The following is a 144,179-nucleotide window of genomic DNA, read 5'->3' as shown; positions in this document are numbered from 1 at the left end:
ATCATTAGAACAGGCTACATTCTGGGATGACAGCCATGCCGACCAATTTGATGCAGTATGCGGCATATGGTCTGAGCACTGACAAGCTGACCCCCACCCCTTCAACCTCTGGAGCAATGCTGGCAGCACTCATACATCTATTTCCCAAAGACAACCTCTGGATACGACGCTGAGCACATGCACTCAGCCTCTTTGGTTGACCATGGTTGGTTGACCATTGATTGGACTCCAGTTGGCTGACATCTCACTCCAATTAGCTCTTGGAGATGTCATCAGTCTAGGGGTTCACATAATTTTTCCACCTGCACTGTGAATGTTTACATGGTGTGTTCAATAAAAACATGGCAACATTTCATTCTTTGTGTGTTATTAGTTTAAGCAGACTGTGATTGTCTATTGTTGTGACTTGGATGATGATCAGATCACATTTTATGACCAATTTGTGCCGAAATCCATATCATTCCAAAGGATTCACATACTTTTTCTTGCAGCTGTATATGGAACAGCTTCCTATCAGCTGATTGGGGGGGGGGGGTCTTAGCATCCTTGTCACTGTGCATACCATTCCCATGAAGACAAACATTAGTAATATAAGAAGTGGAAAACCATTTAGCAATGCAGTTCTAATTAATTCTTCGGACAGCGACAGAAGAGCATAAGAATTACACTGGTTTTTAGAGACCCCAGAGGATGTGCCTTTACATGAAACGCATAGGGTGGTGCTTAAGTGCTGACATCAGTCTGTTTCTGGTCTTGAACGACAGCCATAGTTGTAAGTTCAGTGGAGAATGTTTGATTTCCTTTTATTTCCAGTCTATTGCATTTTATAGTTGATTATTCGCTTATTATCGTGTATTACCATTTATCAAATACAATAATTACTACACTATGTTGGATATCTGTAGCTCTGTGTGGGGAAGGATTTCACCATATAACACACTGTGGTTACCTGCTGCCCTGCAGTTGAGAGGAGGAGTGAGAGGTGTCGGTGGTGTTTACAGAGGATTGGAGCACAGCTGAGGAGAGTGTGATTCTATTATCAGTTTGATTATACAATATCGTATATGTATGCATAGGGGTGGAGGTGTGGTTACACTCACTCTTGGAAGGCTAGATTTGCTGGCTTACTTAAAGAGGTGGAAGATATAATGCAACACCTGGATGAACTTCCAAATTACTTTATTGATTTATTTATGCTTGGTTACATGCACTTAATTGATTCAATTTTAATTATATTTATTGTTGAAATTATTTGATTTGGAAATTATATAGATTTTTTGGATGTTGGTTACATGCACTTTATTGATAACATTTTATTTTTAATATATTTATTGGTTACTGTGACGTGAGTCACTTTGGTTGGGGGGGGGGGGGCCCGTGGAACACTGCTTACCTTAGAGAGGTTGGGAAATCCCTCTCTCAGCTCCCTAGGCCCCTCTTATGTGTAAGTCACCCTGTGTCTATTAGGGACACAGGGTGACCAAAGAAATGGACAGGTACTTAATGGACACTGAGAATATGGTTTGAATTACTTCAAATGGGACAGTAATATTTATCAACAATATATCTCAAGATATATATGAATACTATTTCTGGCCTGTTTGATTCTGAACATGTTCATTGAAAGAGATAATCACATTGGCCTCTGTTCCATGTTTTTCAGTGTCAGAGACAGACAGTTTGTTACTGGTGGTCTCCTTCCTATGGTCTGTGTATTAAGGTGTGATGTGTTTTCTGTTAAGCCTGTCTGTCCCATTGTTAATTGTTAATGAACTCACATGTTGTTTCTGTCCAGGTGGCTAGATAATTAGTTCAGGTTAATTCTATTTCTGTACACAATTTCATCTGCATATGATAATGTAATCAGGCACCTGACCTGGTGGGGTAATCTGATCAGAAGGGGGAAGTCCATCCTGTATATATTCGGTGTGAGTTGTTCAATAAAGATTCCAGTTCTCTACAAGCTAAGTTCCGTCTAGTCTTGTATGGGGGGGGGGGGGGGGGGGGAGGCGGCTAGAATATCTGATACCTATGTTCAAGACTGGAGGAAGCTGTAAACTGACAGGAGCCCACAAACACAGTGTGGGTCGCCGTTCCATTACAGTTACAAAATTTAGTGAATTGATTTGGTGATAATTATATTCATTTTTTTGGGGGGACCACTGCACTGCACATAAAACATATATTTGTGGTGGGGGTGGAGTATATTAACCTGAGGTGCTAGCAGCCTTTCTCTCCTTCAACGTTGACTTTTCTCTTTATATATTAAACTATATCTGTACTAAAAGTATAGTTAACCTTTATGACTGCACTTTCTGACATCTCCTGACTAAACTTTGCCAAACACTTTTGGGGACAAAGTGGTTGACTGGAAACAATTTTTTGGCCTTTGGTTATTCTTTTCCTCCAAGTTAAGCTGGTGTCGAGGGACTCTATTTTCCCTTCTTCTGCTCCATCCAGAACATGCACATCAGCCTGTGGCAAACCTGTGTGTTTAATAATGTGTGTACAATGTGTGTGTACAATAATTTCGCATTAGAAAGATCTTCAGTGACCAGATTGTTCATACATGGCTGCCATCTAAACTTTATTAAACTTCATTATCTTTATTCTCTTTAGGGTAACCCTGATAGATATACGGTACAACAGAGGTAAAAAGGAAAAAAAAGCAAAGTATTATATTAAAATACCTGGGTAGGACTGACTCCAATTATTACCATATTAAAGCTAAAATAACAATGCATTGGTAACACATTAAAAGTAAGTCTTTCTTAAAGTTTGACCTATGCCTGGAATACAGCTTGGGATATTTATCTTAGGTTCCATTGCTCTGTCATGGTTTGTTAAGCATGAATAGACTATTGTCACTAAATAAATGGAAGACATTTTTCAGTCAGTACTTAAAATCTGGAAACTTATCAGTGTGGCTTTTTCAGTAATTTGGACAAGCTCTGAAAAATGGTTCATGCTTATCACTTTGTTTCCATATAACTGGCCAATGTGTTTGAAGGTCAGGATATTTAAACACCAGGAAGGCGACTTTAGGAACCCATGAAAAAAATTTTGCTTTACTAAAATAACGTAATAATTGCCTTCCTTTTCTATGTCTAGTAAACCATAGCTATAGTGTTTGTTTTTGTACAACAAAAGTACTGCCCCCTACATCGGATGAGAATGTAATGTAGGAGGCAGCAGCATAATTCCTAATCAGATGGACAGGGTGCAACTACACCTTCTCTGTAAAGGGCCATTTTGAGATTGTACAGAGAATTGAGATTATACAGAAATGCAGAGAAACTAGCTAAATCAGTCAGTAAACTGGAAATGGAATCCAGAAAACGTTGCAACTTCAAAAGGTCACTAAAAATACCCTAATCTGAATATTCTGCTGTAGGCAATTTTCAGGGATTTTCTTTTATTCAGGTTGGGTAAGGCTGCTTCCTCAGTCTGTGCAACGATCTTGCTTCGCTTTCTGTGCTGATTTGAATTAAAGCTACCTTTAAAACTATGACAGAATCTTGAATCACACCTTGATTCAAAACTTATTTTTGTATTTGCTTTGGATAGTGTGGGGAAAAGTATTTTGGGAACAATTCCCCAAACTTCCTTTCCCAGCAACAAAGTTTCATACCAAGAAGAAGTCATTTAAAAAATCTCTTTAATTAGGATAGCACCACACTTTTTTTATTGTTTGGGGAAGGTTAGAAACTCTTAAGGCCCATTGAGAACTATGCATGTGTGTTTTTTGTAGCAGTCGGCAGGTGCATTGACACATATCAATGCCCATTTACTTTGTGAATTGACATCCATTTTGACATGTGTTGATGCATGGTTTTTAATTTATATTTGAATTTAGAATTTGGAGCAGATATAGTTAACAGCCATTGACCAAGGCTTGTTAAAGCTCGTTTGGCTGTTCTTCTCCTGTGGGTCACAGGAGTGCAGTTGGTTCCGCACTCCTGTGATTAGTTTTTAGCAGAAGCCCGCTGTCGGCTGACGTCACAGTTGGTCCAAGCTGGGGAGAGATTGCAACAATATGGTTGAGACCCATCCACAACCCTGGACTGCCACCTGGCTCAGCCTCTCAGCAAGCCACTGAGAGCCTGAGCCAGCCGCCACCCCTCCACAGCCCATCCCTCCAGGGGGGGCAGAGCAGACAGCAGTGGCTGACAGTCACCAGCTTCCTGCTCACAGAGAACCGAGCAATCAGTGGTGTTTGATCGCTTGGTTATTAGTCTTAGAGCCAACAGCGGAAAAAGCAGCAGTAGTATTCTACTAAAAAGGTAGCTTTATTTTATTAAAAGGTTTCAAGAAATGTAACTTTCACATAAATTAAAAAAAAAAAAAAATCTGAGTCAAAACGTCTCTAATACAAAAGGATTGCATACTGTATATACAAAAGAAAAGTCACACAACAGTACCTTATTGACATATGGTCCATAACCACCACCCTACCCCCTGAAAAAATAAATAACATTTACATTTGACATTTACATACCATACCTTCCCTTAACCCACCCACCTTTCATAGCAGAAGTTTATTTACATCAAGTACCACCCCAGGAAAAAAAACCAACATAACATTTCTACAAAACCACACCCCACTCCCTTCATATGTTAAAATATTACCCTCACCCCAGGGGCGTATCATGAAATTAGTGGGCCCATGTGCAAGATAAAAGCTGGACCCTAGGCATCGTTTAAAAACAAATGTGGCGCATGTAGCACGCCGCAGTGAAATGTGGTTGTGGTATAAATTGTACTAAATATTGGTGCGCAGTGGGTAGTATTTGGAGGATGGTATCAGTAGGGCAGTGGACGATGGCAGTAGTTCTTTGTTCTTCTTTAAATTTTTTGTTTTATTTTTTACAATTTTATTTTTTAGTATTTTTTTTTTTCATTTTTTCAAAATGCTTTTTGGGGGCCAGTGAATGGTATCAGCAGGGCAATGGACAGTGTGAGAATTTTTTATTTTTATTATTTTTTACAATTTTATTTCTAAAATATTTTTTACAATTTATTTTTGTAATATTTTTATTTTCAATGATTTGGGGGAGAGGGGGTAGTGGACAGTGTCTGTAGTGCAGTGGACAGTGTTAGTAGTTTTTTGTTTTTATTATTTTATTTTCTATTATTTTTACAGAAATCGTCCCACACATGTGAGGTATCACAGCATACATCAGATCATGGGCAGTAATTCCAGCACTAGAGGTCCTGTGAAAATCTAAAGTGGTAACCTGTAAAGGCTTTTAAAGCATTGCCTATAGATAGTAAAATTAATGTTGTTTTTTGACGTTTCCCGGTTGTGCACAATTTTGAAACATGACATGTTTGGTATCTTTTTACTCGGCATAACATCATCTTTTATATTTTACAAAAATTTAGGTTATGTATTGTTTTTTTGTTTTTTGCATTAAAACTCAAAAAAGTGTCTGTTCTCCCGAAATTTGCACTTAAAAAAACACTGCACAAACACCATGTGACATATAAAATGGCAAAACCCAAAAATATATTCTCTAGGGCCTCTGCTATAAAAAAATTATAGAATGTTTGTGGTGTCTAATGCCCCATACACACGTGCAGATTATCTGCAGACTTTTGTCTGCAGACTTACCTTTTCTATGTAGTGCAAGGGCCTGCCGGATTGCATACAAATTGAAAGTGTTTAGGTCTGACCTCATATTATATGGTTTTGGTAAGTCTGCAGACAAAAGTCTGCAGATAATCTGCACGTGTGTATGGGGCATAAGACATTTTCTAGCAAAAAAGACAGATTGTTACATGTAAACAAAAAGTGCCTGAAATGACCTAGAGCTGAACTGGTTAATTCTCCCAGTTCCACCCATAAATTCCACCCATAAATAAAAAGCATACATTTAACTTGATTAGGTGCAGCTTTTTAGTTGAAGTTTAAATGGATTTCAACCACAGATGTGATTTTCAAAGTTGTTACTAATTAGAATTTGGGATTCTGGCGTTTTTATAGTGATAATGTTTTCAACTCCACCCATTACTGAAGGACAAATACTCCACTTAATTATGTACAAACTTGCAATCCCCTTCTACTGGTGTGATTGCTTTGTAAAGTAAGCCTATTGTATAGTACAGAGTATGTCTTTATTAAACAGAAGGTACTGTATATAGTAGAAAAAAAAGGGAAACTTTCTGAGAAAATATGGGAAACGTGGGCAAAATCAATCAACTGGCTGGCTGAGCTGTCAATCAAATGTAACAATTGGACTTATAGGGGCTTTGGCTGCCTGTCTGAAATGGTCACAAGCTGAGCAGTTCTCACACTGTGCAACAGCTCACTCCCTGCGATCTGAAGGTTTCTCTGGATTTCTACAGATTACTACCAAAAACCACTACTTTTATTACTGTTATTATTTAACGTATTACTAGTATTGTTACTATTATTGCTGTTATTAATATTATTATTTATTAATTCATTTCTATAGACACTCAATACCACCAGTGGACGTGGTCATCTGAACCATTGCATCGATGTTGATCAGGAAGGAAATCCACTGCCATCGAGTAAGTTGAATGTCTGATTAGTGGGGTATCCTCCATGTGGGCACTGTGTGTACAGGGTACAGGGGCTGTAAGGGGGGTGAGGACCCCAGGCATTCTCACACATGGGACACATGGCGGGTATTATTGTTCCTCTATCCTGTCTGTACACTGCTGCCCCAGTATACATTCCCTGCTTCTACATTAGTCCAATCACAGAACCTAGGGGAGTGCTCTGAAACTCCTCCCCCAGCTGTCACTGGTTGCTAGGGCCACCTGTGCCCTAACAACCAATAACATCAGGTGCTTGCTCCACCCCCAGCTTTCTAGGAGGAGAGAATTGCCCCCTTCCAGCCAGTAGTGTATTTAGGTTTTGTGCTGCCCTAGGCCGACTAAACTTGTGCACCCCCTAATTTAAATATGACCCACCCCTTCCTGTAAAGGCCACACCCCTTCCTGTTTATGACCCACCCTGTCAGCTGTAAACCACAGACCACAACCACAGTCTATCAGTGACCATCAGTGTAGCCCCATCATTTCCCATAAGTTCAGCCTCATCAGTGCCCATCAGTGCAGCCTTATCAGTGCCCAGCCTCATTACCGCCCATCAGCGCAGCCTCATCAGTGCAGCATATCAGTGCGGCCCCATCAGTGGCCATCAGTACAGCCCGATCAGTGGCCACCATTGCAGCCAATCAGGGCCCATTAGTGCAGCCTATCAGTCCTTCATATCAGTGCAGCCTTATCAGCGCAGCCCCATCAGCGCAGCCTCATCAGTGGCCATCAGCGCAGCCTCATCGGTGGCCATCAGTGCAGCCTCATCAGTGCAGCACATCAGTTCTGCCTTATCAGTGCAGCCTCATTGGTGCCCATCAGTGCAGTTTATCAGTACCCACCATTGCTGCCTCATAAGTGGCCATCAGAGCAGCATGTTAGTGCCCATCAGTGCAGCCTGTTAGGATCCATCAGTGCAGCATATCAGTGCCAATCAGTGCAGCATATAAGTGCCCATCAGTGCTGCCTTATCAGTACAGTCCCATCAGTGCAGCTTATCAGTGCCACCTCATCAGTGGCCATTAGTGCAGCCTTATCAGTGCCCATTAGTAGAGCCTTATGTCATTATACAAATAAGTGAAATAATCAGTGGCAGCAAACACAAGTCCAAATATCTTATAAAATTGGAGTAATCTTACTAACCCAGTGACATATTGCGATAGCACATATGAGGTGAGCAGGTCCAAAATATTATTGCAATCATATACAATAATAGTCTTAATTGTATGTGATGCAAATCAATATGCTCGCTCAAGGACAAGGATGTTTAAAGAAATTAAATTATATTATTGACATAGCAATAATCACAAACCAGGCGCTCCTGGGATGCCTGTAGGGTGGAGGGATAGACGTAAGCCTGTGAGGCTCCCCAGCGGTTGTTCTGCTGTTAGCAAACTAATGGCTCAGTAAAGAGATTCGCACCCAGGGCAGCCATAGGAAAAAATCCAGTCCAGAAGTCAAAGCAAAAATCACAAATCTGGAGCTCCTGGGGTGCCTTTAGGGTGGAGGGATAGAAGTAAGCCTGTGAGACTCCCCAGTGGTTTTTCTGCTGCTAGCCAACAAGCATAGGAAGGGTGCTGATATGGACAAAAGTACATGAGGAAGGCAGTGCATGAACCACACCGGGATGCAATGGATAAGGAAGCCAGGTGAACATCCAGTATAGAAAGAGTTAACAGTTTATTGGTATTGATAACCGAAAAAAAAAAAAGTCCATAAAATGCTTAAATCCCCCTGGGCTGGAGTGGACAAGGGCACCTGGCAGCAAGCAACACGACTGCGGGGAGGTCAGTATCCCAGGACTGCTGAGCAGTGTGTGCACAAAGCCGGAAACCAGCCAGCGCGAGGATGAAAGGACTCCGCTGTAGTTCCGTAGTGGTGACATCAGCCGGACAGACGCCAGGAACCAGGGTGGAACACAAGCTATATGGTTGCCATGACTACAAGTTTCGCGCTGTGCTCTTTATCAAGTCATCGTAACTTGAAAAAAAAAAACACGGCTATTATTATTGTGTGTGTGTGGGAATGAAGGGGGGTTGCCTAAATGAAAAGGCATCTGAAGAGATATAGTTCCTCTTTAATTGTTAGTGTCAACATAAAACTACACATCCATCTAAATCTACTCTGTGACAAGATCACTGCAGAATGAACAGCTATCTTACGGGGTGACTCCCAAAAAAATTCTGTGTTCATGTTAATGACAGACAGCGTCATATATCATGTTTTAATTGGTATATCATTAATTACACTTTAAATAAAGCTTTCTGCTCTGTAAAAGTTTATCGGGATCCAAGATGTAAATTCAGAATTATGTTATTTTGTCTGCTTAACCACTTCTGGACCAGAAGGATTTGCCCCCTTAATGACCAGGCCATTTTTTGCAATACAGCACTGCGTATTGGCACACTTTAGCAATGCTGTACACACTTTAGCAATGCTGTACTCCAATGAAATTGAAGTCCTTTTTTCCCCACAAATAGAGGTTTCTTTTGGTGGTATTTGATCACCTGTGAGATTTTTATTTTTTGCTCTATAAACAAAAAAAGAGTGATAATTCTGGGGAAAAAAAACAATATTTTTTACTTTCTGCTATATAACATTCCCCAAAAAATTTAAAAGTCAAATGTTTTCATAATTTTAGGCCAATTTGTATTCTGCTACATATTTTTGGTAAAAAAAAATCCCAATAAGTGTATATTGTTTGTTTTGCGCAAAAGTTATTGAGTCTACAAACTAGGGGAAAGGTTTATGTCATTTTTATTTATTTATTTATTTTTTTACTAGTAATGGCGGTGATTTTTAGCGGGACTGCAACCTTGCGGCTGACAGATCGGACACCTAACTTACATTGTTGACACTTTTGGGGGGACCAGTGACATTACTACAGTAATTAGTGCTAAAAATAGGCACTGATCTGTAGTAATGACACTGGCAGGAAAGCGGTTAACACCAGGGGCGATCAAAGGGTTACATGTGTCCCTAGGGGGTGCTTTCTAACTTTGTGGGATGTATTTACTGAATGAACACAGGCCTAAATATGAGAGAACACAGGATCCCTGTGTTCATTGCTGACAGAACAGCGGTCTGCCATGTTTACAATGGCAGACTGCCGTTCCTTCTCCATGGGGAGTGATTGCGGGTGCCCGGCGGCAATCGCGACTGCTGGACTCGCTGATTGGCTCCCCCTGTGACGAGTAGGCCCCCGAAGTGACGTACAGTTACGTCGTTTCACAGGACAGAGTCGACCTGCCACAGTATATGTACTGCTGGTGGTCGGCAAGTGGTTAAAGTTTAACTTCTTCCTTATACTGCTTGCCCACCCTTTGCCAGCACTGCCATCTCCCAGGTTCTAAAGACCAGACAGAGCCCACAACACATCTGTGGATAAGGTGAAGAGAAGGGGCGGAGACGTCACAAACTCCATCTTATCCAATCATAGAAGGCTTTGCATTCGTTCAGAGAAATGCAATGTATTCTCTGAATGGTGCCTACGCAGAGCAGGCGACCCACTGTGGTTACTGTGCAGCAGGCATGCCTTCATTAACAACAGCTGATAGATTGCTTATCTTTTATTTTAAAAATATTTTGTTCTTATATATTTTTTTCTTATATTAAATGCTATTACTATACTTTTTGTATTCATGGTATGCATTAATGTTTATGATAATTATTCTGTTCCTGTTTCGGGTGATGTCGGACCTTTCTGGCGTGTAGTCAGATTATTATATATTTTTATATTTTATATTTTTTAATATATTTAGACCTTCCCCATATGTGCTCTATTTTACTTAGGGCTTAATATGCTTCTTCTAAAATTGAGCTTTGTATAAGCTTCGGCTTTTAGTTTGTAAGCCCTCAGACCTATTGGTTTTTGTTTGCGTTCCAGCTAGTCTTATGGGCTCTTCCGGTTTCTGGTTCTGGTGCGCGTTGATTTATATTGTGCGGCGCCACTGTGAAGGTCCGCTTCCTGTTTATTTGGTATATGAGTGACGAGAAAGAGACACAGAGCCACGCCCCCTGAAGATGTTCCTATGATGAAACGCGTAGGGGTGGAGCTGGCTCGGCGTCTGACGTCACTACAGGTAGGTCTGACCGCACTACGAACAGCGGCTGTGTTTTAACATTGCTTTATGTCCTATTGAGTTCGGTGAGTGTGTTTACTGTGGTTTTAATAAATTATTTCAAGCTTACTACATCACAAGCTCTTTTTCTTACATTTCTCAAACGGATACATTGATCTGTGGTGGTGGTATAACAGCTCTTGGATCACCTGTCGTGGGCTTATCTTTTACACACAGAGGTGGAAGATTGTCTTTTTTCATCAAAGGACTGATATTATGGACTTTGTATTATAAGCGCTGCATTTTATCCTATTTTTGCATATTTTCTATTACAAATTTATGTCAGCTGCTGTGATTTAATCTGGAGGCGCGGTTTTCTTGCATTTTATTACTATGCAGCAGGGCAGGTGCTCAATATAAAATCTGAAGTAACAAAGCCTACTACAGTGACTTTCCACTTCAACAGGGACGGCCAGGTATGGAATATGCATACATTGGTCCAAGCTGGACCAATGTAACTATACAAAAAAGCCATACCTGGAATTCAGAGTTTAAAAAAAAAAGTCTCATATTGTGAACATCTTCCTTTGACATGAATGTATCCCTATTTTTGCAGGTCATGATTCTCCCATTGCTTCGAGAATGAGATCAAGATTTTCTCTGCTGGGCCGTGCAGCGTAAGATCCAGGCGACAGAGAACCTCATATCCCTGATGCCAACCAGAGGGATAGAAGTCATTCTCCACAGCATCCTACCTTCACCACCTGCTTGGAGGATTTGGAGGAAGGAGTACAATCGTACAGACTTTCCTACTCCCACTGCTTTCACTGCCCCTGCATCGCAGAGTGGCTGAGTAGAGCCCTGAGCGACAGGCTGCCCCAACTGTCTGGCTTTCATCCTTGTTGCTGAGTGCGTAAGTATTGTATAGCTAAATTTTTTTAATATGTATTTTTCTTTAGGAAACCCTGTATTAAATGTAATGCAATGTCATTTATTTTCCAAACAGACATATTTCCACATAACTTATGTCAGACAAAGCTAAGAAGAGTCACCATGAATTCCTTTACCAGTGGATTCGTCTAAGAAGAGTCACCATGAATTCCTTTACCAGTGGATTAAAAGTGTTAATTTTCTGTTTTAATAATTTTTTTTTTAACATAGACTGTTTATTGTAGTCACTTCACAAATACATCAAAGATTATAGATAGACATATACAGGATATACATCCAAACATGCAACTACAGACAGTATACAGTAGCAGTAAGGGAGGCATGTCCCCCACAAAGAAGTGAAGTCATTGAAAACATACGAAAACAGAATGACAAATAGGACAAGGACTGGGTTCCATATAGGGTTATACCACCTTCCAAAAGGTTCCCAACACCTTCTTGAAACTGGATGCTGTGCCAAAGACCCCTATTGGCCCCATTGGGTATCACCTTAAAGCCATAATGCTTAACAAATACGTGCAGCGCTATAAATAGTGATAATAGACAATCAGTGGTAAAACAGACCACAAAAAGCAGGATTTAATAACTAAAAAAAAAGAGTGAACCCAATACATTATTTGAAGAGTGGACCCAATAAAGTGAAACTCATCTGAAGAATAAACTCTATATGTAGCAATGAAAAGGTCCTTTAGGGATTAGTCATCAGAATTTTAAAATCTGACCATGCTGTGCAATGCATCAAACACATGTGAATGTATAGTGCAACCAACACAAAATATAAAATACACCATATAGTACAGTAATAACAGCTATGTGCAACAGTAATAATAATATTAGTAAATACATTATACAAATCATAAAAACAGAATTCAGTAGCAAAAAAAACTCTTTTTCCTGGACTATTCTATTTTGGGAACCTTTGTGGATTTGAGTATTTATGGTCTCCCAATTCTTCTCCTCTTCCCAGGCCGCACAGTCTATGCCCAATTTGGCTAGGTGGTTACGAAATTGAAAGAGGTAGATTTACAAGATTAAAAAAAGTTCATCTTTTAGAACAAAATAAAATTTACAAAAAGTGTAGCTGCTTACAGCCACTCACCTGTCCCACGATCCAGCGGTGAGTTCACCTAAAGAGGTCCCACCCGCTGTCCTTGGTCTCCGGCGCTGGCATCTTCACTATGCACACCCAGCTGTGACAGCTTGGGGCTTCACAGCTGGGTGCCCACTGATCTTACGCGAGTCACGCTGCGCATCGTGATTAGTGGATGCAGTCTTCTGGGACCTGTCAGTGTCCCAGAGGACTGCAGGGAGGAAGGAGAACTTCCGTTGCTGAGCACCGCGGCACTCGGAACGGAAGTGGGAAGCAGGTACCTGTCAAGATCGGGTACCTGTCCCCCCCTCTTGTTCCTCAAGACTGCCAATTGTGCAAGAGGAGCGGGGGACGAGTCCTTAAAGCAGAACTTCCCTTTTTGGGTGGAATTCTGCTTTAAATAAAAAAAACAATAGTGCATAGATTTTACCAGACATCAACTATACTGATTCATACATCATTTGTATTCATTCCTGTGTAAAGACACAAAAAATATTTGACAAATATCATTATTGTTGACAGTTAAAAAATTTATATTTTGTAAAAATAGAATATTAACTATACTAATGTATGTAATAATTCATATATAAAATTAAGTATCATCTAAAAATATATATTATTCACCAAATAAATTATTTCTCATTTTATATATATATAAAGATATAAATATATATATTGTTCACTAAGTAAATAAATAGATAAATTAATAAGCTGTTGCTAATGTGTATCTTGGATGTTAGGTTTTGTATTATCACCGTATTCGGCATTGGCGGCATTTAATACAATCATGATTTATAAAAAATAAACATCAACTTTACAAATTTATGAATAATATGTATTAATTCATAGGTATAATTTATTATCATCTAAAGCAGGGGTCTCTAACTGGTGGCCCTCCAGCTGTTGCAGAACTACAAGACCCATCATGCCTCTGCCTATGGGAGTCATGCTTGTAACTGTCAGCCTTGCAATACCTCATGGGAATTGTAGTTCTTCAACAGCCACCAGTTTAAAACCCCTGATCTAAAGGTATATATTGATCACTAAATAAATAAATGCATCATTATTTATATGTAATGGTATATATTGTATAAGTGAATAAATAGATACATGAATGCACTTTAATTGATATGTCTCCTGGATGTTAAGTTTTGTAACAATTTTGTAATAATAAATTATATTTCATTTTATATATATATATATATATATATATATATATATATATATATATATATATATATATATAGTATGTATACAGTATATATAAAAACATGTATATTGTCAAAAACCTTGCGAATATTATTATTTTTGAAGACCAATAAACCTGGTTTCTAGATTTATGTTTTCCTTTCACTACCTAATTGAGATACACTGTTGCAAGTCATAGCTACTTAATACTGCTATCTATTTAGAATGATACATTTTAAAAACTAGTATTTCACTCTTCATATGTGCAGTATTAAGCTCATTACTGTAAAAACATGGTATTAACAGGCCCTCAAGTCAAAAACAATTGTGCAAACACAACACAGAAGTGCTTGACATTTCCACTCTTTGCTGATCCTCATGGCCATTAAGGTAAGGTGAAAGGGGGATCTCTGCGGTGGAGTTCCCTGGTCTGCACCCCTATGACACCAATTACAGGGGAGCAATTATAGGAAGCAGAATGTATTTATTAGTAAAGAGGACATAACTGTTGGACATGCTGTGCTGCCGATGACTATGTCCCAGGTTCCTCGCTATACTTTAACCTCCCTGGCGGTATGATTATGTCAGGAATTACATACCAAAAGCGGTACAATTCTTTTCATGGAAATTTGGCGTTATGTATTATAGGCCTACAATTCTTAGTAATTACTGACTTAAACCTGACCAAAACAAGACTCTAGTAGACATCCCAGATGTGATAAATTTCAAACACAAACACGTGAATTATAATCGAATCAATAATATTATTTTATTATTTAATATATAATATATATAATAAAATTATATTATTGATTAGATTATAATTCATGCATTATATATTATATATAGATATATGTGTGTATATATATATATAACGCATGAATTATAATTGAATCAATAATATAATTTTATATATATATATGTGTGTGTGTGCATATATATATATATATATATATATATATATATATATATATATATATAATGTGTTTTGTGCAACGTTTTTTTTTTTTTTTGAATTTCCCTCCCTAGTTCCGCTCCCATGCAGCATTGCTGCTGCAGGGAACGGAACTAGGAAGTGATCACACCGACGGAGGGACGGAGGAGCGGCGGGACTCTCGGCTGGCGATCTCAGCAATGAGAGATCATCGCTGGATCGCCAGGAGAAGGTAAGAGAACACCGCTGCGCTCTCTGCAATCCACCCCGAGCGTGACTCGGGGTTACCGTTCCTGATATGAAAAATCAACCCCGAGTCATGCTCGGGATTAACGCCAAGGAGGTTAAAAATCATGAGAAAACCAATATTTACAAAAATGTGTTATACTGTATGTTTTCAGCATTACCTGTTTAGAAAATATTAACATGTTACTGTTATTGCAGGAATAGATTGGAGAAAAAGATCTACAGCTTCCCAGACCTTCTGCATCCATGGGCGACATGATTGACATGCGTTCAAAAATAAATATTAAAAAAAAAACAAAAAAACAACCAACCAAAAAAAAGTGTTTCTATGTTTTTATTTGGAATACATATTAACGTATACTTGTTATTGCAGGAATAGAATGGGCAATAAGATCTAAGCCTTCCCTGGTCTTCTGCGTCACCTCAGCATCGCTGGACATCGATCTATATTGCTGATGTGATTGATGATGGAGTTTCAACGGGGGACATTTTTTGGGTTTGTATTTTTTTAACCACTTTCTGCCCAGGCCACTCTTTATATTTTTTACACACATGTTAAAGTCAGCATTTTTAGCTAGAAATTAGTTAGAACTCCCAAACATTACATATTTTCTGAAAGCAGAGGCCCTTGAGGATAAAATGGTGGCTGTTGCAATGTTTCATGTCACACATTATTTGCACAGCTATTGGTTAAACACAAAGAGCACAGCATAATAGTGTAGAGTTTTATAATGTAGAGTAGTGTGGCATACCTCCCAACTTTTTGAGATGGGAATGAGGGACACTTGTTAGCTAAAGTATGCAAGCATACTTTTTTCTCCTTTAAGTCCCCTTAAAGGAGAATTCTTTCTAAAAAATTATTAGTCTATATTAGTCTGCGCCCCCCCCCCCTCCCCCTCAGGTATACCTAACCAGCTCGAATCCCTCTGCATAGACTTCACCTGTTTGTAAGTCATTGTCAATGATTACCAATACAGGTCCTTCTTTTTTACTCTCACTCTAAGTAGCCTATAGCACATACCATGCTTCCTTTGTGTATTTATGCAGCTGACTGAGATGTTTTGTTTGGTTGGTCTGGCCCTATCTGGCTACCCTCAGTGGTTATCGCTTCTTAGGTGTTTTGGGAGCAGTGCTGGTCCCATTCTCAGGTGAATATAGGCAGTCATTTGTTTACATATGCTTTTATATCTTCACTGGGCTTTCTGTTATGTGAAGCAGCTTCTATGGACCTGGTTAGTACTCTCCTTAATTTTCAATAAAAGTTTGTGTACAAAAAAAAGTACTCTCCTTAATGTGCATGTTATATTTACTTTTTAATTACACCTATATATGCATATAGTAGACCTACTTCCATTTTTGTATTATAGAATATGTATATACACATAATGTGAGCTTCCCTGAAGAAGAGTGAAAATTTGAAGTCTCAAAATGCGTTGAATGTCTCACTCTTCAGTTGCTGTATATAGAGATCCCTTTCTGAACTGTATGCCGCTATTTGCTTATATGCATTCAAGCTACATTTTCCTTGTTTCCCCATTTTAAATTTTTTTTACTCTAATACAATTTATACTTTTAATAACTGTGTCTTTGTGGTCACTTGTCCGTATTGCCTACAATAGTCTCACACCCTTGGAGGGTTTTCTTTGTTCTATGTCCAATGGGATGATGGCATTCTCACAGATTTCTTCAATACACTTTTCTATCTTATTTTTATTGCATTTGCGTGTATTTATGGGTGGACAGGGGTGCTTTTACATTCTTCCTTTTTTAGTTCAATTTAATTTTTTTTTTTTTTACACAAACTGTGCTTAGTTAGCTGCTTCCCTAGAAACAGCCAGGGGTTGACATCTCTGAAACTGAAAATGACAAAATCATCATCACTTCCAGCTTTATTTGTCATGAGGAGATCTGGGAGTGGATATTCCTCCATGTCCTCAGTTCTGGGCTCCCTGGAGTAACAGGAGAGTGTGAAAACCTCCGTGGGCCATGGTGGGGAAAGAGGGGTTGACTTGGATGGCTGCTCGCAGTGAAGTAAAAGTAATGGAGTGTCTGTAAAGCTGCCTGGATGACTTTTACAAAACAGCTGATCAGGAGCTGAAAAAAACATGACCAAGACCATGGCTGCAACTGCAGTTTTAAACACTTTTTTTCATTTGTAAAGGTCAGTGCAGCTGCAGTGCTTTCTGTACATCACAAAGATGTACCCCTTCGAAGGTCTTCGCAGGTAGGATTAGGGGACACCATGGCAAGTTATTAAAAATAATTGGGCATTTTTATTGTTTCACTTTTAAAACATTTAAAAACACACTTCTACTGGCTGAATCAAATTTGTAATTTTTTTTTTGCATTGGTATATGTACTTCCTCCCTTTCCCAATGGTATTTTTACCCCCCCCCCCACCCCACCCATACTTGCCTCTTAGCCCAGAGTTTGTGAATTTTTAATTTTACAGATTTGGGTCCTTTTGATTTCAGTGGGGTTCAGGTTCAACATCTAACATCCACATTTTTTGAAGTTCGCAAAACCATTCTTCAACCGAACCCAGGGCAATTTGGCTCATCATTGACAAACACTAGTCAGTGACAAGTCGAATCTCAATGTCTTCGGGAGATATGAGCATTGCATGTTCTATTGAAGTGCAGAGGTCAAATTAGAAAGGCTGTCCCACTTAAAGATTCTATTATTACTTGGAGCAGCAGGAGAGTGCTGGAAGGTATTATAGGGCCAGGTAGCCCCTTCGCACAGACACTGTCACTTTGTTCTGAATGGGCAAGGTGACAATGTCTCTTTAAAAACAGTCATTCTCAAACAATGTTCAGTGCGTGGAATATTAGGGGTACTCCAGAGGTTTATAGGGGTGTCTGCAACTGTGGCTAAATTACCTCCCATTTAATGGTGCCTGCTTACCTCCAGGGGCCAATGTCAATCGGTGGATTAAGCTGCAGGACACTAATGATCGTTTTAGGTGTCTGTAATGGTGGCATACTTCCCAATAGCCACCAATGTAGGGGGCATTTTTTCCCACTGTCTCCCATAAGTTATTTTAACAGCGGTTCTTCAAGAACTGAACATTATTTCAAGGTTTCCCCCTGGGTAAAGAGATTGAGAAAGGCTGCCTTAAAATAATACCAGACCTTAAGTACTGTATGTCCTTACTAAGAACTAGAATTACTTCTGTACAGTCATCAGTCACATTCATCCTTTCATGGCAAGTCTAATGAGTATTGGTGTTCTTTAGGTCTTGGTAAAAACACAACTGGGTTGATTTACTTAGTAAATAGAGACTGTTACCTCCTAATGCCATTTAAGCCACATTCTTAAAGAAGAGGTATTTAATGAGCATTTTTAAAATAAATGTATTGATCCAAACCCTCTGAGTACTGTAAATCTTATTATGGGCAGCAGGTGGATATTATAAGCAAGCCCAATTTAATTCCCGTTAGTGATGCTCAATCACTAAAATAAGGCAAAGAGGAACAGAGAAACTGCAGAGGTCAGTCTAAAGCAGGATCTCCAAACTGTGGCCGAGGGTTGGATGCAGCTCTTTGCTTGCCTTTATCCGGCCCTTGGGGCACTACCCCTTCAACTGACACCAATGACAAGGCATTGTTTTCTTCCACTGATGCCAAGGTACTTCTGTTCCCACTGGCCACAGTCCGACCCCCTTAAAGCCTGAAGAACAGTAAACTGGCCCTTTGCTCAAAAAGTTTGGAGACCCCTGTACTACACCATGCAAGCTTTCTGTTTGTCCTTTATGGATGCAATGAGGTTGATTTGTTTGTATTGAGTGGGACAACCTGCAGGATCAGTTCCACTAAGGTTTGGAAGTCACATAAGGTGCACCATATCTGGAAGTTCCTGAGAGGTACCTGCCCATCCCAGGATATTATTAAAAGCGCGGTTTGCCTCTCTATCTGTGAGGTATATGGCCCGGTAAGCACACCTCCTTACCTGTGGGTGTTGGGTCTTTCACTGCTGGAACTCATAATCTTGAATTTTGTCGAAATAATGGTTCACAATCACCCTCAGGTTTTGGAAGACACTATGGCACTTTGAGAACTGATGAATTGTGTATATATGATTGTTGATTCAGTTACCAAACTATATATAACATAATTATTTATGGACACTTTATTTGGTTAATTTTTTGACACAGTGATATTTTTATAATTTTTTTTTATAAATTGATTTTTTGTATATTTATTGTGTATTTATTTTATGCTTAGACAATATTTGTATATATATATATATATATATATATATTTATTTATTATTTTTTTTACACTATTAGGCCCCTTTCAGACAGGGTGAACTCTGATAAGCAGATCCGCCTGCTCAGTGGGGGATCTCCCATCTGATGGGTCCGCTGATGTAAAAGGGGCCTTATGGGTAATTTAATTAGGATTCTATCATTTTTTATGTATGTGATAGGTCCATCAATGTTTTGCCTTTTAAGCTTCCCCACAGGCTAGGAGGGTCCTGACTATCCATCTAGTTACCATGTTTATGTTGTAAGATTGTCTGTAGGTAAGAATGTGGTGGGATAGCAAATGCAATGTTATTGAGTGTGTGTTCATGTAGTCCCTTTTTCTTTTTTGGTGAACAGTTTTTTTGATTAAAGGGTTTGTTTTTGATTCAGTGTTAATAAAGTACAAATTGGATTGTTGATTTTAATTACATGTTTTTCTATTTACTTCTGTACATGGATTGATTTTATTTTGAGGATCCATGTGAAAGTGTGTCCTGAAGACATAGAATATCTGCAAAACGTGTATACTGTCATACAATATATTATTTGGATGTTAACCTTTAAATATGTAATATGTAATGCAATGTTTTTAACTTTGTGAATAGTGGATTTTAACCATTTTGCAATAAAAATAATATGGTTTTATATGAAAATATTATTCTAAATGTTGAAGCAATACAATCCTGGAGTGCATATCTAACAGTCCCTATCAACAATTTGTACTACTGTTTTCTTTGGGTTCATATGTGATGATGCTGCCTTTTTAATATTTTAAAGGCAACAATAAGTAAAACATTGAAACCATGCTTTTTTGATTAGTAATAGTTTTAACAACAGCTTGTGTTACTAAGGATACAAGGTACACATTTACTTAGTAAAAAATGATATATTTATTTTTGTAGATGAAAAAAAGTAAAGTTTACAAAACCTTTAAGAAAATAAGAGTCTATAAACAATACTACAGGTTCGTATGAAGTGTTCAATACAATTAGTATTATGAACATAACGATGTGTATAAGGGTATCTTCAACACTAGTAGCAGGTGCTTTTAAGTTAGTTCAGATAATAGGACCCTTTTAGTTAGAAAGTCAAAAAGAAGATCTAAATAGAAATAAGAGTCTGTAAGTGGACAGAGTAATCTAGTAGAGGAAAGTGAGGGAGGATGAAGAAGAAAAGAAAAGGGAGGATGAGCCACTGAGGAGCACTACAACTGGGTCAGCTTGCAAGCCCAGCAGAAAGCCATCCTCACCCTATCTCTGGATTTGACTACTGAGATGCATGGAGATAGCATGGAGTAAGAATCTGAAGAAAAAGTAAAATTAAAATTGAAATAGCAAAACCATAATTTACTAAATAGTTCCTCTTTCCCATTGGCAGGTGCCATCATTTCTTCCAAAAATTGAATCCCATTACCTTTACGAAACCACAGGCTAATAGGACGAGCGATCATACGTATGTTGGGTGGAGCAACAGAGATCATTTGTACTGTTTTGTCTGTCAAGAGTGGGGCAAGTTGCAGGAGAAAAGCAACCAGATAATTTCCCAAAATGACACCTGTCAACCTAAAATCTGTGTAAAAGCAGAGGTTATTGATAATTAATCTAAACAAATTTTGGATTGACTAAAATTTAGAACTGTATAGTATTTTGTTGATGAGCTGTGGCTTGAGAGCGAGAAAGAGGTGCTAACATTATTTACATATTAGAAGTGCTGTACCATTGTCTGTTTTTCCTGATTATCCCGCATTCATATGTGATGATGCTGCTGGGTATCCTCTTGTAAGAAAGGAGAGAGCGGCGCCAGCTTAGTATAGTACAAGTTTATTTAACACTGTTAAAATTGGTGACTCACTGTCCGAGGTTGGGTGAGACCGGTACACAAAGACTGTTAGGGTCATCCATCTTCCTCTTCCAGGATAGTGGTCATAGGAGAAGGTGGTGAGGTTCCAGAGGTATAGCCGAGCCGCTGTGGGGCTGCTAGTTGTCACTGGCCGCGGCGGAGCATGCACAACAGGGCTCCGGCTGCCGACTTCTGATCCCTGATGACATTACTTCCTGGCAGGAGAAAAATAGGGGTTGCACGCGTTCAGAGCATCCGTGCTCCTTCGTCAGGCGAAGGAGCACGGATGCTCTGAACGCGTGCAACCTCTATTTTTCTCCTGCCAGGAAGTAATGTCATCAGGGATCAGAAGTCGGCAGCCGGAGCCCTGTTGTGCATGCTCCGCCGCGGCCAGTGACAACTAGCAGCCCCACAGCGGCTCGGCTATACCTCTGGAACCTCACCACCTTCTCCTATGACCACTATCCTGGAAGAGGAAGATGGATGACCCTAACAGTCTTTGTGTACCGGTCTCACCCAACCTCGGACAGTGAGTCACCAATTTTAACAGTGTTAAATAAACTTGTACTATACTAAGCTGGCGCCGCTCTCTCCTTTCTTGCATCTCTCAGGGCTTCTCCACGCTTCAGCCGTCTGCCGCGGACTATAGCTTCCCTACAGTACCAAACTTTGTTCCCCCCCACGCAGTCCCATAACCCCCCCCCTCCCATCCACCCACATTCCTTGTACCACCTTGGGATATTAGAAGAGCGCCATGACACCCCCCACTTTCGGGTATCCTCTTGTGACTAATATGAAGGTATTAAATCATGACAAAATCATGAATAGGATGTCTCTGACCTGCAGAGCTGCACAGGATTGCATCTTGTTCCTTTCGTCTTTCATTTCCTGGCCATAGTTCAATGCATACTCTTCACTATGCAGTCAGTCATGGCTGAGAGACAAAAAATCCTTACCCGTTGTTATTTTTATGAGGGTTCTGATAAATTAATTTATAAATGTAAAAAAAAAAACAAAAGTGCAACAACTAAAGCTAATTTGACAATTTTGTTTCGTCTTGAAGGATTAATTTCTGCACTTGGCCTATTCTTTTTTGTCAGCTTACTTTCAGCAGATACATGATGTGAAAGGTTTGCAACTTTTTTTTGCTTTTAATACTGAAAAAGTGAACATAAATAAATATATGCAACGTAATTTAATAATTTATGCAACTGATAACATTTTATTAATTTTATTAGGATATATTATATCATAGATTTACATTGTATTTTATATTACACATGTACATTTCAAAGATATGACATATTTATTAAAACATAGTATCCTCTTACTCAAAAGAGTAAATTTAGAGGCAACTATTTTTGGCACATGATTTAAAGCTTCAGAACCAAACTGAATTAACAAATGCTATATACTCCTCTGTTTAATGAGTGACGCCATAATATTCACTCGGTTTTGAATATTTGTTAATATGCTTGATGTTACTTTAGAAGCAATTTGAAAATTCTCACATTTACAATGCTCTGAAAGCTTTTTTTAATAATAAATTAGGCTATTTGTGTAATTATATTTAGGCACATATCCACTGCAAATTTAAGTAAAATCTTTATTACTGTATTTAATATTGCATACAGCTTTCTAATGTTATCTCAGTCTGGTCCTGAGAGAGGCGCTGCCCCATTCAACACTGAAAAGATTTCACAACCATTTAGCACGTAGTGTCTTGTTCTGCAATTTATAACTAGTTACAATAAACCTTTTTTTTTTTTTTTTTTTTAATCAGCAAAGGGACAGAGCGTCTGCACCGGCAAGTCCTGAGCCCAAACTGTTACACTGGAAACTACTAAGCCAAATCAGCTCCATAGTAAATTCACAGAGATTGTTGGGACAGCACAACAATAAATACTCGCTGTACCTGTGGTTGCTTCAACTTTTCAGTGTTGGTATAAGTGCTTTGATGTTATCTCAAGGCTGTATTCCTTTTTGACACAGTGTATTTCACAGTGAGTGTTAATAAAACGGAGAAATATTGAGCGACTTTTCCTTGTCTCTTCATATTATTTCATCACACTTTTGCCATTCATAAGCCCGAAATTATTGGGACAATCACAGTTAAAATTCAATATCATACTAAAAATGCACAGAGAACATTTACCGAAGCAGCAAGGTTCCCTTAGATTTACAAATCCCTGTTGACATCTAAAAGTTAGGCTGGGAATAACATACAGTACATAAAAAATGGTAGAATCCAATGCTCAAAACAAATGAAAAATTAAAATTTTTTTTGTCTTTTTTTGCGTATTGATTTAAAGCGTATTTCCATCTTTGCAGTCAAATTTGAGGCGCACCCACTATATGTTTGTTAGATGTTTCCATCCGCACAGAATACATTAAAAGGTAACTCCACTTTCAATGAAAAAAATATATAAAAAATAATATAGCAAATACATTTGCTATTTGAATTGTATTAAAAATTACCTTTCCTTTTTAATTTCCAGTGATAAAATGTCCTTTAAAATCCAATGGTATATAGAAACCTGCAAGTTTCTACCTGAACAAAGAATGCCTACAAAAATCTAATTTCCTGCTTGTGTGATTGGCTCATTGATTTTCCTGGAAGTTTGCACTTAGGCATTAGGTCAGATTTTAGGCATCCTTTGCATTAGAAATGTATGTTTTGATGAGATACTTCTCAAGGGTTAATCACTTTTAAAGGGATGCAGGCACTGCAAAACATTCATCATTAGAATACAGAAAGTGTATCAACTGATTATTAATGATCTAGGCACTTCCATTCAGAATGAGTATGCGATCAGTCTAGTGAAACTAAGAGCTATTTTCTCACTGCAACAAAAAATAGGAACCTTAAAAACAAACATTTCTTACAGTTCTAGTTGTTTCTTTTGAGAAGGATTGTATACATGGCTCTATTGGGACATTTTAGGGACAGATTGGTTTAAAATACATTAACTCTTTGTCAGAAAAGACAGTGTGCACATCTAGTTTACAACTGATAATGAACATCTGCCATCACAGTAAAGACAGAGTTAATGATAAAGTAAATCTAATTTTCTAGACCCCTTCTTACCATTACATAGAAGGGGAAACCTAAGATTTTTTAAGTTTTGGAGTTTTTTAAAAGAGAAGAAAAACAAAACAATATAAGTAGCAATTTTTAGATTATCCTATGTGAATAGTTATCCTATGTGAATAGAGACATTAATAACAATTTTAAAACAGTTGTTATCCTAATTTGGCTGCAAAGATAGAAATATACTTTCAAGTTCTGCACTGGTCTAATTTAAAGTGCATTCCCCACTCTAAACCCCTTTTTTTAAGTCTTTAATAGGGTTGGGAAGGGTTAGAACCTCTATTAGATTTTTACTGCTGTCTGGGACACCACTTTGGAAATTTCCATGTTTTGTTGATAATATTATTATTGTCACTAGGCCAGGAAGTGGGAGGAAATCTCCAGCAGTGACACGCATAGCAATACGAATACTTCTTTAGTAGTGTAGGGTAAGTCAAGAACTCCCATCAGCTTACTCCTGTTGCAGGTTTTCCATCACTTTCCGTCTGGTGGGAACATTGTCACCTGAAAAGAACTGAGAGAAAGTCTTTTCAGGAAAAAACTGAAAGAGTTTCTACTCTTTCCCTGCCCCATCCAACGTTAGAAGTTTTAGGAGCATTTACACCTAACATGCTTAAAAGCAATTTAGAACTTATTTAACCAAATAGGGAAAGGCTATGGCAGCCAAAAATCCCTGTTGATATTCAATTTTCCCAGTTTCAAGTAAGTTGTGGGTATTTTACCCAGTGTAGTTTTCTGCTATAATGTGACTGCTAAAATATACTGAACTAATTCAAAACCAACAACCTATTTTCTGATTTGTTTTCTAATTATTTAAAATAGAACTAAAACCTTTTTGTTTTTAATTTTGGATAAGGAGTGGGAGGGTTGTTTTTTATGTCTTTGTTCCCATTTAAAATGTGCTTTTATTGCTGATTCCTTATATCTGGGATTTACCTCTCTTCCCACCCTACAGAATGCCAGGACAGGAAATAAGAGGTATTTTCCTCAATAGGTACACAGAGAGCAATAAAATATATACATACATTGTTACAGCATTTTTAATACTTCCCCACTCTCTAAAGTACAGAAAAAAAGTGCTTTGACTGATTGACACCTAGTGATCTATTTATAATTTTTTTTTACACAAGATTTACACAACTTTCACCCATGATTCACACGTTTCCAGTTGAGTCCGATAGAAAAACATTTGCTAAAACTGGGCTAATGTAATGTATATCTTGAATGAAAAAAAATATTTAAATAGACGTTCTAGCGATTCCCATTTCCTAACTTCAATGACTAGTTGTTCAATAGATTTAAATTGCTCAGGAGCACTCATTTGTAATTGCTACCCATGTAGATTCTCACAACAGACACTAATATTTTTGTCATATTGGACAGTCAACCTGTCTATGGCCAGCATAAAACATATGTGACTCCATTTAAAGAAGAAAAACAGGTTAACACTAAAGGTATAGACCAGCTATTAAAATCTTATAGATTCAAATCTTCCATAAAAAAAAAAAACCTACAATGATACAGCTTAGCACAAGCTAACGCGTCAGCAAAGGGCAACTAAGACCCAAAGTGGCAATTAATAGAAAAGATTAAATATGTATGCATTCAACTGAGATATACTAAATAATTTAGTGTTGCATTTCACATGAGTTATCTATTGCTTATAATGAGCAAAGATGTTTGGACTATTTATTAGACTATGAAAATACCTAATTCTCAGCATCAATTCGATTTTATTTGGAAAATTATGTCTATTGAGGCCTCTCGCTAATGACAAGGAATGGCACATTGATATATCAAGAGAACACTGCTCCTCGAAGAATAGGAAAGCCTCCTAACCCTTTGGCTACCGAATGGTATGCTCTGCAATGTTAACAATGCTTACATGCTTCATAAATAGAGCTGCATTATACATAACCTTTATTGCATGAGTCCAGAACTAAGGCAAGCTGAAACATCATCTTACTATGCAGAAGTCCTCTGGAAGACTTGAAAAATTAATTTTCTTTCATTTTGACAATAACATGAAAAATGGTAGGTTTTTGGAAATAGATTTGGCACAATATACAGATAAATCCTGCTGTAAACAGTAATTTACAATGTATGATTTGTTTAAAGGACCACTAAGCCAAGAAATATGATCCAATACAAATGTTATACTGTAAAAAGGACCACTAAGCCATGAGAGATGACCCAATACAAATATTATACTGTATAACTAACACTGAAAATAATTACAAATCACTGCTCTTTGTTTTATGCCATTGTAGGCTTTAAAGTGAACCTCTTGTGACAGTGAGACCTGTCATTAGCAAGGGCCTGTCTTGACAGCTTTTATTCATGTCTGAACTGCTTCTCTCCATACAAGTCTATGGAAATGCAAAAGCAGGTTGGAAGGCGACCAAGTATATATTTTAATGATGTTTGAGCACATTGCATTTTCCCATAGATACAAGCCCAAAGTTTGTCAACATATGCGCTAATAATGCTTCACCTATGAAAAAGTATCACCTCTGTTAAATGTGGATCCTGCAAAGCTTACATTCCCCATGTGAGTAAATGTTAACACCAGCTCTTTCTATATAAGGCAACTTGCATTTCAAGTTTAATGGTCCTTTAACCAAAGAGAGAGAACATGCAGGCTTTTTCAGTTAAACAAGACATAGAGCTGTGGCAATGTGAAAATAGCATTAATCCCTAGGATCCAATCATATTTTAGCTATTTTAGTCAAATTTAAAAAAAGAAAGACATTGACTGCTTGCGATGGGTACATTTCACTTTGCTCTCTGCATTTTCGAATAAGCCTAGTAATGTGTTGCTGTGCTTCAGAAGAGCTTATCCAAGATTCACATTATTGGCCAAGATAAGAAAACCCCCAGGCAATGAACATGCTAAGTCTGATAATACATTCCAAATATTGGTATTTAGATACCATAAGACAGTATTATAAAAGTGAAATATTTTTAACTCTTCTTTATGCTTAACTTGCTCACAGTGAGCAAAAAAAAAAAGCAAAAAAAAAAAAAAAACACTCTGTCCAAATGTAAAAAAAACAAAAAAAAAAAAACTTCTCATCTTGCTGTCTTTACTTTATACGTCAATCAATTCAGCGTTCCTTGAAGTCCCACAACAGCTGGCATCTCCAATGTTTTTAGAACTGTGATGTCTGGGTGAAAGATATGGCATCTGACTTATCTACAGCAAATCCTCCATTCACATAGGACTTCTTCCCTTCATCGTCTTCATCTTCATTTGAAAGTATACCTTGATCAATTGCAAAGGGATTGGCAATGTTCACTTGTGATGAGACGTCCATTTGTTCCAGTTCTTTCTGTGAGAGCTTCTCAACTATCCCAGTTCCATAAGCATCACCAAGAACATTTACCATGGTTCTAAATCGATCCCTGGAAAAGATAACATACATGATAAGAACTCATGTTAAACTGCAGCTGGCAGTTAAGTAGAGTTCATTACAGATGTTTTGCACATTGTACATTGTACAGTTTGATTTTGTTGCAGTACTAATAATGTGGTGATAGCAGACTGTTATTTTACTTTTGATAACAGCCTTTTTATCTTTATATTATTAGAGTTATGGCCTGTACACACACGATCAGAAAATCGCATGAAAAATGCCAATTTCCAAGCGATCGTACGACAATCTGATCATTAGTACACAGTTTTCAAGAGCTGATCATGACAGTTAATCTGATATTATCTGATGGGACAAGCATGAATTTTTCTCGTACGTTACCAGATCATACAATTTTTGTACAGTACAATTGTCATTCGAAAATACAATACAAATACACTACAACACATTACATCACTTCTGAAGTTTTATTCTGTCGTGCGAGAATTTTCTTTTACTCTTCATTTTCAATATGATACTAGCATACAAGAAAAAAAATAGGCGATCATCCGTCCTATAATCTTATCATGTGTACCAGGCATTAGGTGTTAGGTTAACTTTAAAGATTAGGCAAGGAAGTATTTTTATGTTAACCACTTGCCGCAAAATCACATACCTGTGTGTCATTTTGCTCAAGTGGTTCTACTGCAGTGATGCCTGCAACTGCAACTGCAGGCGTCACACCAGTACCGTTTTTTAGAGCCAATGGTTGGCTTCCTTCTAATAACAACCAAAGCAGTTAAGCAGCTGCTCGGCTGTTATTACATGCAGCTGGAATGGATGTCCCCCCCTCCCGCCAACTTCCACCACTCCGCCTGAGTCTCCCATCCCACTGGGAGACCCGAGTGACCAGCTGGCACGTCCGCCGGCTCGCCGGGGACCCGAACAAAGCTAGAATCGGCTTTGATCGGGTTTCTGATGTAGTAACCTGGAAGCGATGTCACAACGTCACTTCCAGCTTACCTGGCAGCCAACGGTGTATACAAAAGTATACAAAAAGGCCGATCTTGGCATTTAAAATATTTTGAAGTGCAGAGGAGGGGTTTGGGGTTTTTTTTACCTGTCACTGCCTATTACTGTCACAAGGTTAGTTTACATTCCTTGTGACAGCAATAAAAGTGATCAGAAATATTTTCTTTAAAATGACAGTGTAAAAAAAATATTAAAAATAAAATAAATAATAATTTTTTTTTTTTTAAAGTGCCCCATCCCTCTGTGCTCGTACGCCAACTAAAACAGATAAGTAAGTCCCACCCACAAATGTAAACAGTGTTCAAAATACACATGTGAGTTATCAACGTGATTGTTAGAGCAAGAGCAATAATTCTTGTTGATAATAACTCAAGACTTCCTCTGTAACTCTAAACAGATAACTGTTAAATGTTTTTAAAGCGTTGCATATGGAGATTTTTTAAGTACCATAGTTTGTCGCCATTCCATTGTCATTGTCATTCCATTGTCCATTGCCAACTTTAAAGCATGACATGTTAGGTATCTACCGGTATTTTAAATTGGGCTAACTTTACTGTTTAGTTTTTTTTTGTAAATTAATTGAACTTTATTTTTACCCAACAAATTCTGTTTGCTAGACTGCTGCACAAATACAGTGTGACATAAAATATTGCAACGACCACCATTTTATTCACTAGGGTCTCTGCTAAAATATATATATATATATATATATATATATATATATATGTATATATATATATATATATATAAAATGTTTGTGGGTTCTAAGTAATTTTTTAGCAAAAAATACTGCTTTTAACTTGTAAACAACAAATGTCAGAAATAGGCCTGTTTTTGAATTGGTAAAAGGTTAGGTTTAGGCAGTAATCTAAGATTAAGCCTTTCGCTGCCAGGCCTTGCGCTCCACTTTTAAACTCAGCTGGCCAAACCATTTTTCGAAATTATTCCTTTGCTTTTTTCATTTTCACTTATAGCTTTCAGAGTTTGTAAAAGACCCCCAAACCATATATTTTCTGAAAGCACAGGACAAGTAGAATAAAAAGAAGATGCTACTGATTTTTAAGGCCCCCACGATATTTCCACAAATGTTTATCAAAACAATATTCCCTTGTGTGAAAGGAGCCTTACTATGATTTTTCTTTTTTTTACAATTTGTATTTTTTATTTTAACAGATACAATTATTACTATTTTTTTTTTGGCGGGGATAGGGGGGGGTTTGAAGAAACATCAGGGGTATAAACAGACCCCTAATGTCTCTTGTTTTAGACAGAGAAGGGTATAGTTGAATAGTTGAGTCCCTTTCTCTGCAGGCTCAGCTGCAATAGTTATGAATGGATGAAAGCCTCTGCATAGCGGCTCCCATTTATTCATACACTGTGGCTGATGACAGCTGCAATATAGGAACAGGAACATCCATAGGTCACATATCAGAGAAAATACAGGACCTCTGTTTCAGAACTGCACCTTTTGCCTGGATGTGAGTAGACTGAAGAGAGTTGTGAGCTCCCCTAGGGTCCTTTATTGCCTACAGAAGCTGTACAACTATTTTTTTTTATGGTCCCATCTCATTCACCTCTCTCTACAGTTGATGTATGCAATAAAGAATTTAAAAAGAAGATTCAAGTGACTGTTTTTCTCTTTTGTTACCATTTTATGCTGACAACTCACCCTCTGCTGGGAAGCTTGGAAAATGGAACTGTTGGAATTTACAATGCCGGGACTCTCAGTAACACTAATGTTAATTATAAATGGGATCAAATATAGACCCCTCAAAGACTTCAGCATTTTGTTTTACATTCTTCTGTTATGACTACGTCCCTTTATTAGGTTGCATACCAGCATCAGAAGGGTGCCACAACAGCAGTCTCTTGAGGATAGGTTGTGAATATGCTGTTGGGGTTGCGTTAACTATAGTTCTGCTTTAGGTAATAAAGATTGCATAACATGTCATAATATGTTAGATATATGGATAACTAACTGTAGCTAGAACGTATTCATAACACACATTTCCCTCTATCAAATGATATGAAAACATGTTCTCCCCCACAATAACTACTTACAAAAGCCAGTCAACAGCAATTATAAGAGTGACATCCTCAGCTGGAAGACCCACAGCGCTCAGAACAATCACCATGGTAACCAGGCCGGCCTGAGGTACTCCTGCAGCTCCCACACTGGCTGCTGTTGCCGTTACACTAAAAAACATGAAACAAGAGTTATTAAAGAATACAAGCTAATATATCATGGCACCGATGTTTTTTTTTTTTTTTGCAATACACTTTCTTGCATTCTTTTTAGATCAGCAATGGACCCTGTAATTAAATTGCTAAACCGTAGATCAGTTTTTCTCAACCTTTTCAACACAGACGAACCCTTGAAATGATTTTCAGTGTCTCGGGGAACCCCTGCTAAAAATGACTATATTTACAACTCATGATACATTAGTGTGATGGTCAGTGGGATGAATGCTCCTTACGCTTGTGGACACTAGGAAGAATTACCCTCTTCCAGATAGCTAAAAAGATCAATGGTGTCAGGGGAACTTATCTGAGAGGCAGAAATTGCCCATTTCTCAAGGAACCCCTAGCAACCTCTGGAGGAACCCTGGTTGAGAAACCCTGCTGTAGCTAATGCTGATGCAGCAGGTAACAGACAAAAGTATAGTATATTATTAACAGATTTAGTTCAGTGCAATATTCAAAGCTCCCTGTGTTTAATAAGTTATAGTATATTCAGATGTTTACTTTGGAAAATAGTGATTAAGCTAAATATAAGTTAATTAATTTGTAAGCCAACAAAGGTAATAAACATGTGATAAATGCATGCCAAAAAAAATTCCCCTGAACTAGAATAACTCACATTAATAGCGGACCAGGCAACTGCTAAAGGCCCAACATCACCTAACACTGGGTTTAGTATTGTCTGCCCTCATAATGATTTATGACATGTACGAAGAGTTCAAATACCTCTATAAAAGGGCTATGGAAGCAATTACCATGTTAATGTATGTTCTTTTTACAGCTCCACTGATCTCAGTAGTAGGATTGCTGTAGGATAGAAAACCAGGGGCTCTACAATGGTTTTGCTATGGGGAATCAGCTTATATTCCTAAATTGTACAGTAAAATATGACTTGTGTAGTAACAAACCTCAAATCCCAGCTCAAACCTCTTTAAATTGCCCTGTATGTGCCTTTGTGCGTGTGCAGCTTGAAACAAAGATACCAGGAAGTTGAGCTATGTGAATCCTGTCATGCCCTTCACAAGTTGCAGCAGTCTTAGGAGGGTCAAATTTGCATCTTAGGTCAGTACTATCATTATGCATTGGATTCAGAAGATGAAGGGGCTGGATTAGGGAAAATTATGTGAAGAAAACCTGTACTGACAAACATTACATTTTTATTTTGGAGTGAGGGAGGGTTATAATTTTTTTTTCTTCATCTTTGTCCCGTTGCCAAGATTTCCCATCACTTCCTGTCCCCTAGGCAAACAGGAAGTGAGAGGAAATCCCTGCAAATTAAATGAATTCCTTTGGGAACCCCAGGCCACCAGAACTAGTGTCCCCATTGGAAGATTTCCCCTTTATTACTTTTCGGGGGACACCCCAAAATGTGGGATATTCTTTTACTTTCACTTTGATTGATAATGGTAAACAGGAAAAATAGAGAGGGTGAATCTCCCTAATGGGGGCACAGACAGCGATAAAAACATGACAGGTGTTATATACCCTATACACTCTATCCAAAACCAAAAAAAAAAGGTTCTGCCTTTAGTAATATTTAAATTAAAAAAAAAAAAAACCACACACAAAAAAATAGCTTCCCTGCTATAATAGTGTTTAATTCACTAACCCAGAACATGCAATCAAAAAACTAGCTGCCCTGCTTTAAAGCAGTTGTAAACCCTAGAAAAAAAAAAAAACCTGCAAGACAAAGGCATAATGAGCTAGTATGCATCGCATACTAGCTCATTATGTATTACTTACCTTAGAACGAAGCCCCGACACGGACCCCCGGACACCGCTGCGGGCGCTGCCATGATCCCTCGGCATCTCTTCCAGGTTCGGCGGCTCCGACGTCACTCCCGTGCATGCGCACAGGAGTGATTTTCCGTCAAGCTCCCGGCAAGCAAAACTGAAGGTCCCCCCGGACCTTCAGAGCGCATGCGCTGCTCGCGTGAGCGGCTGCATGTACTGCAAATATCTCCTAAACCGTGCCGGTTTAGGAGATATTAATTGTACCTACAGGTAAGCCTTATTATAGGCTTACCTGTAGTTAAAAGTGTCAAAAAGCGGGATACTACCGCTTTAATAGTTTTTTATTCACTGATTTAGAACATGCAAGCAAATTAGAAAGTCAAGAAGAGTAAAGTCATCACTCCTAATCTGAAAACTTTGGCCAGGCCTTTGCCTCAGAAAGCATTAAAGCCATTCCAGTTCCAATCATTATTCAATCACTTCAATTATTAATGTTGGGAAGTCTTGCACTGCTATATGTAGTCTTTTATTCAATTCAATCATTCGCATATTTACCTTATTGTGACAATCTGACCAACATCTAAATTCATGTCATTTAACTGTGCGATAAAGACTGCAGCCACTGCCTCATACAGAGCTGTGCCATCCATGTTAATTGTGGCTCCTACTGGTAAAACAAATCTTGTGATCCTCTTGTCCACCTTATTCTTTTCTTCAGCGCAGCGGAAAGTTACAGGTAACGTTGCTGAGCTGTCAAAAAACAAAACAAAGGAAAAAAAAACAGAATAATATTATTAAGGTGTGCCAAAGTCGAGTTTTCTGCCTAATAATCTGACTTTTAATTTCAGGGTGGAGGATTGGCCTATCAGAAGACATGGTTTGTCAGATTGTAATTTTACACTACCACCTGGGTATTTTTTTCTTTTTGACTTGGACGTAACAATTTCTGATTACTTTTTCTATAATTAATCTTATGTAGTTGCAAAATATTGTCATTCAAGCGTTCCATGGCTCAGTCCAGATCAGAGTTCCCAAAGTTCAAATGTGTGTAATACTTTTGTTCATAGAACCGAGCAAGATCTTTGCACACAATCTCTCCAATCTTTGACAACTATCTTTAACTTTCTGTTGCTGGCCCTCTAAACTCAAATAAATTAGGTTTCTTATCCCTGAGGTTCTATGAGGATTTCTTTCTTTACGAAACAAATCCACCCTCCAACATAGGCATCAAGACCTCCTAGTTTCCAAAATGGTAGCCCAGACACTTACTTCCCCTTACTTCCTGTTAGGCCCCACTCTTCCTGATAAGCACCACAATTGATATACACTCACCGGCCAATTTATTAGGTAAACCTGTTCAATTGCTTGGCAACATAAACTGCTAATCAGCCGATTACAGTACATGGCAGCAACTCAATGCATTTAGTGGTAAAGACAACTTGCCGAAGTTCGAACCGAGCATCAGAATGGGAAGGAAAAGGGGATCTGTTAATTTTGTAAAGCCCTGTGCAAAACTGTTGGTGCTATATAAATCCTGTATAATAATAATAATTTAAGTGACTTTGAACATGACATGGTTGTTGGTGCCAGACAGGCTGGTCTGAGTATTTCAAAAACTGCTGATCTCCTGGGATTTTAATGCACAACCATCTCTAGAGTTTACAGAGAATGGTCAGAAAAAGAGAAAATATCCAGTGAGCGGTAGTTATGTGGATGAAAATGCCTTGTTGATGTCAGAGGTCAAAGGAGAATGGGAGAACTGGTTTGAGATGAAAGAAATGCAACAGTAACTCAAATAACCACTTGTTACAGCCAAGGTAAGCAGAATACCATCTCTAAATGCACAACATATCGAACCTTGAAGCAGAAGAGGCTACAGCAGCAGAAGAAAACCCAGGGTGCTATTCCTGTCAGGTCAGAACAGGTAACTAAGGCTACAATTCGCACAAGCTAACCAAAATTGGACAATAGCAGATTGAAAAAATGTTGCCTGGTCTAATGAGTCTTGATTTCAGCTGCAACATTCAGATGGTAGGGCAGCCTTGTATCAAGGTTTAGGCTGGTGTTGTTGTAATGATGTGGGGGATATTTTCTTGACTTGCTTTGGGCCCCTTAGTACCAATTGAGAATCGTTTAAACCCCACGGCCTACCTGAGTATTGTTGCTGACCACGTCCATCAATTTATGGCTACAGTGTACCCATCTTCTGATGGCTACTTCCAGCAGGATAATGCACCATGTCACAAAGCTCAAATCATCTCAAACTGGTTTCTTGAATATGACAATGAGGTCGAGGTCACTGTACTCCAATGGCCTCCACACTCACCAGATCTCAGTCCAATACCTTTAGGATGTGGTGGAAGGGGAAATTTGCATCATGGATGTGCAGCTGACAAATCTGCAGCAACTGCGTAATGCTATAATGTTAATATGGACCAATATCTCAGGGGAATGTTTCAAACACCTTGTTGAATCTATGCCACGAAGAATGAAGGCAAAAGGGGAGTCCAACCTGGCACTATCAAGGTGTACCTAATAAATTGGCTGGTGAGTGTAGATGTATCATGGCTGGTACAAACAGCTACTGCTTCATACTGGAGCTGCTAAATACTCAGGGAAAATACATATACTGAAACAGCTTTACCTACTAAAGCATTTGTAACCATCTGCAGCTTGTTTTGTAATCCAGGAACACTTGCCAGACAGCAAAGCTTGATTTCTGACCTCCACTACAGCACAGATTGGTAAATAACACAGGTGAATACATATCTACAACATACTGACTGGGTAGTTAAGGGGCAGCAGCACTCTAATGAAGCTTCGCCCTGTTAGCATATTTACTGTGCATGCAGTTTGATGGGTTCCTAGCACTAGTCCCTCTCACTCCTACTGTTTATGGGGTTGCAGCAGGGGGATATTAAGATATGGGTGCATAGATGTGTTATGTAAATAATCCGCATGCCTGGGGCAAACAATCCTGAAATAAGCAGTGATTTTTAGGCAATATAAAGGCTGTAAAACAAGCATGTGTTATTATTTGCAGCTTGTTTAAAAGGTGAAATGCTTTAAAATAGTATAAGGAGACTAAAACTTACCTAGATGATATCATGAGTGCTGTCAAGAGAGCCTGGGCCATGCCCATTGCAAATTTGAAAGGATTCTTTCGAACTATTACAAGATATATTAGAGGCAAAATAATAATAGAATGGATGGCAAGTCTGAAAAAAAAAGATCCATTTGTTAAAAAGTTTGTTTTATTATATAATAGGAGATATTCTTCTACATTAACAGATATTCTTCTTTAAATACGGTACTCACTTCTTTTTTAATTCACTCATATTTTTCTTATTAGCTTATTCTACTGTTTATTGTATTTGTCTTAAAGGAAAATTCCCCTCACGTTGGGAGATTTCCTCCAATACAGGAGATCATGGGATATCTCCATTATGAGACCTCTACAGCTAAGGATAAACTGTTAAGGGTTTTAACTCTTTACTGCTCGGTCAAAAAAAAAGAAAAATATGGCTTATACATTGTTTTTTTTTTTTTAAATTAAGATAGTAAAGGGAATGGTAGGATGGTAGGTAATTTTTGGTTGTCTCATAGTGGACATTTTCCTTCACTTAATGTCTCAAAGACACATTGAGAAGTAAGAAGAGATTTATTGAAAGTGAGAGAAAAACCCCAATTAGGCAGTTGTTACCAGAGCTGGCTTTCCCATTAGAATATTCCTTTTCTGGTGACAACTCAAAAGATGTTGGACTTTCAGTATTGGATCACCAGAATAAAAAGTGAGGGAAAGTCCTCTTAGTGAGGACACAGGCAGGCAAGAGAATAAGGTTCTAACCCATTCACATTATATAGAAAAAAGGTTTTGGCTTTACATATGCAATAACCTTTTGGTTTATGTCACTAAACTTTGTCAAACGTTACACAGAAATCATACATACTGTATATTAAAATCACATGTATTTTAATTTACTTGTGAGTTAATCGTAAAACATAACATCATACTTTCATAGAGATACATACCCGCTGATTACGGTTGCCATGTAAAGTCCTAGCTTGCGGAATATTTCCCAGTCGTTAACTTCAATGATCTTCCCCGCAATTAAAAACAAGATACCAAGGGGCATGTACCTAGTTTGCATTTAAGAGTAACATTAAAAAAAGGACTTTTAGGTAGACAAATGGCTACAGATATGACACTGAGTATTAATAGAGTATTACATAGTTACATAGTTACATAGTAGGTGAGGTTGAATAAAGACAATAGTCCATCCAGTTCAACCTGTGTAGGTGTGTGTGGCTGTAAATCATCTCACATACCCCTGAATGTTCTGATCCTTGAGATGTAAGTCTAAAAGTCTTTTGAAAGCCACCATACTACCCGCAGAAACCACCTCTTGTGGTAGAGAATTCCACAATCTTGTAGCCCTAACAGTAAAGAACCCCCCACGTTGCCTGAGGTTAAAACGCTTCTCCTCTAATCGCATTGTATGCCCTCGAGTCCTCCTGCAATCCCTTCGAATGAACAGCTTTTTTTCTAAGCTGGGATCCCCATTAAGATATTTATAAATTGCTATCATGTCCCCCCTCAGACGTCTCTTCTCCAGGGAGAATAAATCGAGCGATTGTAGACGCTCTTCATAGTCAAGGTCCTCCAATCCCCTAATTAGTTTTACTACAGGATTATGAGAAACTACCCAGGTAGGTTTATATTCTTCTTGCTAAGAGCACCCAGGGTTACCTTTTCAGCAATGCTAGTAAAATTTTATTAGCATAGAAAAAATAGATGTAAAAAGCATATTATGCCAAGTAAAAACAATATCTAATGTCCTTTCCTTGAGATTGACCTCCTTTACCAAATCAAAACATCAAACAGAAAGATTCACTGAACTGTGGCTAAATAGTTGGCCATTTACATACAGTATACACATGTCACTGTCCACACGTAACTGTATATTTATTGTGCATTTTATGTTTCATGTGGAATATTATGCTTTCCTATATAGATATTTGGCCAATTTTTTTCAAGGGTCATGGCTTCTCTCGGATATTTTTCATAGGGCCATTGTCATCAGTGATTTCTCTTCACAATGAGACACTAAATCAAGGAAACTCTCTCCAATTAAGTAACAGACAGCCATAAGAGGGAATTCGAGATTGACCTGTTACACCAAAGTTTAATTGTTCAGACACAGAGATTTATTTCAAGGTAAGATGCTTGACAATGTTTACAATGTAACAAGGATTTTGACCAAACTCTTGTAAAACAAAGTTGGTTAGCAGCTGGTTCAGGCAGCTTGAACCCCTGAAATGCATTAATTTGTGAAAAAGTTTATCTCATTTTACCCTGGAATGAATCTGTGTTTAGATTATTAGGGTCCTTTCACACGGCCGCTCCGTGTGTCCGCAAATCATCCCATCCGTTTGCGGATGATTTGCGGACATAATGTAAGTGAATGGCATTGCGGATGTCAGCGGAATACCATCCGCTGACATCCGATTTTCCTCCTTTCAGTTCTGTTCCGTTTTTTCGAATGGAACAGAACCCTATTTTTTCATCCGTGTAAAAAACGGAAAGGAAGGAAAATCGGACGTCAGCGGTGTCATCCGCTGACATCCGCAATGCCATATACTTACATTATGTCCGCATATCATCCGCAAATGGATGGGATGATATGCGGGCACACGGTGCGGATGACACAAATGTCATCCGCTCCGTGAAAAAAAAAAGTCCCGCAGCGGACTTAAGCAGCGGAGCGGCCATGTGAAAGGACCCTTACATTTTGATGTGGCACTTCAATCTTAAATTTCTTCAGTCCCAAACCAAGGAGACTGTGGAAGTCCTTTGGCATGGAGAAGCTGCCAGTCCCAAGAATTCAGGCATTCTAGTCAATTACTCATTTACCCCCTATAACAATAATGGCAAACCTTGGCACCCCAGATGTTTTAGAACTACATTTCCCATGATGCTTAACTACACTGCAGAGTGCATGAGCATCATAGGAAGTGTAGTTCCAAAACATCTGCCTTATAACATTAAAGGATAAGTCCAGGCAAAACCTAACTAACGCTATACCTGCTCTGTGCCACATTCTAAACCTAATCTATCTAACCCTGTAAAGCATCACTGTACTTACCTATTCTGAGGCCGATCCAGTCATGCTGAGCTGTCAGCGGCGGCTTCATAGTGGAGACGGGTGCAGGAGAGGCAGCCGACAACGGAAGACCCATATTAAGTCTATGGGTGATGTCATTTCCCATTCATTTCACAGCCGTTGTCGGTCCTCTCCTGCACACAGCTTCCGCCACTGGAGACCGGCCTGGATCGGGTGCAGAAAAGGTAAGTACAGACATTTTTGCTATACAGGGTTAGATAGAATAGATTTAGAATGTGGCACAGAGCAGGTTTAGCATTATTTAGGTTTTGCCTGGACTTATCCTTTAAGATAATCATAAAGTTCCATTGTTATCTTTCCAAATGTCTTTCTTGAAGAGCTTTAAAGACCAGACAGAGGTTCCGAACCCTCCATAGTCTAGCTAAAAGTAAAAAAAAAAAGGCTGGAGTTTAACCTCAAACCATTCTGGCAGTTTTAAAAATCAAAAACAAAACAATTTGGATTTTCAGACTGCAGTCAGATAACATACAGCAGGGCACTTATGACAATATTACATTTGTTGTGCTGCAGCGAATTTCTAAATGGTCTACTATGACAGGGGGGGAGCAGTAGGCCAGGAAACAAGTAAAACCACATTTATTTTTAATCTTCACTCCTATAGGATTCTAACAAGAGTTCTAACAAGAGTTGCATTTTGCTCTACTGCAGTGTGAAGAATTTCCATAAGTATAACCTGTTTCATTTTCATATCATGAATAAAATACTCACCACATGATAATCTGAACTATTTGCATTGTCGCATCATTCAATGCATTGAAAAAGTCCACCAAAACTTGCCCTTTCTCTCCCATTTTCCCAATGACAATTCCAAATACAAGGCAGAAGACAATAAGACCCAAGACATTCACTCCATCGGTGTAGACGCCAACAAGCTTGAATTCCTTTGTTTGGTTCTGTGGAATACATCAAGAAATACACAGATTAATGTACTGGATTTTAATTGATACATAGATATAATTCACAGGATATCCATTAGTAAATCTTTCTGACCCCCCCCCCAAAAAAAAATCTCAAAGAATTGCTTCCTAATTTTAACATACATGATCACTGTTGCGCAAATAGTTTGATGTGAGTGCACAAATAAATAAATGATTATACACAACTTAAAATAAAAAGTGTATCATATCCCAAGAACAAAATGTAATGTGTTGCAGTTTACCAGTCCTTACATGTGGTGGCTGCATTAGTTTTCCAATTGTAGGCTTTTAAAATCTTATTTTCACCTGGTGATCCTGTCAATGACATACTTTCTGACTATGGTGACAATGCTCACTAACTGTAATGTATCTATGGACGAACAGCATTGTCTCCCTAGAACAGGGGGTGTGTTAACACTGCAGAACACCCATCACCCTTTTCCCATCTCTACATAGAGGGTTGTTCTTTAGTCCACAGAGCTGATCTGATCAGGGTTGACAACATTGCCTGGGATTTCAATGCAATAAAGGCACTGTGTTGGAAATTAGGGGCTCACTGGATATCTGGCAGGAGTAAAATAAGTATTTTTTCTGTATTTTGTGGCATAGCAGCAAAAGGTAATTCACAGGATTACAATGATATACTTAATATTTTTTTATTTTTATTTAAAATTTTGCATTTTTTTATTTTAGTTTTTCTTTCTTTTTTTCTTTCTTTTATACTTAAAAAAAAAGACTGCCTTAAAATTTGTATCCTCTTAGTGCTTAACCTGTTTTCCTTATGAAGGTGAAGGTGAATGTTTATTTCTATATTATAATACTTTACCTGTTGTTCTGTTGCAAACAGGTCTAGAGTGCTATTCTTCTCAATTGTACTATTCTTGTCAGGATCTTTTGTTGGTTTCACCTCTTCTCTCTTGGTCTTGTACTGTAATACAAATGTTATTTTAGAACAGTTATTATGACTAATACATTGAACGGAGTTTGAATTAAACTAAAAAAAAAAACCTTTACTATAACATAGCAACATCCAGCTGCAAGTACTTTTCCTTGTGCAATATTATATAGGCGGCTTTTACCAACAATATATTTTTATTTGGCAAAGTTTATTTATTTCAGCTTTAATCCCTCAAACAAAAGGGGCCAAATAAACCAGTAGACCTTTTACGAATCATATTAAGTCATTGCTGATCCAGAGGCTCTGTTAAGTTTATGCATCTAAATGTTACATTGTCCATGAAATAAAAGTAGAAACTCAGTAACCACACTCATATACACATCAATAGAAGGAAGCAGTTGTTTTACCTGCTGGAAGCATGCCTGGACCAGGTTTTCTGGAAACATGTTCCTAGAAAGAAAGTAATAAGATAAGGCAAGGAAGGCTATCACTTTCCAACTCAACATAATAAATATAATTTGGGGACACAGCTTGTTTAGTACAGCTGCCCACAAGGAAATTGGTTGGCACACTGGAGCAGTTACATAGGGGTCAGAGTAGTCATAATGGAGCATCCTTCCACTGCTGATTATTTGGACCTTAGATGGAGAACGAAATTCAATAGCTAGATCTGAGGAGTGAGAAGTTCCATTAAGCCCATTGAGCCTGGTATCATCACAGAAAGTAACATTCAGAGTTGTAGGTGATGCCAGTAGGCATATTACTGGGGCAAACTGGATAATAAATGATTAAATATTCCAGGAAAGCAAAACACTGCTTTTGAGCCTTGTGAGTTCATGATGCATTCCAGATATCACCATTAAAAAAGGATTAACAATGATGGGAGAAATATAGCAGAGTTCTTCAGCAATTTAAAGCTGAGGTGTCATTTGCTTTTATTTTGCCTTTCCTCCATTCCCCCATCATCAACATTTGTAAATGTAACCTTATATTTCTATTACACAACCTATTTCAGACCCAGTGATGTCATCACTGGATCTCCGTGTTTCTCTATGGAATGCAGGCAGATCATGACAGGTGGGAGGGGGCCAACAGATTGCTCTAAATAGCTTCCTGAAACCATAACAGCACCTTTCCTCAGCCCTCTGCACAACAGTCCTCATCCCAGACGCAAGCAGTGGGCTGGCTCTTTGGAGGTGTTTTGTACTTATTAGAACTCTTTGATGGGCGAATGTCAGTCTGAGTCAGAGTTCCTAAATAGTCTATCTTTGCAGGCAATATTTGAAAGATCATGGACTTTATAGCCACCAGAATACACCAAATTCCTAAAAATTCATATTTTTATTACAACTGTTTTATCTAAAACATAGAAATACATTTAAAAAATCACAGTAAATCTGCTAAATAAATAGAGCTAATCATCAAAGGCACCAAAAACCTATCCAATGTGTAGTATAAGCACCAAGAATTTATGGCTGCCAGTGTCCAGACGGGCTTGGTGTGAGTTGATGTGGCTGCAACAGAGAGCGTGGAGCGTTTCATTAATCATCACAAATATCCATGAAACAATGGTGTTATCTAACACAGGATATTATCTCAGTCTTAGTATAGATCTGGGCTAGTGTATAGTGTATAGAGTATATACCGCCACAGTGGTGGGTGGTTTATGTGATTCGTGGACGAGATGTGTGGAGACTATTAGTGACCTACTGTCTTATATCTGGGATAACAATTGAAGATTTCGGTGTCTGTGAAGCCAATGAAGGGACTGGTTGTTTTAGAGGATTGACATTCATTCAATATGTATACTCTATGCACTAGCCCCCATCTATACTAAGACTGAGATAGCATCCTGTGTTATATAACACCTTGTTTCATGGATATTTGTGATGCTTGATGAAACTCTTCACACTCTCCACTGCTCCAGATGTTTTTTTACCCAGTTATTACAGTTTCACTGGTTGCTACAATATATTAGCATCTGCTTACACTCCTGAGGAAGTGCTGTGGCACAAAACATGTAGAGCTTGAATAAGCCACATCAACTCACACCAAGCCCAACTAGCAGCTATAAATTCTTGGTGCTTATATTACACTTTGGAAAGGTTTTTAGTGCTTTTGTTGGTGTGATTGGCTCAATTTAGTTAGCAGATTTACTGTGATATTTTAAATGTATTTCTATGTTTTAGAAATTTTGTAACAAAAATATACATTTTAAAGATTTTGGTATATTCCGGTGCTTATAAAGTCCATGATCTTTCAAATATTCCATTTAACTAATTAGGACATGGCACTCTGTTACTCCTATCCACAGCACCACCCTGTGTTGATGCAAACACACCTAATTTACATTTGCATACAGATTGTCCTTAGTAGCACCCAAATGTCATGCTGAGTCTTCATGCTTGAAAGAACTGAAATCCAAATGAATAAAAAAGGAGGACCAGGGACAGTACAGCTGGGGTTGAAAAGGGTTACCTCTGACTTGGCTGCAGCTTTTATTGCAAATTTTGAGAAGCTTGCAGTGCAAGGTGAAATCAGAGGAAGCAGTTCAAGTAGAAGGAGGAGCATTTACAACTGTGCAAGACTGAAAGAAAGGCTGGCGTTCAACTTTAATTTTAGAACTGCTTATGAGACTAAAGGTGACCATAGATGAATTGACATTCAGCCGGTTTAGTGGGGGCCAGCCAAATTTCAATCCATGTGTGGCCACTGCAGTTCAACAGGAGTCGATATACCAATCAACTTCTGTCGGATAAAGCCACTTGATCAGAGGTTGCAGCACTGATCTATGTATTCTGACAGGTTGGGAGTCTCCCCACTATCAAAGTACTATAGCGCAGCGGGGAAGATTCCCCCACCTACCACAAATGTGTAGATGGGGGGATCGGTTCAGTTTTTTTATTCGGCTTGCTAGCTGAATAAAAAAAAAAAAAAAACTGAGACATGCAGCTTTATGATAACATTCTTGGTCACAGAGATACAACATCTCTAAGAAGACGATATCTGTTAAGGCTAAGATATGCAGTGCAAGGGAAATGGTGTTACCTTCTCTCACATAGCACAATATACTGTATGTAACAAGGATTTAACAATATTTTCACAGACTTTAGACTAAATATTGGATGATAGTTCCTTCCCTTTGGCTCACTACCATTTAAATGTATAGAAATAGTATTTATGTGCATGACAAGTTGTTAAGTTGTAGATGCCTACAAAAATGTGTTATATGTAAAATTTAAATCCAATAAACATGGATAACTCTTGGGGCCCCTGAAACACTCCGTCTTTAGAGGTGTCAACACAATATAACACAAGAAGATGATAGTGAAGTCAAAATTATCCAATGAAAATTATAGTCCGGTAGAGCTAGTAGTATTCAGTTTTGCTAAGAAAGAACTATAATCTATTATTAGCAAATTATTTCACACTATGTTATTTTTATAAATAACGTAATAAAATTATGTACTTATCCTTAAACTGTATGTAAAGCTCCTCAATTGCCCTTTACAGCTGATGTTTCACACAGCATAATTTATCACGCATTCCCTGTTATTCATCAACAGTGAAAGTCATAAAATTGAACAATATCTCTAGATGTTTTAGATAATCTTTTGAGAAATATCTCAATCTTCAAAGATAAAATGAGCACGCCGGTTTATGATGCTATGTACGTTTTTTTCTAAGAAAAGCAATTTGGGATGGACATTGCCTACAATAAAATTGTCCATTTATAATATTATAGTGATTTCATGTCATTGAAACACTGACAATATTTCTATTTACTTGTTCAATAATGGTTATAAAACATTTTTAAGCAATAACACTCAACTATAGCCAGAGTTTTTTTGCTGTGTTGCATAAGGAAGAGATAGAGTATCAGATTTCTAATGTTGTCTGTGACCTCACTGGGGAGATTTACCCTCACAGTTCACCCCTAAAAAAATAAAAAAATAAAAGATTCATTCATACAGGTGTTCAGCAGCATGAAGAGTGTGAATGGCCCTTTTTTATTTTATTATTTATTTATTACAGGTACTCAGGGATTTTTTTTCAGCTGGAACTTGGTGGAACTAAGTTCCACCACCTCTGGCTCAGGCCCTCTCCTTCCTGCTCATCACTATCACTTGTAAACCCAGAAGTCTGGCTTCTGGGCTTAAAGGTGACAGCTTGTCTTCCAATACCACAGATCTGATCTCCTGGGCAGCTCCCACTGAGTGCAGGATGAGGACAAGGGAGATGCAGGTGATGTGCAGATGCCAAAACCCCCACTGGATGATCTCCCTGCAACCGAGAGAGTCTGAGCCACCTACAGTGTACTGGGAGGTACTACAGCTGGCTTCTGGCTTAAGTTTATTACAGAAATAAAAGTAAGACATGTGGAAGATGGTGAAGCGTTTAACCACTTGCCGTCTGCTCACTAGAGTTCCACTGCGGCAAAGTGGCTCTTGTAGGTCTGACGACGTAGACCTACGTCGGCAGACACTCCCCCTTCTCAGCGGCGCGCGCGCGCCGCCGGAGGTTCTCTCCCACTGTATTCAGTCACAGCGGGAGTCAGGCCACGGGAGGAGCAGTGGTGGTCACCGCCGCTCTTCCCCGATCGTCGGGGAATCGAGTTTGGAGATCCGCCCGCTTGTGTAAACAAAGCGGGCGGATCTCCTAAGTGACAGAAAGTGACAGATTGCAGGGTTAAGCATAGCTGAATCTGCAATCTGTCCCTGTGTCACTCAGTCACCTCCCCCCACATACGTTACTAAGCACCAGGCATACATTAACCCCTCCCTCTCCAATAAAATTAACCCCTTCCCTGCCAGTGTCATTTTTACAGTAACAGTGCATATATATAGCACTGATTACTGTAGTAATGTCACTGGTACCCCCAAAAGTGTCAAAAATGTCAGTCAAGGGTACGATCTGTCCGCTGCAATGTCGCAGTCCCGCAAAAAAAATCGCAGATCGCCGCCATTACTCGTTAAAAAAAAAACACCAAAAATTACGGAAATCTTTCCCTTAGTTAGTAAACGCAATAACTTTTGCGCAAACCAATCAAAATATGCTTATTGTGATTTTTTTTACTAAACATAGGTAGCAGACAACAAATTGGCCAAAAATTTAAAAAAATTTAGATTTTTACATTTTTTCGGTGGGAATTTCATATAACATAATGTGAAAAATATTGTTATTTTTTCAAAATTTACGCTTTTATTTAGTTTATAGCGCAAAAAGTAAACATCGCACAGGTAATCAAATATGACCAAAAGAAAGCTCTGTTTGTGGGGAAAAAAGGACGTAAATTTCGTTTGGGTACGGCTTCGCATGACTGCGCAATTGTCAGTTAAAGTCACACAGTGCCGAATCGCAAAAAGTGGCCTGGACGTAAGACAGCAAAATCCTCCGGTGGTAAAGTGGTTAAGGAGGGGGAAGAAGTGGTGAAGAGGTAAGCAGCTGTTGAAGAGGGCTGAACTCTGCACTCTGTATGCAGCACACTCCAAAACTCTGCACTATGTATGTATAGCACCCCCAAACTCAGCATTTTGTGTGTAACCCCCCCCCCACAAACCCTTGCACTGTTAGTGAAATTTGACCACACCCATTTGATGAGTTTGCTATAGGGCGGTCGGCAAGTGGTTAATGAGATGTTCATTGTTATTTTGTTTTTTTCCTTTGGCTGAAGTTCTGCTGTAATGTGTGTCTTTTATATCTTCCTGGAATTCAGCTTTAGACGAATGCCTGGCACCAGTCATATGACTGAATGCTAGTGCCAGTCAAGAAAACTTAGTTGTAGGGTCTTGGGGCAGTGATGTTCAGGCAAAGCAGCACGGTCTGTGGCTTGCTAGGAGAATTTTCTCCAGAGATTAGTGAATGTGTTGGAAATTTACGGTATGTACTCGAGTATAAGCCGAGTTTTTCAGCACATTTTTTTGTGCTGAAAATGTCCCCCTCGGCTTATACTCGAGTCAAAAAAAAAAAAAAAAGTTCCCGGGCGGCGCCATTTTTAAAATGAAGGCGCCTCTGGAACAGGTAAGTGAAACACAGCCGCACTAGTATGCCCGCAACCCCGCATCCTCTTGTACCATGCTTGCCACCCTGCATTCTCCTGTACCATGCCAGCCACCCTGCATTCTCCTTTACCATGCCTGCCACCCTGCATTCTCCTGTACCATGCCTACCCCCTGCATTCTCCTGTACCATGCCTGCCCCCCTGCATTCTCCTGTACCATGCCTGCCACCCTGCATTCTCCTGTACCATGCCTGCCACCCTGCATTCTCCTGTACCATGCCAGCCACCCTGCATTATCCTGTACCATGCCAGCCACCCTGCATTCTCCTGTACCATGCCAGCCACCCTGCATTCTCCTGTACCATGCCGGCCACCCTGCATTCTCACCCTAGGCTTATACTCGAGTCAATAATTTTTCCCATCTTTTTGTGGTAAAAGTAGGGGCCTCGGCTTATACTCGGGTCGGCTTATACTCGGGTCGGCTTATACTCGAGTATATACGGTACTTACTTTACAAAGAAAAAAATATAAAAAAAAAACATAAATTTTGCTTGCACGTGACTGAATGATGAAAGTCAGCAGTTTAACCCTGTTCACTAAGCTCCAAGGAAAATGTCCTTGCAAAGTGAACAGCCTAATTGACTTTAGTAAATCAATCCCATTGACACCAAGGCTATAGATAAACTTCAAATATAGATAGTATGATATGCCCATTGTTTAAACACAGGGGCTTACCCATAAGGCCTCATGCACACAGGGCATTTTTCCTGCCGCTTTTTTTTACAGCTTAGAGTGGAACTGCGCTGCACCTGAGCACCACAAACCAAAAATGCTATTTAATTCATTTGTATTATTCAAATCAATCTCTCCTATTCATCCATGTTTCCATGCTATATTTTGCTGAGAAATCATTTTGAAAAACACCCCCCTAACATTTCTGGTCATGGTTATCTTGAGTAAGGGCAGATGATTCATGTATCATTTACTTCCTGGAATCCATCTGCCCTTAGCTCAGGCATAGGCTGAGCTGAGAACCCTCACTCCTCTCCTGAAGACTCCTGGAATGTATGACATCATTTGCCAAGGCCTGGAAACCAGGAAGTAACTGAAGAAATGTAAACAAAAATTTAAAGCAAGTAAATATGATCTACTTTCCTATCTATTTACTATTGCTAGCAGCATAGGGATTAGAAATAGTCCATGTCGATTGAGAGAATGAAGTTCCACTTTAAAACGCCTCTCCAGGTAATTATATGTGTCCATGCTCACATAGGCTTTTAGGAGCTGTAAGTGGCATAGGCATTTTCAAGCTGCAAAAAAAAAAAAACAGTGCCCTCGTGTTCTCAGGCAGCAGCGTTACAGCTTTAAAAATGCCTGACACAGTTAAACGTGTGTACAGCGTTAAGCCGTGTCAAACATTTAAGCTGTAGTAATTGGATTTAGAAGTGGAAAATAGAAAAGGGCAGAGAAACGCTGCTAAACGCTAATACGGCTAAGTGCGCATTAACGCCAATGCAAAACGCTTGTAAAAGCATGTTTTTACAGCCGCTTTTTCCTTGCGTTGGTACTGGCTTTGCAACTCATTTTTTCGAATGCCTTGTGTGCACAAGGTCTAATGCTATGTTTTGGTGGCAGATGGAATGAAAAATGAACTCAGGTCAGCATAAGAGTGCATCAATATGCACAAATCTTTATTCAAATAAGAACGGATCAATATAACTTACATGTATCCATTTACTGTAATTGTTGCAGTTGAGCAACAGTAAACAGGGCTGGTAACTGACATGAAGCAATAGTGCTATGATTAGTAACTGGAATATTGTTTTAGTTCTCCGCAAAGCACAGTAGATGATAGGAAGGAAAAGTACTTGTTATTCCAAAACAAATAATAAATAGGTTTCTTCAGTATACATAAAGAAAGACTGTACAAAGTATGTTTACAGCTCACAATAGTGAAATCAAAGCATAACAGGATCCTATTGCTAAGAAACACTAACTGATCTACCTGCAACTCTGGTTAATAAAAAGTGATCAGTTTTCAGGGGTCAGACTATCCAAAGTTCATATATCAGTCATTGGTCGATACTGATGAGCTAAAACCCCACTGGATTCTCACATCTCTCAGGGAAATAACATCACCCATCCAATACAGGGCTTAGTCACATCTGCGGGTTAGGATGTGTGTCATACACACGTGCTTTTTTTTTTATCCATTTTTTTAACTTTAACTTTAAATTCTGTGTAATTCTCCGCCTGGCAGCGCGTTGTGATGCATTGCAAAAATGCAACATTCTCTATTCTTTTTTTTTATACAAACCAATTCAACCAATTGGTGTGAACTGAATTAATAAGACATAAGGCAAACTGCACTGGGCCAGCCCAATAGGGCTAGTGTGATTGAGTCCACAGAAGTCTTAACAACACAGTTCCTAAAAGGTAAAAAGCTAAACTGAAGTCACCAACATCTACCAAAAATTTAAATACCAATTCTGAGTTGGACTTTTACTGACTTTCAGAGATTTTAAACATGCTAAAAAGTCTTTGTGATCGATGAAAGTGTATCTAAGACTAACATTTTGCTGTTGGGTTTTTACTATTGTATGGTTCCCTGATGGGAATTGAAGGGTTAATGGTGTTTTCATGCTGTATATTTTTCTCTATTATTCCTGCAATTATGCCTGATTTATAGTCATAACATCTTGTTTGTTCGGCTATGTCTGACTCCGCAGAAATAGTTGCACATAAGCACATCTTGATTGTTAAAAATAGTTATGAGAACAGTTTAGACTTGTGTAGTATGCCAAAAAGTATCATGTGATCGTGAGTCATACTGAAGCCAAGCCCCTTATTGCGAAATTAATTTTCCTGCTGCTCTAACTGTACATATGCTCGGGACATTTCCTGACATAAACGAACATGCTTTGACTCTACCCTTGTGTGTCTCTGTGTGTTCCCAAATATTCTTAGGGAGCCCATCTAGCCATCCGGTTCAAAAGTCCCTAACAGGAATATTCACTCTCTCTGTTTGTCTTGGAGACAACTGGGACTGAAAATAAGAGAAAATCCATAATGTTGAGCTGTCACCAGAACAACAATGGTGGGGAAATCTTTCAATGGAATCACCTTTTCTGGGACAAATTAAATGGATTGTAAACCCTCTTTTTTTTTTTTACTTTTTGTCTATACTTACCAGCTCTATGCAATCTCTTTGCACAGAGCGGCCCCGGTCCTCTTCTTCTGGAATCCGCCACTGGCGCTTCAGGCCCCTCCTCTTCATGGGGTGCCCCCACGGAAATCCGATGTCCATGGGGCACCCGTGTGTGCTTGCTGCAGAGTCCCACTGCTGCATCCATTGACACAGACAGGGGGACTCGGCCCCATCTCCATCCACATCACCAGATTTGATTGACAGCAGCAGGAGCCAATAACTCCTGCTGCTATCAATCTGTCCAATGGGGAGAGAGCTGGAGCCGTTGTGCTTGTACACATCGCTGGATCGAATTGGGCTCAGGTAAGAAAAAGGGGGGGGGGGGCTGCAGTACAGAATGTTTTTCACCTTAATGCATGGTATGCATTAAAGTGAAAGATCTTGAGGCTTTACAACCACGTTAACTATGACATGCTGTTGTGTCTACAGGACAGCAGGTAAAGAGAACTTCCCTAATAGGACAAAGATAGCAAAAAACGACAGGAATTTAAACCATTCCCCACTCTATAATAAAACAACAATTCTTGGCTTTATATACACATTAAAAACAATTTCTGTTTCCCCCAGAAAATTATCCTTTGACTTTGCATGTGCCGAAATAAACATACAAATCAAACACATTAAATAGAAGTAATTTATATTTCTTTCAAACTTAGAACACGGTTAATCAGGATGAAATAAAAACGTCTATAAAATAGCATCCTTGAGCATATAATACAGTTTTTAACTCACTTAATCAGATCAAGCAGTGCATCAACTGTAGTTACTTCTGGAGTACTTCCTGTTCTGTCAATATCGTCAGCATTTTGAGACACCCCTGGTTTGATGCTCACCACAAGTACAATTCCTGTATAAATATATATTGATTTTAAGGCTTAAGTATACAATAAAAATTATTTTCTAGTGCATTAAATGGAAAATGTGTGTTCATAACAGCAATGTGTCACATTGTTAATACTGTTGTCTTTTTGTTTCATATATTGCTTCAATGTAGATGAAAACATTTCTTCTTTTGAATAAAGGCTTACATACTAAAGTCATATCACTAAAAGCCAAAGGTTTGTGTATACCTGGCCATAACACATACTGTATATACAACGTTACTGGACATCGTCCCTTTTCAAAACCATGAGCTTAATGTGAGGTTCATACCCCATTTCAGTTATAACAGTCTCCACTCTTCTGGAAAGATTTTCCGTAAGAGTGAGTCTACAGAAAATATGCATCCTTTCAGCCCAAAAAAATGATGAGGCCAGGCACTGATGTTGGATTAGAAAATAATTCCCAATTAATCCCAAACGGGTTTAATAGGGTTGTGGTCAGGGCTCTAAGCAGACTACTTGGATTTCTCTACACTAGACTTGTCAAGCCATAGGTTGATTTACTAAATAGATTCTAAAGGTATATGTTTAGTATACACTGGTATAGGATACAGTGGCCCTAGAGTGGATAGAAAATGCCTTTTTTGTTTCAGCGCTGTGCCTCCATGCACAAAGTTAGGTCCAAAACATGGGGGTTGATTTACTAAAGGCAAAAAGTCTATGCACTGCAATTGAAGTTGCTCTAGATTTGAGGGGAAGCTCTGCTAATTTCTTTCATCCAATCATGTGCAAGCAATAATGCAGTGTTTTTTATTTTCTTTACATGTTCCCCTTAGATCTAATACAACTACACTTTCAGTGCACTTGTGGATGTACTTGCTGGTGCACTTGCAGTGCACAGACTATTTAACGTTAGTAAATCAACCCCCATGTCTTTATGGACCTGACTTTGTGCATGGAGGCACAGTCATGCTGAAACAAAGAAAGGCCTTTTATATTCACACTAGGGCCACTCTATCCTATAACAGTGTATACCAAACATATACCTTTAGAATCTAATTGTTTAAGAAAATGGTTCAACATACAATTTTCAAGAACAAAACCTGCCCCTTAGCTTTTCAGATCCTGATGCCAATGACCAAAAGTCAATTTTGCCTATACATCATCAGACTTATTAGACCAGTTATCTCAGGTTCAGTCTGGTGCTGCACAGCGACTCTTCAAAATCTTTTCAGTCCTGGACCTTGTTCCTGACACATGTGTGGCCCAAATCAATTCACATCAGTGGGAAAGCCTGTCAATGACTTAAAAGGTGGGGACAGGCTTCCCAATTCATGGAATGGAGTGTGGGTTGTTGCATGTGTCAGGGAAAATGTGCTAGACTTTGAAGATTTTTTGGCTGGTTGAAAAGCTATTTTTTTCACTTGTTAAACAGATATAATAAAAAGCTCTCAATGGTATATTTAAGCACCCAAAAGGGAGCAAATAAGAGAAATGTATTTTTAGAGTTGACATACATTTTAAGGTGCACTCATCTTTAAAGATGAAGTTGTGGAAAATACCTCAAATGCAACAGCAAAACATAGTTACCTAAAATAACTGCTATGACTGTGGTGCAAAAGTAATATACAACAGCTCGAAGACCAATTTTTCCAGATACGCTTGAGTCCAGAGCTGCAACACCTGTGGATGTAAACAGATGATGATTTAATTCATTTAAACACTTGAAGATGTAAGATGTTTTCAGGGAATATTCTGTGAACAAACCTTAATGACAATTTCATTGTCAAACCAATTTTTCACACACTTGCTAAAATGTATATCATTGATCAGAAAATTTACCAAAGACTTTTAAAACCATATCAACTATAAAATGAAAAGATGGTAGTCCTATTGTTTACGTAGCAATATATTTGCACAATTGTTAAAAAAATGTACGTAAAAGTGAAAAAATACTCAAGTTTTTTAGTATGGATGTTTAATATGTGTCACTCAATTAGTACTTTAGTGGTAGGGTGGTTTGTAAAGTTTTTTATACATTTTTAATTTGAACTTGTTATTTGCACTTCCTTTGTTGCTATCACAACATAGCATGGGGACAGTTTGAACCAGTTAGTTACCTGCTGCCCCAGCCAGGAAGGTGGAAGATAATTCTGTTGCTGGTTTCTTTGTTTTTTTTTTGACAGGTTCTGCTCTGGGTCTTGCTCACTTGTCCTGTATCATATACATTGGGATCCAGTGAGGGTGGTCATCCCCCGGAGACAGTCAAGGAAGAGAGAATTCCCTTGCAGTTGTGGGTTGCAAGACCCGTAAAGGATGGGGATGGCCAATGAGATCCGTAGGAGCAGGAGAAGGTTGCTCACTACGGCCCGCATGTACAGACTTTTAACTTGGGGTTCACCATCAAGTCACCAGTGCTGGAGAAATGCCTCTGAAGGACTATGATTGCTGGACTATGCTTTTGCAGGTATGCCAGGGCAGCACACAAGCCTGTAGTTATAGTTAGGGAATTAGGAAAGTATTATGTCTTGCCTGTTGGACTGTGAAATGTCTATTTTTGCACTTTTTCGAAGTAAAGTATTAAAATGTTGGGGTATGAAGGTGTCAGTGTGAAATGGAGTAATGTGAAGACACAAGTGGTTTCTTGGAGTAACGTAATGTGGAGAAATGTGTCAAGCAGCTTGTCAGTAGGGTGTAAATGTTATAGGTGGCAGCAGGGGGGACGTTGTTGGCACTCCTTCCACCTATGGTCTGTCTTCCATAGCAATGGGAGAGGATTTCGCCGTGGAGGTTCCCCATCCTTTACAGAGGTACGGAAGGTTCAGGAGTTGGGTTAGGTGCACATGTGTGGCCGCGCTGAGTGCACAGCAGGGCCTACCCCGCTGCTAGGGATTACTAGTGGAGGGCATTGAATAGGTGGATGTGGACATTGGCTCAGTGTGTCCCTGCAAAACGCACATTACAGAGAAGGTGTACATTGTCATGGGGAACCAAGACTTAACTGGAGAACAGTTGCAGTGTATGTACATGGAGTACGTCCATCTCAAAAGAGTGGATATCCACTTTAAGGTTACGTATTCCCCCATGGCAGCCTTGGCCTTGCTCTGGGGCCTCGATGAAGACGGCATTAAGTAGAGGTACCCTGTGCATGTGTGTGTAAATGACCCTGTAACAACATGCCTAATGTAGCCCAGAAGAACCCATGTGGGGTAGGCCTTCCATGTGACCCAGTACTTGACGCTCAACTAATTCATGTGAAAACATGGAGGACGTGACAAACAACCACACTATTGCTCTACTAGCCTACAAGCAGTCATAGGTACACCTAATGCAGACTGGGGACAAAGTGTCAGCTTAGTTAGCGAATGTCATTAGCACACTGAAAAATGTGAACCTGGAAGTGCTCATAGTTGAACATTTCTAGGGTTACTCAAATCAGTAAAGATTGGCAAATGGAAGGTTGGAAGATCTGAGGCTATACCTTTCCAAGATGGTTTACAAGCTGATCACATCAAAAGGAAAGTTAAAAAGTTGAAAACACAAAGCAGAAAAAGCAACCAAAAATATACTACACATTTTTTAGGGGAATTTGAAGTTAGGTTTAGCATTTCCTTGATATGTGGGTAGAAGAGGTAAAATACAGTATGATGCTAAAAAAAAAAAAAAAAAAAAAAAAAGCAAAATTTGGAAGAACAGCTTTCCTCACTCTTTATGTTTTCTTTTTCTTTATATGATTACATAATGACATCTTTTGAAAACAAAAAAGTTCCTAATAAATGTCTATAGTGCAATTAAATGCAAGGTCAGGTTACATGAGGTAGTTAATATATAAAAGCTTGCCAGCATATCTTATCAGAAAGCTTGTACAGAAAGGCATGTGTTAAGAGCTCTTCAATCTCAAGGTTAGGTGTTTATACACTATTGGATGAACCTATCTGTACTTTTCCATGGTAGCATAAGTGAAGATTCACATCCTTGTTATCATGAAGAAAATACACTGTATGTTTTCATTTATTGCTTTGTGACCTTTAGGATTACAGCTGTATTTATGTTGCTGTGAAGAAAAGTACATAATATAGTAAGCCTTAATAGTTATGGAAACGTAGAGCTCAATGCCTCCTAATACTTTAAAAACTTAGTGCAGAATGATTGAAAAAAAAGAAAATCCAAAAATGTGTGCTGCATTCTGCCAACACGCACTTATGAATCTATCACCTATTTTGGAACGAAGAATAAAGCTACATTTTCCAAGTTTTCTTCTTCATTATGTACTTTTTATGATCTAACTCCTGTTATATCCCTGAACTGTACCTGTACTCCTTGTTATAGTGTGTAGCATATATATGTACATACAGTATATATAGACTTCAACTTTTGGCCGTATCTAACTAACCTTCTTGTCTCACAGCAGGTCCACCTGACAAGGTTTGTCTCACTAAAAACCATTTTAGGTCATGAGAAGGAAGAGTTTTTTTTTTTAAATTAATGTCAAAATAGGTTGTTACTCAAAGTAATGTGATTTAATAATAATGGTACATCATTTTGGAAATGTTTTATACAAATCTCAAAGACTGACACTTTGAATAGCTCAATATCTGTGCAGCCTTGCCAAAGTTGAACTTTTAAGCTGTACCCTTTTAGCTCTCTGATCTGACACTACTTACTGTAGGAACAGCTGAAAATGTATGTCTAGCTTTAAAAGAAGGGTTGCATGTACTTCAGTATCTAATAGAAGAATGCCGTGTTCCCACAGGCCAGTTGTTATGGGGGTTGGTGCCACTACTTCATGGAAGGGTTGAGGCGCACTTTAATGTTGAACAAAACAATCACTTCCAGCGCTCAGAAGTCTTCCACTGTTGGATAGGACTGTGCAATAAATCCAAACTCTAGGCAAATGTAGCCTTCCATGGATAGGGGAATCCAAAATGGGACTATAAAAGTAAGGAGACAGGAAGGCGCAGGCACCTAGGGCATTACCAAAAAATTTATTTGAGCAAGTAAAAAGGATAAAAATTGAATACTTACAAAAGTGCAACCGGTAAAAGCACATATGGGGGGGACATGATAGCAATTTTTAAATATCTCAATGGGGATCTAGGCTTAGAAGAAAAGCTGTTCAGTCGCAGGGATTGCATGAGGACTCGGGGGCATACAATGCGATTAGAGGAGAAGCGTTTTAACCTCAGGCAACGTGGGGGGTTCTTTACTGTTAGGGCTACAAGATTGTGGAATTCTCTACCACAAGAGGTGGTTTCAGCAGGTAATATGGTGGCTTTCAAAAGACTTCTAGACGTACATCTCAAGGATCAGAACATTCAGGGGTATGCGAGATGATTACAGCCACACACACCTACACAGGTTGAACTGGATGGACTATTGTCTTTATTCAACCTTACCTACTATGTAACTATGTAATATACCACAAGATGCCATATAATGTAGGATATGTGTGCTCCAATTATATCCCGCTGTATAACTACACTGATGTGTTTTGGGGGGTGCACCCCCTTCCTCAGAGCTCACCTGACCAGTGCATCAATAAACAAGTGCTTGAATAAGGACACACTAAGAAACCCCACCCTAAAAATACCCCACCCAGAGAAAGGGGGTGGGGTGGGGGGGAGGGACTAGAGCAATAAATTTGAAAAAAAAATAAATAATAATACATAGTATATAAATAATAAATCCAATTACTCCAACATACAGCATAATAAAATATATAAGCAAAAATTATAGGATGCTGATACTGTTATATAGAAGAATGGAGCAGACCTTACCCTTAATCAAAATGTCATCCTGCTCTGACACAGGCAGCCATGCTGCTGTCTAGACACTGGAACGCAACCAGGAAGTATGTGAATGCCAGTTCTGGGTGGGGATCACGCTGTGCCAAATCTGCGGGAAGGTGTGGATCACGCCTTCTCTGGGTATCTGCACCTTCCCCCAGAGTGGGCACAGTGTGATCCCCACCCGGAACCGGCATTCATATACTTCCTGCTCACCCGTGGATGTTGTCTGCACTCCAGAAAATGCTGGATGCTTTCCAGTGTCCAGACAGCAGGATGGCTGCCTGTATCAGAGGAGGATAACATTTTGATTAAGGGTAAGGTCTGCTTTATTTTTCTTTATAACAGTATCAGCATCCTATATTATTTATTTATTTATTTATTGTATTGGAATCATTGGATTTAATCTTTATATACTATGTATTATGATTATTGTTATTATTATTATATTTATTTTTTGCTTTATTGCTCTAGTCCCCCCCCCTTTCTCTGGGTGGGGCTTTTTTGGGTGGGGTTTCTTAGTGTGTCCTTATTTAAGCGCTTGTAAATTGATGCACTGGTCAGTTTAGCTCTAAGGAAGGGGGTGTGCCCCCCAAATGTATCAGCTTGGTTATAAAGCAGGTTATATTTGGAGCACACATGTCCTACATTATATGGCATATTGTGGTCTATGTGCTTTTACCAGTTGAAAGTATTCTATTTTTATCCATTTTACTTGCTCAAATACGTTTTTGGTAATGCACTAGGTGCATGCCCCTTCCTGTCTCTTTAATTTTGTAGTTGCACTTTAATGTTGAGGTGAAGATGGAAGTAAATGTTGTTACAGCCCAATATTTTCTATAAGGCTGGAAAAAAAACTTCTCTTGACTTTACCTAGAAGCCTAAAGAGAAAACTGCTCTTGGCTTCACCTAGACATCTGTCCGTTCTGTGTAATAGGAGAAAATTTCCTTCACAACCAGTGTACTTGCTGCTATATAGCAAAAAAATCACCTGCTCATCATATGCTTAATCATGCAATTTATTAGTAACATAACAAAAAGCGCCACATTAGGAAGCTTTAACCAGCCACTTCCTTAGGAAAAAAGTCCATCACTGCTTACTTTAGGAAGGCGCTGGTTAAGGCTCTTTTAAGCGCATCCCTCATAAAAGTCCCCTTAGAGGAATGTGGGTTTCTTCTAAAGCAGGCCAGTGGTAATAAGCATTTTGTAATATGCTTGGATCCTTTTTTTAAATGATTGGTTATCTATCACAGACTTCTGAGATGAAATGTAATCCATGCTAAGTACCGTAACTAGTAATACTGTATGTTAAATAAATAATGATGTGAAGAAAAAGTGTCTATTACAAACTTCTGTACATAGAGGGTGAATTCATGTAAAGCTTATACAGTCTTACTTATTCAGTTAGGCATGGCAAAGAATAATAAGGATGTATAAATTTAATATCCCATAGCTATGAATTTAGATTTCACCACCTAACTGATCTGATTACAGTAAATTCAAAGTTTACTTTGGTTGCTCTTGGATTCTGAAATTTACATGTCCCTAGGGCTCTCTACCCTAACCATATAATCACAGTTATCAAGACGTTCCACCTAGTTATTTAAGAAAGAAGAGTATACAGAAATGATAAAAGTATACCTGTGATCATGCTGGATACTATCAATGGTAAAATGATGAGCTTTAACATCCGCATCAGAATCTCTCCAGGAAAAGCAAAATAAACTTTGTCCAAGTTTGAAAGCTTTCCATATTCCCGTACCAGAACACCAAGGCCGATACCTGTCATTTTAGAAAAAAACATCATCAACTGTTCTAAAATACATGAGCTTTGCTCAATAAACATATACTGTATATAAAGAAGTAAAAGCATAAAGCTGTTTGTTTACATGGGAAAAAAAACTTTCAAAACCTTGCCACTAAAAGCTACTACACATAGGGGGAGATTTACAAAAACTGGGGTGCTCAGAATCTGGTGCATCTGTGCATTGTAACCAATTAGGTTCTACTCTCAATTTGTTCAATTAGGCTTTGACAATAAAACCTAGAAGCTGATTGGTTACTGTGCACAGCTGCACCAGATTGTGTGTGTGCCAGTTTTAGTAAATCTCCCCCATAGCATCCACTTAAAATCCAAATACCTTCTGTGTAATTCAATAACATAACATTTATAAAACTGGTAAATACACACAAGACCATTTTTTTCCACCTAATATAATTACTGTTTTTATTTTCTGGCATTGTTAATATATAGTATTCAGCAAAATGCCCAGCATTTAGCTTTCATGGCTTCTTTCCAACCATTATATCTCCGGTAGGTTAGCTTGGTATCTAATTAACTGAGAATTTCATTAAAGGGAATGTATAGTGGGTTTGTTAATCTTTTCTTGCTTGATTTAGGCTCTACTACTGCTTCTTTGATGAAACTCCAGCTTCTTTTGATACACAAAAGGAAATATTGTTTGTAAGAAAACTTACTCATCCTTATCAGACGGCTCAGTCTGAAGTTACAGTTAGATAACCGAAGCCTTAGAAAAGTCTGCATCTACCCTTTTTTTTTTTTCGTTTTTTCCTTAACTAATCAATAGGCCTCTGGAAAAACCTTTGTCATGCAATAAATGTTTATATGTAAAATGTATATTTACATAAGCTTAAAGGGATTGTAAAGGCAGAAGGCTGTTTTTTATCTTGATACATTCTATGCATTAAGATAAAAAAACCTTCTGTGTGCCGACCTCAGACCCCCTAATACTTACCTGAGCCCCATCTTTATCCAGCGATGTTGCAGGAGTTTCTCAGCTGCCCAGGACTTCCCTACTCATTGGCTGAGACAGCACCATGGTGTGATTAGCTGCTGCTGCTGTCAATTAAAGTCAGTTAGCCAATCAGGAGAGAGAGGGGGCGTTGCCGGTACACAGCTCTGTGTCTGAATAGACACAGGGAGCTGTAACCCAGCGCGGTGCCCCCATAGCAAGCTGCTTGCTGTGGGGGGCACTCAACAGGTGGGAGGGGCCAGGAGAGCCGATGAGGGACTTGAGAAGAGGAGGATCTGGGCTGCTCTGTGCAAAACCAACTGCACAAAGGAGGTAATGATAACATGTTTCTATAACGTATACAATCCAAAAAACTAATAAAACCTGCGCTTAATAAATAATAGCAATAAAAATGAATGAAATAAATAGCAGCAAGCACAGGTCAATAACGTCTGACATCACCACGCTCTCCAGCCGGCTTTTTTCCATTGTGAACGCTGCAGCTCGTTCTTGGATCGTTACATGCTATCATGTCTATGATGTTTGTGGGTGCACTCTTTTTTTAATAAATGTATTGTTGTCTATTGGATTACGCTATGATTTCTACTTTTATTTATGCATACCGAAATTCCTATACTCTCTGGACATTCGTTTCAATGAGCACTATTGATGATTTCATATGTCTTGGATATTTAACTAAGCGTTTTGGGCTTTTCCATTGATTTGGAGGCCATCTGGTTTTGGTAAGCGGTCATTCTCCCTCTGTTTTAGTGTCGGTGATTGCACTTTTGAGGATTGGGGAGGACCATCCTTTCACGCATGCTGGGATTTGTGGTGCTTCTCTTCACTGATTTTTGTTTGGTTTTTTACCACGTATATATTTTTGCACTATTTTTATGGACACTTCACAGAACTATTATATATGAATTTTATGATCATGATTTATTAATTGTTTTCTATGGACACTTATGAATTTTTCACATTAACGTTTTGCACTTTTTAATCATGTTTACCAATTTATCATTTATTAGCGCTGCACTTTATCCATTTATTTAATAATAACATGTTTGTTACAAAAAAAATAAAAAATAGACTTTACAATCACTTTAAACTTCACCACTTGCTATATTACTGACTTTTAACAAGCTTAAACATTATTTCTGCACTCCTTATGAAGGGATTAATTCCCAGTTTTTTGTTCAATTTGACCCTTATCAATCTATTTATAAACAGCCTCAGCCATTTGATTGTTTGTCATTTCACTGCCAATTCTTTATGTGCTAGTTAATTTCACTATTACAGTGTTATTATGAGTAGGAATGAGTGTGAAATTTTATCAATCTTGATCAAAATTGATTTTGCTGAATTATCCATTTCAAAGAAATTTAGATAAAATAGCCCTCTAATTTTCCCTTGTAAAAATCCAAGGCGAAGTTAGACAAAAATAATCTGCTTGTTATTTAAAGCTGCTGACAGGATGCTTTAAAAAAGTTATACACCCTGCTAATGTCCCACCTGCAGCTCTACGAGATACTTTTGTCAAGCAGGCACAAGCTTCTGGCTCCAACAAGTTCCATGAATGGGTTTTGGTTTTTTATTTTCTTCAACAAGACCACTTATTGAACTTTGTGCAAAATGACAACATGGTGAAGCATCACCATGTCCTCATTTTACCTAGTCATAGTTTCGTCAATGAGTTCTGTTTACTATACAGCTCATTGATCCATACAAACAAAGATTTTTATGAATTATTTCTTTATCAAACAACTGGATTTTTACGCTGCTATTTGCTTTATTTCCAATTGTCTATATAAATATTAAAAAGTAGCACACATAAAAGTGAAAAAACAATACTCAAAAAACAAAAACACCCAAAGGCCATTTAAAGCCCCTGAAAACCTTAAAAAAAAAAAAAAAAAAGCAATCTAAAGCCATCTTCACGAAACCTGTCCCTTTGAGTTCAGGTAACATTTTTCTTAATAAAAAATATAAAGAGAACTGTGTGTACACTCCTCGCCACAGGTATTATCTGGCACACCAGGAAAGCAGCAGAGTTCTCCTACAACTGTAGTGTGGAATGTCTGGCTGCACAGCTAGACCTTTGTTATATATAATATTGGAGTAAATGGAAGGTTCATGGAAGATTTCTACTGTCCATTTTCCACACTAGCACTGACTTCAGTTGTTCAACAGTATTAATTATGGTTACGTTGTAACTGCATTTATTTTCACATAATGAACTGACCAGTTAGTGTGTGGAAAATGGACTGTGGGAATCTTCTATTACCCTTCAGTCCAGTTATTATGTCACTCTATATTAGAAAGACACATTCTGCACCTGAAAGCTTTTCGCTTAATAGTGCAGATGTGGGACAGCTTTACTTCCCTGCAATAGACAATCTATGGGATTTTGCAAGAATTAAAGATAAATAATGTATCTTTCCTTGTTTATTAACTCCTTGACACTGACCCAAGCAAATATGCAGCCTTCAGCTTTAGGTGTTTGTAACAGGGCAGTGCCTGCAGCTGCAGTCATCACCCTGGTACCGTTTTTTTAGAGACAACGGTCGGCTTTAGTGTAATAGCAAGTGATGCGGCTAATCAGCCGCTCGGCTGTTCTTACAAGCAGCCCCCTCCTGCCGCCTTCCGCAGCTCGCCCAGGCTCTCCCGTCCCACCGGGAGGCCCAAGTGACTAGCCCACACGTCTGCCAGCTGGACAGAGACCCGAACAAAACTGGAATAGACTTTGATTGGGTCTCAGAACTAGTATCCTGTAAACAACGTCATGACATCACTTCCGGTTAACTGGAGCCTTAAAGGCACCAGATTTTTTTAAAAAATGTCAGTATTTAAAAGGCCAAACTTGGCCAATGCTTCCAAGTGCAAAGGAGGGATTTGGGGTCTTATAGACCCCATATCCCTCCATAAAGAATTCCTGTCACTGCCTATTACTGTCACAAGAGATGTTTACATTCCTAATGACAGCAATAAAAGTGATTAAAAAAAATTAAAAATGAAAGGGACATTGTAAAAATAAAAAATATTAAATTAAAATAAATAAGAAAAAAAAGTGCCCCATTCCTTCATACTCGTGCGCATACGTAATTCGCATTCGCAAATGTAAACAGTGTTTAAACCCCACATGTGAGGTATCGCCGCGACCATTAGAGCAAGAGCAATAATTCTAGCACTATACTTTCTCTGTAACTCTAAAATGGTAACCGTTAAATTTTTGGAAATGGAGATTTTTATGTACCATAGTTTGTCGCCATTCCACAATTGTGTGCAGTTTTAGGTTCATTTACTGTACATGAACAGATATCGCCAGTGATACACAACAAACAAGTAAAGTGAGTGGAAAGCATGGCTAAATTGACTATAATACCAGAGGCCCAATGCATATTTAAAGTAGAAGTTAGTATCAATACTGTGTCTGCAACTGGGGTGCCATCTTACCCTGGATACCCCATCTGGGAGCACAACTGCATCAAGGGGGGATCAACAGCACGACCAGTCACAACCAGATTCACCAATTGTATATGCAGAGCATGTCAATATTCCTTTAGGGAGAAAAAGGCGCGCGCCACTCCAAACAAGTCTGGACCAACCACTGCAGTAACAAGAAATGGCGTATTCAGAGCGCCATATTACTCATAATTATTAAGCGAAAAGCCTCAGGGGATAGAATAAAGAAAGACATATGGGATACCCTACACAAAAGGAGAAACTCCTAACAATGCGACAGCAAATCCACTCTGTTGATTTGGTATGCAACAAAAGCAAAAGAAAAGCATTACCTCGTGTTGGGGAAAAGTAGCTCAACGTGGTAAAGTTGAGAAAGAAAAGTGGAGAGGTAAAGTAAGAAATAGGGAAAGTAGTATAAGCTCAAGAAAAGAGGACCCAGAGTTCGCAGTGAACGAAATCTTTCAGCAGTGAAAACTTAACATAGTGTGCCCACGGTTCCCAAGTTAACTCAAAGATTTTTTGTTGATCATTCAGAACACTGGAAACTTTTTTAGGCAGCATTATCCAGGATATCTTCTACTTCATGAGGGAGACCGAAACAGAGGGAGACTTCCGCGCTCTGGCAATAGCGATCTTAGCTGCTAGTAACATAAAATAGATTAGACGTTTAGTGTGTCGTGGGGCCAGATTCAGTAAAGCGACAGAGGGCGATTGTTCTAGTTCAAGATTCGTTAGTGCAGTTTTAAAGCATGACATGTTAGGTATCTATTTACTCAGCGTAACATCATCTTTCACATTATACAAAAAAATTTAGCTGAATTTACTGGTTTTTCTTTTTTTCTTAATTCATGAAAATTTATTTTTTTTAAAAAAAATTGCGTTTGAAAGACAGCTGCGCAAATACAGTGAATATTGCAACGACTGCCATTTTATTTTCTAGGGTTTCTGTTAAAATATATATATATATAATGTTTGGGGGTTCTAAGTAATTTTCTAGCAAAAAATACTGATTATAACTTGTGAGCTTAAATTGGTGAGCAGTGTAGGGAAAGGAAAACTTTTCCTCATAAAGATTTCAAGATACGAGGCTTGTGTGTCTGTTTTAATCTTTTTTTGTGGCTGGCAAACTAATTTTTTTTGATCTTGGCTGGAGTGTGTCGAGTTTTTTTTTTTTTTTTTGGCTGTCTGTGTTTTCATTGAGGGGATCTTTTTTTTCTTTTTTTTACAAGTGAGCATTGTCATTTAAAAAAAAAAAGGGAAAATCCAAAATGTTAAACTTGTCCTCAGAACAAAAGGTAAGATGAAATATTTAGGGAAATTGTCTCTAACTTGCTGTTGCACCACTGGGACAGGAAATAAACTGAAATTTCCCCAATGTTACACAGACACCAAAAAATAAGCTGGCAGGGGGTTTAACCCTGTTAACATTTGAGTGTTTTTCAGCTCGTAGAATGCTCATCTCTAAAGTCTCCAAAACGCCCAACAATCAAAATCCTATTGATTTCAAAGGCCCCTGTTTAGATGTAAGCGTTTTGTCACCTGAAGCAAAAGGAAAAAGCCTGAAGCTAAAAAAGTACATGAGCTTCTTTTTTGGCAGATTACAGGCGTTTTCGTTAGATGTCAATGCCTTCCTCCGAACACCTGCAAAACAATGCCTGAAAAACACCCAAAAAAACACCTGAAAATGATACGCTCAGGTGCGAATGGAGCCTTACTCTACCCAAAACAAAAAAAAATGTCTGTTAAATGTCTGCAGAACAAAATCACTGATTTACAAAAAGCGATAAAGCTTTTCGAATTTACTTGAATGGAGATAGGGCTCTTTTTATATGTTGTGTATAAATACACAATTCAATATAAATGTACCAATTCGACAAACTTGATTTACAGTTTTTAAACAAGTAAACATTTTTTGTAACATTTGTAACAAGATCAGCTTACAGTAAGCCCCCGTTCACATGCAAGCGACGCTCGGAGCGGCCGCCACGGACTTCATAACATTGAAGTCTATGGCGGTCGCCTCCTGGTCGCCCCAAAGAAGCTCCGGACCCTTTTTCTAAGTTGGAGCGACTTGTGTCGCTCCTATTAGAACGGGTCCGCAGCTTCCCTATGGGAGGCGACCTACGGCGACCTGTGAGGCGACCAGGTCGCCTCACAGGTCGCCTTAGTGTGAACGGGGGCTTAGTGTCCATTCACACTAGCACGACTTGTCAGGCAACTTGGTCAGCCTGACAAGTCACGCACCGTCGCGGTCCATTGACTGGTACAGGAGCCGTTCTAATAGGAGCGACACAAGTCGCTCCGACTTAGAAAAAGGGTCCTGTACTACTTCGGGGCGACCTGGAGCAACCTGCATAGACATTCATTTTATGAAGTCCGTGCAAGTCGTGCCGAAGTCGCAGTGCACGCGACTTCACAGGTCGCCCCCTAAGTCGGATCGCCGTAGTGTGAACCGAGCCTTACAGTAGCCGAGCAATCCTCCCCTGACATCTGTCCAACTATCACATAAAGTAATGATTACAACACCTTTAACATTGAATACAATATGCTTCTTTTCTTGTGTCTAACTAAATATGTTGGCATCATATCTATTTTCTCAAATTAAAGTGATTTGTATACTTTTCGGATTTTATTATATGGGTTACTTGGATCCATTTTGAATCTACTTGATTGGTCCACTATTCTGATCACACGATATATCTGCTGTAGATAAATTGGTGGTAAGAGCTCTGGCCCTACCCTGTGCTGCTTTGTGACTCATTCTGGATTTCATTGTTAGGGCAATTAACCTTTAGACCAAACTCCCTTTTTTTGTCTTTTGCTCTTTTTTGTTTTTTTGTTTTAGTGTTCCCTCTCACTCTTACTCTTTGTTAACCTAAAAAAGAACTCAAGCTTTTCCTCTCAAAAACAACAGATGGATTATGCATGTAAATGAATCGCAACCCCACCGTCATTTTGTGTGTAGCTTACCTCCTTTAGTTGCATACAGGAGGATTCTGTGTCTGTGATGTCACTCCTTCTCCCAGCTGAATTTCAAAGATCTCTGACTTCCTGTTTCCTTCCATTTCCAGTCCTAATACTACATGTCCCATGATACTGTGTGCCTCTGTAGCTTCAGGGCGAGTTATGGGATACACTTGTACCAGTTCTGGGAGTTAATGTGGGTGGATCCTAGGGTTATTATGGATGTTTCTGGGCAGAGGCATTACTAGAACCTTCAGGGAACTGGTGCAAGAAACCATGAAGAGCCCCCTGACCCCTGGCTGGGTGCCCTTCCCTCCAAGCCCGGGGCCCTTATCTATGAGCCATGTGGCAGAACACCAGGGCCTGGTCATAAGTGCATCCTTTGCGGCCCTGGTAGTTCCACCACTGGTGTCAATAGTTTTCTTTTTTTTCTATTTTTAACCATTTTATTTTATTCTTTTATAATATAATTTTTTATTATTTTTAAACAATTTTTTGGAGCCCTGTTGAGGGGCTTTTATGAAAAATCAGGGGTCTTAACAGACCTCTGATGTTTCACTTTTGAGACAGAAAGGAGATTGGGGACACAGCCTTCAATCTCCTTCTCTGCAGTCTCAGCTGCAGTGAATGAATGGACAGGAATAGCTCTGTACAGAGTTTTTACATTCATTCATAAACTGAAGCATAGTAAAAGTTTACTAGTCCATAGTTATAAATGGACAGTGTAAGTGATCGGTACCAGACATTGTAGACAAGGAATTTGCCGTTAAATTACATATTTACCGCCCCTCTCCCTGCTCTCCATCCTAACATATCATATATATGGTACAAGGGTATAATCTATGCTGGGACTGATCATTCCAGTTCTATTGAAAATAAAGTTGGAATTCAGCTTGAAAGCGGAGTTCCAGCCTTATCACTCACCTGTCCCATGGTCCAGCGATGCGGCCGCCCCGAAGCCTCGATCGTCTTCCCTCTGGTCTCGGCGGCGCCGACATCACTGGTGTGGGCACCCGGCTGTGACAGTTTGCGGCTTCACAGCCGGGTACGCACTGCGCATGCGCAAGTTGTGCTACGCATCTTGATTGGCCGGCAATCTTTTGGGACCTCTGACATGTCCCAGAAGATTGCAGGGAGGGAGGGGGAGAGGAGAACTTCCGTTCAGGGCGCCGCGGCGCTCCGAGTGGAAGTGGGAGCGGTTACCTGTCAAAACTAGGTACCCGCTCCCCCCCAAAAAAAATTACATGCCAAACGTGGCATGTCAGGGGGTTATTACTACCTAAAACGGAAGTTCCACTTTTGGGTGGAACTCCGCTTTAAATAGCCCATAGATGATTCATTTTTTTTTGGCTGAACGAAAAAAATATATATGTATATGTTTGTTAAACAAATGTATATGTATGTATTTCTGTTCACTTGCAAACATGCAATTATAAAGATTATAAAAAAAAAAGCATGCTGACAAAAGAGGAACCCTTCTGTGTTATAAATTCTTACTAGAGGCAAAGCTGTTATCATAGAGAGGATCTCAGAACCATTGGAGGAGATTTACTAAAACTGGAGCCTTTTGAATCTGGTGCAGCTGTGCATGGTGGCCAATCAGCTTCTAACTTTAGCTTGATCAATTAAAGTGTGACTAAACCCAGGACCCTGCGTTCACTAGATCTGGTCTCCCACAGTACACAGAACAATGGAAATTATTTTAGTAAACATAAACTGCTTGATACCTTTTCTTAGCACCCGTATATAGCAGTCTTGTGACTTCTATAAGCGTCCGGCCGAGCACTGGTTAAAGCTTGTAGGAGGAGTTTTCATTCTCCTCTGACTGTCCTTTGAAGCTGTATGTCCCCTGACCCTTTGTCTGGATAGTGCTGATTGGTCCTGTGCCGATCACATGCACTCTCCCAAGAAAAAAAAATGTGCTATGCAGAGCTGCACCAAATTTTGCATGCTCCATTTTTAGTAAATCCCCCCATAATGTGCAAGTAATTCTTCTTGACAAGATGATGCTGTTCAGTAGACATGTCTTATCACAACATGATTTCTCACTGGACTTAAAATGAGGCCATGACCGAGATCTTCACATTCTGTGCTCCCTGAACATTTGAAAATGCTGATTTAATCATAACTTTTTAATTCCTTAGCAGTGGGATATGATATATTACAAACAGCAATCACTGAACCTGCAATGGACATCATACAAAAACATTTGTACACACTGGCAAACCTTAAGCACAAGCTATCCTGTCCTTGCCATTTCTATGTGTATTAAGACAAATACAGAGATGTGACAGCAACTCAATTTCTTTTCTTGCTTTGTATGTGAACACCAACTAAGGAACCATGATCGGTGCTGCGAAAGCAGGGTTAGGCTTGCTAAGCAAGCAGATCATGCCTACTAGTTGCCAGCCTAGACACTCCACAGATGGGGGATGCCAGAGCAATTTTCATACATGTTTTTCCAAAAACATAGACGAAGCTAAGTCAACAGCATACTAGTTTTCTAGCAACGTTTATTGAAATACCATATGCAATTGAATTAACTAAAAAATAATAAATTGCTCCTTAGTTCTAGCTGGTTATACAATTTCAGAGAAACTCTAATGGCTGGAGGTGTAATTGCCAACATCCCTTCTTACACTATTATAGACCAACTCCTCTTTGAGTGGGATTTTATAGGCAATTATGCAACTATATATATATATGTATATATATATATATATATATATATATATATATATAAATGTATTTATCACTTGCAATTAAAAGATTTTTTAGCATATGCAGAGGGTTGGAAAACTATACAAAATTCCATGGAATACATTGTGTATAAAGTGCCAGACATGACATAGTATGATACATAGAATGAACAGGAATAGAGGTGTTTCCCAACTACTTAGGACTTGGATCCATCGGTAAGGATAGTAGCCAAGATGACTCCAAGTGGGGAATATCCAATGCCACATGTAATGAGTTTAGCGTCCTACTAGAAGGATACTATCCATCTGTTACAGATTCTCGATAATATTGAAATCCCCAGATCAGCAATACTGGTAACCATTGATGTAGAATCACTGTAAACAGCCTTCCCCAGTGGTGATTCACATTTATATTGCAAATGTTGGATTATATTCTTAGACACAATGGGGTGGATTTACTAAAGGCATATAGTCTGTGCACTTTGCAAGTACTGTGCAACTGCAGTTGCACTCATTTTCCCCAGAGCTTACGGAAAGTGGTAAAGCTCTCCTGATTTCCATTATCCATTATCTAGTCATGTGCAAGGAAGCTTCACCACATTCACTAAGTTCTAGGAAAAATGAGTGCAACTACACTTGCAGAGCGCCGTCTATTTGACTTTAGTAAATCTACCCCAATGTCTTTCTTTTTAAGGGCTCCCACTATCTCTAGGTGCAGGGTGTGGCTATGGGCACCTGCTGTACCCATTCCTATGCTAACCTGTACCTGGGGGAGTGGGAGAAAAGTTTTCTATTACAGGAAGTTTTGAAACGGTGTTTGGATGCAATGAATCGGAATGACCTCAATCTTTTTTTTCACCATGTCATATGATTACCATAGAGTTGACTTTCTGGATATTAGTATCCTTAACCACTTTACCGCTGAGTACCAGAGTACTACTGCGGCAAAGTGGCTCTTGTAGGTCTGACGACGTAGACCTACGTCGCCAGACTCCTCCCCTGTAGGCGGCGCTCGCGCACCGCCGGAGGCGCGCTCCCGCTGTTTTCATTCACAGCGGGAGTCGGGCCAGGGGAGGAGCGGCGGCGATCGCCGCTGCTCTGCCCCGATCGTCGGGGAATCCAGTTTGGAGATCCGCCCGCCTGTGTAAACAGAGCGGGCGGATCTCCTCAGTGACAGGGAGCATAGCTGGACATCCGATCTGTCCCTGGCTCACACAGTCACCTCCCCCCCCACACGTCAGTAAGCACCAGGCATACATTAACCCCTCCCTCTACAATAAAATTAACCCCTTCCCTGCCAGTGTCATTTTTACAGTAACAGTGCATATTTATAGCACTGATTACTGCAGTAATGTCACTGGTACCCCCAAAAGTGTCAAAAATGTCAGTCAAGGGTCCAATCTGTCCGCCGCAATGTCGCAGTCCCACAAAAAAAATCGCAGATCGCCGCCATTACTCGTTAAAAAAAAACCACCAAAAATGACATAAATCTTTCCCTTTGTTAGTAAACGCGATAACTTTTGCGCAAACCAATCAAAATACGCTTATTGCGATTTTTTTTTACCAAACATGGGTAGCAGAAAACAAATTGGCCAAAAATTTTAAAAATAATTGGTTTTTACATCTTTTTTGGGGGGAATTTCATATAAAAAAATGTGAAAAATATTGTTATTTTTTCCAAATAAACGCTCTTTTTTTGTTTATAGCACAAAAAGTAAAAGATGCACTGGTGATCAAATACCACCAAAAGAAAGCTCTGTTTGTGGGAAAAAAAGGACGTAAATTTCGTTTGGGTACGACATTGCATGACCGCGCAATTGTCAGTTAAAGTCGCACAGCGCCGAATCGCAAAAAGTGGCCCAGACGTAAGACAGCAAAATGCTCTAGTGGTAAAGTGGTTAAGGATCAAGAAGGAAGACTAACCAGTAGGTTATTCAGGAAGGAGACTGCCGGCAATTCGCATAAACTTCCACCCTGAATCCCTTACAAAACCTGTGCTCTCATATCCTGACTTACATTTACATATTTGGTAGGCTTCTGTTTATTCTTGGAGCTATGGATAATTATATCGTTCCATCCTCTCCCTCCCCCTTTCTCACCTAGTCTGTTCTATCTTTTTCCCTTTTTGAATTTACTAAATGGTGGAATTATGATGGGAGGGGATAAAAAAGGAAGTTTGACACCTTGGGTTTCTTATTATTCCTTTATCAATAGAATAGGTTGTATGACATAAAGAATTATTCCTGGTGTCTATTTTGGGTATGTATACATTTTGTGTATATTTCTTGCATTTTGTCATATAAATCACGCTTGTAACGCAATGTGTGCTATGATCAAGGTGAGCCTCCTGTATGCCCAGGGCAATATTATGATTGTTTCTGACCATACACGGCACAGGTATGCCCTCTCATTGCATATGAGGAGCCCTACAATACTCCGGTATAATACTGTGTATATTGAATATCTATCCCATAATTTAGATACCTGAGGTTCTCTGTGTCGACAGTTATTTAATCTCCAAAATGGTGCTCTTGGTCTCTGGATACTCCCGTCAGTTAAACCGGAAGTGACGGAGTCGTGCTTTTCCATCACGGGTACGCATTACCTCACTACAATGTGCATGCGCTATATGGTTTTGGACGCCGGGAACTGCACTTTGACGCCATTTTCTTCATTCACATGCCAATATTCCTTGGTAATACTTGTAGGAACTTCACATAAAGGAACGGATTCCCTTTTCCTTGCACCTTTGGTGGACAATGAGCATATCCTTATGTGTAAATTTACCCATCTCTTTCAAGTTGTGGTTCTTTACAAAGGGGCAGCTTAGATTGAAATAGTTACATTTAGCCCAAGTTAGTTACTCTCCTTTCCCTTTTTTATACTTGGGGTGTCAAAACCTTGTTTGGATCAATAGCCATCAGTCCTGTATGGCGGGAACATCATTGTGCCTGGGAAATATTGGGAATACGGTGACTCTATAAAGCTCTAGGAGTATTTGAGCTGAGGGCAGCACATTTTGCAGAAAACAATTTGAAGTAAATTTATATTCTTATCTGTTTGTGTTTAAAGTCAAATTGTACTATGTTACAGATAATGGCTATGATTCCCTGAAGAAGTTTTTTGCATCTACTCGAACCGCATTGGATACTCCCCACTTACTTGGAGTCATCTTGGCTAATATCCTTACCGATAGAGCCATGTCTTACATGGGTCCTTCCTGGACTCGGCTATGTATTCACTTTGAACCAATTTTTCTCCTATGAAGCCTGCCTTTCTGTAGGTAATTGACGGTTTCTTTGTCACCAAGTCTCCAAAAATTGGATCCTCAGTGAGAATAGACCAATATTTGGAGAGAATTCCCTTTACTTTTTTGTGTTCATCGGAATACCGTAGGATTATTCTCGTGGTATTGTCCTGTTTCTTATTTCCTTTAGATTTGAAAATCAGATCATGTCTTGTCCTGTCTCTGACTCTATTGAATGCCTTTTTTAGGGATGTTTCATTGTAACCCCTTGTCAGTAGTCTCCTAGTCACCTTATAAGCTTCCATTTGGAAGTTTGAACAAAGACACAAGTCCATCTAGCTAAACCAATAAAAAAAAAAAAAAAAAAAAAAACAGTAAAGAAAACCCAACCATACAATCCCATATACACAATCCTATACCCGCAGTTGATCCAGAGGAAGGCGAAAAACACCAGCAAAGCATGATCCAATTTGCTACAGCAGGGGAAAAAATTTCCATCCTGATCCCCCGAGAGGCAATCGGATATTCCCTGGATCAACTATACCTATAAATATTAGTACCCATTTATATTATGTACACCCAGGAAAGAATCCAGGCCATTTTTAAAGCAATCTAGTGAGCTAGCCAGAACCACCTCTGGAGGGAGTCTATTCCACATTTTCACAGCTGTTACGGTGAGGAAACCTTTCCGTATTTGGAGACGAAATCTGTTTTCCTCTAGTTGTAAAGAGTGCCCCCTTGTCCTCTGTGTTGACCTTAAAGTGAATAACTCAACACCAAGTTCCCTATATGGACCCCTTATGTATTTACATATGTTAATCATATCCCCCATTAATCACCTCTTCTCAAGAGAGAATAAATTCAGTTCCTCTAATCTTTTCTCATAGCTGAGCTCCTCCATGCCTCTTATCAGTTTGGTTGCCCTTCTCTGCACTTTCTCCAGTTCCCCAATATCCTTTTTAAGAACTGGTGCCCAAAACTGAACTGCATATTCCAGATAAGGGCCTTACAAATGATTTTTTACAGGGGCAAAATGATATCTCTCTCTATGGAGTCCATACCTCTGTTAATACAAGAAAGGACTTTGCCTGCTTCGGAAAACGCAGCTTGGCATTGCATGCTATTATTAAGCTTAGGATCTACCAGAACACAAAGATCCTTCTCTGCCATGGATTCCCCCAGTTATACTCCCCCTAGTATGTATGCTGCATGCATATTCTTAGCCCCCAAATGCATAACCTAACATTTATCAACACTGAACCTCATTTGCCACATAGTTGCCCAAACTCACAAGTGTTTTTTTTTTTTTTTTCACCATTACTATTCCTTTATACTGGCTTTTGAAATTTACAAAAACAGCAACTTAAAACTGGATAAAAGGTTTAGCATTGGGAAATACTTTTTGAAAGATACAAATTGCTTTTTATATACAACTATATAAATCACACCAAAATGAGGGACAAATGAGGAGGAAAGAGGGACAGAGGGACTTTAATCTAAATCAGGGACAATTCCTCCAAAACAGGGACAGTTGGAAGCTATGAGTGACACTAATACAGCGATCAGTGCTAAAAATATGCACTGTCACTGTACTAATGACACTAACTGGGAAGGGGTTAACATCGGGGGGTGAACAAAGGGTTAACTGTGTGCTTAGCTGGTGTTTTATTACTGTTGGGGAGTTGCTTGTATTAGGGGAAGGCATAATCCATGTTCCTGCTTTGCAGGAACATAGGATCTATGCCTTCTGTACTGACAGATTGGCAGGTGACGGCGGACATTGAGTCTGTGGTACCTGCCAATCAGCTCCTGCCTGCTGTGTATAATCACAGCAGGAGTGGGCTGAAGGTGGCGCATGTGGGCCCAAGACTCGGAAGTGTCGGATCACGTACTAGGTATGTGATAAGTTATACGGCCTGCAAGTGGTTAACCACTTTGCCACTGCTCACTAGAGCTCTACTGCGCCAAAGTGGTTCGTTATCGTCTGGCGACGTAGACCTACGTCGCCAGACACTCCCCTTTCTCGGGGGCGCGCGCGTGCCGCCGGAGGCTCACTCCCACTGTATTCCCGATTGTCTGGGAATCGAGTCTGGAGATCCGCCCGCTTGTGTAAACAGAGCGGGTGGATCTCCTAAGTGACAGACAGGGTCAGATTGCAGGGTTCAGCATAGCTGAACCTGCGATCTGTCCTTGTGTCACTCAGTCACCTCCCCCCACACATGTCAGTAAGCACCAGGCATACATTAACCCCTCCCTCTCCAATAAAATTAACCCCTTCCCTGCCAGTGTCATTTTTACAGTAACATTGCATATGTATAGCACTGATTACTGTAGTAATGTCACTGGTACCCCCAAAAGTGTCAAAAATGTCAGTCAAGGGTCCGATCTGTCTGCCGCAATGTCGCAGTCCCGCAAAACAAATCCCAGATCGCCGCCATTACTCGTTAAAAAAAAAACACCAGAAATCTTTCTCTTAGTTAGTAAACGCAATAACTTTTGCGCAAACCAATCAAAATACGCGTATTGTGATTTTTTTTTTACCAAACATAGGTAGCAGAAAACAAATTGACCAAAAATTTAAAAAAATTTTGATTTTTCCATTTTTTGGGGGGAATTTCATATAAAAAAATTTGAAAAATATTGTTATTTTTTCAAAATTTACGTTCTTTTTTTGTTTATAGCGCAAAAAGTAAAAATCGCACAGGTGATCAAATACCACCAAAAGAAAGCTCTTGTTGTGGAAAAAAAGGACGTAAATTTTGTTTGGGTACGGCTTTGCATGACCGCGCAATTGTCAGTTAAAGTCGCACAGTGCCGAATCGCAAAAAGTGGCCAAGACGTAAGCAGGCAAAATCCTCCGGTGGTAAAGTGGTTAAAAATGTAGAGTACAAGTTCCTACTCTTGTAAAGCCTTGAGGAATCCATTTGGAAAGCAATTAGTATTGTCATGCACGTCAGGTTTTTCCTCTCTTTGTAAGTGAAAACACAAGTCGGTTTACATCAAGAGTGGGTTGTGGAAGCCAAACTAACCATGGGAGATTCAGGCTTGCCATCCCTTGGCCTCTACTCCACAAAGGAGGAGCTGTTGTTGTTGTGGCATTTGTCTGGTTACTTACATGGTCATGTGACCACTAAAAAAAGGGATTCAGCTTTTTGTTTTACTTTTTTAAATTGATGCAATTATGGTTAAAATGCTTTGTAATGTATTACAGTTGAAAACATGTGTTCACAAATACGTCAATTGTAATAATAGTCACAGGTGTAATCTGTACACTCAATGATTAACTCACCATAAAAACACTAAATAGATTGTTATCTAAAAGACAGAGGGGTAATACTGTAAAAAGATGTTCCAAGAGTTCCATATTACTTTTTAGTGTTCATTGGAATACTGTAGGATTATTCTTGTGGTAATGTCCTCTTTCTTATTTACTTTAGACTTGAAAATCAGATCATGTCTTGTCGTGTCTCTGACTCTATTGAATGCCTTTTTTAGGGATGTTTTAGTGTAACCCCTTGTCAGCAGTATCCCAGTCAGCTTATTAGCTTCTATTTGGAAGTCCTCCGGTAGGATGCAATTGCGTTTGATAGGTAAGAATTGGCCAAAAGGTAAAGACTTTTTAAGGGGTTCAGGGTGGAAGCTGTTGGCATGTAGAAGTGTATTGCCAGCAGTCTCCTTCCTGATTAACCTACTGGTTAGTCTTCCTTCTTGATCCTTAAGGATACTAATATCCAGAAAGTCAACCCTATGGTAATCATATGACATGGTGAAACAAAAGATTAAGGTCATTCTGATCTATTGCATCCAAACGCTGTTTCACGACTTCCTCTGATAGAAAACTTTTCTCCCACTTCCCCAGGTACAGGTTAACGTAGGGAGGGGCACAACACGTGCCCATTGTCATCCCCTGCCCCTGGAGTTATTGGGAGCCCTTAAAAAGAAAGACTTTGTGTCTAAGACTATAATCCAACATTTGCAATATAAATTCTTTGAATCACCACTCTTTAATTCCCTTTTGGTGGAGAACTTGTTTCACAGCAGCCACTCCCCTATCATGGGGAATGCTGATGTACAGTGATTCCACATCAATTGTTACCAGTATTGCTGATCTGGGGATTTCAGAATTATTGAGAATCTGTAACAGATGGATAGTATCCTTCTTGTAGGATACTAAACTAATTACATGTGGCCTAAATATGCATCGTGTTGGACACTCCTCACTTACTTGGAGTCATCTTGGCTACTATCCTTTCCGATGGAGCCAAGTCCTAAGTAGTCGGGAAACACCACTATTCCTATTCATTCTATGTATCATACTATGTCATGTTCTGGCGCTTTATACACAATGTATTCCATGGAATGTTGTATAGTTTTCTAAATTTCTGCATATGCCAATAAATATTTTAACTGTAAGTGAAAAATTAAATAATTTTTATATATATATATATATATATATATATAGTTGCATAATTGCATAATTGCCTATAAAATCCCACTCAAAGAGGAGTTGGTCCATAATAGCTGGTTATACAAAGGACACCTAAAAATCTACAGTATATCAACACTGGACCTCCTGTCTTTCAAAACATAGAAAAAATGAAAGTTACGAGTAAGGAGAACAAAGTGCACGAAAACATGGGAAAGTAAAGATATATTGTATACATCAATTTATAAATAATTATTTAAAAAAATTGTGTCCACTGAGAGCCGGTTCACACTGGGGCGACTCAAAGTCTCCCTGACTTTGAGCCGCCCCGTGCAGCACGACTTCATCACGGCTTGCAAACTACTTCAATAATATAAGTCAATGCAAGCTGCACCGATGTGGCCCCGAAGTAGTGCAGGAACCTTTTTCTAAGTCGGAGCGTCTTGAGTCGCTCTGATTGGAACGGTTCCATTGCACAGAATAGAGCACAACTTTTCAGGCGACCAAGTCGCCTAACAAGTCGTGGCAGTGTGAACCGGGTCTAAATGTTTGTTTGTACAAAGCATAAAACACTATGGTTACTTTAAAATAAGTCGGACTATAGGAGACTTATAATGCACATCCTAACCATCAACATTTATTTATAACATAGAAATACAGTATATAGGAGCTCCTCAAAAATTAGGTTGTATAAATAGATTGGTTATTTTCAAATGAAGATACCATTTCTCAAATGATCATTTAATGTTTTTGCAAAGTATACGCTATGAAGCATGAGACATGGTGCCAGTAACAATATGGTGCCTGTAACAATATCACAGACGAAACGGCAGAGATAAAAAATGTTTGATGGGAATCAACTGATATATTTCCCCAACCACTTGCCTTCCAGAAGATTTACCACCCTTCTTGACCAGGCCATTTTTTGCAATACAGCACTGCGTTAATTTAACTGACAATTCCGCGGTCGTGCAACGTGTACCCCAAAAAATGTATTTCCCCACAAAAAGAGCTTTCTTTTGGTGGTATTTAATCACCTCTGCGATTTTTATTTTTTGCACTATAAATAAAAAAACCAACAACTTTGAAAAAAAAACCTTATTTTTTACTTTCTGCTAAAAAAAAAAAAACATATCCAATAAAAAAACTGAGCAAAATCTAATTTCTTCATCAATTTAGGCCAATATGTATTCTGTTACATATTTTTGGTAAAAAAAATCCCAACAAGCTTATATTGATTTGTTTGCGCAAAAGTTATAGCGTCTACAAACTATGGTATTTCTTTATTTATTTTTTTACCACTAATGGCGGCGATCAGTGACTTATAGCGGGACTGCGATATTGCAGCGGACAAATCGGACACTGACTGACACTCTTTGGGGACCAGTGACACCCTACCTCCCAACTTTTTGAGATGGGAACAAGGGACACCTTTTAGCAAAAGTATGTAAACACTATATAATGTAGAGAGGTTAACATTATATAGGGGTAACCTGGCAGTGCACATTGGTCCCTCCTCCAGCCCTGATGCAGAGTTAAAGCATTTGTTACCCCAACACTTCATATGATATTTGGCTGCTGTACCAATGTGCTTGTATGAGTAAGTATCCTATTCTTTTTGTATTGCTCCCTTTGAGTGAAATCCCTGATGTTCCTGCTAATCCCCTTGCTTTCCTATTAAAAACTGACCACACTAAGCAGGAGATCACAGCGTGGTCAGTTCTCTAGCTATGCTGAGAACTCAGCGTACTCTCCTCTAATGATCAGACTTGTCCCGACACCCCCCCCCCCCCTCCGCTGCACAGCCATTCACTGGGAAGCTTGGTGTGCTGCTGCTTTTCCTCCCCCCCAGCTCCTATCCACCTGAGAGCAGAGGGAATGTGAAAATGAAAAACAGGTATTTATAATGTTTTTTTTTTTTTATATTTACTTTTTACATTTCATTTTTATTTTAATTGAATGGGTAGTTTTACAAGGTGATCATTTACAATTACTTTAAGTGCAATGGCGTGAACAGGTCACATGATAGCTACTTTAAAGCTGAAAAACAGATATGTAAGATATAAAAACGTCAAAATGTTCTGTGCAGAATGTCTTCATGTTGGTCATAGCATATGCACTGCCTTTGTTTTTAGAACATAGAACATGGGCACAAAGTACATTTCTCTGCTGTTTATACCCCTTGTCTTTAGAATGATAAAGTAAAGCTGTCACAAACATGGACTTATCAAGCTCAACATAAGATGAAAAAGAGCCCAAACAGAGGTCACTGAATAGCGCATATCAAAACAATCAATAGATCCAGAGACATGGGTAGCTGAGCTAAGAGTGAGCAGGATAGATAGGTAATTAGGAAATTTGGTGGTAGCACACAAATTGTTTATAAGAACAGGTTCACTCGCTCCAGTCCTCTAGGGGCATCGCTCCAGTCCTCCAGGGGCATAGAGGGGGCCATCTTGCCCTCACTCAACTTCCTGCCCACCCTTCCAGCAAGCCAGATAGTTTTCACCGCTACCAAAGTCTCTGGTAAGCGGGGAAAATGACCGGGAAGGGGGGTCACCTCTCCCGCTGCCCATAAAATTAAACCTGTGGCGAATCCGCTGCCAGAAGTACTTGTAGCAGATTCATGATCACCTGCTGTGTGAAAAAAATACAGGGCTTTTGGCAGTTACCTGCTGCCATAACCCCGGTATTTGAAGTCAAATTACCGACGTGAATACACAGTGGGCGGTCCGGAAGTGGTTAAGGACCACCAGGTAATTCTTTACACTCCACAAGACTTCTATTTATTATGTGGCTCCAGTAATAAAAAATAAATAGAATTTAATACAGCATTTATTGAGAACTGAAGTCAGAATAAAAATAATAAAATACATTTATAAATAATGTCAGATTATGAAAAAAATTATAGCTATTTTTTTTAATTGATAGGTATAACATTAATATTCAACATGACCGTGGTGAGACAATTATTAAAGGCAAAGGACTGATATAAAGGATACTTTGATATCCCTCTGTTAGACTGACTTTTGTGAGAGCGACTCTCCCTTAATGAGAACCATGAAGTTGAATTAAAATTTTATAGGCATGGCACAAACATATTCCCAGACCTCCCTCTCTCCTTCTAGATCATGCCCAGTGTTATTTTTCTTTTACCTTATTTCTCAACAGAGAAACAGCTTTTATTATTCCCTGTGACATCATCATCATCATCAACAAGCTTATAAAATCTTGCAGAATCATCAGGTATTTTTCTGCACTTTTAGTGTTCTCTTTGTATTGCTTCCTTTGTGTAAAATATTTGTTTTTTTAGGGCGGCATGCCCTACCCCCCTCTGCAGTGGGAGTTATCCGCCCTCTGCTTTTGCCCACTGGTGGGTTCCGGGCTGGGGTTCAGTGATCAGGCATAGACGCGTAGTTGCCGGGGGGGGGGGTGGCTGGCAGGGTGGGGCGCCTCCCCCTTTGCCTGTTCCGCTTTGGGGGTGGTGTTTGCCCCGGTTGTCAGCTGTGCTGTTCCGCACCGGTCTAATCCGTGCGCTGTGCAGCATAAATTACACTCCCTTTTTGGAGTTACGGTCTAAATTTGAGGTTTTCTTTACTGTTCACAATTATTACCTACTGATTTTACTACTGAATTCCACAAGTTTGTCTAGAGCTAATTTTCTTTCCTTGTTCTGTGCTCTTCATGTCAACGCCTTTAATACATGCCCTATTTACCTCTCATTTACCCACGAAAGCTGTCGGACTGGGGGGAGTGGGTCGGGTGCCTGTCCCTTGGCTCTTTCCAACCACAACCCCACATAGGCACACGCTCATTCACCTGGCTCCCCACTGGTGAGCATCTTAGCATTTCCTTTGTTATCACTTAGTAAATTGAGGCTTCTCCCTGTGGGCTTGCCTCCTTCTATTTCTCTCTCTCATATTCTTAGATTGCCTGACTTTCCTTTCTCTCTCTCTCTCATACTATCTTAGCCTCCCCTCTTTATATCTCCATTTTCTTCATACCCCCCTTGCCCCCCTATTACTTAGTTACCCTTCCCTCCCTTCTCCTACCGTCACTTCCCAACCTTCCCCCCACCCTTCTCAACACACGGATAACATCAATATCCTCTCGATCAATGCTAATGGACTTAACGTCCCTGGAAAAAAGGCAAATTTTGTTGAATGACTTGAAATGGTCCAAAAATGATATCACCTTTGTTCAGGAGAACCACTTCAGGGACGACAGGCTTCCACCATTTATAAATCGTTTTTTCCCCTTGGCCTACCATTCTACCAACCTAGAGGCTAAATCAAAAGGAGTCTCAATAACTCTCTCCAGAACGGTATCGTGGACCTGCACCTAATATTCTAAAAGACCCCAATGGCCGATTTCTGTTTCTGAAGGGCAATATTGGTGACGTCAAAGACGACTTTGACCCACTTTTATCCTCCCAACAGCCAACAGGATGTGTTCATTACTAGAGGTACAGAGAAGCTCCTGGAGTTCTCTGAGGGTCCACTAATTATTGGGGGAGATTTTAATACCCCTCTGATTCCTTCGGAGGATTACATCCCTGGGATCCTCCTCTGTCCCCCCTGGTGTCCGCAAACGTATTGCAAAGTCCCTCCATAGTGCACAATTGATAGATGTTTGGCGCCTGATGCATCCCGGAGAACGAGACTATTCTCTCTATTCCTCACCTCAGCAACTATACTCTTGTATAGACTATTTCTCGATCCCGCGTTGTCAGTTACAAGTGGTCCTTGCCTCTTCAATAGGCTCTATTGGCTAGATCACTCCGAGAACAAACCCTGGCAACATATATCCCTCAAAATATCTCCAAAACTGGTCACATTACCGAGACATATATCACACAAGAATTTAAATCATTTTATGCCTCGCTCTATAACTTACAAACCCCCGACCCCCCAACAGACCCAAATAGAGGAATACCTGCTCTCTTCCTCGATGCCCCAGTTGTCCAACACTGACAGTAAATCCCTAGAGGAACCCATCACCCTGGCTGATCTAAAACAGGCCATAGGTGGTACTAAAAGGCCCCGGGACAGGACAGGTTTACCATCCAATATTATAAATACACTCTTGCCGTCACTTGGACAGTTTATGGTTGACATGTTAAATACATGGGGTTCTGGATTATCCATCCCCAAGGAGACTTTACAAGCTCACATTTCGGTCATCCATAAAGAGGGAAAAGATCCTACATCCTGTAGTAGCTACCGACTGATTTCCTTGCTGAATATTGATCTTAAATTGTTCACCAAAATTCTAGCATCTAGGATCCAACAACATCTGACGCAACTGATCCATTTGGATCAAGTCGGATTTGTGCCTACACATGAGGTACGGGATAACACAGTCAAGGTCCTCAATCTCTTACATGTAGCCAACAAGACCCGCACACCCTGTGTCCTCCTAAGTACAGACACCGAGAAGGCCTTTGACCAGGTAAATTGGCGTTTTATGTTTGAAGTTCTTCGACATGTGGGCATCGGCAACACCATGCTAAATTGGATCTCACAGATCGACTCTGCCCCTGCCACCCAGGTTAAGGTGAAAGGCGTCTTATTGGACTACTTCCTAATCACAAATGGGACAAGACAGGGTTGCACCCTGTCACCCTTACTATTTGCATTATCACTGGAACCCTTTTTATGTAGGATACGCCTCCACCCAATATCTCAGGCATTATCGTTGGGGCGACCAAGCAGAAAATATCTGCGTATGCGTTATTTTACCTCACAATTCCCCTAATGTCTCAACCGAATCTTCTTCGAGAGTTTGAGGCATATGGCACACTGTCCAATCTAAAAATCGACTTTACTAAATCTGAAGCTATGGGAGTAGTATTATCAAACCTCCTCCTCCACAAACTACGATTGAATTTTAAGCTAAAATGGATGGACGCTGAAATACCTGGTCACCCTCATCCCACCCAAATTTTAACACATCATCACGCTCACCTCCCCCCCCCCCCCAAAAGAAAGTCTACACTCTATTAGATAAATGGAATTCTGGTCTCCATTCATGGTTTGGAAGATGCAACATTATTAAAATGTGCATATTTCCTAAGTTCCTATACCTCTTTCAATCACTTCTGATATTCATCCCTTCCCACTACTTTAAAAAAGTTGACACCCTACTAGTAGATTTTATCTGGGCTCTTAAGCGACCTAGACTATGTAGGAGACTACTCTTGCTTCCTAAACCCCTAGGTGGACTGGCAGTGCCAGACTTATGCAAGTACTACCAGGCCACACAATTGGGGAGACTCATAGACTGGTGTCCCCATGATGAAGAGAAGCTTTGGCCCAGACTAGAGCAGGCTGAATGCGACATACCCCTCCATAGAGCTCCATGATGCCATCATTCACTACCAGACGCCATCCCCTCAAAGGCCATGCGGTAAGAGCCTGCTTGAAATTATTCACACAACTTTCACTTTCTCTGATGCACTTGCCACTGACACCCATACTGGGGAATCCTCAGTTTACCCCGGCCTATTAATATAAAACATTCAGGACATTGATGGAATCAGGCTACTTCCAAGCCTCCCATTTCTAAACAATATCTAGTTGGCCTGCACTCAGTGACCTCATGGATTCCTCGGTACCCTACGGTCTAGATTTCTGGAGGGCATTACAACTCCATAATTTCTTACACTCACTGCCACCCCCCCAGTGAGTGCAACACACAACTTACATCCTTCGAAGAACATTGCTCTCAAGACGGAATACTGCCACACGTATTATCCACGACCTATGAATTACTGATCACACCCCAGGGGACTTACCAACCCCCATTCCTAGCTACAGTAAGTGGGAATGGGATTTAGACTGTATCTTTAATCCAGACCAACAAAATCACATCGTTCAGTTTACATTTACGCCGTCCATCTGTATGAGAATACAAGAAACCAACTTCAAACTCCTGATAAGGTGGTACCGCATGCCGTCACAGTTGAGCAGTTATTCCCCACACTCACTATTCAGTGCTGGAGATGCCGGGGGGATAAACCAACCGCTTCGCAGTGACCCTGCCTTCTTCCTTCTCCATGCCTCTAGCATCCTGGCCTAGACCTATAAAAATTCTGTCATTCGTCACCTTCTAAATGCTGCTAAAATGTGCATCCCTCTTAAATGGAAAAACACACGGGCCCCCGACCATTAGCATGAGGCTCAAAAAGGCTCATGCTAATGGTCGGGGGCCCCTCTATGCCCCTGGAGGACTGGAGGAGATAAATAAAATGGAAAACCTTGTTCTTTCTACACGTCACCAACACAAACAATATACCAAAACCTGGTCTCAGTGGAATATATTTGTCCTCTCTGATGAGGGCTGCTCTTTAATTCACTGTGATAATTCTAAGAAGATCTCATGTTGAGTTTGGGGGAGCTCTACTGACATTGGTGAAGAGTATTGCTGATGTAGGGTCATATTATTACCAGTGCCAACCCCCCTAATCCCCCCCTTCACCCCTGCCCTGCTTGTCCTCTTCCGCCTCTCTCTATGTTTCTTCCACTTTCCTCTCTGTTTTCACTACTTACTCGCTTTATTTCTATATGTTATGCGAAACTGGGACGGACATCTCCGGGTTTTTTCTAGCCCTACATATCTTCACCCATTAGAGGGAATGTGGAACACCTCTTATTCTATGCCCAATACAGATCTCAATCTTATCACTGAATTGTCTCCGATGTTGTAATACACTGTCTCAGCATATTTACTATACGGAATAGTACTGTTTATTATGCCCGGAAGTTGTCTTTCATATAAATAAAAGAATTGAAAAAAAAGGAGACACATTAACATTGCATGAGATAAACTACTCCCCTTGTTTTGCAATTTGCAAAATGTTTTATGCCAAAGCAATCACCATTGGGGAGGACGACATTAGTTCTTATAACTGGATAACTGGAGATTGTGAACATGTACCAAATGGGAAGGCTCCCCATGTTTTACATGGGTCCTTCCTGGACTCGCCTTTGTCATCACTTTGAACCACTTTTTCTCCTATGGAGCCTTCTTTTCTGTAGGTAATTGACGGTTTCTTTGTCACCAAGTCACCAAAAATTGGATCCTCAGTGAGAATAGACCAATATTTGGAGAGAATTCCCTTCACTTTTTTGTGTTCAGTGGAATACCGTAGGATTGCTCTTGTGTTATTGTCCTGTTTCCTTTTTCCTTTAGATTTTAAAATCAGACCATGTCTTGTTGTGTCTCTGACTCTATTGAATGCCTTTTTTAGGGATGTTTTAGTGTAACCCCTTGTCAGCAGTATCCTAGTGAGCTTATCAGCTTCTATTTGGAATTCCTCCAGTAGGGTACAATTGCGTTTGAGATGTAAGAATTGGCTAAAAAGGTAAAGACTTTTTAAGGGGTTCAGGGTTGAAGCTGTCGGCATGTAGAAGCGTATTGTCGGCAGATTCCTTCCTGAATAACCTACTGGTTAGTCTTCCTTCTTGATCCCTATACTAATATCCAGAAAGTCAACCCTATGGTAATCAGATGACATGGTGAAAAAAAGATTGAGATCGTTCCGATTCATTGCATCCAAACACCATTTCAAGACTTCCTCAGTGCCATCCCAGAAGAGCAAAATATTATCTATATATCTCTGCCACATGATGATGTGTCGCGCATAGACAGATGATTGATAGTCTGATAGAAAAATTTTCTCCCACCCCCCCCAGGTACAGGTTAGTGTAGGAAGGGGCACAACATGTGCCCATAGCTACGACCTGCACCTGGAGGTAGTGGGAGCCCTTAAAAAGAAAGACATTGTGTCTAAGAATATAATACAACATTTGTACTATAAATTTGTTGAAACGCCACTTTTTAATTTCCCTTTGGAGGAGAACTTGTTTCACAGCAGCCACTCCCCCATCATGGGGAATGCTGTTGTACAGTGATTCCACATCAATGGCTACCAGTATTGCTGATCTGGGGATTTCAAAATTATCAAGAATCTGTAACACATGGATAGTATCCTTCGTGTAGGATGCTAAACTCATTACAGGTGGCCTTAAATATGCATCGCGTTGGATACTCCCCACTTACTTGGAGTCATCTTGGCTACTATCCTTACCGATAGAGCCAAGTCCTGAGTAGTCGGGAAACACCACTATTCCTATTCATTCTATGTATCATACTATGTCATGTTCTGGCACTTTATACACAATGTATTCCATGGAATTTTGTATAGTTTTCTAACCTTTTGCATATGCTAAAACATCTTTTAACTGCAAGTGATAAATAAATAACTTTTTATATATACAGTATCTCACAAAAGTGAGTACACCCCTCACATTTTTGTAAATATTTTATTATATCTTTTCATGTGACAACACTGAAGAAATTACACTTTGCTACAATGTCAAGTAGTGAGTGTACAGCTTGTATAACAATAACTAAATTTGCTGTCCCCTCAAAATAACTCAACACACAGCCATTAATGTCTAAACCGGTGGCAACAAAAGTGAGTACACCCCTAAGTAAAAATGTCCAAGTTGGGCCCAAAGTGTCAATATTTTGTGTGGCCACTACTAATTTCCAGCACAGCCTTAACCCTCTTGGGCATGGAGTTCACTAGAGCTTCACAGGTTGCCACTGGATTCCTCTTCCACTCCTCCATGATGACATCATGGAGCTGGTGGATTTTAGAGACCTTGGAGGTGTGTTTAGGGTCGTTATCATGTTGGAATACTGTCCTGCGGCCCAGTCCCTGAAGGTAGAGGATCATGCTCTGCTTGGCATTCGTGGTTCCCTCAATGAACTGTAGCTCCCCAGTGCAGGCAGCACTCATGCAACCCCAGACCATCACACTCCCACCACCATGCTTGACTGTAGACACACTTGTCCTTGTACTCCTCACCTGGTTGCTGTCACACACACTTGACACCTACTGAACCAAAAAGGTTTTTCTTGGCATCATCAGACCACAGGACACGGTTCCAGTAATCCATGTCCTTAGTCTGCTTGTCTTCAGCAAACTGTTTGCTGGCTTTCTTGTGCATCATCCTTAGAAGAGGCTTACTTCTGGGATGACAGGCTTGCAGACCAATTTGATGCAGTGTGCGGCGTATGGTCTGAGCACTGACAGGCTGACCCCCCCCACCCCCTTCAACCTCTGCAGCAATGCTGGCAGCACTCATACGTCTATTTCCCAAAGACACCCTCTGGATATGACACTAAGCATGTTCACTCAACTGCCTTGGTTGACAATAGCGAAGCCTGTTCTGAGTGTAACCTGTCCTGTTAAACCGCTGTAAGGTCTTGGCTGCCATGCTGCAGCTCAGTATCAGGGTCTTGGCAATCTTCTTATAGCCTAGGCCATCCTTATGTAGAGCAAAAATTCTTTTTTCAGATCCTCAGATTTTTTTCAGAGTTCTTTGCCATGAGGTGCCATGTTGAATTTCCAGTGACCAGTATAAGAGAGTGAGAACGATAACACCAAATTTAACACACCTGCTCCCCATTTACACCCGAGACCTTGTAACACTAACGAGTCACATGACACAGAGGGGAGTGAAAAATGGCTAATTGGGCCCAATTTGGACATCTTTACTTAGATGTGTACTCACTTTTGTTGCCAGCGGTTTAGACATTAATGGCTTTGTGTTGAGTTATTTTGAGGGAACAGCAAATTTACACTGTTATACAAGCTGTACACTCACTACTTTACATTATAGCAAAGTGTCATTTCTTCAGTGATGTCACATGAAAAGATATAATAAAATATTTACAAAAATGTGAAAAATTTGAGGTGAGATACTGTATATGGTTGCATAATTGTCTATAAAATCCCACTCAATGAGGAGTTGGTTATACAAAGGCCACTTAAAAATATACAGTATATCAATACTGGACCTCCCGACATTCAAAACATAGAAAAAATGAAAGACCGGGTAAAGAGAACAAAGCCCATGAAAACATGGGAAAGTAAAGATATACTGTATACATCAATTTATAAATAATTATATAAAAAGACTCTAATTGAGTTGTGTCCACCAAATGTTTGTACAAAGCATAAAACACTATGGTTTCTTTAAAATAAGTCAGACTATAGGAGACTTATAATGCACATCCTAACCATCAACATTTATTTATAACATAGAAATACAGTATATAGGAGCTCCTCAAAAAATGAGGTTGTATAAATAGATTGGTTATTTTACAATGAAGATACCATTTCTCAAATGATCATTTAATGTTTTTGCAAAGTATACGCTATGAAGCATGAGACATGGTGCCAGTAACAACATCAATGGATGAAACTGCAGAGATAAAAAATGTTTGATGGAAATCAACTGATATTTCCCTAACCTTTTGCCCTCTGGAAAATTTACCCCCCTTCATGACCAGGCCATTTTTTGCAATACGGCACTGCGTTACTTTAACTGACAATTGCGTGGTCGTGCGACGTGTACCCAAAAAAAATATATTTCCCCACAAATAGAGCTTTCTTTTTGTGGTATTTAATCACCTCTGCGGTTTTTAATATTTGCACTATAAACAAAAAAATCGACAACTTTGAAAAAAAAAACAATATTTTTTCTTCGTGCTAAAAACACATATCCAATAAAAAAACTGAACAAAATCTAATTTCTATATCAATTTAGGCCATAATGTATTCTGTTACATATTTTTGGTAAAAAAAATCCCAATAAGCTTATATTGATTGGTTTGCACAAAAGTTATAGCGTCTACAAACTATTGTATTTTTTTTTCCCACTAATGGCGGCAATGAGCGACTTATAGCAGGACTTTAATATTGCAGTGGACAAATCGGACACTAACTGACTTTTTGGGGACCAGTGACGCCATACCTCCTAACTTTTTAAGATGGGAACAAGGGACAGCTTTTAGCAAAAGTATGTAAACATAGGACACGCCCTCTTAAAGGAGAATTATAAAAAAAATGATTAGTTAAACCCATAAGTGCTTTTTTTACCACTACTATTCCTTTATACCGGCTTTTGAAATTTACAAATGAAGCAATTTAAAACTGCATAAAAGGTTTAAAATTGGGAAATACTTTTTGAAAGATAAAAAGTGCTTTTTATATACAACTATATAGATCAGACCAAAATGAGGGACAAATGAGGAGGAAATAAGGACAGAGGGACTTTATTCTAAATCAGGGACAGTTCCTCCAAATCAGGCACAGTTGGAAGCTATGAGTGATGCTAATACAGTGATCAGTGCTAAAAATATGCACTGCCACTGTACTAATGACATTGGCTGGGAAGGGGCTAACATCAGGGGCAAACAAAGGGTTAACTGTGTGCATAGCTGGTGTTTACTTACTGTGGGGGCGGTGCTAGTATTAGGGGAAGGCATAATTCATGTTCCTGCTTCACAGGAACATAGAATCTAGGCCTTCTGTAATGACAGGACGGTAATCTGCCTTGTTTACATAGGCAGACCGCTGTTCTCCTTCTGTACCGAAGGATCAGCGGATGCCGGTGGACATAGAGTCTGTGGTACCTGCCAATCAGCTGTATAATCATAGCAGGAGCAGGCCGAAGGTGGCACACGTGGGCCCCAGACCCGGAAGTGTCGGATCACGTACTAGGTACATGATCCAGTGTAGCAGTGCCATTTTCCCACTGTATATCTAAGTTATACGGCCGGCAAGTGGTTACAAATGTAGAGTACAAGTTCCTACTCCTGTAAAACCATGAGGAATCCATTTGGAAAGCAATTAGTATTGTCATGCACGTCAACAGGTTATTCCTCTCTTTGTAAGTGGAAACACAAGCCGGTTTACATCAAGAGTGGGTTGTGGAAGCCAAACTAACCATGGGAGATCCAGGCTTGCCATCCTTTGACCTCTAACCATGGGAGACCCAGGCTTGCCATTTTTTGGCCTCTATCCATGGGAGATCCAGGCTTGCCATCCTTTGGCCTCTAACCATGGGAGATCCAGGCTTGCCATCCTTTGGCCTCTATCCATGGGAGATCCAGGCTTGCCATTCTTTGGCCTCTATCCATGGGAGATCCAGGCTTGCCATCCTTTGGCCTCTAACCATGGGAGATCCAGGCTTGCCATCCTTTGGCCTCTATCCATGGGAGATCCAGGCTTGCCATCCTTTGGCCTCTAACCATGGGAGATCCAGGCTTGCCATCCTTTGGCCTCTATCCATGGGAGATCCAGGCTTGCCATCCTTTGGCCTCTATCCATGGGAGACCCAGGCTTGCCATTCTTTGGCCTCTATCCATGGGAGATTCAGGCTTTCCATCCTTTGGCCTCTACTCCACAAAGGAGGAGCTGTTGTTGTTGTGACATTTGTGTGGTTACTTATATGGTCATGTGACCACTAAAAAAGGGATTCAGCTTTTTGTTTTCCTTTTTTAACCACTTAAGCCCCGGAGGATTTGGCTGCTAAAGGACCAGGGGTTTTTTTGCGATTTTTTACTGTGTGAATTTAACGGACAATTGCGCGGTCGTGCGACGCTGTACCTAAACAAATTTGACGTCCTTTTTTTCCCACAAACAGAGCTTTCTTTTGGTGGTATTTGATCACCTGTGCGATTTTTTGATCACGCGCTATAAACAAAAAAAGAGCGTAAATTTTGCAAAAATAACAATATTTTTCACATTTTGTTATATGAAATTCCCCAAAAAAAAAGTAAAAATCAAAATTTTTTAACATTTTTCGGCCAATTTGTTTTATGCTACCTATGTTTGGTAAAAAAAATCGCAAAAAGCGTATTTTGATTGGTTTGCGCAAAAGTTATCGCGTTTACTAACAAAGGGAAAGATTTTTGTCATTTTTGGTGTTTTTTTTTTTAACGCGTAATGGCGGCGATCTGCGATTTTTTTTTCGGTACTACGACATTGCGGCGGACAGATCGGACCCTTGACTGACATTTTTGACACTTTTGGGGGTACCAGTGACATTACTGCAGTAATCAGTGCTATACATATGCACTGTTACTGCAAAAATGACACTGGCAGGGAAGGGGTTAACTTTATTGGACAGGGAGGGGTTAAGTGTGTCCTAGGGGCGTGATTCTAACTGTGTAGGGACATTCCTATTGGTGTAAAAGCAAAGATCAACCGTTCTACATAGTAGAACGGACAGATCTTCACTTTTACACAGGGAGAACTGACAGGCAGCTTGTTTACACAAGCTGCTCTGTCTTTCTCCCTTCACAGGAGCGATCGCAGTGTGACTGGTGGACATCGAGTCCGCCGGTCACACGCACTGACTTGTCTGTGAACGAGCCGCGGCGGGCGCAAGCCTCGGCGGGCGCGCGCCCGCCCGCGATAGGCTCGCAAGTCAGTGACAGGCGAGTGACGTACCGATACGTCACTCTGCCTGGCCGGGGCTGACCGCCGCAGTATATAGTCGTGCGGCGGTCGGCAACCGGTTAAATTGATGCAATTACGGTTAAAATGCTTTGTAATGTATTACAGTTGAAAACGTGTTCACAAATACGTCAAATGTAATAATAACCACAGCTGTAATCTATACATTAATAATGATTAACTCACCATAAAAACACTAAATAGGTTGTTATCTAAAAGACAGAGTAATACTGTAAAAAGATGTTCCAAGAGTTCCATATAATCCCTGCTTGAAACTAAGGTGTGCCATCTAAAGCAGCTGTTCCAGAAAGTATGGAGGATAGCTGTAAAATGTGCAGATCTATCCACATTAGTGCAATTTGCATGTATTTTGGAATGATGAAGGAGCCCCCCCTCCCCAACAACTAGACAACTTTCTAAAAAATACATATACATTTGCCTGATTCTGAGCTTAGGTCATGGAGTGGGGCTGAGATGTAAATTTATTCACAACACCCCTAAATTCTATTGTATACCTCTTAATTGTCCCTCTTGTAGAAGCACATTTTTGCGCCCCTCTTTTTCCCTCAGTTGTTGCTAGTTTGGTCTAATTTATATAAACTGTACTATTTAACTATCATGTTATACTTAGGGGCATAACTTTAGGGGTCACAATTGGGATCTGGTCCCATGCTTCAGGGGGCCTGTGCAACTACCCTGTATACCTGGATAGGAGGGCTGGTGAGGGCGGCATATACAGAAACCGATGCCCTCCATTTCCCTCCTGTAAACACTAAAAGTCTGCTTCTCCTCATCTCCCTCCTGCAGGCATTCAGCAGCTGCAGGAGATAAATTTCAGGCATCAATTCCTCTATGAGCTGCCCCTACTGCCCCTCCTATCTAGGTTACTTGTCTCCTGCTGCCCCCAGGCCACTGTGTGCATCCCTGGTACCCCCCTCCCCCACAGCACTGCCTGCTACCCCCCTCCCCTTCCCTTACCGGCTGCTGCGGGGGAATGTGTCAGGATGCAGAGTTGGAAAGGGGCTAATAAATATGTAGTTTTCCGGTCCTGTCCTTTTCTGAATAAGCACAGTAAGTGATTGGCACAGGTCGTTCCTGTGTTCATTCGTAACTGAAGCATAGAAAACTGTGTTTGCTGTGCTTCAGTTTGTGAAAGAACGGGACGCTCTGTACAGAGCTATTCCTGTCCAATTATTCTGTGCAGCTGAGGCTCCTTTCTCAAAGGTCAAACATCAGAGGTCTGTTTAGACCTCTGATATTTCACCAACGCTCCCCAACGAGGCTCCTAAAATTAAAAATTTGTAAATAAAAACAAACAAACAAAATAGTAAAAAAATAAATAAATAAAAGAACAAAAATAAAAAAACTACTGACAGCAGTGGAGGAACTATCAGGGCCTCATTTGCGACCAGGCCCTGGCGCACCGCCAACGTGGGAGGGCCCCCAAGACGGCAGGAAGGAGGCCCATTGCAGAACATGTGAAAGGGTCCCGCTGTGGGACCATACTAAAGGGACCCTTGGCGGGAGTAAAGGGCAATGGAATCAGTGGATAGGGCCCTGGGCTCCAAAGGAAAGGCCCTGGCCAGGGGTCGGGGGGTTCATGCACCGGGGTTCTGAATGTTCTAATTCTACTAATTCTAATTCCTCTGGTTTTACTACATTAAACATCCAAATCCAACAAATGTATCCAATGGTGGGCTTAAGCAATCAAATTTTCCTTATTAGATTTATGTTGTCTATGTAACTCGGGACAAAGCAGGGATGTTTTCTTTGTCTGCATACTTGGTGCTAAAATCTGTTCCTCTTATTTATTTTAGAAAGTTGGGAGGTTTGCTAATGCTTCCCTATCTCTTCAAAATAGACCTAAACCTTGAGCATAGGTATGATTTAAAGTTGTAAAAGCATTAAGTATTTTTAATACTTTAAATAGAAACTGGCTAAGACCACTTAAAGTAAAGCTCCTGCCCCCCAAAAATTAAAAGTCAGCGGCTACAAATACTTTTACTATTAGGGCACTTACCTGTCCAAGGATCCCACGCTGTCCTCACCCAACTTGATTCTTGAATCAGCTCTTGGGTGCTGGTGCTGCCATCTTGGGTAAGGGAAACCGCCAGTGGAGCCCTGCAGCTTTACAGGCGGTTTCCTACTGAGCATGTGCAAATCGAGATGCGCTTTCTCAATGGGCCGGCTGTGGCGAGGGCCGAACTTCGGGAGGAGCCAAGATCGCCGCTGGGGGCCCCAGAAGAGGAGGATCGGGGCCACTCTGTGCAATACCACTGCACAGAGCAGGTAAGTATAATTAACTTTTTTTGACTTTAGTAACACTTTATGTATAGCTGCTTTCTGAGGCCCTCTAAACCCAAACAGGCATTTAACTCTTGCAATGCAGGGGCAGTCCCACTGCAAGGGAGCATTTTTTCCTTTTCCTGGGGTTCAGCTTTAGAATGTATGCCTGCTTTCCACAACCTAGAATTAGATCATTATTTAAAAGGGAAGTTTCTACTATTACTAATTTACTAATGCATCTTCACTTTAAATATTTTGCACCACTGTTACGCATATATATCATAAGTGCCATATACTGGAAGGAATCTGGGTGCACAAGAACAATGGATAAAAGTGAGGAATGTGCAGAATACACAAACGAGGACCATCCAAGCATAACTGGCACAGGACATATTCACATTGGTATCATTCACACTCAGACTGGTTGTCAGAAACGCATGAATCCCAGATTACTATGAAATATGCTCTTTCATTTGTTCATCTAAAGTAGTTGCTAATATCGAAGTAATAGATTTTCTGACTCATTCTTTTCCAGTACCTAATAAAACTAACCAAGAATACGTGCTTTTACAGCAACCTATGTATTTAAATATGGTTTTCAGCTATTAAAACAATTCTGCTAACCTTTTAAAGCTGAATTCCATGCCCCCTGATTTTAATAGTATGAGACTAGTTACTAGGTACTTACATTTGTGCTGTAGCTAAGATTTTTTTATTTTGTCTGCTGAAAAATCCATATGGAATGTCTTCATTTTGTATAGCTACTGCAGGTACACCAGTGCTATGACTTAGATTGACACCAGTGCTGGTGCTGAGTCTCCTCTCTGCATATGTCCACCGAAGCCATGTTTGCAGTATCTTGACTCTAGAATAATCCCATATGGTAGTAGCCTATGATTGCCAGGCCTTTTAATCTTGACTGACAGTGTTAGTGTTATGAAAGCTAGAAAAGTAGCCCTCTCAGAGAGGTTAACATTATATAGGCGTAACATAGCAGTGCACATTGGTCCCTCCTCCAGCCCTGATGCAGAGTTAAAGCGTTTGTTACCCCAACACTTCCTATTCCTGATATTTGGCTGCTGTACCATGCACTTGTATGAGAATGTATCCTGTTTTCTTTGTATTGCTCCCTTTGTGTGAAATCCCTGATGTTCCTGCTAGTCTTCTTGCTTTCCTATTAAAAACTGACCACACTAAGCAGGAGAGCACAGCGTGGTCAGTTCTCTAGCTATGCTGAGAACTCAGTGTACTCTTCTCCAATGATCAGACTTTTCCTGATCCCCCCCCCCCCGCTGCACAGCCATTCACTGGGAAGCCTGGTGTGCTGCTGCTTCTCGTCCCCCAGCTCTTATGCAGCTGAGAGCAGAGGGAATGTGATCACTTATAAAAAAAAGGGAAAAAAAGGTATTTATAATGTTTTATTTTATATCTATGTTTTGCACTTCATTTTTATTTTAACTAAATGGGTTGTTTTACAAGGTGATTACTTTAAGTGCAATGTCGTGAACAGGTCACATGATAGCTACTTTGAAGCTGAAAAACAGATATGTAAGATATAAAAACTTCAAAATGTTCTGTGCAGAATGTCTGCATGTTGGTCATAGCATATGCACTGCCTTTGTTTTTATAACATAGAACGTGGGCACAAGGTAAAACTTCTTTGCCCTTGTCTTTAGCTGAATGATGACAGTGTAAAGTAAACCTGTTACAAACATGGACTAATCAAGCTCAAAATAAGATGAAAAAGATCACTAGATCCAGAGACATGAGCAAGTGAGCTAAGAATGAGCAAGATAGATAGGTAGTTAGGACATTTGCATAGTTGCCAACATTTGAAAAAAATTTCCAGGGACACTTTGCAGCACAGCTATCAATTACTTACCACACCCACTTCCCTGAAGCTCCGCCCACTCCGCATAATTAATCTCCGCCTATTTATTAGATTATAGGGTCTTCTTCATAAAGAGAGAATTACAGGAAATTGAAAACTTAAGGCCAAAGTAGCAGAGTTGGAATAATTCTCCCATTCAGCTGCACTACTTCTGCCTAAAGTTTAAAATTCTCATCACAATTCCCTGCAATTCTAAAGTGTGAAATGTGCTCAGGTGTGACCATAGAAAAAATGGAATATGTAAATATAAATAAAGTGCAAGGTGTAAATAAGTATGATTATACTATCTGGTATAATTAGGTTTTATTGTACTTATTTACACCTTGCACTTTATTTATATTTACATAGTCCATTCTTTGTATGGTCACACCTGAGCACATTTCACACTTTATTCACCTGTCTTTGAATTCAGCCCTCTGTAGGGTGATAATTTTCATTTACATAAAACAATGTAGCATCCTTTCCTTCCTAACACATTACCCAGTCCATACCAGTATAGATCCTAACACATTACCCAGTCCATACCAGTATAGATCCTAACACATTACCCAGTCCCTACCAGCATAGATCCTAACACATTACCCAGTTCACACCAGTATAGATCCTAACACATTACCCAGTCCATACCAGTATAGATTCTAACACATTACCCAGTTCACACCAGTATAGATCCTAACACATTACCCAGTCCATACCAGTATAGATTCTAACACATTACCCAGTTCACACCAGTATAGATCCTAACACATTACCCAGACCATACCAGTATAGATCCTAACACATTACCCAGTCCATACCAGTATAGATTCTAACACATTACCCAGTCCATACCAGTATAGATCCTAACACATTACCCAGTCCATATCATCCTAACACATTACCAAGTCCATACAAGTATAGATCCTAACACATTACCCAGTTCACACCAGTATAGATCCTAACACATTACCCAGTCCATACCAGTATAGATTCTAACACATTACCCAGTCCATACCAGTATAGATCCTAACACATTACCCAGTCCATATCATCCTAACACATTACCAAGTCCATACAAGTATAGATGCTAACACATTACCCAGTTCACACCAGTATAGATCCTAACACATTACCCAGTCCATACCATCCTAACACATGCCAAGTCCATACCAGTATAGATATCCAGCATGAGATTTTTCCCATTGAAGATTGAGGTCTGTTTTCATTTTTTGAGCAATATATATATATATATATATATATATATATATATGCACACACATACACATATGTACACACATTTATCTAGAGCTAGAAAACTATATATATATATATATATATATATATATATATATATATATATATATATATATATAGATATATATATATATATATATATATATCAATTAACAGGTGTATAAATTATATCTATAAAAAACATTATTGATAGTAGTAATTAATGGAGTGTGAGGCCTCCAGCTTGTCGGAAGGTGCTCTGCCTCCCCCTGCTGGCGGATTTTGGAAAGTGCACCATGCTGACACCCTGCCTTCGGTGACATGTTAAATTTGCGACAGGCGGGAAGAGTGAGCGGGCACAGAGAGAGAGACAACCTGCTGCCAGAACTACAACTCCTAGCTGGGGTGAGAGCGACACTGTGTGGCACAAAATAAAAAAAAAAAAAAAATGATTTACAATGTCCCTGATTAACAGGGACACTGTAAAATACCCGGGACAGGCTCCTATTTGCCGGGATTGTCCCGGGAAAAACGGGACAGTTGGCAGGTATGCATTTGATGGTAGCACACAAATTATTTATAATAACAGGTTCACTTGAATGCTAGTTTTTACACATATAAATTAAATAAATATAAAGAACGAAAACAACTACACTGACTATTGGGTAAAAGAATTGTATGGATGTGATGGGATTCATTAGCGATGGTTGTCATGTAGTAGCAGATCTTCAATTTCAAGACAGCTGGTACTTGCAGTTTTCTGTGTACAAGTGGTGCTGCTGCCTGCTGTCCAAAATTGTAGCTAGGAAATAAAGCAGCACAGCAGAGTTATTTAATGCCTAGGCTGACACATTAATGAAAAAGTCTTATCATGCACATCTGTCCTTACAGTCTCCCAATGTGCTGCATTTCTGAATATCGCTTTGTCTCATTTTCATTTGTGTTGTGGATGCTGGTTGACAGCTTTCCCCCCTATTAAAAACAAAATTGGCCCTTTAAGGCCGTTGGGCGGAAGTGACGTTTGACGTCGTTCCATTTCTCTTCCGCTGCCCAAAAAATTTGCCACCAGAACGCCTGCTGTGTAAAAAAATACAGGGCGTATGACAGTTAACTGCTGCCATAACCCCGGTATTTGATAGGATTGGATAGGGTTGGATAGGATATAGATAGGCTAGAGTAGTATATGGACAGGCTAGGATAGTATATAGACAGGCTAGGATAGTATATAGACAGGCTAGGATAGTATATAGACAGGCTAGGATAGTATATAGACAGGCTAGGGTAGTGTATTGGCAGACTAGGGTAGTATATCAACAGGGGAGAGGTGAATGGATGGTGTAAGGGGGGGGTGATAACTGTAGGACTGTATATATGAATGGTGTATTGGGGAGGGGGTGATGACTATATACTGTATATATATATATATATATATATATATATATATACATATATATATATAGTGTATGGGGGAGGGGAGAGGACTGTATATACTGTATGAATGGTGTATTGGGAGGGGGGGGGGATGTGAGGACTGTATATATTAATGGTGTATAGGGGGGAGGGGGAGGATTGTATATATATATATATATAGACAGTATAAGGGGGGGTGGGTGAGGAATGTATATATAGATGGTATATGCGGGGGGGGGTGGTGAGAACTGTATGTATGGATGGTGTATGGGTGGAGGGATGAGAACCCTTTGAAATCCATACTACAACACCCCAAAAACTTACTTTACAAGCTAGTCTCTCAGTGCAATCTCTGCACACTTTTCAACAGAGCAGCAGGTAATAGGGAGGCTCCGCCGTTAACCCCACCTCCGTGTCTATTCAGAGGAGAGCACCCCCCAACATGGAGGCTCCATCTCTGCCTCGTGTCCCATATGCAGCACACTGAGCAGACGGAGGCACTGAAAGTGCAGGGGGTAGATGGTGAGGGAGGGAGAAACATTGGCCCTTTATGCAGCAGGAGCATAAATCTATTTACACACAAATGTTTTGAGTTTCATTTTTGTTTTAAACTGAATGGATTGTTTTACAAGGTGAGGGTTCACATATACTGTCATTTTCTTAAAACATTGTGCAATATTAGTTTTGCAATTGTTAGGCCTTAAACACATTTACAAAGGTACTGAAACATACAGTATAAGAGCTGTGCATTGGTGATGATGGTTATGTCTATGAATAGTATAAGTGTTAGACTGAAATAGATATTTTTTTGGCCATGAATCCTCTGATTTCTCTAAAATAAAGCTTAAATTGACAGCTCTCCTTTGCCCTTTTTAGGTATACTGTATGTGCATGCTTAAAGTATCATATTCGTATAGCAAACATAAAAACAGGTTGTTGTATAATAGGCTTGTATTCACACTTCCAATGGGTAATATCTGTAGAGTCTGTAAAAATTGCCAAACATTACAGCTTCTCTTTAACCAGTGTCCTAGGCACCAGTTTTACCTATGAAGCACCCTCCTAGGTAGGTGCTAGAGAGAGAGAGAGTGTAGTTTTCTAATCCTGTCTGCTAACCAGAGGAATTGCAGGTAAATCTAAATTGTTCTCTGCCTACCAGAGAGCAGGATCTGTTAGTGAGGTCAGCTCAATGTGCTCAGCTGCAACTCAGTCTGTCTGCAGAGTGTTTCACACTGGTCCAATAGGGAGGCATATTGGACAGTAGAAGAAAACCTGACGAATGAGTTCACAGGTGTTTTATACAGCCCTGGTGATTTGGCAGAGGAAAGTGCATGCTGGTATACTGTATAAAAGCCAGGAGCACATGTGCTTGGGGTCTTTTGTCTGGATAGCGGAGTCCTGGAGGGAGGGGGTGGCTGCCTTCTCCTCTGTAGAGGTGTCATGTGGCCTCAGGTAGTCGACCTGAGGGCCTAAAGAGCTAGAGAGGAACTGAACCCGGAGGTCCTGTGAAGCTGACTGAGAGGGGAGACACTGAAGGATCTGATTCTGCAGTATAGTGAGTACAGATCTTTGTCAAGGGTCCTGACCTGAGGGGGGCCACCCCTGCAGCTAGAAGAGTCAGTGGACGGGTATCAGTAAAGGGGATGCTAGTGATTATCCTGAAGATAATGTAGATCACTAAGTCTATTGCTGGAGAGAAAGAGCAAGGAGACTTAACCCTTCCCATACATGTGGCAGTATGGTTTAAGCAGTTTGACTGCTTCCACAAGCAACCTGGTGAGGCCAAGTGAGAGTATGTACATAGAGATGAAATGAAAGTAGTGTGCTTCAAAAAATATTAAAATGAAACATAAAACCAATGTGCTGAAAACAATATATAAAAACACAAATAGTTAAAGTCTCCCAAATGATAACTGTCTGCTTCAACTTCAAAAACATATGTGACAGACAAATCCTTGATGAAGTTATAATGTGACAACGAATGCAGACAACTGGTGCTTCAAACAAAACATTCAAATATTTGCTGTGCTGGGTGGCCTCTTACCACAAAACCATCAAATAGTGACTCAACGTTTCACAGTGGCAATAAGGTGAAATAGTGACACCCGGTGGTAAAGATGGATTCTGCTAGGACTGGAGCTCTTAAGTGGAAACGCGTAGGAGGGAGCAAGCCGCGCTGTCATATGTCACGAACCGTTCTGCAGGCGGCCGTGATTTTTTAAAAGAGCTACTGTTTCATCTGTAAAAGTCAGAGCTGATGTAAGTGTTTGGCTTTTCTAAATAAACACAGTTTTTAGGGTTAATGCACTATCAGACCCCTTTTTTCCTCCTCTTGGGAATTATCTCTTTGGCAATTTTGCCTTGAGTTATACCAGACCCATACATTTGTGGAGTGGATAGGTCCAGGAGAATTCCAGCCAGAGTGTCCTATTTCATACTCTTCTGATATTGGATCTTCTGCTTAACAGTTACAAGCTCATACCTCCCTAAAATCTAGTAAGAATCCATCTTTACCACCGGGTGTCACCATTTCACCTTATTGCCACTGTGAAACAAATATTTGAATGTTTCGTTTGAAGCACCAGTTTTCTGCATTCGTTGTCACGTTACCGCTTCATCACAGATTTGTCTGTCACATATGTTTTTGAAGTTGAAGCAGACAGTTATCATTTGAGAGACTTTAACTATTTGCGTTTTTATATATTGTTTTCCGCACATTTGTTTTAGGTTTCATTTTAATATTTTTTGAAGCGCACTACTTTCATTCAGGGCCGGATTAAGAGCATCATGGGCTTGGTGCTGAGGATTTTGAAGGGCCTTAAGGGCCGTGCCTTGGCATGCACCCAGAGGAGGAAGGGTGCAGCCATGCATGCCTAATTCAACATGGGATGCTGTCTCTGAAGCCCATAAACACATCCATGCATCGGCAACTGTCCCTCCTTGTCCGACCTTCGTGCTGTGTGGGGAGGTTCTGAGGGAGCTGCCTGGGGAAGCGAGCATAGAAGCCAGACTTCTGTGTTTACAAGTGACAGAAGAGCGGTAACAGTGAATATGGCCAACCCGGGGCCTATATAAAGGTAGGGGCCTGGAGCTGCAGCTCCAATAGCCCCTACGTTAATCTGGCCCTGCTTTCATTTCATCTCTATTCTACAATTCTTTTTTCTAGTGCTGCTTTTACCTTTTCTTATTGATTTGCGCACCCTTTATTTCCATATCGAGAGTATGTACATAGTTCCAGTTGGATTATTCCACTATGCCCTTCTTCCATCCAAGTTCCACAATAAATACAAACCCAAATCCAAAAATTTTGGGACACTGTACTAATTGTGAGTAAAAAAGGAATGTACTAATTTACAAATCTCATAAACTTATATTTTATTCACAATATAATATAGATAACATATCAAATGTTGAAAGTGAGACATTTTGAAATGTCATGACAAATATTGGCTCATTTTGGATTTCATGAGAGCTGCACATTCCAAAAAATTTGGGACAGGTAGCAATAAGAGGCCGGAAAAGTTAAATGTACATATAAGGAACAGCTGGAGGACCAATTTGCAACTTATTCGGTCAATTGGCAACATGATTGGGTATAAAAAGAGCCTCTCAGAGTGGCAGTGTCCCTCAGAAGTCCAGATGTGCAGAGGATCACCATTTCCCTCAATGCTGTGGCGAAAAATAGTGAAGCAATATCAGAAAGGAGTTTCTCAGAGAAAAATTGAAAAGAGTTTGAAGTTATCATCATCTACAGTGCATAATATCATCCAAAGATTCAGAGAATCTGGAACAATCTCTGTGCGTAAGGGTCAAGGCCGAAAAACCATATTGGATGCCCATGATCTTCTGGCCCTTAGACGGCACTGCAGCACATACAGGAATGCTACTGTAATGGAAATCACAACACGGGCTCAGAAATACTTCCAGAAAACATTGTCGGTGAACACAATCCACCGTGCCATTCGCCAGTGCCAGCTAAAACTCTATAGGCCAAAAAAGAAGCCAAATCTTCTTTTTTGGCGTTTTCTCTGGGCCAAGGCTTATTTAAAATGGACTGTGGCAAAGTGCAAAACTGTTCTGTGGTCAGACGAATCAAAATTTGAAGTTCTTTTTGGAAAACTGGGACGCTATGTCATCCGACTAAAGAGGACAAGGACAACCCAAGTTGTTTTCAGCGCTCAGTTCAGAAGCCTGCATCTCTGATGGTATGGGGTTGCATGAGTGCATGTGGCATGGGCAGCTTACACATCAGGAAAGGCACCATCAATGCTGAAAGGTATATCCAAGTTCTAGAACATATGCTCCAATCCAGACATCGTCTCTTTCAGGGAAGACCTTGCATTTTCCAACATGACAATGCCAGACCACATACTGCATCAATTACAACATCATGGCTGCGTAGAAGAAGGATCCGGGTACTGAAATGGCCAGCCTGCAGTCCAGATCTTTCCCCCATAGAAAAATTTGGCGCATCATAAAGAGGAAGATGCAACAAAGAAGACCTAAGACAGTTGAGCAACTAAAAACCTGCATTAGACAAGAATGGGACAACATTCCTATTCCTAAACTTGGGCAACTTGTCTCCTCAGTACCCAGACATTTGCAGACTGTTATAAAAAGAAGAGGGGATGCCACACAGTGGTAAACACGGCCTTGTCCCAACTTTTTTGAGATGTGTTGATGCCATAAAATTTAAAATCAATTTATTTTTCCCTTAAAATGATACATTTTCTCAGTTTAAACATTTGATATGTCATCTATGTTGTATTCTGAATAAAATATTGAAATTTGAAACTTGCACATCATTGCATTCTGTTTTTATTCACAATTTGTACAGTGTCCCAACTTTTTTGGAATCTGGTTTGTACTAAAAACCAACACCCCTGGACTATTTATTGAGTAACGAGTAATTGGGAGTATTGATGAATGTGTGAACTGTACCTCAGAGGAGGCGCTCAAGTCATCATACAGCAAGCCCTACGGGGACAGTGCTACACCTATACAATTAGTACACGGCATTTTATCACACAATGCCAAATTGAGACTGCTGCTACATAACTGACAAACACAATCACAAATCCAACTTGCCTTTGCAATTTTGAAATTATAGTCAGTCTTTTATGTGTTTTAGATATTCACTGCTACTTAGATTGAGAAATGACTAGTTTGCACAAAATACCAAATACTGAATTTCATACCATAAAACCATAAATCACTGATAATATTTTCTATGTTTTGTAACTAGTCTGATAAGTGGCCATGCATTAAAAAAAAAAAAAAAAAAACTGGTAATAGGCCATGAGAATTGAAAACGCTATTTGACATATATAATCAATAAACATTATGAGGTTGGATCAGATACAAAGAATTCTATCCCATCCCACATCCGTTCTGCTTCCACTCCCTTGCAGAAAACTAATTTCCAACCTTCTGTAGAGGTATTATCAGGTATAGTGCAAAGATTAGGCTTTTCTTAGTGAGATCCCACCGCCAGCACACATACATTTCTCTTTCCGCTTCATCCTTCCCCCTGCTCAAACAGTCTCCTGTTTCCTTTCCAGAAACTCCTCCTTCTGCAGTCTCAAACTCAGAGCACACAAATTGCAAAAAAAACTGACAAATACGGGCACTGTGGGGATAATATGGGATAATCGAACAGGATGTTAGAGCATGTATGTGGGTTTTTGGTGTGCATTAGTGTTTCCTATCTTAAGCATAGAAAATAATTTACAGATGAAAAGATTACTTCCTTAATTTCATTTACAGATTCATTTACAGATGAAAAGATTACTTCCTTAATTTCATTTACAGATTAATTTACAGATGAAAAGATTACTTCCTTGACAAAGCCCATAGGAAGAAATGAGTCAAGCGAAGCTCAGGTTCTCTCTATGGGTTTCCATTCAGGTTGCAGACAAACACTGGCAGGAGACATTGGTGTTGATTTACTAAAGGCAAATGGACTGTGCACTTTGCAAAGAGCAGTTGCTCCAGAGCTTAGTAAATGAGGTAAAGCTTCACTTTGCAAAGAATACCCAATCACATGCAAGGAAAAAAAACAGCATTGTTGCTTGCACATGATTGGATGATGGCAGTCAGCAGAGCTTCTGCTCATTTAGGCTCCATTCACACCTGAGCGTATCGTTTTCAGGTGTTTTTTTTTTTTGCCGTTTTTCAGGCGTTTTTTCAGGCGTTGTTTGCAGGTGTTTGGAGGCAGGCATTGACATCTAACAAAAACACTTGTAATCTGCCAAAAAAGAAGCTCATGTCATTTTCTGAGCTTTAGGCGTTTTGCTTCAGGGACAAAACGCTCATATATGAACAGGGGCCCATGAAATGAATGGGATTTTGCTTGTTGGACGTTTTGGGAATTTCAGAGATGAGCGTTTTACAAGCTTAAAAACGCACAGGTGTGAACAGGGCCTGGCTAAGCTGTGGAGCAACTGCACTCGCTGAGTAGTAAACCAACCCCATTGGGTTCAGCTGTCAGAAGGGTGAGAGATACTGAATGATCCCTTAAAGCAAGTGCTAGCAGCAGGTGGATTTTATAGGATTATGAGGTATAAGCTAGTGTTGTGAGTAGCACAGATTCATGTAAGTTTAATGTTTTTTTTTTGCTTTTAATAAAGAGTTGGTTGTTTTTAAATTCCAAACCAGGAACCCTAAATAATCTCCATTGCATTGGGGCTGCACCCACACTGCTAGGGTTAACTGCTTGTTTAATCTAGGGGACTGTAAAAGCACTTTTATTTACCTGATCCTTCACTCCCCTGGCAGATGGAGCCCCCCCATGTGCTGGTGGTGGATTGTCCCTCAGCGCCCTCATATCCAGTGCAGGGCTGTGGATCCTACTGTGGTCTTGATGATGTCAGAGGACCTTAGACTGCTGCAGTGCAGGGGAGAAGAGGCTGTGGAGACTACTCTATTGCAGCCCCACTGCAAGGCTTCTTGGAGTTCAGCTTTAAACAATATCACACTATCTGGAAACCTTTTATTCTCATTTTTTTTACAGAGGGCAATCCTGATTAGACTACTTAGTTGCAGAGAAGGTGGAACAGATCTGGGGGCTTCAGGCTTTTCCTAATACAAAGGCCATCTACCTCTGGTGAGTCACCTATGAGAGCACTGGTGTCTGGTGTATGGTGGTATGAAAACAAAAGACTGAATTCCCTTAAAGAAATTGAAAAAGACTGCCTTAAAGCAAAAAAAAAAATTTCTGTGTCCAAGAATCTCCCCTAATACTTACCTGAGCCTGATTTTGGTCCAAAGCTGTGCATGAGAGCTGTGGCTCTCTTTGTTCCCTCTTTTCTCACTGGGCAGATTGATAGCAGTGGGAGCCAATGACTCCTGCTGCTGTCATTCAAATCCAGTGACGAGGAAGCAGGGGCGGGGCCACACCATGCTGTCTGTGTCAATAGACGCAGATAGGGTGGCTCAAGAGTGAGTCTACATGAGTACCCTCATAGAAAGAGACACTCAGCAGGGCGGGGGAGCCAGGAACGATGGCGGAGGACTCCAGACGCAGAGGATTGTACCATTGTCAAACCATTGCACAGAGCAGGTATGTATAACATATTTATTATTTTAATAAAAAATATTCAAAGCTTTAGAACTACTTTAATTGCTTTGTGTCATTGTTGTTTTGGGTGTATATATGCACTTTGAGTATCGTCTGTTTTGTATTTTTGAACATATGTTTTTTCTAATTAGTGCAAAATACGGTATTTATTTTATTTATACACATTTATTGAATGCTGACAATGTGTATCCTGAATTTAATTATAACATACAGTATATTACCAAAAGTATTGGGACATCTGCCTTTAATCCCAGTCTTAGTCCGTAGGGTTCACTTTTAAGTTGGCTCACCCTTTGCAGCTATAACAGCTTCAACTCTTCTGGGAAGGCTGTCCACAAGGTTTAGGAGTGTGTCTATGGGAATGTTTGATCATTCTTCCAGAAGCACATTTGTGAGGTCAGTCACTGATTTTGGACAAAAAGGTCTGGCTCGCAGTCTCCACTCTAATTCATCCCAAAGGTGTTCTATCGGATTGAGGTCAGGACTCTGTGCAGGCCAGTCAAGCTCTTCCACCCCAAACTCACTCATCTATGTCTTTATGGACCTTGCTTCGTGCACTAGTCCAAATCATTTTCTGGAGAGGGTATTATGGTGTGGGGTTGTTTTTAATTTGTTGGACTTGGCCCCTTAGTTCCAGTAAAGGGAACGCTTAAGGCGTACAAAGACATTTTGGACAATTTCAAGCTCCCAACTTTGTGGGAACAGTTTGGGGATGGCCCCTTCCTGTTCCTACATGAATGAGCACCAGTGCACAAAGCAAGGTCCATAAAGACATGGATGACATGATAGAACATCTTTGGGATAAATAAGAGTGCAGACTGCAAGCCAGGTCTTCTTGTCCACATCAGTGCCTGACCTCGATAATGCGTTTCTGGAAGAATGGTCAAACATCCCCATAGAACACACTCCTAAACCTTGTGAACAGCCTTCCCTGAAGAGTATAAGTTGTTATAGATGCAAAGGGTGGGCCAACTCAATATTGAATCCTATGGCCTAACACTGGGATGCCATTAAAGTTCATGTACGTATAAAGGCAGGTGTCCCAATACTCTTGGTAGTATAGTGTATATACTGTAGGTATAGGGCATATACAGTAGGTGGGAACCTTTTTTGTTATTTCCCATGTGCTCTGTAAAACAAGTAGTCTGTACATCATCTGGTGTAGAACAGATGGGATTACTTCCAATCTACTTCTAATGCTACTAGCAGTAACTGAACTTTACAGAGGGCAATAGTCAGCACATTGCCACATGGTATATGTGTATGCCACATACTTGGCATAGCTGGGCAGCATTCTCATTGAATTGACTATATTCCCATTGCACACATTCCTGGATGACAGGTTCATCTGTAGCGGGTGCTGTAGCGATTACCAGCTGGACACTGAATACATTACTGATCAATACACATATTCGCCAGCACAACATGGATCTTTTTGAATTGATTTTTTTTAAGTTCATTTTTTTAAACTTAAAGTTTCAGAGCTGCACACGACCCCTTCATCAGGCATATGATGAGGAAGGGGTCCTGCATGGTTCTGAAACATTGCACTTGCTTATCTGTGATGTGATCTCTCTGCAATGAAATCTTTGGGCTGCCATTGAAGATCCATGGTTTGTTGGCGAACATGTGTATTGAGCATCCCCATCGAGTCTTACATTTAGAGAGTTCAGTAATAAAACCATAAGAAATACTCATAAAATGTCACATTTAAATGCCCTTGTTACATTTCCTAAGCATGGTTAATGATAATGATAGGGTCAGAGGTATAATTCTGATTCCTTAGCGCTTCAATATTAGTTTCATAGCAACAGGACCTATTGCTAAGCTCCCCTTGAACTCATAAAATTGTTGACACAGTTTATGTTTTAAACACATCCGGGCACCTAGTCAACACAGAACTACTAAGATTATCATACTAATGTCATAAAGCATTACAGTTGGTGCCCATTAGTACTAAGAGATAGTTATGCCTAAAGATTTATATTATTGACACAGATAAAGTACTGAGTTTTATCTGTGATCTCAGTATAATATTGTGTGACTATGGCCAAAGTAAACAATGCTCAGAAAAAGCAAGTCTTAGCACACTTATTAATACAGACATTACTAACTAATAAGTTGCAATTTATTACAAAAGTGAGGTTGCATTGAGTAAATAGATACCAAAACTTTTTAAATGATCATAAAACAACAACAAACTACAGTACCCAAAATTGTCCATAGGCAATAACTTAAAAGCCTTTACAGGTCATCAATCTAGAGTTAACCAGGAAGTATGGCCCTATAATTATTGCTTTCACTCCGGCATGCATGGCGAAACCTAATATGTGTGACCTGACCCAATGTTTTTTTTCATACATAGGTGCACGTGTTTATGTTAGTATGTGCACTTACAATGTACGTGGGTTTTAACATTTTCTTGGGAGTAATTTTGAATTTTTTTAAAGTTCATTTTTTGAAACTTAAAGTGTTTTTTACCCCAGCATTTTATATTCCTAAAATGTTCCTGCTGTACCATGTACTTGTATGAAAAGGTAGCCGGTTCTCTTTGTATTGCTTAATTTGTGTGAAATCTCTGGTGTTCCTGCCAGTCACTATGTTCTCCTATTAACAACTGACCTCACTAAGCAGCAGAACACAGTGTGGTCAATTCTCTAGCTATGCTGGGAACTCAGACTGATCTCCTCCAAGGATCAGACTTGTGCTGACACGCCCCCTCTGCACAGCCATTCACTGGAAAGATCAGTATACTGTTGATTCTCCTCCCCCAGCTCCTATGCAGCTGAGAACAGAGGGAATGTTATCACTTCTAAAAATAATTTATAATGTTTTTTTTAATATCCATACACAAATGTTTTGCCTTTTATTTCATTTAAACTGAATAGGTTGTTTTACAAGGTGATCGTGTACAATCATTTTAACTTTATTACTACCACATAGGGAGTTGACAAGCCCCCTATATAGTAATAGTGAAAATGACAGATTCTTTTAAAAGAGACTTTAGGGATTTTTTGGACCCCTATTGTAACCTCTGCACTCCACTGAAGCTAATCAAGCACAGGACATGCTTGACTGGCTCCTTCGCTGGCCACTGGGGAATGACAGCGCTGAAACCAGAAATCACTTCAGCATCTTCCGCTCTCCTCATTGACACCCACAATAGATGTTCTGGGCATCCATAAGGGTCAGCAAAAGGGGGGGGGGGGGGCGGTGCAGCTCCTTCTGCAGACTGTGGAACTGTAAAAGTGACTTTGCAGCTGCCTGACTTATTGCTAGTAAGAAGCCGACAGCCTTGCAGAAGAAATGAAAACAGGTCCCAGCAGCTGTAGGCATAAGTCTTATATTGGGGACAGCAAAAGGGTTAATCCAGTACTTTTTCAGCAAATATGATATTGCTAACAACTACGAGGATTTGATTTTTTCCATACATTACATTAAAAACACAAAACACAACAAGAATACATTTATGTAGGTTATTTATGGCTGAATTGTATGATTAGCTATGTTTTTATAACCCTATAACATGCAAAGCGTTTAGGAATGTTCTAGTGTTTGCAGCCGAATTCGTAATCCCTGATTACTTAGGTGAGTCATTGTTTAAAAGGTAGAAAACAACAAGAACAATAACGGTTGCAACATCAATATATGATCTGGGCAGGCTGAAATATCTGTTTGTTCAGTCAAAACAAGCTTTAATAATTAATTAGTTCCAAGTCATCATTCACCAGTGAGAAGATTCACACTCACGAGCATCCCACATTCTTGTTCTATGTTTAGGTTTATAATTCATGAAAGTGTTCTGTCTTCACTGGATAGACTTTCCCTACGACTAAATAAACAAGTTAAATTTTACCTTTTTTAGGTGCTAGAAATGATGCGTTCTTGTTAATGTTTGTCAATCAAGAGCTAACCGCTTTAACAAAGAACATATATTGATCCACACAAATCAACCTTTAGACTCAGAATGGTATTCTGAAAATGCTACCAGGACACTCTGAATGGGTGACGGTTTCACAGTTTAAAAACATTTTCCCACAGTTTTCATTTTTTGAAGAATCACTTTATGTTCCACTGACTACAACGTTTAGGCATCATTCATGTATGGGACATATTTCTAGATTTCAGCTAGAACAGATCACATCTTATATATCAAATAGATTTTGTGTAGTAGTTCATTGGAACAGGGGATGGAAAAATAAAAAATGAAAAAATGAATACATTTTAAGAAACTCTTCTAAGGCTGGCCATACATTTTACAATTTTCTTACAGTTTTCTTTAGATTTACCTTCAACTATGTAGTACAAAGGCCTGCCTAATTGGATACAATTGAAAGTGTTGTTTAGTTTTGACCTCATATTATATGGTTTTTGATAAATCTAACAGAAAATTGTACAAGAAAATTGAACATGTATGGCCAGCCTAATGTTGTGGGCTTTGCCTACAGAGGTTTGTGACTGTATCTCCAGCTTACCTTATTCTGTGCTTATAATATGTTGCCACGTATAAAAATGGAAAATGTTTGTGAGTCACATTAAAGCGGAGTTCCACCCTCAGAATAATTTTTTTAACAAAAATAGCTCATTAATATTAATACATCTCGCTTGACAAAACCGCTATTTGCATATTTATGAGTTGAACAGTGTATTTGTTTAGTGAAAATCTTACTTTTAAAATTGCTGCCTGTGCGTTGTCATCTTTCCTAAGGGCATCTGAAGCCGCAGTGTAAGACTTAGTGACCTTCTTCCTGCTTGCTGTTCATTCTGGTTACCCAGGATGCTTTAGACATAGTACAGGTTGCTATAGAGACGTCGGCTGAGGAGGAAGTTGCCGCCCTCTATATCCCTTCCACGCCTCCCGGAAGACACAAGTGCAGGAGACAGAGAAAGAGTCAGGCATAGAGACACACACTGCCAGCTATTATGGTTAAGAAAGCTCTTGTCTGGCTGATGGGGAACTTTAATGTAACGGATGGATGGCAGCACTAATTTTGGGGGCAGCATGGTTATTGTGGCAGCAACACTGTGATGGCACCCTTTGATTTGGGGCAGGATTGTGGAAGTATGGCTGGATCGATGTAACACAGTGATGGGGGCAGGACAGTGATGGGGTCTGCAATGTGCATTGATGGATGGATGTCACACTGTTATGGGGTCAGCACTGTGCATGGATGGATGGATGTCACACTGTTATGGGGTCAGCACTGTTGATGGATGGATGGATGCATATCACACTGTAATGGGGTCAGCATTGTGCATGGATGGATGGATACATATCACACTGTTATGGGGTCAGCACTGTTATGGGGTCAGCACTGTTGATGTATGGATGGATGTCACACTGTTATGGGGTCAGCAATGTGATGGGGTCAGCACTGTGGATGGATGGATGTTACACTGTTATGGGCTCAGCACTGTTGATGGATGGATGGATGTCACACTCTTATGGGGTCAGCACTGTCGATGGATGGATGTCACACTGTAATGGGGTCAGCACTGTGCATGGATGATGGGGTCAGCACTGTGCATGGATGGATGGATGTCACACTGTAATGGGGTCAGCACTATGCATGGGGTCAGCGCTGTGCATGGATGGATGGATGTCACACTGTTATGGGGTCAGCACTGTGATGAGGTCAGCACTGTGCATGGATGGATGGATGTCACACTGGTATGGGGTCAGCAATGTGGATGGATGTCACACTGTTATGGGGTCAGCAAAATCACAGTGCCACCACAGTGCTGCCAAAATCACAATGCCACCACAGTGCTGAAAAAATCACAGAGCCATCACAGTGCTGCAAAAATCACAGTGCCATTACATTGCTGCCCAAATCACAGTGCTGCCAAAATCACAGTGCTGCAAATATCACAGTGCCATCACAGTGCTGCCAAAATCACAGTGCCATCACAGTGCTGCAAAAATCACAGTGCCATTACATTGCTGCCCAAATCACAGTGCTGCCAAAATCAGAGCCATCACAGTGCTGCAAAAAACACAGAGCCATCACAGTGCTGCAAAAATCACAGTGCCATTACATTGCTGCCCAAATCACAGTGCTGCCAAAATCATAGTGCTGCCAAAATCACAGTGCCACCACAGTGCTGCAAAAATCACAGAGCCATCACAGTGCTGCAAAAATCACAGTGCCATCACAGTGCTGCCAAAAATCACAGTGCCACCACAGTGCTGCAAAAATCACAGTGCCATTACATTGCTGCCCAAATCACAGTGCTGCAAAAATCAGAGCCATCACAGTGCTGCAAAAAACACAGAGCCATCACAGTGCTGCAAAAATCACAGTGCCTTTACATTGCTGCCCAAATCACAGTGCTGCAAAAATCACAGTGCCATCACAGAGCTGCAAAAATCACAGTGCCATCACAGTGCTGCAAAATCACAGTGCCATTACATTGCTGCCCAAATCACAGTGCTGCCAAAATCACAGTGCCATTACAGTGCTGCCAAAATCAGAGCCATCACAGTGCTGCAAAAATCACAGTGCCATTACATTTTGGCCCCCATCACAGTGCCGCCAAAATGACAGTGCCATCAACCACAGTGCCCAAATTACAGTTTCACGCATAGTGACCAAAATTACAGTGTTTATCACAGTGCCAAAAATATAGTGTCCACCAATGTGCCCAACAGTGCACTCACCGACTGACAAAAAAAAAAAGGTGTAAAGTATTATTTGATCTGACTCCGCTATTAAGGACGATAGGGTAACACTGGCAAAAATAGCAGTGTTACCCTTCTTAAAGACGGCGCCGGATGTGCTTGACTCCGCCTCTCTTGCATCATTTCCGGTTTGGCAAAACCTTGATGTGAGGAGAGGCCAGCCCACATCACTGCCCATTACCTTCTGGGAGTGATTACAAACAGCTCCCATGAGGCAATGCAAAACAGGAAGTGACGACGGCGGCCACGGCCGAGGAGGGGGGAGGAAGTGCACATTAAAATGGCACGTCAGGAAGGCACAGAAGGTGGCAAGCACAGAGTATACCTCCACCTTTACTAACCAACCGCTTTTCTTGCAGCATGTTTGAATTTTGACAAAATGTGTTACAAAACACAGCTATTTATGTGATACAGCCAAATTATACAAACATATAAATTGAAGTAGGACCTTCAACTGAGAAAAGTGGAAGATAAAGAGCTTGGAATATGAAAACAACTGTACACAGTGAGAAAAGTCATGACCATAAGGTACTGTTTCATGGTTGCAATATAAGGTGTTGGCATGGTAATATTACATCCATGCATACATGAGTCCCAAACGGAATAAAACATATTCTTGGTGCCTTTATCAGTATGGGTTATGCATTAATTAACTGTTCAATTTTGTTTTCTAGATACAGCAAGCAAGTGAGAAATCTAAGCAGACAATGAAAGATGTCTTCTACTGGGTAAAGCAATAATACATAAACAGTACATGAAAACATGGAAACAGAGATAAATTATCTGAGAAGGGTTTATCCTTTTCACCAGTATTATGTATCACCATTTTAACACAATGCCCACAATTTTCTGGACCAGAGTGCCCCTAGAGAAGGTGTGTCACAAACTGCTATCTGTGAAATTGGAGCATCTATTTGTGTGTATTTTGGCCTCCTGTACAATATTAATGGTCAAATTGGTGCTATCAGTCAAACTGTGGAATTGAAGAAAAAACCTGGATTGGTAATTTTTAGACAATGTACCATACTTATATAGTCGATGATTCTTAGTGTACTGACAGAGAGAGGGCAAAAATGTTGTGAAAATTAAGATGCCCGTAAAACTTCACGGCAAAAGAAGAACGTAAAAACGTACCTCTTGCCTCTCTGCATCAGCCTCTGAATGCTGCTAAGAGGACTCATCTGCTGAGGTGTGTTCAGAAATGGATACTTATGGGAGTGTCCATTTCCTGGTGTCTTGATGTGCAAATGGGATTTTCTCCCTGATTTCCATGTTTCTAAAGGACACATCACTGCCAGTGACGTGGAGGTCAGCAAGAGGAACTACAAAGTGCAATGGGAGACCAGGTGATCAACCTTGCTAGAAGTGGTGGTTTCCTAACAAACTGTAAAGCACAATTCTGCTTTAACCACTGCAGCTCCGGAAGATTTACCCCCTTCATGACCAGGCCATTTTTTGTGATACTGCACTTAACTGTTACCTTAACTGATAATTGCACAGTTCTGCCCAATTGCATCCAAAAAAAATTTAAGTCCTTTTTTTCCCCACAAATAGAGATTTCTTTTGGTGGTATTTAATCACCCGTGTTTTTATTTTTTTGCGCTATAAACAAAAAAGAGGGACTATTTTGAAAAAAAAAAAAAAAACAACATTTTTTACTTTCTGCTTTAAAACATATCCAATAAAAAAATGAAAAAAAACAAAAAACAAATTTCTTCATCACTTTAGGCCAATATGTATTCTGCTACATATTTTTGGTAAAAAAATCCCAATAAGCGTATATTGATTGGTTTGCACAAAAGTTATTGCGTCTACAAACTATGGGATATATTTATGGAATTTTTAATTGATTTATTTATTTTTCACTAGTAATGGCGGTGATCAACGACTTATAGTGGGACAATTTTGACACTTTTTTGGGAACCAATGACACTAATACAGTAATCAGTACTAAAAATATGCACTGTCACTGTGCTAATGACACTGGCTGGGAAGGGATTAACATCAGGAGCGATCAAAGGGTTAACTGTGTGCCTAGCCTTTGTTTTATGAAAGTGTGGGAGGAGCTTTTACTAGGGGAAGATATGGACATGCTTTGCAGAGACACAGGATCCAAGCCTTCCCTCCTGTCAGAATGGCAATCTGCCTTGTTTACATAGGCAGACTGCTGTTCTGCCTCTCTGCAGGATGATCGGCGGGTGCCAGAAGACATTGAGTTTGCGGTACCTGCTGATCGGCTCTCATTGCGTATAATCACATCGGGAGCGATCCACCGGCGGTGCGCATTTACGCCCCCTACCTGAAGTGCAGGATCACTTATATATACATAGTATAACTGCTATAGGGCAGTCAGCAAGTGGTTTTAACAGAACAGCACTTGCCAGTGGGATAGGTAAGTATATACTCTCTTTTTTTGCAGGGTCAACTTCTTTGCCAATGTAATTTTTGTGACAAGGTTACATTTAAGAACAATAGTTAGTAGGACTTTGGGGAAAGAGTGTGTGTAGATGAAGATTAGGGGGCGTGGGGTGACACCATGTTTTACCGCACCAGATGACACCAACCCTAGTGACGCCACTGATGACTCACAGTGCCTTCTCCTTCTAGTCATGCTGCTACTCACTAGTTGCTTAAGCCTAGTACACACAGGCTGAACGTCAGGCGGTATCGGCTGGTCCAATAGAAACCGCCCGACATTAAGCCAGTGTGCGCCCCCAATGTCAGAACACAATAGCACAGCAGAGGAGATTGCTGTACCAAGGTTGCATCAATAGTACAGCGGCTCCTCCTGAGCTGTCAAGAAAACTAGAAGTGTGTATTAGGCTTAAGGAGTGGAATGGAGTGGAGGGAAGTGGAGAGAACTAAAGAAGGAGAAGCAAAAAAAAAGTTAATTTACTGGCACAAGTCACACCCTATCACCCCACTGATTTTCCGAAAACTGTCTCTCGTTCATTCTATAAGGGGTGAAGAATGCACCAAATTCATATACCTGTCTAGAAATTATACTTTAATTTGGCTCATGCTGCGCCACTTTTAGAATGCATGAGAGACACTTTTGCAAAATCTGTCTGAGATGTTTTTTCTCTATGTACGCCAAAAGAGAGTTGGTCCTAATTAGCTCCACTTTTCAATTTGGCACATTCAATGCGACACAATGTAAAAGTAAAGCATTTTAGAACTACCTGAATTTGGTGCACAAGTCTATGTCAGAACCAAAAGTGTGGCACATGCTTCATGGCGTTGGCACAATAAATTGACAAGGGGGATTAATGCCAGAGAAGAGGCACAGTACAGAAAAGTGGCAAGCTACATAAATTATTTTCCCGTGAAGTTCTCCTTTAAAATGTAATCACCTTATTGCTGTATAGTTTAGCAGGATTAATTTACTTAACACTTACATAAAGCGGTAGGCATTGCAAAAGAAAACAATAAAACCATACTTACGTATTCTAAATAAATCCTTTGGAGAAAGGCCCAGGTTTGTAGAAAACCAAAGGAAGAGCTTAAGTCAAAATTCGAAAATTGGCCTACAGGAGTTTCACGGAGATTATTACAGATCATTTCACAGATCTTGTTTTACAGGAAAATTAACTAGAGTGGCCAAGCATGGAATATATATTTAACATCAAAGATATATAAAAAGATTTCCAAGCTTAACTCAACAGACAGGCAGGTGTCATAGTAAAGCAGTTATTACTTCTTTACCGAAATTAGGTAGTCTACAAAATTTGCATTTGAACACTTCCTCCTGAAACACAAGATAAAATTGGAACTTTGATCTCTTTTGTACAAAATCATAAATAAATAGCAGACTGTGAAAATACGTTTTAGCTTTGCACAGTGATTCTTGCTATTTAATAAGTACAATCTATATTCAATAAAAAAAAAAAAAAAAAACTCAGCAGCAAATACTCTTGCATTTAGGGGAGACAAATCCCATCCCCATTTTTTTGGAAATAAATAGCCTTTAGGAAATAGCAAGTGGGCCTGTTATCACCTGCTATTTTATTGTGGCTGCTTTTTATAATAAATGAGGCATGTCCCCTAAAATGGGCTGATTTGTTGTGCTATTCAGGTCAATATAGAGCATGGGTGCTCAGCTGGTGGCCCACCAGCTGCTGCGCAACTACAATTCCCTACGGCATTGTAAGCCACTGACAGTTACAAACATGACTCCCAAAGGCAGAGGCACTATGGGACTTGCAGTTCCCCAACAGCTGGAGGGCCACAGATTGAGCACCCGTGATATAGAGTGTATTATAAATTTTCATTTGTTATATATTTGCTAAGGTGTTCCTGTCAAGAAGTCCCTATCTGCTGTAGACCTATTGGGCATTAACTGTCTCCTGACACTATATTTGACACCTGAATTCATCCTTTATTTCATATAATGTACACATTATGACAGATATATTAGCAGAATACTGATGCTAGTTTGCAGGCAGATTTAAAAAAATGTCAACTTACTGCAGTTATGTATGCATTAAAAACAGTTATGAGCAAAAAAGGTACGGGCTGCGGAATACAGACTGCAAAAAAAGATGCAATGGCATTGAATGGTGGTAAAAAAGGAAGAGACGTTTTTATGGAAGTTTCACTAAATTTGTAATGATTAATTACTCTCTCTGAGCTGCTTGGGTGAAATTTGCCTGAAAAAAAAAAAAAAAAACTAACTGTTAACTGTTGCTAAAAGTTTTTTTATTTTTTCACTCAGATTTTTGTTTACCAGTAAAAAACAAGGAAAATAATGAATAAAAGGCCTCTTTTGTGGCAAAAGAACAGATCCAGGAGAATGAAAACCCTCAGGAGGCATTTAACCCTTTCCTGCTCACCGTCTGTATCCTAATGTGCCTTAACGAAATGCCTTGTGCTGAGCATAGGTAATTAAATGTCCTCCATTTCACTGCTACTAGCCAACACTTTATTTGGCTTCTAGTTGTCAAACCCAGTTGTCATTGACAGCTATGGTCTCTGTTAAGGATTGGGAAACAATCAGTGTAGTTATCACTATGACACAGTGATCAGTGCAAGCTGGACATTTCATTTAGACAAATGTGGTTTCATCTTCCAGAGGCTGTTGTAGCCTGTAGAATGCATTATGCTGTAATTGTCTAATGCAATCATAGTATATTTAAAAATGTTTAAATTTTCAATTTTGTGAACCTAATGGCATAAAAAAACAAAACAAAACAAAGGGATTCATTATAACAGTGAATTCAATTAAATCCCTGTATTTCCTTAAATAAATGAAAAAAAAAATAATAATTAGGTGGGCAAGTAAAGTTATATTCAAATTAACTGATACATACTGATGTTGCTTTGGTCTGGATATCTGGGCTTCAATGACCTCTAGGCATGAAAGGTTAAAGAGTATAAAAGGGAATTATACCTACAAAATGAGAATTCACCAATATCTGATTTTCACTGACATTTCAGGGAAAAGAAAACTCTTTTGTTTTGTCATCCTCATGAAAAGCTCTGAAGATCACAGATATTTCAAAGTGAAATCATATTATATAAGGGGTATCTTTAGAGTGAATTTGGGAAATTATTAAAAAAGAAGTCATGCATGCTGCAAATCATGCATTATGTATATCGTAATACAGTGAGTTAATACTAGGCGTGGATAAAAAGACATGACACACATACAGACAGTAAGTTTAATCTCTTAAGAAATATAAATTATGTTGTAAACTGCCTTTCCTATTAAATGACAAAGGAGGGGTGTTGACATTACCACATACATGCTGCCAAGAATATTAAATGGCAGATATAAATAGCATGATAATTCCAAAATATTAGACCCAGTAATGTTGCCTAATATTACAGGAAATAAATACGTGCACTGTGATTGCATTATAAATGAACTTGTGTCTCTAACTCAAGCTGGCCACACATGTAACAATTTTTATCTACACAATTTCCTTTTGATTTACTAGCAGCTATGTAGGGTAAAGGTATACCAGAATGGATAATAACTGTGTATTTCTAGGTTGGCTTTCACGCAACATAATAGTTGGTGAATCTAATAGAGATTGTTCAGTGATTGTCTAATGCATGATTTTCTGTTTCAATTTTTCTAATTAAAGTATTTCACAAGAACAAAGAAAATACAATGAAATAACAAAAATAGCATGTCTTCCCCGATTGTCCAACAGATATTGAAAAAAAAAATTTTTTTCAAGCCCCCCAATACATGCCAGACATTCTTCTTGACACAACAAAAAAGCTTCCGGAACTGTACAAAACATTCCAACTTAGAGGATTACCTTTAATGCTGAGTAAACGTTTGTATTTGTATAAAATGCAATAAGGCACATTAAACTTTCATTGTAGAGCAAGAAAAGAAAGTTATATCGATTCGCATCAGGACCCCATCCCAAGGACAGGTATCACTCTTATGTGCAAGCTTGACAATTGGGAGAACCCAGAAAGGATACCTTCTGAGTTGTTGAGTAAAGAAAAGAAGGAAAAGGAAAAGAGTAGAAATTGAAGGAAAGAAAGAAGGAATTGGACCAGACCCCCTGCATCGAACCCCACTATCCCAGGACCCAGGCTGCTGGCTACAAGTCTAAGAGTTACTAGTTAGATATCTGATCCGTGGTTCCCATACTTTATCGAACATTTTCATTTTATCATTTAGCATTGCAGACATGCGTTCATTCACCATAATCCAAGAAAGTTTGTGCCTGAGCTGTTAGGGCAGGAGTTCTCCAGGATCTTGCTATTGTAATTTTCACAGCTGTGAATATAAAGGTGATAAGTCGTCTCTGGGCCCTCGTAGCAGTCTCCACCTTAAGGCCCAACAGGACCTTTTGTGGGGATTTGGTCAAATTATTTTGGGTGAGAGTGTAAATAAAATTATACACCCTTATCCAACAGCGCCTTACCTTGTCACCAGATATGGTGCATCGTTCCTTCCTGACCACGTATAATGCATGATTTTGTAGTCAGATTGTATGATATGTGCTTTAACCTCCCCAGCGGTATGATTATGTCAGGAATTACATACCAAAAGCGGTACAATTGTTTTCATGGAAATTTGGCGTTATGTATTATAGGCCTACAATTCTTAGTAATTACTGACTTAAACCTGACCAAAACAAGAGTCTAGTAGACATCCCAGATGTGATAAATTTGAAACACAAACACGTGAATTATAATCGAATCAATAATATTATTTAATATATAATATATATAATAAAATTATATTATTGATTAGATTATAATTCATGCATTATATATTATATATAGATATATGTGTGTGTGCATATATATATATATATATATATATATATATATATATATATACACATATATATATATATATATATATATATATATATATATGCATGCATATATATATATATATATATATATATATACATATATATATATGCATATATATATATATATATATATATATATGCATATATATATATATATATATATATATATATATATATATGCATATATACATATATATGCATATATATATATATATATATAATATAAAATGTGTTTTGTGCAACGTTTTTTTTTTTTTTTTTTTTTGAATTTCCCTCCCTAGTTCCGCTCCCATGCAGCATTGCTGCTGCAGGGAACGGAACTAGGAAGTGATCAGAGCGACGGAGACCGACGGAGGAGCGGCGGGACTCTCGGCTGGCGGTCACAGCAATGAGAGATCATCGCTGGATCGCCAGGATAAGGTAAGAGAACACCGCTGTGCTCTCTGCAATCCACCCCGAGCGTGACTCGGGGTTACCGCTCCTGATATGAAAAACCAACCCCGAGTCACGCTCGGGATTACCGCTAAGGAGGTTAAAAGTAAACTTAGCCCGTTAGGAATTGAATACACAGTATATATAGTTTCTACCTTTGAGATCTTTCTAAATCTTGACAGGACAAATACTTCAATCGTGTGAATGGCCTGATTAACTTTCTAACTATGTAATAGATAGGCCATTCCAGAAGAATATGTTGAGCCTAGTACACACAATGAGATTATCGGACGAATGATCGTCCGTGTTTTTTTGCATGCTAGTCTCCACATCGTAAACTAATAGGTTACAAAAGTATGCAAATCCTCATACAACAGAATAAAAATTTGGAAGTGATGTAATGCATTTGTATTGCAAGGCAATGTAGAAGCTGCCTGTCTCTGGCCATAAATGATACGATGCAATCTCATACCAAAGTACTGCTTTGGCCTTGCTGCAGTTATTACCTTTACTAGGATAACATCTCCTGTCTTTGACTAACAAAGATACCCAGCATACCATTATCAAATTCAACTCTTTGAGCAGCGTGATATGATCTGCAAACGAAAGGGGATAAGACAACAATATATCTAAAATAGTGTAATTGGAGCGGTGCATGGAAAACATAATAATTTTATGCAGGGTGAATGAGCTTGCATTATTGCTGGATTTATTGCACATGAACAATATAATAATATAATTACTGTGACAAGGACAGATTATATTCTCTTTTTTTTTTGTTTCCATGGTGCTTTCTAAACAAGGCAATTACAGCTTGGCATACACACATATATGCTTATTCTCGCAATTCAATCAAAAAATGCAATGCAAGCCAAGGGTACCTGCCTATGTTTTCTTATTTACAGCAGTTGCCTAGGGCTCCCTAGTTCATTTGTAACTATGTTTTCATGAAAAATGTTTTTCAGTGGAGGTTCACAAAGCTCAATCCATCAAAGATTACTAGCCTCCTGGATTTGGTTTATTTAAATGCAGGATGAATTATTTAAACAACATTTATGCTTTCCAGATCAAGACCCCATGCGTTTAAATGCACTTGATTCTGTGTGCATCAGTTTTAGTAAATCTCTCCTATGGGTACCTAAATTCAGTGGCCCTTTCAAAAAACATTTTGAAGTTCATAAAAGCATCTAGTTGTGGTAAAGACTACACAAAATAGCTGTTTTATACTATGTCACATGTCCATGGATGGCTGCCATATTGTTTGTACTCCAAGTGTATATTAGATTAAAGCATACGGCAGGCCATACACAGTGCAAATTTCTTTCCTGCAAGCACGGTGGTGCATTTTAAGTGACAAGGCAGTGTGGGACGCCATAAGAGGGATTACTTTGATGCTGTTGGCCAGCTTAAACATGTATTGCAATATATATATGAACTAAATATCCCTGTTTTTCATTGCATAGTTTGCTGGGAAGGGTGTAGCAGTGTGCAGAGGATCCATCCAGAAATTGTAGTGTTAATATGTGGTCACACCCCCTCAGCACCTGATAGTTCAAATACATGTATAAGCTATTGAGATTTGAGCACAGGTTTATCTTTTTCTCTTTGTAGGAAAGAAATCCACACAATTCCCCCATCAACACAAACAGTGCTGACAAGAGAACCCCTCCTGCTGAGCAATTGTCTTCTCCCTGCGTGGGATGGAGGGGGGGGGGGGGCTGTGTGTGGAAGATGGGGAGGGAGGGAGGGAGAACCCCCCCTCCCGGGAGAAGACAATGATTATTGCTAGCAGCTATAGCAGCCGCAAGGTAATCTGTCAGCTTTTTTTTACCCAAGTTGATAGATTAATCAACTTGGTACATTCAGTCTGCCAATTAACGGTTCGAATCTTGGCCAGTTCCTTCTGGACCGGCGGAGATTCAAACCGTGCATGGTCGGCCTTAGTATTTCCTATGACAAATTTAGATCTAGGAGTTTTGTGATACAATTTCTCATTTTACAGGAAAGGTTCACAAAAGACAAATAGACTTATGATAACATTATATTGCTTTCAAAGCTCTTGGAGCACCACAACAAAAAGAATTAGGTTATACACAACCAATTAAAAAAAGCAAACAAAGACTTGGGTACAAACGTCAACAACCAGAGAGTGAGGAAAAAAGGGTCTTCTGTGCATCAGAAGGACTTGGCATCATAAAAACAGGATTTTTAGCATTGGAGAAACTGAATAAGCAAATATTTTCTTTGAGTACCAGAAGAAGAAATACACACCTTACTGTACATGAGCCACATCCCAAACTTAAGTGAAATGGGCAGTAATCATTCTATGCTAGCGTTTCCAGACTAGCAGGTTTTTTGCATGGTGCCTGCACCTCCTTGACATAGTAATGTACCTAAGCAAAATGAAATCTCGCATACTGTACAATACAGTTCCCCTTCCTCTCATCTTTGATACATAGGGAGAAGGAGTACTGTAGTCCAAAGAAGACAACATTGCTTTAAGATATGAGTTTAGTATACAGGAAGTTACAGGGACAATGGATTTCTATCAAGATCAACACGTATTTTCTGTACTTGCAGAAAATTTATTTAACCTGAGAAAAAGAATACTAACGCAGCCACCACTTTTATGACTGGTGAACTAACTGCAATATGTTACATTTTTGTTCTTGGGGCTATATTTACTTTTAATTTGCTTTGAGGTTTAAAAAGAAAACATGGAACTTAAACATAGTTACGTTTTGTCAGGCAGTCACATATTAAGTAACATTTTACACATCTGGAATTTATATAAAATGGCTTTAGCAGGTAAAGATCCAATCTGCTTTTTCTCACGTAGTGATCTAATTTTTTTTTTTCTTTTTAGTTCACTGCTACTTTCCTTTTATTTTCCAATAACATACCTTCTAATGCAAGAAGGTTAAAGTGCCCCTGTGTCCAAACTATCAACATTAAACAGTTTACATATTCCTAAAAAGAAGAGCAATCCCTAACCTATCTATGTGTTTTAAATTGAAGTTATTCATTCTCAAAGATCTTCAAAATCACAACTAAGACTCAGTTTCAGTCCATTTCAAACAGCTTAGAAAGTATCCTTTCACATGACCATCCTCTGTTTTCGGTCAGTAGGGAATATATAGAAAGAACGCTGCTAAATCGGATCAGAACAGGACAGATGTCATTTGTGTCATCCATGTCTGTCCCAATTTTTTCTCCATCTCGGGATGGAGTTAAAACTGACTTATGCATTCTCTATGAGCGGGTGGACATGGGCAGATATGTGTTGATGTTAGCATCCATGTTAATCGGATTCGTAGAGCAGCAAAAAGGATTGCAAACTTTTTCTTTTTGTTTTTGCTGATCTAATGGGACTCGTGGGTGAATGTAAACACATCTGTCAGCCTATAGAGATACATTGCTCTCCTTCTACATTGGTTTAAAAAAACGGAAAGATAGGGCCAAATACGTGCGGGTTGTTAACACTAGAAGGATGGTATTCTGCCAATATTCTGTTTTAAAAAGCAGAGATATCACTGCCTGTGTTGGGAACTTACATTTCTCCACAATGCTTATAGATACAGACATTATTGAGGGCTTATTTTAGGTCTTGTACTGCTTGTTCAAAATATGTAAATAACTACATATTCTATGAATGATCTGGGCACAAATTCACTTCTACATATTCTATGAATGATCTGGGCACAAGTTCACTTCTACATATTCTATGAATGATCTGGGCACAAATTCACTTCTACATATTCTATGAATGATCTGGGCACAAATTCACTTCTACATATTCTATGAATGACCTGGGCACAAGTTCACTTCTACATATTCTATGAATGATCTGGGCACAAGTTCACTTCTACATATTCTATGAATGATCTGGCCACAAGTTCACTTCTACATATTCTATGAATGATCCGGCCACAAGTTCACTTCTACATATTCTATGAATGATCTGGCGACAAGTTCACTTCTACATATTCTATGAATGATCTGGCCACAAGTTCACTTCTACATATTCTATGAATGATCTGGCCACAAGTTCACTTCTACATATTCTATGAATGATCTGGTCACAAGTTCACTTCTACATATTCTATGAATAATCTGGGCACAAATTCACTTCTACATATTCTATGAATGATCTGGCGACAAGTTCATTTCTACATATTCTATGAATGATCTGGCCACAAGTTCACTTCTACATATTCTATGAATGATCTGGCCACAAGTTCACTTCTACATATTCTATGAATGATCTGGCCACAAGTCCGCTTCTACGTATTCTATGAATGATCTGGCCACAAGTTCACTTCTACATATTCTATGAATGATCTTGTCACAAGTTCACTTCTACATATTCTATGAATGATCTGGGCACAAGTTCACTTCTACATATTCTATGAATGATCTGGGCACAAGTTCACTTCTACATATTCTATGAATGATCTGGGCACAAGTTCACTTCTACATATTCTATGAATGATCTGGGCACAAGTTCACTTCTACATATTCTATGAATGATCTGGCCACAAGTTCACTTCTACATATTCTATGAATGATCTGGCCACAAGTCCACTTCTACATATTCTATGAATGATCTGGCCACAAGTTCACTTCTACATATTCTATGAATGATCTTGTCACAAGTTCACTTCTACATATTCTATGAATGACCTGGGCACAAGTTCACTTCTACATATTCTATGAATGATCTGGGCACAAGTTCACTTCTACATATTCTATGAATGATCTGGGCACAAGTTCACTTCTACATATTCTATGAATGATCTGGCCACAAGTTCACTTCTACATATTCTATGAATGATCTGGCCACAAGTTCACTTCTACATATTCTATGAATGATCTGGCCACAAGTTCACTTTAAAATTAATGACAAAGGCAATTTTTGACATGGGATGATAGATACCCATTCTGTTTTTTTAAAGCAAACCTATATCAATGGGTGCCTTGCAACTTTTCCCAACACTAGGTAACAACTGCCCGCCTGGGCTGGATTTTCCTAGAGATCATTACCATTCTATATAGATAAAGCTGACTATACATGGATCAAAATTTGGTCAGTTCAGCAGTACTGATTGACTTTTGTTCAACCACCTTGCTGGATTTTAGCCTCATCTGTGAATTCTGTTGGTAGAGAAATCTCCCCACTATCAAAATGCAATGACACAGCGGGGAGGATTCCCTCATCCACCTCAAATGTGCGGATGGGGGACTTGGGTCAGTTTTTGTTTTGTTAAATCCACTGATTGAATGAAAACAACTGACTCATCTATGGATATATTAATGCCACCACCAGTGTTTTTTTTCTCAGTGTGTAAGGATGCACATGTGTCTTATAAAAGAATCTTAAAGGAGTATCAAGCTGATTTTTCACAATCATCAAATGTTTATGTACTCCATTAGGTGCACTACAATAGAATGTACTGACTACATCAAATTTCTTTACCTGTATACCTGTCAGTGGTTAGTAAATGGGTACCTGAACTGGCAAAATATATTGGAATGTGTTAAAATGCCTGATTTTTGAATGAGGGAAGAATTTTGATCAGTCCCACAACAAGCAGACCAACCGTTCTCTGTTTAAGTACTTTTACTGATATAGGCACACAATATTTAACTTTATTATAAAATGTGAATAAACACCTCTTCTCCATAACACTAGCTTAGAACAGATCCGAGTTATAAGCTTACACTTGGAATAAACCATAAAATCCACTTGATTATTATGTACAGTAACTCCTCTACCATTACTTCAGATACATAACTTACCCCAAGTGTTTGCCCACTGTAGCCCATAGGGGCTGCATCCAAAATTTTACCTGAGACATTAAAGAGATCCAACAAACAGGCAACTTAAGGAAAAATGGCAATACATGCTTTTAAGTTAAACCAATTTTTAATAAAAAAAAATGGAAATTTAAAACATGTCTTTAGACAACAAAAAACAAGGCTGTTCACATTACTGCTAAGAGTTCATGTATTGCCATTCAGTTCTAATACATATATGTTGGATCTTTCATTGATTTTTAAGGAGTTATGGTATGCAGACCCTATAAATCTTCCAAGATGCTGCCTCAGGATATAAAATGCTCTTCCCCCTAAAAGGACGCTAACCATTTCTCAAATTGCACTTCATGACCCATGAACATTTAAGTCTAAGGGCAGGATGTCTAGATGAGTAATTATCACTCTTATAGCTCCAATATGAACCAAATCTGGATAAAATAGTAAAAATCAGTTCTTTAAATCTTTATATAACTCAATGTATGTTGCATCTGTCAGATTAGGACTGTCATTCTCAACTAGGGCTCTTCCAGAGATTTGCTAGAGGTTCCTTGAGCCGTGATTGATTGACCTTATCATTCTAGGTCCAGTACCACATGGCAGAGTCAGCAGCATGACACCAATGATCTTTTTACCTGTCTGTATGGGTGGCATTATGACCACCACCGATCTTACTAACCCCCAATTTTAGCATTGGTTCCCTGAGACTCTAAAATTTTTTAAGCATTTCTCTGGGGTAAAAAGGTTGAAAAAGGCTAGATGTGAAGCACAAAGAAATAGATATAAAAACATCTTGTCAGCACAGAGCACTATAAACACCATACACGTATGTAAGCATTGAGTGATTTTAATGATTTTTTCCTAAAAGCCACCATAGCACACCTGCTAGAATGTATACAATAGCTATCTCTCTAATGAAAAATTGGGAATTTTGTGCTGCAGCACAATTTGCATTATACAGTCCATTTGACGACATTTCAAGCAGATAAAGTAGCTGCAATAGAACCAGCAGCCAAATAGATGTAGTGTATCTTAATTGGAATGATATGATGCTCATCCATCCTGTATCTGTTACCAAGGCACCAGCATCCGTACCACTCATTAACAGGGCGATACCTCCCCTCCCCCTACATTAGGTCAGCTTTGGTTTTGATCTAACCCAAGAGACATGTATTTTACTGCTAGCCGCAAGCGATATACTGGATAGGAATATCAAAATATAATTCCTGTGCTGGATGTGACCCTAATTCCAAGAAAATTGAACCCCTCTGTTGGCCTGACTGTCAATTTTATGACAGCAAATAAGCATATTTAAAAATAAAGCTGGATGCAACACATAGGTTTTAGAAAAGGCAATCACTGACCTAAAACCACTGCCACCACGGTGACGATGAGCAGCCAGTTGTTCTTGAGGATCCTCTTGCAGTCACAGCCTCTCTTCATCTTCTTCCCCATGTTGCAGTACTCCGTCTATGGGGAATGTGTGCAGAAGGGATAGACAGAGGAGATCTGGATGGAGACAATGCAGAGAGGTGTGAGAATATCAGTATGTCACACTGCAGGCATCTACTCCAGCATGAGAAAGATCAGTGCAGTCTCCTTCCTTTCCCTTAGTCTCATTTACTGCAGCAGCCTTTGTGCCAGCGTGCCCTGATCTGTCTCTTGTCTGTGCTGCAGTTTTACAGGCAGCTCACCCTCCCTCTTACTAAGGATAACAAGCAGTATTGTTTGCATACCTATCTGCATGCACTGGTTCAGATCTGCTGCTGGCTGACTGGTTAAAAGGCACATGAACCTGCTAGACTGTCCCTACCTCCCTCCTCCCACTCCTCCCTGTCTTATCAGTCCTACCCATTACTGTCAGGAAAAGTGGGTGCTGTGCTCTAGTCCGCCTTACTGGTTACATACGCAGGGGTGAATAACTAAGATTATTTCCTCATCAGCTGTTGCGTAAAAATCTAAATTCTTAGTAATGAACCTATTGGACTGGAGTCACTAAACACTAGAAGATGTTCACTTAAAAAGTTAAGCTGTGCTCACTTTTTTCCTTTACCATGTGCAAGGCAGAATCCTCTGCACATGATTATTTATATAAGTGATTGTAAGCTTCTTGTGTAAATTGGCAGCACTTTATAAATACAAAAACAAAAAGAAAAAAAAAAAAAAAAAAATATATATATATATATATATATATATATATATATATATATATATGAAATAAAATCACTACTTGCTTTCTAGTTTAGAAAAAATCAATTCTATTGCATAGGCTTGCTGTGAAAAGTGGTGACTAAACAATTTATTATTTAAAGTGTATCTAAACCCAAATGCAAATTCTTAGATGTAGTGGATTCATTAATTTCATTTTTTTTAGGCTTTTTTCCTTTATTTTCACCAGTAAAGCTGGGTTTACGTATATGCAAATTTTAACCACTTAAGCCCCGGAAGATTTTACCCCCTTGACCAGGGTTTTTTTTGCGATTTTTTACTGTGTGACTTTAACGGACAATTGCGCGGTCGTGCGACGCTGTACCTAAACAAATTTGACGTCCTTTTTTTCCCACAAACAGAGCTTTCTTTTGGTGGTATTTGATCACCTGTGCGATTTTTTGATCATGCGCTATAAACAAAAAAAGAGCGTAATTTTTGCAAAAATAACAATATTTTTCACTTTTTTTTATATGAAATCCCCCCCTCAAAAAAAATGTAAAAATCAAAAGTAATGGCGGCGATCTGCGATTTTTTTGCGGTACTGCGACATTGCGGCGGACAGATCGGACTCTTGACTGACATTTTTGACACTTTTGGGGGTACCAGTGACATTACTGCAGTAATCAGTGCTATATATATGCACTGTTACTGCAAAAATGACACTGGCAGGGAAGTGGTTAACTGTATTGGACAGGGAGGGGTTAAGTGTGTCCTAGGGGCGTGCTTCTAACTGTAGTGGGACATGGCTATTGGTGTAAAAACAAAGATCAACGGTTCTACATAGTAGAACCGTCTGATCTTCATTTTTACACAGGGGAGAATGACAGGCGGCTTGTTTACATAAGCCGCTCTGCCTTTCTCCCGCTGTACCGACGATCGGCGAGTGACCGGCGGACATCGGGTCCGCCGGTCACACGCCCACACTCCTCCCTGAACGAGCCTCAGCGGGCGCGCGCCTCAGCGGGCGCGCGCCTCAGCGGGCGCGCGCTCGCCCGCTATTGGCTCCGATTCCAGTGACAGGCGAGTGACGTAGATCTACGTCACTCTGCCTGGCCGGGGCTGACTGCCGCAGTAAATATACTATGCGCAGTCGGCAACCGGTCAATGCATTTTTAACTTCATCCAATTCGCATAGCATGTGAATGTGAACTAGATTGTAAGCTCTAACGAGCAGAGCCCTCTAGTTCCTCCTGTTTTGAATTGTATGGTAACTGTATTGTCTTACCTCACATTGTAAAGCGCTGCACAAACTGTTGGCGCTATATAAATCCTGTATAATAATAATAATAATAATGCGAACGGCTTTTAATGCAGGTTCACATATGTGCGGGGCAGCCGCGGTGCGGTTTCAAAAAGGGTCCTGTGCGCTTTTGGGTCTGGTTCAGGTGTGATTTCAGGTAAAAATGTAAACCTAAATCACATCTGAACCGGTGAACCGAAACGCACCGGACTGCCGCACTGAAACCACGGCCGCATATATGTGAGCCCAACCTCAGTCTCTTATTTTTCTACTTCCTTTAACAGACCAAGCTGCCCAGAGAGAGTAACAGTTTAAGGGTTTCGACAAACATGTGCCATTAACAGGGTGCTTACAATGATCAGCTTTTATTCATTTATGTAATTCATTTATAAATTACCAAAAGGAAAAAAAAAAACTGTTGTAGTAACTGTTTAAAAAGTGTAAGCTGAAGTTTAGCTTAAGGCCCCTTCCACACTTGTGCGACTTGTCCTGCGATTTGAGGCTGCAAAGTCGCATGACAAGTCGTACTCCATGGTTTCCAATGAGTACCGTTCATATCTGTGTGACTTCAAGTTGCAATGACTTTAAAGTAGTCTCTGCACTACTTTGGTCCAACTTTGATGCGTTTTGAGGTCCATAGACATAGGCATTGCCTCAAGTCCAGTCAAAATCACAGCAAAATAGCGGAAAAATTGTGGTAAAATCACGGCAAAATTGCGCGACTTTTAGGTCGCACAAGTGTGAAAGGGGCCTTAATTTGTTAGTTGAGCCCATCTAAATCTACTTACAAGTAAAGATATACCTAAAAATAGTGCAGCACAAAAACCAAACAAATATCTTTAAGGCCCTGGTCACACCAGAGCATTTTTCAGCTGGTAAAACGCTCAACAAACAAAATCCTATTAATTTCAATGGCCCCTGTTCACATATGAGCGTTTTGCCACCTGAAGCAAAACGCCTGAAGCTCAAAAAAGTACATGAGCTTCTTTTTTTGGCAGATTACAGGCGTTTTTGTTAGATGTCAATGCCTTCCTCCAAACACCTGCAAAAAACACCTGAAAAACTCCTGAAAATTGACCAAACAAAACGCCTGAAAACGATACGCTCTGGTGTGAATGGAGCCTAAATATTATGAATTATAAAATAAATAAAGTCCACATAAAGTTTTCCTAAAATTTCATGAATACAAAATCCCCGATGGTGCAACGTGGTGTCTCTAAATGGAACGGAACAGATGGACCACATGGGAAGCCACCAGGGAGAGTGGTGTAATGTGTAAAGGGTAGCCAGGCGACGTGTATCATTGGATCTGGATGCTGTGAAACCCTGTTTCTTTGTTATATCATATTTTCTTTTTTATTTATATGTTTTTATTACATTTTATCGACAATACATGAAATGAAAAAAAAAAGAAAAAAAGAAAAAAAAAAAAAAGAAACCAAAAATAACAAGTAAAATTAGGTTTATACCTATATACATCTGTGTCAAATACCAGCTTTACTGCACCTTAACCACTTTACCACCGGAGGATTTTGCTGTCTTACGTCCAGGCCACTTTTTGCGATTCGGCACTGTGCGACTTTAACTGACAATTGCGCGGTCGTGCGATGCTGTAATCAAACTAAATTTACGTCCTTTTTTTCCCACAAACAGAGCTTTCTTTTGGTGGTATTTGATCACCTGTGCGATTTTTAGTTTTTGCGCTATAAACAAAAAAAGAGCGTAAATTTTGAAAAAAATAACAATATTTTTCATGTTTTTTTATATGAAATTCCCCCCCAAAAAAATGTAAAAATCAAAATTTTTTTAAAATTTTTGGCCAATTTGTTTTCTGCTACATATTTTTGGTAAAAAAAATTGCAATAAGTGTATTTTGATTGGTTTGCGCAAAAGTTATTGCTTTTACTAACTAAGGGAAAGATTTCTGTCATTTTTGGTGTTTTTTTTTTTAACGAGTAATGGCGGTGATCTGCGATTTTTTTTGCCGGACTGCGACATTGCGGCGGACAGATTGGACCCTTGACTGACATTTTTGACACTTTTGGGGGTACCAGTGACATTACTACAGTAATCAGTGCTATAAATATTCACTGTTACTGTAAAAATGACACTGGCAGGAGAGGGAGGGGTTAATGTATGTCTGGTGCTTACTGACATGTGTGGGGGGAGGTGACTGAGTGACACAGGGACAGATCGCATGTTCAGCTATGCCGAACCCTGCAATCTGACCCTGCCTGTCACTTAGCCTGTCTCCACACTCGATTCCCCAACGCTGCTCCTCCCCTGGCCCGACTCCCACTGTGGCTGAACACAACGGGAGCGAGCCTCCGGCGGCATGCGCGCCGCCCACAAGGGGAGGAGTCCAGCGACGTAGTACTACGTCGCTGGACGATAACGAGCCACTGCAGCAATGTGAGCAGACGGCAAGTGGTTAATAGTTCCTAAACCAAAGGGAAGAAAAAATAAAGGCCCCAAGAGGGTCTCTCTTGTGATATTATTATCAAAACATTTTGGGAAAAATTTCCCAAGAAGTCAAAAAATTATCATGAAGGAAAAACTTATGAAAGAGGAAAAAAAAAAGGGTAAGGAGGTCTCTCATTATCAAAACATTAAGTGAAACATTACCCAAAAAATTATCGTTAAGGAGAAACTTGTGAGAAAAAAAAAAGAGAGGGTCTCTCTTTGTGATATTATTATCAAAACATCAAGTGCAAAATTTCCCAAGAAGTAAAAAAAAAAGGGGGTGGGGGGGGGGGAAGGGGAGAGGTCTTCAAAAATATAAGTAATAACAATAGGAAGTGAAAAGAAGAGAGGAGGGGAGTGAGAGAATCCCACAAATGGGATTTCTCAACCTCTCAAGTGGGTTGGGACTTTATAGGCTATAAGTGGGTGCTGATCTTGATGGGAACAAAATGCAACAGTCGTTTTTTATATAAAAGATTAAAACATTTATTACATATATACGTACAAAAGTGTTCAATAAAACATGATAAGTACATGCATATAAGTCATAAGACAAAATTGGTTAACCACTGGATCCCCAACTGCCTCTACTGGCTAGGGCAACTATACTGAGGTATATACCAGATCATGATAAATCATGATATAAGATCATACACATATGGGGTTCTCCTGTGGTAACAACAATAGGAACCTACATATTGAAAAACAATTTTTTTTAAAATTAAATTTAAACAAATCAGATACACAGTAAACTACCAAGAGTAGCATCCAGATAAGAAACATTTAAACGAAACCAGTAAAACCATTATATACGGACCATGAAAATTCCATCGTCCACTGACGAACAACCATACATTGCCCATATCAGACAAATAACCCTTACGTGATCCTGAATCTCTGTGGCAGCATAAACCAGGTTCCATGTATCAGATGGTTTGCCTATCAGGCAACACAGTTGACAGGAGGTATTAAAAAACCCAAGGGCAGAGAGCCCACGACCACAAACAAGACAGACAAAAAAAAAAAGGAAGAGGTTGAAGAAAGAGAGGGGGGAAGAAGAAGAAAAGGAGGGAGACTCTTGGTGTAACCAAAAAGTTGCAACATAACAAAATATCACAGATCATGACTACTCATCTAAAAGCTCAGCGTATTTCTTAGATTGGGTGAAGGCAAGCCAGCATGCCCAAATCTTATGAGCCTGAGGGGCATGACCCCTGAAATCATAGGCCATGTCCTCCAGGCGATACGTATGGTCAACAGAACGCAGCCAAAGAGCTATAGGTGGAGCCACTGGATTCTTCCAATATAAAGGAATGAGAGCCTTAGCCGCATTGAGGAGGTGAGGTGTAATTGACCTTCTATACCTATGGGGCGGAACCGTCGTACCATGAAATAGAACAGACCATGGGTCAGCAGCAACAGGGGAACCCTGGATAGTTTCTATGAGTGATAGCACCGAGGACCAATAAGTACATATGATCGGACACGAGCACCATATATAAGCATGGGTGGCAGGTTGTCCACAACCCCTCCAACACAGAGGGGAAGAGGAAGGAAACATTCGATGCAATCTCACTGGTGAAAATTGCCATCTCATAAGAGGTTTGTAGTTCATCTCCACTGTTTTAGCAGAGATTGCAGAAGAGTGGCAAAGGTTAAGTATAGAATTAGTCACGGAATCCGTGAGTGGCAATTGCAAGTCAGTTTCTCAGCGTTGCAAAGAGGGCAACTGTTGGATAGGCTCCATGGCAATGAGCGCTTTATACATTTGGGACAAAGCACCTTTTTGAGGACGATCAGATACCAGGAGTTTTTCTACTGGGTTTAGTGAGCTCAGCGTACGTAGAGGTTGTGGAAGGTTTTTGACGAACTGCCTCAGTTGGTTATATTGCCAAAGGTCTCGAAAAGACAATGCAGAGTAACGAGGAAAAGTGGATACAGGGAGTATTCCCTGAGAGGAGGAGACATGGTGTAACAAAGTATTTATAGAATACGGCAGCCAATGTTGAAAAGATAAAATAGTTATGGCCTAGGAGAGGCATCAAGGGTGAATTGTAGTGTAGCTTGAAACGTTTATGCCATGTGTCCCAGGTATGGAAAACAGAGGTGGAAAAGGGAGACGTTCCAGATGCGTAAGTTCTACACTTAAGAGGAATCCAAAGTTGACGATACAAAGAAGTCTCAGCAAGATCACATTCTAACTGCACCCACAACTTAGTACCCAGGTTATGTTTCCAGTCAAAAACCCGGGTCATAATAGATGCTTGTAGATATTTATCAAAATCTGGCACCGCCTGTCCCCCATGCAGCTTGGCACGCATCAAAATATTTCCAGCTATTCGGGGGGCTGATCGGCGCCAGATATAACACATCACTAGGGAGGATAGCAATTTCACAAAATTTTTTGGAACATTAAAAGGTAACATTTGAAACAAAAAGAGCACCCTGGGTAGCACGTTCATCTTGACCACGTTCACTCTCCCAGTCCAAGAGGTCGCCAAATGATTCCACTTACTCAGGTCGGCCCTAACTTCATTAAGGAGAGGAACGTAATTTGCCACCGAGGTATCACATATGTTCGCAGTAAGGTGGACACCTAAATATTTAAGGGAGCAAGATTGCCACGCAAATGGAAAAGATGGTCAGAGTCTGTCAACCACAGAATGGGGAACAGAAACTTTCAAAATCTCTGATTTGGATAAATTTATCTTAAAATTAGAAAGGGTGCCATATCTTTGGAGTTCTGATAGGAGATTGGGGAGAGAGATAAGGGGCTGCTGAACATAAAATAAAATATCATCGGCATACGCCGCATATTTATGTTCATAAGGTCCTATAATAATACCATGAGCAGAGGGATTAGCTCGAATATGAGCCAGGAAGGGTTCTAAAGAAACAACGAAAAAAATGGGAGACAGAGGGCATCCCTGTCGTGTGCCATTAAATAACGTAAAGGGGGAACTAAGGATACCATTCACATGAATTTGTGCAGTGGGGAAACGGTAAAGGGCCCCTATCATGTGAAGGAGTCTGGGACCCACGCCCATAGCCTGGAGAGTGGACATAAGAAACTCCCAGTCCACCCTATCAAACGCCTACTTAGCATCTGTGGAAAGCAGTAGGGTGGGCTGGGAGGTCCCTTCAACATGGGACAGCAGAGAAAGCGTACGGGAGACATTATCTCTGGCTTCTCGGTCAGAAGCAAAGCCCGTTTGGCTTTTGTCAATAAGATCTGATAAAAATGGGAGCAGTCTAGCCGCAAGTGCTTTAGCATAGACCTTTACGTCTATATTTAAGAGGGAGGTGGGGCGGTAACTGCTACAGAGACTAGGATCTTTGCCCTCCTTGGGGAGTACAGTAACATGAGCATGCAACGTCTCTGGGCGAAGGACGCCCCCATCAGGGAGAAGATTAACGTACAAGGCCAGGTGCGGTAACAGAGTGTCAACATATGTTTTATAAAAAAAGACAGAGAACCCGTCAGGGCCGGGGGCCTTGCCCATAGGCATGGAAGACAATGCATTTTTAAGTTCTAAAACAGTGATATCTTGGTCTAAAGAAGAAGTGGCCATGCTCGAGAGTTGGGGGAGATTAGCCTGGGCCAAATATTCCGCGATCAAAGAGCGACGGTGGTCCTTATCAGTAATAGTTTTAGGAACGTTATATAGGGGTTGGTAAAAGGACTGGAACACAGAGGCTATGGAAGTGGAATCATGCGCCAGTGTATCATTGGCTCTCTTAATTTTAGGGATAAAAGAAGCAGATTTCTGTTTTCTAAGGGAATTGGCCAATTGCCTACCCGGTTTATTACCCTATTCGTATTGGCGTTGAGAAACACGCTTATATAGCTGTTTGTGTTGTGCATATAAGAGTGTCTTAAGATCCTCTCTCTTCTGTGTTAAAGTGTGGAAAATTGCCGTAGACAGGGAGGCTTTAAGGCTACGTTCTAAGTTACGGATCTCAGACAGCAAGGCAGTCAGTAGGAGAGACCTCTCTTTCTTCTTCCGAGAGCCCAGTTTGATAAATCTACCACGGATACAAGATTTATGGGCTTCCCACAGCACCGCAGGGTCAGTGTCAACTGCAGAATTTTCAGAGAAGTACATGGAGATCTCCCCACCTATGCGCTGCTTATCTAGAACATCAGCAAAAAGAGTATCATTTAACCTCCATTGAGTATGTTTATGTGAAAGAGAGGGGACGGTAAACGTAAGGGTGACCGGCGAATGATCGGAAAAGGAGGATGGCTCAATGGAGGTGCAACGTAATAATTCTAAGTGAAAGTGATCTAATAAGATGTAATCTAATCTAGAATGGGTGAGATGAGTTTTAGAAAAATAAGAATAGTCCCTGTCTGAAGGGTGTTGTGTACGCCAGGCGTCCACTAGTTGGCTGTCGTGTAAGCGTTTCCGGAGATGGATCAAGCGTTTGTGTGCAATAGCCGACTTACCAGTGGAAGTGTCTATCTTAGGTTCAAGGGTGACGTTAAAATCCCCAGCGAACATCGTGATACCCGTGGCAAGTCCTGGAGTTTCCTCAATGTAGAGACAAGGAAGCCGACCTGGTCCTGATTGGGGGCATATACGTTAGCAAACGTGCAAGACGAGCCACCCAGGGTGCCTTTTAAAAAAAGAAAGCGACCAAAATCATCAGATAACATTTCATCAAGTTTAAAGAGGGAGCCCTTGCGGAACCCTATGTTATATCATATTGCTTTCTTTTAACTGAAAAAACGTGAGTGCATCTCCTTAAGTTTGCCTGGTGGTATTCTCTTATGCATTTTAACCATGATACTGCACTATTAGAGATTGTTTTCTTTATTCTGAGAGTTCTGTGGAGTCATCCCAGCTGGAGAATTTCCATCATCAGATGAAGAAGTGAGAAGAGGACCCACTATCTGGTGTACAGGATTGATTACCATTATGCTGTGTTAGCCCTTTTGAGGGTCTTGTCCTGAATTGAGCGAGTATTTCGCCTGCTGATGGAGCACTCTTGTTATATGGTGGAGCACATATTGAAATATGAAGATGCACTAGAGCACTTTATGCGTGGACCAGTTGGACTTATTTTTTTACCTGATATGTGTTTATGTATTTTTCAGTGTATCAATGTTTATAGCAATTTTATAGCACAGGAGTTTATTATTGAATGATTGATTGATTGTTCACTATTGGGCAGCGCTATCCCTTTTTTTCTTTACCGATCTTGCATTAAAATCACCCAATGTTCACTATATTCTCAAATTTCTTGTGATGAACATTGTAATCAAGAAGCAATTTGTATTTAATATTAGTCTCTTTTTTATTATTCAATTTATCAGCTACTAGGGCACTTCTATCCAGTAATCTCAACCTCGTTATTTCCTTATCCTAAATAGTTTGTCATAACCCTTCTGTTGAAATCTTTAGGACAATACCTGTGATTGTGAGAGGAATTCATCCTCCAGTAAGCAAATACGCCTCAGCTTGATACTGTAAATTGTCCTCTTGGAATGTTGCACAACCACATCTTGTGGAGGCAACTATCCAGAGATATATAGGCATTTCGATCTGTTGGTTTGAAATAATTGTGAGTCTGAAAGTAATCACCTTACTTAAAAATCTCCAAATCAAGAAAAAATATACATTATCTATTGACATTCCATGTCAAATGAATATTCTTGGTATTTCCATTAGGTTCTGCATGAATCCTTCTAAACTTGCCATATTGCCTTCCTAAACCCTTATCAGGTCATCTATGTACCTCTTATAGCAGACCAACTGGGGAGGGCGATCTTTAAATACTTCCTCTTCCTCCCAGTGTGCCATGAACAAATTGGGCACACCAGTGGCGGCCCGTGCATAGGGGGCGCCAGGGCGCCGCCCCCCTACCCCTAAAAAAAATAAAGAAAAAAAAGAAAAAAAAAAAACGAACAAATAAAGTTGTACAAAAAAAAATTGGGTTCGCCGGCCTCGCCTGAAGGAACTGGTGGCTAGGGGGGGGGGGGGGTTACGTCCCAGAAGATGCGCCGATTGGCTGCCTTCTGGGGGCGTAACCTGGGCGCAAGTCTTTGCGATTGGACACCCCCACTTTCTGATATCCTGGCTGTGATTGGTCCAGTCTACAGCCTGGACCAATCATCATCCTAGGATATCGCTGACGTCGCAATGGGGGCGGTGCCGGTGCGTGCGTCAGTCACTCACCGTCACCGCCGCTCAGAGAAGAGGAGAGGCCGCCCGCCGGTTCCCACCGCCGAGACGAGGGAGAAGGACCCGCCGCAGAAGAGGAGGAAGAAGCTGAGCCGCGCCGCCGCCAGGTAAGTTTAAAGGGAGCACGCACGCTGGTCTCTGCATCGATTGGGGTACAATGCTGTGGGCACTCTGCAATAATTGGGGTACAATGCTGGCACTCTGCAGTCATTGGGGTACAATGCTGGCACTCTGCAATCATTGGGGAACAATGCTGGCACTCTGCAATAATTGGGGGACAAAGCTGTGGCGCTCTGCAATCATTGGGGGACAATGCTGGCACTCTGCAATAATTGGGGGACAATGCTGTGGCACTCTGCAATCATTGGGGGACAATGCTGTGGCGCTCTGCAATCATTGGGGGACAATGCTGTGGCGCTCTGCAATCATTGGGGGACAATGCTGTGGCGCTCTGCAATAATTTGGAGACAATGCTGTGGCACTCTGCAATAATTGGGGTACAATGCTGGCACTCTGCAATAATTGGGGTACAATGATGGCACTCTGCAATAATTGGGGGACAATGCTGTGGCGCTCTGCAATCATTGGGGGACAATGCTGTGGCGCTCTGCAATCATTGGGGTACAATGCTGTGGCACTCTGCAATCATTGGGGGACAATGCTGTGGCGCTCTGCAATAATTGGGGGGCAATGCTGTGGCACTCTGCAATAATTGGGGGACAATGCTGTGGCGCTCTGAAATCATTGGGGGACAATGCTGTGGTGCTCTGCAATCATTGGGGGACAATGCTGTGGTGCTCTGCAATCATTGGGGGACAATGCTGTGGCCACTCTGCAACCATTGGGGTACAATGCTGTGGCACTCTGCAATCATTGCGGTACAATACTGTGGCACTCTGCAATCATTGCGGTACAATGCTGTGGGCACTCTTCAATCATTGGGGTACAATACTGTGGCACTCTGCAATCATTGCGGTACAATGCTGTGGGCACTCTTCAATCATTGGGGGAAAATGCTGTGGGCACTCTGCAATCATTGGGGGACAATGCTGTGGCGCTCTGCAATCATTGGGGGACAATGCTGTGGCGCTCTGCAATCATTGGGGGACAATGCTGTGGCGCTCTGCAATCATTGGGGGACAATGCTGTGGCGCTCTGCAATAATTTGGGGACAATGCTGTGGCACTCTGCAATAATTGGGGTACAATGCTGGCACTCTGCAATAATTGGGGTACAATGATGGCACTCTGCAATAATTGGGGGACAATGCTGTGGCGCTCTTCAATCATTGAGGGACAATGCTGTGGCGCTCTGCAATCATTGGGGTACAATGCTGTGGCACTCTGCAATCATTGGGGGACAATGCTGTGGCGCTCTGCAATAATTGGGGGACAATGCTGTGGCACTCTGCAATAATTGGGGGACAATGCTGTGGCGCTCTGCAATCATTGGGGGACAATGCTGTGGCACTCTGCAATCATTGGGGGACAATGCTGTGGCCACTCTGCAATCATTGGGGGACAATGCTGTGGCCACTCTGCAATCATTGGGGTACAATGCTGTGGCACTCTGCAATCATTGCGGTACAATGCTGTGGCACTCTGCAATCATTGGGGTACAATACTGTGGCACTCTGCAATCATTGGGGTACAATGCTGTGGGCATTCTGCAATCATTGGGGGACAATGCTGTGGGCACTCTGCAATCATTGGGGGACAATGCTGTGGCACTCTGCAATCATTGCGGTACAATGCTGTGGGCACTCTGCAATCATTGGGGTACAATACTGTGGCACTCTGCAATCATTGGGGTACAATGCTGTGGGCACTCTGCAATCATTGGGGGACAATGCTGTGGGCACTCTGCAATCATTGGGGGACAATGCTGTGGCGCTCTGCAATTATTGGGGGACAATGCTGTGGCGCTCTGCAATCATTGGGGGACAATGCTGTTGCACTCTGCAATCATTGGGGGACAATGCTGTGGTGCTCTGCAATCATTGGGGTACAATGCTGTGGCACTCTGCAGTGATTGGGGTACAATGCTGTGGCGCTCTGCAATCATTGGGGTACAATGCTGTGGCACTCTGCAATCATTGGGGGACAATGCTGTGGCGCTCTGCAATCATTGGGGGACAATGCTGTGGCGCTCTGCAATCATTGGGGGACAATGCTGTGGCGCTCTGCAATAATTTGGGGACAATGCTGTGGCACTCTGCAATAATTGGGGTACAATGCTGGCACTCTGCAATAATTGGGGTACAATGATGGCACTCTGCAATAATTGGGGGACAATGCTGTGGCGCTCTTCAATCATTGAGGGACAATGCTGTGGCGCTCTGCAATCATTGGGGTACAATGCTGTGGCACTCTGCAATCATTGGGGGACAATGCTGTGGCGCTCTGCAATAATTGGGGGACAATGCTGTGGCACTCTGCAATAATTGGGGGACAATGCTGTGGCGCTCTGCAATCATTGGGGGACAATGCTGTGGCACTCTGCAATCATTGGGGGACAATGCTGTGGCCACTCTGCAATCATTGGGGGACAATGCTGTGGCCACTCTGCAATCATTGGGGTACAATGCTGTGGCACTCTGCAATCATTGCGGTACAATGCTGTGGCACTCTGCAATCATTGGGGTACAATACTGTGGCACTCTGCAATCATTGGGGTACAATGCTGTGGGCACTCTGCAATCATTGGGGGACAATGCTGTGGGCACTCTGCAATCATTGGGGGACAATGCTGTGGCACTCTGCAATCATTGCGGTACAATGCTGTGGGCACTCTGCAATCATTGGGGTACAATACTGTGGCACTCTGCAATCATTGGGGTACAATGCTGTGGGCACTCTGCAATCATTGGGGGACAATGCTGTGGGCACTCTGCAATCATTGGGGGACAATGCTGTGGCGCTCTGCAATTATTGGGGGACAATGCTGTGGCGCTCTGCAATCATTGGGGGACAATGCTGTTGCGCTCTGCAATCATTGGGGGACAATGCTGTGGTGCTCTGCAATCATTGGGGTACAATGCTGTGGCACTCTGCAGTGATTGGGGTACAATGCTGTGGCGCTCTGCAATCATTGGGGTACAATGCTGTGGCACTCTGCAATCATTGGGGTACAATGCTGTGGCGCACTCTGCAATCATTGGGGACAATGCTGTGGCGCTCTGCAGTGATTGGGGACAATGCTGTGGCGCTCTGCAGTGATTGGGGACAATGCTGTGGCGCTCTGCAGTGATTGGGGACAATGCTGTGGCGTTCTGCATTGAAAGGGGCTCGCACGCTGAACTCTGCATTGATGGGGGCACGGAACAGTTGCATTGAAGGGGGCACGCACGCTGAACTCTGCACAGTGTTTATTGCATTGAAGGGGGCACAGCACAGTTGCATTGAAGGGGGCATGCACGCTGAACTCTGCATTGTGGGGGCACAACACAGTGTTCATTGCATTGAAGGGGGCACAGCACAGTCGCATTGAAGGGGGCATGCACGCTGAACTCTGCATTGTTGGGGCACAGCACAGAGTTCATTGCATTGAAGGGAGCACAGCACAGTGTTTATTGCATTGAAGGGGGCACAGCACAGTGTTTATTGCATTGAAGGGGGCATAGCACAGTGTTCATTGCATTGAAGGGGGCACAGAACAGTGTTTATTGCATTGAAGGGGGCACAGCACAGTGTTTATTGCATTGAAGGGGGCATAGCACAGTGTTCATTGCATTGAAGGGGGCACAGCACAATGTTCATTGCATTGAAGGGGGCACGCATGCTGAACTCTGCATTGAAGGGGGCATGTACACTGGTCTCTGCATTGAAAGGGGGCATGTACGCTGGTCACTGCATTGAAAGGGGGCATATACCATCTCCTGTACCATGACCTGTGACATGCCTATACCATATCTGTGCCATGCCTATACCATCTCCTGTACCATCACCTGTGCCATGCCTGTACCATCACCTATGCCATGCCTATACCATCACCTGTGCCATGCCTGTACCATGACTTCAAAGTCACGCAATTTTTTACTGCGTTTTTTGACGCAAAGCAATACCTATTACATTTTTCTTTTTGCGCTACCCCAAAAATTTTGAGCACCAGCCGCCACTGGGGCACACTGGGAGCAAAGTAAGCGTCCGTCGCAATGCCTCTTGTCTGCAAGAAGAACTGCCGATTGAGCCAAAAATTGTTTTAATAAACAAAAATCAAGGCAACTAAGAAGGTATTTTTGTTTTCAGGTCAAACTGGACATAGCTTGGGCCCACTTTACAAATGTGAGAACATCTTTATGTCCAATAATTGTGTACAACATCAGGGCCCTACTTAATAACTGGTATGTTTCACAGTCTGCCAACACTCAGTTAGTCGTTTTAGTACTCAGTAGTTTTGAGTCGTGATCTAAGGACAATTTCTGTGGTGTATAATATGCCCTATGTATTATAAAAAACTGTGTCAATTTTTGTGACCTGGACAAGGACATTAGATCCATTGACTACGTGGAAGATCCACCTCCTTTTCCAATACTGCTAGATGTATACTGGCATACAGCTTTGATAATAATTCCTTTAGTGGAAGTAGCTCTTATTTGAGTTTTTAAAAGATTGGTGTTACTCCATTCTAACTCTACCGTTTTAAACAGAGCTGCCTATGCATGCCCGCTTACACACTTTAAAGCCCCGTACACACGTACCGATCGTCGGCATACAAACGTTCGTCTTTTCTCCCCGGGATGTCGGTGTCTGTTGAAAAGTGCAAAGACTGCCCAAGAATTTTGTCCGCCGACTACAGCCGACTGCAGAAGTGATGTCATGTAATGGTTAACTTTCCCTGTGTTTTTTCTTTTCTGAGCATGCCCAGTCTTGCAAATCTGCGGTCTGTCGGCAGAATTCTGTACTAACTGGCGAACAATCGTCCGTTCTGGTGTCGGCATACAAAGATTTTAATGTTTGCAAGAAAGACTCTTGTCCGCAGAATGTGCGCAGACAGCTGTCGGAGGCACCATACTAACAAGCGTACAATCGGCAGATCTTTCGTCCGCCGACGTTTGTATGCCGACGATCGGTACGTGTGTACGGGCCTTTACTCACCTATACTCGCCTATACCAACCTATACTCAACATTACTCAGGTCTTTACACACAGCTTTTGGCCCCCTGTACACAAAACGTCACAAGTTCCTGAGTAAACTATATAAAATTGCCCTGACGCTGCAATCTACTTAGCACATATTGGGGACCTACTGGCAGATCACAAAAACAGGTTGACTACTTGGAGATTAGATGATGCTGTTAATTATGGGTTGCTTAAGTAGTTTTTTCTGTCTACCAGTGCCGCTATATTTGCAGTCCAAACTGATTGTCCTCATTATTGGGCTGTGCTGGACTCTTACAGGCAATCTGTTATTTTGCTGTTAAGATATGGCTGGCATCAGTCTTTTCTGATAACATCAGGCATTCACAACTGGTTGTATGGAACTTCTAAAAGAAAATGTTACTTTAGAGTTGAACATTCATTATTTGCGTCTCATTTTGACTAGGTAAAGGCACAATTTAGATAGTTGCATTGCACAGACTATAACACTATGAAGGCATGGCTTGCACAGCAGAAGAGGGGACTTCAGGTGCCTTTTTTAAGAGAATGATGTTAAAGATCATAAAGACAGTTTTATAGATGACTGAAATATGGTGGTGAGTCAGGTCCTAACATGAGTATAGTCCAACTACGACGAGTAGACAGGGAATGTAAATAGTAATCCCCATCAGAAAGTGGAGTAATCTGCAGTCGACATGGTTCAATTTCTAGAAGCAAGTTTTCTCAATATATTAGGGGGACTCATATATAGATTTAACCATCTTCATCACTGTGAACAATTTGGACCTTACCAGTCAGGAGTCTTTGCTGGTAAACTGATCTGTGCAAACCTGCTGGTATTGTTATAGGTGGATGCTTGCTTGTATGTACAATAGTTTTTTTTATGTGGCCCAATAGCTACCATTCTGTTGACATTTTGAAGCTTATAATGCCTCGATACTGCCTGGCGTATAATACTCATGAGTGTTTAATCCTCCATTCTTCATTCTTACAAGTTTAATCACTGTCTATTCAATATACCAATAGCAGCACCTGTGCTTTAACCAGAAGAGAGGATTAAAAAACGTACTGTAAAATAGGGGTCAGTGACCGTGTTCACAAGCATTAGACAACAGTATGCCAGTAAACAATACAACTTTTTCATTTTTTGCACTCATAACCGTACTTGCTAATGGAAAGGTAAATGTATTAATAATTAAATAATAATGAATGAGTTTAACTTGTTATAAGCAACATAACTTTGAGCACAAACATCAATTAACTGGTGCACACACACACAAAACCCGTTAAGCCATCTAGCATGTACTGTACTTCAGATCTCAACACAGCCCTAATGTATGTTCTTCAGACCTCAGATCAGCCCCAGTGCATGCAATTCATATTTGCCCCAATCCATACACTACAGACCTCAGATCAGTGCCAATGCATAAACTTCAGACCTCTAATCAGCTGCATGTAAGCGCCGCATAGCTGACACTTGTGGCTGCTCTATGCAGCTGGGGTCCTACATTTAAGGAGACTCCCAGAACCATTCCATTCTAGGGGCATGATGGAGGATCTTAGGTCATAATCTTTCAAGCCCCTGATCCATAGCAACCCTGCACATGTCTGGAATCAATCTCGAGCATTATTGTGGTTGTAGGAAAAATGTAACATGGGGGTCCAAGCCATCTAGTGCATGACTTACTGAAGGGAAGTTATTCTCGCACCGCCAGGAGGGTGACCACTTCTCCTATTCACTACCAGCTATCAGACCATTTAAGTTTGCACTTCACACTAGAAAGTATTTTATTGGCTGCTCACATTCCTGCCTTTACATTAGCGGTCTATTGCAAAGCTTTCTAAATACATTACTTGACTTTGTTAAAGTATAAATTCATTAAGGAGTCATTGTAGTGGCTATGGTAAACTTTTATTAAAATTATTAAAAAGGTTTACAGTCACAAAATTGCACTGTTTTCTCTAAACATTTTAGTTGGCATAACAGCCCAGCACATGAGGTTTGGCTGCATCCACAGTTTTCACGTAGATTACCTGCGTTTTCCCATAGACTTCTATCATACCCCGTGTTTTTGACACGTTTTCTGAAAGTGCACCAAAAATGTAGCATGCAGGAC

At 40.1% G+C, this 144,179-nt stretch overlaps 1 protein-coding gene across 1 annotated transcript; it reads right to left on the bottom strand.

The window, feature by feature from the left end:
- Positions 1 to 26,640: 26,640 nt before the first annotated feature.
- On the bottom strand, positions 26,641 to 126,704 carry SLC1A1 (solute carrier family 1 member 1). Its single transcript, XM_082244196.1, has 13 exons — positions 126,598 to 126,704; positions 126,226 to 126,370; positions 58,034 to 58,174; positions 52,197 to 52,289; positions 50,518 to 50,632; positions 40,984 to 41,026; positions 40,505 to 40,606; positions 39,470 to 39,654; positions 36,609 to 36,716; positions 35,672 to 35,794; positions 33,132 to 33,326; positions 30,663 to 30,797; positions 26,641 to 27,621 (listed from the first exon to the last, which is right to left on the bottom strand). The coding sequence occupies exons 2-13, from the start codon at positions 126,314 to 126,316 to the stop codon at positions 27,369 to 27,371; spliced, it is 1,584 nt and encodes a 527-aa protein (XP_082100322.1). The 5' UTR covers positions 126,317 to 126,370; positions 126,598 to 126,704; the 3' UTR covers positions 26,641 to 27,368.
- Positions 126,705 to 144,179: the final 17,475 nt, after the last annotated feature.

The sequence above is a fragment of the Pelophylax lessonae genome (assembly GCF_965119305.1).
Source record: "Pelophylax lessonae genome assembly, chromosome: 1".
NCBI lineage: Eukaryota > Metazoa > Chordata > Amphibia > Anura > Ranidae > Pelophylax > Pelophylax lessonae.
Note: the sequence above shows the minus strand (reverse complement) of the source record. Positions and strands in the feature narration are given on the sequence as shown.

What these genes read in the sequence shown, in the direction of transcription:
- SLC1A1 (XM_082244196.1), bottom strand. Translation starts at nt 126,316, where the DNA reads ATGGGGAAGAAGATGAAGAGAGGCTGTGACTGCAAGAGGATCCTCAAG. An exon ending in AGTCATAGCAGTTATTTTAG is followed by an intron (nt 50,633 to 52,196) that starts GTAACTATGTTT and finishes ATATTTATACAG; the next exon opens with GAATTGTACTTGTGGTGAGC. An exon ending in GCACTCATGATATCATCTAG is followed by an intron (nt 33,327 to 35,671) that starts GTAAGTTTTAGT and finishes GTTTTTTGACAG; the next exon opens with CTCAGCAACGTTACCTGTAA.